General features: G+C 38.7%; 8 protein-coding genes across 9 annotated transcripts; 4 read left to right on the top strand and 4 right to left on the bottom strand.

Moving 5' to 3' along the window:
• Positions 1 to 20,704: 20,704 nt before the first annotated feature.
• Positions 20,705 to 23,869, bottom strand: LOC132152404 (melanoregulin-like). The gene is made up of 5 exons (XM_059561175.1): positions 23,702 to 23,869; positions 23,190 to 23,370; positions 22,286 to 22,376; positions 21,184 to 21,347; positions 20,705 to 20,983 (listed from the first exon to the last, which is right to left on the bottom strand). The coding sequence occupies exons 1-5, from the start codon at positions 23,767 to 23,769 to the stop codon at positions 20,906 to 20,908; spliced, it is 582 nt and encodes a 193-aa protein (XP_059417158.1). The 5' UTR covers positions 23,770 to 23,869; the 3' UTR covers positions 20,705 to 20,905.
• A 4,852-nt stretch (positions 23,870 to 28,721) lies between these two features.
• LOC132152403 (motor neuron and pancreas homeobox protein 1-like) lies at positions 28,722 to 31,877 on the bottom strand. The gene is made up of 3 exons (XM_059561174.1): positions 31,148 to 31,877; positions 30,197 to 30,357; positions 28,722 to 29,785 (listed from the first exon to the last, which is right to left on the bottom strand). Exons 1-3 carry the CDS (start codon positions 31,566 to 31,568, stop codon positions 29,432 to 29,434), a joined length of 936 nt encoding a protein of 311 aa, XP_059417157.1. The 5' UTR covers positions 31,569 to 31,877; the 3' UTR covers positions 28,722 to 29,431.
• A 17,840-nt stretch (positions 31,878 to 49,717) lies between these two features.
• On the top strand, positions 49,718 to 51,708 carry LOC132152768 (tubulin alpha-1D chain-like). Its single transcript, XM_059561640.1, has 4 exons — positions 49,718 to 49,843; positions 49,950 to 50,172; positions 50,290 to 50,438; positions 50,553 to 51,708. The coding sequence occupies exons 1-4, from the start codon at positions 49,841 to 49,843 to the stop codon at positions 51,525 to 51,527; spliced, it is 1,350 nt and encodes a 449-aa protein (XP_059417623.1). The 5' UTR covers positions 49,718 to 49,840; the 3' UTR covers positions 51,528 to 51,708.
• Positions 51,709 to 52,783: 1,075 nt separating this feature from the next.
• LOC132152767 (tubulin alpha chain-like) lies at positions 52,784 to 56,568 on the top strand. The gene is made up of 4 exons (XM_059561639.1): positions 52,784 to 52,911; positions 54,715 to 54,937; positions 55,195 to 55,343; positions 55,466 to 56,568. Exons 1-4 carry the CDS (start codon positions 52,909 to 52,911, stop codon positions 56,441 to 56,443), a joined length of 1,353 nt encoding a protein of 450 aa, XP_059417622.1. The 5' UTR covers positions 52,784 to 52,908; the 3' UTR covers positions 56,444 to 56,568.
• A 16,153-nt stretch (positions 56,569 to 72,721) lies between these two features.
• On the top strand, positions 72,722 to 79,976 carry LOC132152766 (dnaJ homolog subfamily B member 6-like). 2 transcript variants are annotated; one of them, XM_059561638.1, is made up of 11 exons: positions 72,723 to 73,057; positions 73,689 to 73,775; positions 74,328 to 74,437; positions 74,552 to 74,605; positions 74,694 to 74,810; positions 75,120 to 75,212; positions 75,457 to 75,574; positions 75,918 to 75,988; positions 76,698 to 76,946; positions 79,223 to 79,284; positions 79,566 to 79,976. In XM_059561638.1, the coding sequence occupies exons 2-10, from the start codon at positions 73,711 to 73,713 to the stop codon at positions 79,249 to 79,251; spliced, it is 906 nt and encodes a 301-aa protein (XP_059417621.1). In that variant the 5' UTR covers positions 72,723 to 73,057; positions 73,689 to 73,710; the 3' UTR covers positions 79,252 to 79,284; positions 79,566 to 79,976. The 2 variants fall into 2 exon arrangements, with proteins under 2 accessions (XP_059417620.1, XP_059417621.1); XM_059561637.1 differs by lacking the exons at positions 79,223 to 79,284; positions 79,566 to 79,976 and having other exon boundaries at positions 72,722 to 73,057; positions 76,698 to 77,958.
• Positions 79,977 to 80,580: 604 nt separating this feature from the next.
• Positions 80,581 to 106,046, bottom strand: LOC132152765 (receptor-type tyrosine-protein phosphatase-like N). Its single transcript, XM_059561636.1, has 23 exons — positions 105,582 to 106,046; positions 101,833 to 101,883; positions 98,609 to 98,719; positions 97,554 to 97,647; positions 96,486 to 96,636; positions 96,099 to 96,408; positions 95,534 to 95,659; positions 95,298 to 95,329; positions 94,773 to 95,053; positions 94,049 to 94,135; positions 93,860 to 93,939; positions 93,710 to 93,774; positions 86,061 to 86,270; positions 85,133 to 85,345; positions 84,586 to 84,733; positions 83,977 to 84,050; positions 83,769 to 83,846; positions 83,303 to 83,422; positions 83,053 to 83,219; positions 81,722 to 81,775; positions 81,560 to 81,624; positions 81,416 to 81,489; positions 80,581 to 81,334 (listed from the first exon to the last, which is right to left on the bottom strand). The coding sequence occupies exons 1-23, from the start codon at positions 105,655 to 105,657 to the stop codon at positions 81,263 to 81,265; spliced, it is 2,739 nt and encodes a 912-aa protein (XP_059417619.1). The 5' UTR covers positions 105,658 to 106,046; the 3' UTR covers positions 80,581 to 81,262.
• A 3,687-nt stretch (positions 106,047 to 109,733) lies between these two features.
• LOC132152764 (desmin-like) lies at positions 109,734 to 115,636 on the top strand. The gene is made up of 9 exons (XM_059561635.1): positions 109,734 to 110,349; positions 112,101 to 112,161; positions 112,295 to 112,390; positions 113,111 to 113,272; positions 113,382 to 113,507; positions 113,818 to 114,038; positions 114,133 to 114,176; positions 114,522 to 114,622; positions 115,251 to 115,636. The coding sequence occupies exons 1-9, from the start codon at positions 109,793 to 109,795 to the stop codon at positions 115,290 to 115,292; spliced, it is 1,410 nt and encodes a 469-aa protein (XP_059417618.1). The 5' UTR covers positions 109,734 to 109,792; the 3' UTR covers positions 115,293 to 115,636.
• Positions 115,637 to 118,290: 2,654 nt separating this feature from the next.
• On the bottom strand, positions 118,291 to 142,467 carry LOC132152763 (transmembrane protein 198-B-like). Its single transcript, XM_059561633.1, has 5 exons — positions 142,177 to 142,467; positions 125,128 to 125,413; positions 123,021 to 123,596; positions 120,255 to 120,502; positions 118,291 to 120,114 (listed from the first exon to the last, which is right to left on the bottom strand). The coding sequence occupies exons 2-5, from the start codon at positions 125,294 to 125,296 to the stop codon at positions 119,962 to 119,964; spliced, it is 1,146 nt and encodes a 381-aa protein (XP_059417616.1). The 5' UTR covers positions 125,297 to 125,413; positions 142,177 to 142,467; the 3' UTR covers positions 118,291 to 119,961.
• Positions 142,468 to 144,179: the final 1,712 nt, after the last annotated feature.

Raw genomic sequence — 144,179 nt, 5'->3', positions numbered from 1 at the left:
CATCACTGCCCAGGATGGCTACCAGCCAAGCGCCACAGCACAAGATGGCCGCTAACCCAGCGCCAATGCCCAAATTGGCCACCGTTCCAGCATCACAGCCCAAGATGGCCGCCAACCCAGCGCCAATGCCCAAATTGGCCACCGTTCCAGCGCCACAGCCCAAGATGGCCGCCAACCCAGCGCCAATGCCCAAATTGGCCACCAGTCCAGCGCCACAGTACAAAATGGCCGCCAGCCCAGCGCCAATGCCCACTTTGGCCAACGGTTCAGTGCCACAGCCCAAGATGGCCGTCAGCCTAACGCCACAGCACAAGATGGCCGCTAACCCAGCGCCAATGCCCAAATTGGCCACCGGTCCAGCGCCACAGTACAAGATGGCCGCCAGTCCAGCACCACAACCCCAGATGGCCGCCAGACCAGCACCACAGTACAAGATGGCCGCCTGTCCAGAGTCATGGCCCAAGATGGCTGCTTGCCCAGCGCCGCTGCACAGGATGAGAGTCTCAGCTGACCCTCCGGAGTCGAGTCAGGTGCCCGTGGACCCTCCGGAGTCGAGTCAGGTGCCCGTGGACCCTCCGGAGTCGAGTCAGGTGCCCGTGGACCCTCCGGAGTCGAGTCAGGTGCCAGTGGACCCTCCGGAGTCGAGTCAGGTGCCAGTGGACCCTCCAGTGGACCCTCCGGAGTCGAGTCAGGTGCCCGTGGACCCTCCGGAGTCGAGTCAGGTGCCCGTGGACCCTCCGGAGTCGAGTCAGGTGCCCGTGGACCCTCCGGAGTCGAGTCAGGTGCCCGTGGACCCTCCGGAGTCGAGTCAGGTGCCCGTGGACCCTCCGGAGTCGAGTCAGGTGCCCGTGGATCCTCCGGAGTCGAGTCAGGTGCCAGTCACCGCTGATCCTCCAGAGTCAGGGCTAGTCACCGCTGATCCTCCAGAGTCAGGGCTAGTCACCGCTGATCCTCCAGAGTCAGGGCTAGTCACCGCTGATCCTCCAGAGTCGAGTCAGGTGCCAGGGAACTCTCCAGAGTCAGGGCTTATCACCGACGACCCTCCAGAGTCAGGGCTAGTCACCGACGACCCTCCAGAGTCAGGGCTAGTCACCGACGACCCTCCAGAGTCAGGGCTAGTCACCGACGACCCTCCAGAGTCAGGGCTAGTCACCGACGACCCTCCAGAGTCAGGGCTAGTCACCGACGACCCTCCAGAGTCAGGGCTAGTCACCGACGACCCTCCAGAGTCAGGGCTAGTCACCGACGACCCTCCAGAGTCAGGGCTAGTCACCGACGACCCTCCAGAGTCAGGGCTAGTCACCGACGACCCTCCAGAGTCAGGGCTAGTCACCGACGACCCTCCAGAGTCAGGGCTAGTCACCGACGACCCTCCAGAGTCAGGGCTAGTCACCGACGACCCTCCAGAGTCGAGTCGGGTTTCAGATGACCCTCCAGAGTCGAGTCGGGTTTCAGATGACCCTCCAGAGTCGAGTCGGGTTTCAGATGACCCTCCAGAGTCGAGTCGGGTTTCAGATGACCCTCCAGAGTCGAGTCGGGTTTCAGATGACCCTCCAGAGTCAGGGCTAGTCACCGCTGATGCTCCAGAGTTAGGGCTAGTCACCGTTGATGCTCCAGAGTTAGGGCTAGTCACCGTTGATGCTCCAGAGTTAGGGCTAGTCACCGTTGACCTTTCAGAGTCAAGTCAAGTCACCGGTGATCTTCAAGGACTGAGTCAAGTCACCATTGATCTTCATGAGCAAATGCAAGTCACCAATGGTCTTCATGAGCAGTGTCAGGCCAGCACCGATCTTCTGGAGTCCAGTAGAGACACCATGGAATTACCAGAGTCTCGTCCTCCCGTTGATCCGGCCGCACGGAAGTGGTGGGCTTCTGATCCGCCCTGGGGGCTTTGTGCAACGACCACAGGGATGTGGTGGTCTTCTGCTCCGCCCTGGAGGGCTTCCGCTTTGACCACAGGGGGGTGGTGGTCTTCTGCTCCGTCCTGGGGGCCTTCCGCCCTGACCACATGGTGGTGGTGGTGGTCTTCTGCTCCTTCCTGGGGAACTCTGGCCTCGACCACAAGGTTGTGGTGGTCTTCTGCTCCGCCCTGGGGGGCTTCCGCTCTGACCACATGGACATGGTGGTCTTCCGCTCCGCCCTGGGGGGCTTCCGCTCTGACCACATGGACATGGTGGTCTTCCGCTCCGCCCTGGGGGGCGCTTGCCCTGACTACACGGTTGTGGTGGTCTTCCGCTCCGCCCTGGAGGGCTCTGGCCTTGACCACAAGGGTGTGGTGGTCTTCTGCTCCACCCTGGGGGGCTTCATGTTGTTTTTTCCTTTGGTTTTTGTGTTAATGTCTGTCCCTGTTCCTTTCTGTCAGTCTGGCCCTCCGTCCCTCCCCCTGAACCTCCTCCTGTCCTCCTCCCTCCTGGTCTTTCTGTGTTGTGTTTACATTCTGGTGCCTGTTCCCCATGTTTTTCTTTTCTGGCCCTCCGTCCCTCCCCCTGAGCCTCCACCTGTCCACCTCCCTCCTGGTCTCTGTTTTGTGTCTGTCTTGGAGCGTCTGGGAGCCGCTCCGTAGAAGGCGGGTACTGTCACAGTGTCTGGGTTGTGTTCCCTGGGGTTCCACTAGGTGTCCTCAGTTCCCACGGTGTTTATCATATTATCACTTCCTGTCTCCTTATTTGGTCACCTTCCTCCTTGTTTAGTTAATTGATTGTTCCCCACCTGTCTCCTGTTTCCCCATTATCCTTTTGTGTATATATCCCGGTCTGTCTTAGTATGGGTCACGGAGTCGTTGTTTATTCATGTCCGTCAGTTCGTGCCCTTGCCTTGTCTTCTTGTTTAGTTTATGTTTTGGATGGATGTTTCCTATTGACCCCTGCCTGGACTGTTTATGCTGTTTGGATTACCCCTTAATAAAAGACTTACTCGCAATTGGTTCTATCTCCGTGCCTCATTGGAACCCTGCCGTGACAGGGGCATCCGTACGGTAATTGGCAGGATACGCTTCTGTTATATCTTATACTAGCACGTTCATATTTTAAGACAAATCTTAGTGGTATATGTCGATGCAGTCACTGAATATATTATCACTCAATGTGAATGGCCTGAACTCCGCTATCAAGCGCACCCGTGTACTTGAGTATATATATCGTAAAAAGGTAGACATCGCCCTGATACAAGAAACACACCTAAAACAATGCGATGTGGCACGATTTCAAAATAAACATTACAGATTAATTGCATCATCATGCGCCCTAAATAAGACCAAAGGAGTATGCATATTTCTTAACCGAAAAATATCATGCAATATAAATATTACTGGAAATGATGAGAATGGAAGACTTGCTTTTGCCCGTGTTTGTATATTTAATCATAAATTAGCTTTCACATCCATATACTGCCCAAATGAGCCTGACAAAGACTTTTTTTCTTACATTGGAAACGTATTGTTAGAACAAAATGACTTTTCCTTAGTGGTGGGAGGTGACTTCAATGCAGTCCTTAATCCGTCTCTTGATAAATCTAATTCAGATGCAATAGGCAATCCTTCATCTATCTTATTGAAATCGCTTCTCAAAGATTTTAATCTTGTGGATATATGGCGTATACAGAATTCTACTGCTAGAGATTACACATTTTTCTCCAATAGGCATAAAACATTTTCCCGGATAGATTATATCTTTCTTAGCCCAACCCTTATTGAAGGACATACATCCATTAATATTCTACCAATTCAATTATCTGATCACTCTGCACTTTTATGCAACATCGATCTGCCCAACATTAAGACAAAGGCCCCCAGGTGGCGCTTAAATACATCTTTACTAACTAATTCTGGATTCCTTAGTTCATTAAAAGTACAACTAAAGGATTTTTTAGATACTAACACAAAGGAATGCTCTAATCCACAAGTTCTATGGGAGGCCACAAAGTGTTTTATTCGTGGTTTCTGTATTTCATTCTCCTCAGTTTTAGCTAAAACAAAAGCGTTCCAGATCACAACTCTTGAAAACAAAATAGAATCATTAGAGAATCTACAAAAACATAGCTTTTCAGATGACCAGTCTAAACTACTGGCCTCTCTCAAAGATGAATACAATACACTGGCCATATCAAAGGCGGAATTTATTTGGCATAGAACCAGACAAAGGTACTATTTTGAAGCAGAGAGGCCTAGTCACCTACTGGCTCTTATGCTTAAGGAATGTGAAACAAAAGCTCACATTCCAGCAATTAATACACCTGAGGGCAAAATTACCACTAACCCCCAGGCCATTAATAATACATTTTTAACATTTTATGAAAATTTATATAAATCCGAAATCTCTGATGATGATGCTACCAGTAAACATTTTCTTGACAGGCTAGAGCTTCCCTGCCTCAAGCAAACTGAGCAAGATGATCTGGAAGCTGCTTTAGAGCTGAATGAATTACATAGAGCTGCAAAATGTCTTAATAAAGGCAAATCACCCGGCTTGGATGGCCTCCCTCCAGAACTTTATTTAGAATTATGGGACATGGTGGGCACATGCTGGATTCATTTAATTTTGCAATTAAAAATGGGACATTCCATAGAGATCAAAAAACAGCACTCATCACTTTACTCTTGAAAAAGGGAAAAGATCCCTTCGAGTGCTCTAGTTTTAGACCAATATCTTTACTTACAAGCGATCTTAAGATATATGCCAAAGTACTCGCTCTACGCCTGGAAAAAGTTATTCAGTCTCTAGTCAATGAGGATCAAACAGGATTTGTCAAGGGGCGCTATGCATCTGATAACATGAGAAGGCTGCCTCACATTATAGAGGCTGCGGAGACACACCCAAATCCTTGTGCCGTCTTTTCACTCGACGCAGAGAAAGCCTTCGATAGGATAGAGTGGAAGTATATGTGGGCAGTCTTGCAGCATTTTGGTTTCAAGCATAATTTTATAGCAATGATCAAGGCGCTATACCACTCACCCTTAGCATGTATTCTAACAGGTGACATAATCTCCTCTCCTTTTACATTGCAGCGTGGTACAAGACAAGGGTGTCCACTCTCACCACTTTTGTTTTGTCTGTCTCTGGAACCTCTAGCGCAAGCCATTAGGCAATCTGCGGCTTCCCCTATGGAAATTGGTCATCATAATCATATTATATCTCTGTATGCAGATGATATAATTTTGTTCTTAGACAACTTTGACACCTCCATTCACCCAATTATTAAGGAATTCGATAATTTTAGCAGCCTGTCAGACTACAAAATTAATTGGATGAAATCTGCACTTATGCCTTTAAATAATGTACACACTAACGTTCCTGTTCCCATCTATATTCAGCTCAAAAGCTCTTTTACTTATTTGGGCATTACGATATATAAAAACATACATAAAATTACTAGAGACAACTTCAACACTACGCTAAGTAAAATAAAATCAGACATTCATAGATGGAGAAATCTAAAAACATCTCTTCAAGGTAGAATTAATACAGTCAAAATGAACATATTGCCCCGTTTCAATTTCCTTTTCTTTATGTTACCACTCTGCCCCCCTTCAAATTACTTCAAAGACATTCGTTCCATGATTTCCAGTTTTATTTGGAATGGTAGACGGCCCAGGGTTCGTCTGAATACACTGCAACGACCCAAATTGCTGGGTGGTCTAGCAGTACCAAATATTGAGCTTTATTATTGGTCATTTCAGATCAGAGCACTCAGCACATGGTTGGACCCACAGTCTACCACTGCATGGCGATTGATTGAATCTGCTAAGATTTTTCCGCACAAGCTGCAAGAAATACTATTCTCCAGTGTAGCAAACAAAACAATAAAAAACAAATTTGGGCCCATCATTGCTAACTCTATTCAAGTGTGGAAGAAAGCAGAACGGTGGATGGGCGGTTCACCTAAAGTCTGTCAGAACACGCCACTATGGCACAACCGGAATTTATTATGTGGCAACAAACCATTTAACCAACCATCTTGGTCATCCCTTGGGGTGAATACATTAGGTGATATATATGATACTCAAGGTCTTTGCTCCATTCAGGATTTAAGAACACGCTTTTCCCTTCCTGCGTCCTGCTATTTTGTTTATTTTCAACTAAGATCAGCCTTAAAAACATATGGAGTTCCATGGGATTCTCCTCTCCCTGTACATCCCATGTTGCAATGGATTGCACCATTACTGGGTAGACCTTCTGTCTCTCTAATATATAGTATGTTGATTCAGCATAGCGCTAAGATTTTACCAATTGAATCAATATGGAACAGGGAGTTGGAGAGTTTAAATATAAACTTAGATTGGGAGAGAATATGGTGTAATCTAAGCATGACTTCTAAGAACCTAGCTCACCAGCTAATTCACTTTAAAATCATACATAGAGCCTACATTACACCTTATAAGAGATTTCAGATGAAATTACAACCTACTCACAACTGTCATAAATGTAACATTGCTTCACCTGGAACATTTTTGCACATGTTTTGGGAGTGTCCAGTTATCTCCAAGTTCTGGTTGCATGTTAATTCAGTTTTAGCAGATATACTTGACATTTTTTATGTTCCCAATCCTGGATTCTGTCTCCTTAATGATAATTCAGATATAGATCTAAAGCAAATTCAGCTCAAAATGGTATATGCTGGGTTTACCTCTGAAAAACAAACAATTTTGAAAAACTGGTTCTTTCCGGATATGTGTATGAAATCGTTCTGGATCCATAGTCTTGTCAACATTGTCAACCTTGAACATACAACTGCACGACTTAATAAGGCGCGACCAGCAACTGTACAAGCTTGGAACTCCTTTTCATCTAAGATAATCTCTTGGACCAGAGTCAACAGCTAGGCAATCATAGTTGTGATACACCTGCCGAACATGTCTCTGTGATTTTATGCACTGTTTTACCATTGTGATGGTTTTATTTATTTTTTTTTTTTTCCATATAGTTGCATATGATTTTGGATATGTCTGTAACCCCCCCCCCCCCTTTGGAAAGCAATAAAAATGTTGATCACAAAAAAAAAAAGAGTGTCCGAGCATCACAACAGCTGTTAATTATGTTGTGGTAGTAGGATGTTTTAGCCGTGAAGACATTTGCAGAGAAGGAAGAGAGGAGAGACTGATACACACTGAGGTCGGTAGAGTTTCTTGATTTCTGCCATTTCCTCTCTGCAGCCCTGAGTTTAGAGCAATGTTCACGGAGAACCTCGGACAGCCAGGGGGCAGATGGGGCAGTGCGTGCTGGTCTAGACAACAGTGGGCAAAAGTTGTCCAAGCAAGATGTTAAAGTGGAGCAAAGAGTGTCCATAGCGCTGTTCGTGTCCAGAGCTGAAAACTGAGAGGGTGCAGGAAGCGAGGATGAAACCACAGAAGATAGGCGAGATGGAGAGAGTGAGCGTAGGTTCCGTCGAAAGGTGACCTGCGTTGGAGTGTGTGCCGCTTCAGGAGTAAGTGCTAGGTTAGCATTAATGAGAAAGTGGTCTGAGGTGTGCAGTGAAGCAACTGAAGAGTTGTCCACAGAGCAACAGCGCGTGTAGATGAGGTCCAGTTGGTTGCCTGATTTGTGAGTCGCTTGAGATCAAATGTGGTGAGCAGAGTTTTGAAGTCAGCAGCCTGGGATTTATCTAGGTGGATGTTGAAGTCACCAAGCAGTACCAGAGGAGTACCATCTTCAGGAAAGTTTGATAGCATTAATAGTTAATAGTATTAATAGTTGATGCATTTTATCACATTCACAGAAAACTGCTTCCATGTTGAAAATAAGGTGGGTAGTTGCCCCAAAATCTGTCATTTATTTACACGTTGTTCCAAAATAGACCAACTTCATTCACTACCTTCTTCTATGGAGCACAAAAGGAGAAATACTGAAGATTGTCCTGATCACTTATTTCTGGCTTACCTTTTTTTTAATCTTGTGAAGCCTCAAAAAAGAATGCAAAAGCACAATGAAAGTACCATTAAAGTCTTCTAAATTTGCACAATAGCTTTGTGTGTCAGAGAGACTGAATTTATGCAGTTATTCACTGATAATCATCTGTTAACCACTGAGAATAGATTATTGAGTTGAACAAATAATTCAGATAAGTTTTGTGAAGTGTCTCATTGAAAAGATCTCACTCATCACTACTTCTCTCATGAACATTCATAATTGTGCCAAGAAGAGCTACAGTGAATGTCAAGATTTTCAGAGAAAAATAATTTACATTTTGGTAATGTTTTTAAAGTCTGGATGCTCCAAGCTTCATTGTAATGCATGGAAACGAGTGAGCATCACAGTCTTGTGTCCCACAAAAGAAAAGAAAGTGATCTTGTAGACTGACTCCAAACAGAATGAAGTCAATCTATAACATTAAACTGCCGCCACCATCATACCATCACATTTTTAATGTAAGGAATCTTCTTTTTACACATGCCTTTTAGACTACATACTACCCTTTCATCAACTACTGAAGCCTTAGCAACATGGGTGTGTCTACACTAAAATACACTGACACACACACACCCACAGACACTCAATGCTGATTGATGGGGAATCTTGGCCCGACATGTTTGTCTCACTTCCATTGGTATTTATAGATCAAACTTTGCTTAGCTGTGGGTCCATTGCCTGGCTAAAGTCTGAGATACTCCTCAAATGTGGTTGTGTTTTAACCATAGAGCTCTGCAGGCTCTCTAAGCATCTCACCGGCCTCATTAGACCAGAATGTCTCTCACAGGACCAAGGAAGGGTCTGGCTGTAGCCATGGTTACAAGGATGGTCACAGTTATGTGTTTTCCCCCTGATGTCATTGTGACCTGAGTCAAAGACTATTTTAGCAAACCAGTGGTCAGAGTTTATATGGTAATATGTGTAGCGGACATTTTAAGTAATGGATAAAGTGAGAGTTAAGAAGATGGATACAACAGTTTGGATACAACCAATGGTCTATGAAAGTCTGGACAGTGTGGAATGTGAACATGAGAAAAATTCCAAATAAGATATATTTTAAATCATAACTGACAATTATGCTTTCCCCTAGACAACAATGAGATTAAATGGAGAGTAAATTGAGACTTTTTTGCTTCTCAGAAACAGAGCATAATAATATTTTGATGTGTATCCCTTTACCTTTATACCTCCTATAACTTACTATAAGTTTAAAAAGTTTGGCAACCCTTGATATAGGCTATGGGGTATATCAGACACAGGCCAACTTGTGAGGATATCTTTTCTACAGAGTTCCAGAAGCTCAGTGATTTTTCTGTGGGGTCGATGGAGTTTTTTTGAGCCTATGGATGGTGATGTGAGTGATTGAGTCACTGTCTGAGAGCTCAAGGTAATATAGAGTCATCTATAAGATAAAATCAACAGGTAACCGTCATGTAGCAACTTTCTCAATGGGTGCTTCTGTCTGTCCCAACACATGCCCTCAGATGAAAGGCCATAGCACACAGATTAGATATCGCTGAAAGATGCAACCATCTTTATTTCCAGTAAAATACAGAAGCCTTAATTATTCTCTATCAAGTCCAAAACCAAAGTAATGATATATGCTTATAGAAATGTAAAGCAAAAAAGAAATTTATATACATACTCTAACAAAATAAATACTGGCAATAACTCATTCAGTTAAATGTGATTCACTTCATCATGAAAACTTTGATAGCAGCAGAAATCTGTGGGGCGTTCCTGTTAAAGGGGCGCTGAAGTGTCTGCTGAGTTCAGTAATTATCTGACTACCATGCAAATGCTTTAATGTGCGTGAATAAATCATGCCATGAAAAGGGAGATCCCTGCTCAATTATAGCCTTATATCCACCACACTGAGCTCCTCTATGGCCGACCACTACCAGCCAATCAGCCCTGGGCGTTCACTCATAGGTGAATTCAGCTGTGTATGTGTCTGCGATATTTGGGAGTTTCTTCAATTTTGGGCACTTTTGTGTTCTTAGTGTTTCATTTTTATTAAAATATTTTTTATATACATAGAAAAACGGCATTAAAACATTTATTAACACAACTGGCATGTCATTTCCACCATCTACAATTTTGACCCTCTTAATGTTAGTGTGAAAATATTATTTAATTGTGTATTTAGGATATATGAAATGCTATGCTGTGAAATATTTTATGACATTAGGTCACATAATAAATATAAATGTCCAAATTGTCAAACATTTTCACATGAATGAATAAATGAATGAATGAAATGGAATATTAATGGCAATGGCAATTAATGTAATGAAATGACAGCGTGAGGAGATCCTTCAGCAGGGGGCGTCCTGAAGCTCCGGGTCCTGACAGCATCCCTGGGCGTGTACTGAGAGACTGTGCAGCAGAACTCACTGATGTCTTCACAGACATTTTCAACATCTCACTGAGTCAGGCTGTTGTTCCCACATGTTTCAAAACTACCACCATCATTCCAGTCCGGAAGGAGCCATCTCCACCCTGCTTCAATGACTACCGTCCTGTTGCACTTACCCCCATTCTCATGAAGTGCTTTGAAACGGCAAGTCATGCACCACATCAAGTCTGCCCTCCCCCCCTCCCTGGACCCCTTTCAGTTTGCATATCGGTCCCAACACATGCCCTCAGATGAAAGGCCATAGCACACAGATTAGATATCGCTGAAAGATGCAACCATCTTTATTTCCAGTAAAATACAGAAGCCATAATTATTCTCTATCAAGTCCAAAACCAAAGTAATGATATATGCTTATAGAAATGTAAAGCAAAAAAGAAATTTATATACATACTCTAACAAAATAAATACTGGCAATAACTCATTCAGTTAAATGTGATTCACTTCATCATGAAAACTTCGATAGCAGCAGAAATCTGTCCGGAAGGAGCCATCTCCACCCTGCTTCAATGACTACCGTCCTGTTGCACTTACCCCCATTCTCATGAAGTGCTTTGAACGGCTAGTCATGCACCACATCAAGTCTGCCCTCCCCCCCTCCCTGGACCCCTTTCAGTTTGCATATCGGTCCAACCGGTCGACCGATGATGCCATTGCCACTGCCGTTCACTCAGCACTCCCACACATCTGGACAAAAAGGACTCATATGTCAGAATGCTGTTCATAGACTTCAGTTCAGCATTCAACACAATCATCCCTCAACAGCTCATTCACAAACTGGTCCAGCTGGGGCTCAATACTTCACTGTGCAACTGGCTGTTGGACTTTCTGACTGGAAGACGTCAGGCAGTACGGGTCGGCAGCAACACATCCAACACCATCACACTGAACACTGGGGCCCCCCAAGGATGTGTGCTAAGCCCCCTCCTCTTCACTCTGCTGACCCATGACTGCACACCGTCACACAACTCCTCATACCTCTTCATTAAGTTTGCGGATGAAACGACTGTGGTGGGTCTCATCAGCAACAAATATGAGACAAACTACAGGAGCGAGGTGAGCCACCTGGCCGAGTGGTGCAGTGACAACAATCTCTCTCTGAACGTGGAGAAGATGAAGGAGATTGTTGTTGACTTCAGGAGAGCGCACACTCAGCACATTCCTTTGACCATCAATGGTGCGACTGTGGAAAGAGTGAGCAGCACCATGTTCCTGGGTGTGCACATCACAGAGGACCTCTCCTGGACTGAAAACACAGCAGCACTGGTCACTCGCAAAGCCCTCTGCATCACAGGTGATTCCACCCACCCGTCTCACAGCTTCTTCAGCCTGCTGCCATCAGGGAGGAGACTGGGGAGTCTCTGGGCCAGAAACAGCCGACTGAAGGACAGCTTCATCATCCAGGCTGTCAGGAAACTGAACTCCCTCCATAACTTGCCCAACCTCTCCCTCTTCTGCCCCAGGTACCCCCCCCCCCCCCCCCCGATGTTATCTGTAAGCACCGGGGGTCTGAGAGTAACGCATTTTCGATTCTCTGTATGTTTGTACTGTACATGTGGAAGAATTGACAATAAAGCAGACTTGACTTGATATGGCAAATATAAATATTCATTACAAGAGTCCAAAATCCAACTTACAACATCATCATCCTTTCCACAAAATAAATACATACATAAATAAATAAATAAATAAATAAATAAATAAAAAACATTAAATGTATGCTTTTGTGATGTTTGTGCCTACATTCATAGGTAATTGGACATTTTTGAAAGAGCTCTTCTTTTTTCCTGTTACATGGCAGTCTGAATTTCTCTCTTTCTTTCTGCACACTTTTTCTTACTGCTGTCAGCATGATGTTATTGTTATACCGGACAGTTTGGTATTTCAAGATCACAGAGTCATTTTTGGTTAGAGCCGGTTTTCCATGGGAACATTTACACAATCAACTGAGCATTATTTTGCAGGGCAACTGACACAGTCAGATTAAACAGAGTCGATCAGGATTTATCAAACTTTTTTCAACCATGGTTAGACTATTTATTTATTCCCTTACTTTCAAAAAGTATTGTAAATTACATAACGGAACCAGTATCCACAGTCTATGCAATGTTTTCTTGCATATTTTAATATTTTGGAATATATCTCTAACATGCATTTTAGAATTTTAATAGAATGTTAAATTGTATCTTTCCTTTGTTTTTACAAAATGTTATGATTTATGGTGAGCTAACTGGTTTGGTTCAAGGCTTAAAATCCAGACAATTCATGAGAAAACTACACCAAAAGTTTGAAGATGGTAATTTTTTTTCTCTTATGCTCACCAAGGTAAAAGTAAAAACAGTGATATTGAGAAATTTGAAATAAATTGTAATATATTTTAAATTTGTGATGCATTTCTATGCTTGATGAACAGTGCTTTCAAAACAACACCATTTATTTGAAATAGAAATCTTCAGTAATATAATAAATGCATTTACTATCACTTTTTTTACTATAAAGATTGCTGTTGCATTCAATATTGCTTACCACAGTTTTGTAATGATATTTCTGTTTTCAATTCAGAAATTTTCTGCTGACCCTTTGCCTTCTTAAGACGGGTTTCCAGGGGTCCACAGACACATTAAAGTCACTACAGACAGACACATTACAACTCAAACCTGACACTTGTCTCAGGCACATATCATGCTGAATGCAAACGGCAGTATCTCCATTCAGAGGGCCTCTCTCTTAAACAAATATCTCTGCTAACCTCAAGTCAGTCTGGTGACCTGACCCTTGTATTATTTAGCAAGGAAATGGCACTGTACAAGTACACTGAACAAAATTATAAATGTAACACTTTTGTTTTTGCCCCCATCTTTCATGAGCTCAAAGATCTAAGACTTTTATTCATTTAGCTGACGCTTTTATCCAAAGCGACTTACAATTGCTATATATGTCAGAGGTCGCATGCCTCTGGAGCAACTAGGGGTTAAGTGTCCTGCTCAGGGACACATTGGTGTCTCACAGTGGATTCAAACCCGGGTCTCTCACACCAAGTGCATTTGTCTTATCCACTGTGCCATCACCACCCATTCATGTACACAAAAGGCCTATTTCTCTCAAATATTTTTTTCACAAATCTGTCTACATCTGTGACTACATTTACATGCAGCCAATAACCCGTTCAAAACCGGAATATTAGCAATAACCCGGTCGCCCATGTAAACACCGGCAAAAACCCGGATATGCTCAGGAGTTTATACCTGGGGTACCCCTTTTCTAACCCGAATATTTGGTCGTGTAAACGCGTTTCGGCATATCCCCATCAAAATGTGTGTTCTGCGCATGTTCTATTCGCAAGGAATCTTGGTCTTTTGAGTAGAGACGGCGCATAAAAAAACCCGCATGCAGTATAGAGGCACAGTAGAGTCAAGTGCTGCTGGTGGATCAGTACCAGCGCCAAAGCGCAAACAAAGACTATCGCTATCTGCCCCAAACTATTCATTATCCGCCTGCTGCTGCTGTTGTTGTTGTTGTCTTTGGATACAGGAAGAATAATCGGAAATGACGCATATTACGTCTTGTTGTCCGTACGTCCAGACGCTAACCGTGCGTCGCCGTTTACATCGGGATATTGGCGACTGATTACACATTCCATGTATACAGGAGTAACTCTCTTTGCTCACGCATGTAAACGGGTTATCCCGAATGTTTCAGAAACCCAAATAGTGACCTTAACCTGACCATAACCCGAATTTTAACAGCTTGTAAACGTAGTCTATGTTAGTGAGCACTTCTCCTTTGCTGAGATAATCCATCCACCTCACATGTGTGGCAAATCAAGATGCTTTTTTTTCACAAATCTGTCTACATCTGTGTTAGTGAGCACTTCTCCTTTGCTGAGATAATCCATCCACCTCACAGGTGTGGCAAATCAAGATGCTGATTAGGCAGCATGATTATTGCACAGGTGTCCCACAATAAAAGGCCATTCTAAAATGTGCAGTTTTATCACACAGCACAATGCCACAGATGTCACAAGTTTTGAGGGAGCATGCAATTGGCATGCTGACCGCAGGAAACGTCCACCAGAGCTGTTACCTGTGAATTGAATGTTCGTTTTGAATTCACCAACATTCCACAGGCCACAATCAACAACCCAATCAACTCTATGCGAAGGAGATGTGTTGCACTGCGTGAGGCAAATCGTGGTCACACCAGATACTGACTAGTTTTGGGACAGCCCCAGTAGAGTAAAACTGCACATTTTAGAGTGGCCTTTTATTGTGGCCAGCCTAAGGCACACCTGTTCAATAATCATGCTGTCTAATCAACATCTTGATTTGCCACACCTGTAAGGTGGATGATTTATCTTAGCGAAGTTCCCACTAACACAAATTTAGATAGATTTGTGAAAAATATTTGAGAGAAATAGGCCTTTTGTGTACATAGAAAAAGTTTTATTTCAGCTCAGGAAAAAATGGGGGCAAAAAAAAGTGTTGCGTTCATAATTTTGTTCAGTGTAGATTGTAAATTTAATGATTTATGTGCTGCCCAGACAAAATACATTCAACCAAATGTCTATGTGATGACAACGGACTGGGCCATTAGAGTGCATTACTGTTCAAATGTAAACCTGTGAGTGAAAAAGTATAGTGCTATTAATTGTTGTAAAGCACTAATCATTATTTAAAAAATATTTTGTTTGCAAAGTTTTGAACTGTTGTGTGTTATTTGATATTATTGAGAGAGAGCCAAGCCTGAAAACTCATAAGATTTATAATAAAGCCCCCTCCTCCTCCTCACACTGCTTTCTCAATCTCTCTCTTTCTCTGCTCCACATCTGTTTCTGGCCCCTCTGATCAGGCCCAGGAGACAACAATATATAGGTCAACGTTTAAAGCTGAAACTACGACCACAATCATTAAGTGATTGAAGCAGTGCATGGCATCATGCAGACAGAAGCTGTGTCCCAAAGTTGAGTGTACGCACTTTGAAGGCCACGGACTTCGAAGACCGGTCTCCGAAGTGCGCGAAGGGCCCTCCAAAGTGCGTGAGATGCTCTGCCTTCGCAGGATTTCCTAATTCCACCACCAGGTGTTTCCGATTATTGCTTTGTCGCATAGCAACGGTGCGAGAGGAGAGCTGACGAGAGGACAATCCTGTCAGGATAGGTGGAGCCAGAACTGCTCGTTTTTGTTTTTATGTTTTACGTCAAAGTGGAGAAGGTGATGTACCTCAGGCTTGCCAAGACCGAGGCAAGGTAAATTACACTGGTTTGCTGCGTCCTTTGTTTGATTACAACTTTAAATGCAGGTAATGTAATGATACATATGAAAAACTACTGCAGTCAAGCCAGCCGCGCTTTGACAATACACGGTCAAGCCAGCCGCACTTTTTTTCGCTTGCGCGTGTAATCATGCACTTAGGGTACGGGATGCACTTAGGGTACGGGTGCTGAGAGTAGTCAAAATGCATGAAAAGAAGCTGTCGTACACAGGTTTCCTTTTATACTTTTGATTATTTTAAATAATTTGAAAAATTTCGTTTTTAAATACGTAATTTTTGTATATAAACGTTTGTATTGTACATTCATTATTATAAATCGTTTATTAATGATTATAAATGATAAGATTAATGATTTTCATTCATTGTTTTCTTATTTAATGTTTAAGTGTGTGTGAGTGTATATATATATATATATGTGTGTGTGTTTGTGTTTAACAAAATAAAATTCATCCTAGCAATTGCACTGTCCCAGTTTCCTACATACATAAGTGTTCCTTTATATGTTAGCTAATTCTTTCAAATCATATGTATTCAGAGTGACCCTGACTTTCACTGTAATCATTTTCAAGCCATTTTACTGTATAGTTTTGGGGAAAAAATAAAAGCAGAATCACCCAAAACATCAAACTCAATTGTTGTACTTGTACTTTTTCACAATTCCAACATTCATAAAAAGGGTTCCTTTATAGGTTAGCTCATTCTATCAAGTTATATGTATTCAGAGTGCCACTGACAATCACTGTATTCATTTTTAAGGTATTTTACTCTATGGTTTTTGAGAAATTTAAAAGCAAACTCACCCAAAACATCAAACTCAATTGTTGCACTTGCTCTTTTTCCCATATTCCAACATTCATAAAAAGGGTTCTTATAGGTTAGCTCATTCTTTCAAATCACATGTATTCAGAGTGAGTCTGACCATCACTTTATTCATTTTTCAGGCATTTTACTGTATGGTATTTTACTGTATGAAATTTAAAAGCAAAATCACCTAAAACAACAAAATGCATCCTAGCAATTGCACGGTGTCCCATTTTCCAACATTCATGAAAAGGGTTCCTTTATAGATTTGCTCATGCTTCGAAGTCATATGTATTCAGAGTGACACTGACTATCACTGTATTCATTTTCAAGGCATTTTACTGTATAGTTTGTGAGAAAACTAAAAGCAAAATCACCCAAAACATCAATCTCAGTTGTTGCACTTGCACTTTTTGCCATTTTCCAACATTCATAAAAAGGGTTCCTTTATAGGTTTGCTCATACTTTCAAGTCATATGTATTCAGAGTGACCCTGACTACCACTGTATTAACCTTCAAGGTCTTTTACTGTACAGTTCTTGAGAAAACAAAAAGCAAACTCACCCAAAACATTAAACTCAATTGTTGCACTTGCACCTTTTCCCATTTTCCATCATTCATAAAAAACGTTCCTTTATAGGTTTGCTCATTCTTTTAAGTCTTCGGAGTGACCCTGATTATCACTGTATTAATTTTCAAGGCATTTTACTGTATAGTTTTGGAAAAAAACTAAATGCAAACTCAGCCGAAACATTAAACTCAATTGTTGCACTTGCACTTTTTCCCATTTTCCATCATTCATAAAAAACGTTCCTTTATAGGTTTGCTCATTCTTTAAAGTCATGTGTATTCGGAGTGACCCTGACTATCTCTGTATTAATTTTCAAGGCATTTTACTGTATAATTTTTGAAAAAACTAAAAGCAAACTCACCCAAAACATCTATCTCAATTGTTGCACTTGCACTTTTCCCATTTCCCAACATTCATAAAAAGGGTTCCTTTACAGGTTTGCTCATACTTTCAAGTCATATATATTCAGAGTGACCCTGACTACCACTGTATTAATCTTCAATGCCTTTTACTGTATAGTTCTTGAGAAAACAAAAAGCAAAATCACCCAAAACATCAATCTCAGTTGTTGCACTTGCACCTTTTCCCATTTTCCATCATTCATAAAAAACGTTCCTTTATAAGTTTGCTCATTCTTTTAAGTCATATGTATTTTGCGTGCCCTGATTATCACTGTATTAATTGTCAAGGCATTTTACTGTATAGTTTTGGAAAAAACTAAAAGCAAACTCACCCAAAACATCAATCTCAATTGTTGCACTAGCACTTATTCCCATTTTCCATCATTCATAAAAAACGTTCCTTTATAGGTTTGCTCATTCTTTTAAGTCATATGTATTCGGAGTGACCCTGACTATCTCTGTATTAATTTTCAAGGCATTTTACTGTATAGTTTTTGAAAAAACCAAAAGCAAACACCCAAAACATCAATCTCAGTTGTTGCCCTTGCTCTTTTTCCCATTTTCCAACATTCTTAAAAAGGGTTCCTTTATAGGTTTGCTCATTCTTTTGAGTCATATGTATTCGGAGTGACCCTGACTATCTCTGTATTAATTTTCAAGGCATTTTACTGTATAGTTTTTGAAAAAACCAAAAGCAAACTCACCCAAAACATCAAACTCAATTGTTGCACTTGCACCTTTTCCCATTTTCCATCATTCATAAAAAACGTTCCTTTATAGGTTTGCTCATTCTTTTAAGTCATATGTATTTTGCGTGACCCTGATTATCACTGTATTTATCTTCAAGGCATTTTACTGTATAGTTTTTGAAAAAACAAAAAGCAAATTCACCCAAAACATCAATCTCAATTGTTGCACTTGCACGTTTTCCCATTTTCCAACATTCATAAAAAGGGTTCCTACTAACTTCAGCCGCCAAACGGGCGATCATGCAGTGAGGAAAATTGCAGTAGTCAAGGCGAGCTGACATGTTATCAAGTACGCTGCTGTTTGCAGAATTACCGGACCTGCGTCCCCGCAGACATCACACTCCCGAGTCGAATGCACAAAGTCTGAACTACTGAGGATGCAAGTCCGAAATCAGCGTACTTTGTATTGAGAAACGCGCGCAGACCTACGTCATCAGTCTATTTGCCTAATCTTCCCGGTGTTACGGTTTAACTGGTTACTGTGTTATCTGGTGACCAACTTTCTGGTTCTGGTCTCCGCTGCAGATGTGATGGAACGACGGCAGCAAACTCTGATTCTGAAAGCACAAACTGACGTTATATTAAGTGTTAATAAACGCAGACTTGCTGATTGCATGATTCAGATATTCTAGTTATTGATTACAAGTTATTAGTATGATCGCCCGTTTGGCGGCTGAAGTTAGTAGGATAAACAAAAAAATAAAGAACGTCTGTGTTGGCCCGGGTTTCGAACACACGCTAAAAGACAGTATACCATGAGAGATGACGATCACTAACCTCTGAGCTACCAAGCTACACTGAATCAGCATGAGATCTCTAGATTCAAGATAGGACTCTCGGCTTTACATCGTGCAGCTGCTGAATCAAGGAAATGTGACCGTGTTAACTTGTGGCCTGTGTTTACCTATTATGAAAATAAACAATAGCAGAACACTGACTACATTTTATGGTTCATGATGTTAAAGAACATTTCATAACGTCTCAGACAACTGTACATTTGTGGGTACTGTGGCTTAATTATAAACACTATCGTTAACTCATATTTACCCTAGTAAAAACATCCCTTACGAAAAATAACCATGGTTTTATTATAGTAAAACTGTAGTAACCCATGGTTTTTTGGCGTGTTGACTACCATTTGTATAACCACAGATTTACTGCGAATACCATGGTTAAACTATGGTTAATTTAGCAAAACCATGGTTAAGTTGTGGTTACCATGGTTTAACTATAGTAACCATGGTTTTTTGGTTTTATTTGTAGTAAAACCATGGTTAATTGTCATAAGGGATGGTACATTTTAGTACGATCGAAGATACAAAAATTCTACTAGAACAGACTTGTATATGTGCATTTCCAGAAGAGATGAGAAATGGATTCGTGTTCAGCACCACAAAAAGAGCATAAGGTGTCAATAGCAGGAAACATCTTTTTTAAAGCTTCACAGGATAGAAAAGATGAAGTAATTTGTAAGACACATCCTTAATCTTATTGGTTATTAAGTATTTAGATGACAAAGTCCACACAAATTAATTAATAATTATTTATTACCGTCGACTGTGAGTGGCGTCACTTCCCAATGCAAACACGCTTAATAAAATGGCCCCACCCAGGTCAATCAATGATTGACAGGTTTCCGTGTAGACGTTGGAAATTCAAATGCAAAAGGTATTGCGATTCCATTTGAGTTTTGGCAGTTTACATGCACAGTGCAGAGAGAGTGAAAAGGCAAATGTGGTAATTAATATTGCTATTTAAATATGACAGGCTCATAGCTCGTAAGATATGGGAAACAAAATTGCAAACGGACTTTGCATTTCCATTTTAAATTTGGCAGACACTGTGCGTTCACTTAATCGAAAATGAAAACGGTAATGCGCGATTTGCATTTGCGTTTGGATTATGTCACATTTTATGCGTCCACAAATTGAAAACGCAATTGCAAATACAATTTGCAAATACAATTTGCAATTCCTTTCGAATAAAAAAAAAAACAGTATTTTCTTATACATTTGTTAGACTGACCTCTGCTGGCGAATTTAATGAAGTACATAAAATCACTAAAGGGAATATTCTATTCACATTAACGTGTAACTGATAATTAAGTAAAACCTGTAGTTTTAGTTAGATTAAATTATATTAAAAGTGCATTCATGAATTCTTATTTCGAAATTAATTAACTTAGACCAGGGGTGCCCCAACTCAGTTCTAGAGGGCCACAGTCCTGCAGAGTTTAGCTACAGCTTGTCTCAACACACCTTCCTGGAAGTTTCTATGCCTAGAACCTTGATTAGCTGGTTCAGATGTGTTTAACTGGGGTTGGAACTGAAAAAGCAAGTAAACTTGGCAAAAAAGCTCTTTCTGATTCTGATGTTACCGATAAGCATCTAGCGCAGGCTTAATTGGACCACAATTAGTGTCACTGCAGGTGTGTTTTTAATGTCATATTTTTCATGATATAAAAGAAAGACATAATGCTTTTTTTGAGGCACAACGTTCTTCACTGATCAATTTGCAAAACATCCATTAAAACAAATAGGCCTATAATTGTTGTGTAAAGGGCCAGCGCATGCCTAGACGAACGGCAAAAAGGAGAGATTAAAATTTTATTTTACTGGACATTCGTTTGGAATTATTGCACTCATAAGTTATCACTCCATTATGCTAATTTAACTTCCTTTCATAATAGTGCCACTCCCGCGATGCCAAACAACAATGAATTTACTGATAAAAAAAGCTGCAGAAGAAGCATCAAAGAGAGCAAACGAATCCAAACTTTGAAGTTTCTTTCCATCTCAAGACTCAATTCTTGGATATTTCTCTTTGGCCAACCGCACAAAGTCTTCAGCACTGTCCAAAGACACCAGTCGATCCTAGGAAATGATCATAACAATCAAAATGCTCATTATTCCAAAACTGGCACATCCTTGATCGAGCAAAATATAATCATGTAGAAAACTCTACTTTTTACATTACACGTTTATCATGATGAGTCCGTTTAATGCACACATACAGTATAATATTGAGGCTTTTAGACTGAGGACTGTTATTTATTATGCAGACATTAATTTACCATAACAAAGACATATCTTTCACTGTTGCTGAGTCCACGGAGGAAGAGGCCTGTCTCCTCCGACACTATGCGCAGGAGTTCTCTGGCCTTCTCCACATTGTCCCAATCATTCATAACGGTCTGTCTGTTTACTGTCAGTAAGGAATCTGCCTCCCTCTGGTAACCTGGATCAATAACATATGGCCCTGGATCATGTACATTTACATGACTGCACTTCTTCAGACACAAACTCTTCAGACACACACTCCACTTACATGGGCAAATAAGGGTCACGTTTGGCTTGGTATGCTATTGCAATTATGTCAAATGGCATTGTGCATTGTACATTTAAGCATAAATAACTAACATTTTTAAAAACAAAATGAAAAGTGTTCTTGTAAGCCCTGACCAGAGCTGAAAAAGAAAAAAGAAAACTCAGCCAGAAAACAAATGTAATATAAATGAAAAATATCTAAAAATAAAAATAAATACAACACGTTCAGAAGTTTGGAGGCAGAAAGATTGTTAAGGTATCTAATGAACCACATTTTGCATTTATTTGATCAAAAAAACAGTAAAATAGCAATATTGTGAAATATTATTACAAGTTTTTAATGTAATTTTTGTGATTGCAAATCCAAATTTTCAGCTGCTATTTCTTCAGACTTCATTATCACATGATCCTTCAGAAATCTGTGCTGCTGAATATTTTTGTGGAAACTGTAATATTTGTTCAGGATTCTTTGATATATATACAATAAAATATAAAAGATAAAAGATAACTGCATTTACTTGAAACAGAAATCTTTTGTAACATTACAAATGCATTTACTGTCACTTTGGATAATTTATTGCATCCATGCTAAATATATATATATATATATATATATATATATATATATATATATATATATATATATATATATATATATATATATACATACATACATACATACATATATATATATATATATATATATATATATATATATTAATTTCTATATATATATTAATTTCTGTTTTTCAAGAACATAGAACATAGAAAATGAAACTATTTACAAATAATGCATTTAGAAAATAATTTAAAAAAGGAAAATAATAAAATAAATATAGTCCACCTCACCCAGCTGAAGCAAGATCTTCTTCCAACGTGTACAAACTTCTTTACGAGCACACCTCAGAGTGTGGATATCATAATTCAGTTTCTCCCATTCCTAACACACACACACACACACACACACAAATAGTGGAAGTGCAAGACACAAAGAAATCTTTGAAGAGCTTTCTGGATGGAGGCATAGGTTTCGTGGAAGAACATCACTATTGGGTTACCATCGATTGATTCTAACAAGTTCATAAGTGCATTAGAAACCATGTGCTCTTCCATCTGTCCAAGATTGTACAATATTGTACCATATTGTACAAACTAAAGCTCCTGTATGAAGTGGACAATGACATACAGGAATCATGAACAAGATGAGGTTGTTAAAATATTGGATTTTATATAAAAAAAAATAAATACATAAAAAAAAACTCACCTTAGGTTTGTGTATAAAGTGAACTCTTGATTACTTATCTTCCTGGTACAGCTGAGCTGAATTCAATTTGAGAAAATTCGTAAATTACATCAGCCTAAATTCTGATGCATTTACTCATAGCCAAAGTCCAATACAAAAAAGTCTAAGTCATCTTCTCTAAAGCACGAAGCAGTACGTATAAGGACTTGTGGATTTTGTACTGGTCCAGGCATAACTGAATAATTTCTTTTGCAGTGTGATTTGAATGGTTGCATTAAAAATCTGAGCAACATCACACACAATCTCAATTATAATATAATATATAACTTATAATATATAATAAATAACTTCAAAGACATTTCCCAGAATTCACAAAGTTCGTTTCAAGAATTGTGTAGGTTGTCATTCATATAAAAAAACTAAAACAAAAAAAGTCAATGAAATTTACAAAAGCTAGTCACAAACAATTTAAGAACTGTATCACAGAGTGCATGCGTATTCGTTCCTCACCTCAGTGTCTTTTTCCACTTTGTTCCTCATCCTGATGAATGCGTGTAATTCAACATCTGATTCCTCCTCAGTAGTGGAGATGGAGGACTGAGTGCTGCTCCAGGCCCTCTCCTCCTTCTCAGGTCCAGATCTGCTGTCCTGCAGCTCATGAGCCACTGCTGTCTCACTGATGGAGGCAACACTGTATTCAAAGACTTTATTAATCTATATTTCACAAATGCATCTGCATACAGTATTATTTAAGATTCTAGTGATGAATAACAAATGTAATATTGGTGATATTTGTCATTTTTACAAACATAGAATATTCAACGATTATTATTTCCTTTTAAATCCTCAAAACCTGTATTAACCTTTTCTATTATATATTTTTAAAAAATCCACTCTTGTTGTAATTATTATTTTTTTAATAATAAATCCATCTGTAATTACATGTACGCACAAAAAAAGTTGTATATGTTTACAAGTTATACAACTGTATACAAGAAAAACACCAACATTTTGTCACTTACCTTAATATGCAATCTTTCTCCTCAGTAGTTCCATGAATAGGACAGCAGCCAGAATAAAAGATGCCCATTTAAAGCAACAAAGATTTTTTCCCCCTAAATTAAGCTAAAATTCAGTACTCAGTACACATACTCATAGTTATTGTTCCTTATAGTAGAGCCACCATCCTCCATGCACTAGGACAGAAATTTGTGCTGAAGTTATTTCTTAAAGGCGGTGTCCTTAACTTGATAATTGGCGACTCTGGCCATGTGACTGCACTGTTTAAATGCCCTTGGGACTAATCAAATTTAAGACAGTCAGCACAAATAAAAACAAAACACTACATCTGGAGCTGCCTTATTTAAAATGCATACATTTATGTCTATATGTAGAAATTACTACTGTAGTTCTATAAAATTCTTACCAAATTGCTTCAGAATTCAAGGAACTATCAGACGTTTAACTTTCCACTTTGTTTTGAACCAAATTGCTGCTCAGGCTCCTGGTTTGAGACTATAGCTTGAGAAGAAATGTAGGGGCTTGGGCTGGTCACTAAGGGGTGTATCTGCTCCCTGTTGTCATTTGATTCGGCCCTGTACTGTCTGTCGGAGCCAAGGCTGTTTTTCCTACACATGCATAAAAAAAAAAAAAAAAAAAATATATATATATATATATATATATACACACACAACATACAAAAAAACACATATAATAGAACATAAATTGTTTATTATTTATTGATTCTTTAACAAAATATCAATCTTCTTCTTAATGACAGAAGATACAATACGGTACAATACTATCTTGAAGATACAGTAAAATCTTTACAGTAACAATTTATTCGAAAGCAATATTTTCATCAGTGTTCTATCAGCTTCACTCAAATCTGCATATTTTTATTTACCTTTACAAAGGCCTATTTTTACAAATGCATAAATAATGTTTTGATATATTAAACATAAAACGGTGAATACTGATATTTGAAATTATTTAAACAATAAAAAGGTACTTTAAATGTGAAATTATTAAAACCGCCATTAGGCGGCATCAAGTCACTATTAATAAGTGAGTCAATGCGATTGAACTGAATCATTTAAAGGTTTGCTTCATTCAGGAACGAAACACCGTCATGTTGCTCAGAGACGCAAAATAGCCCTGTGGTCACTGATGTCTATTATAATGTAGATCAGTGGCTGTGGCTTTGTTTGGAATTATTTATGTTGTCGAAATAGTGCAAAAACAGGCAATATGGGTCTCTTAATTAACTTCTAGTTTACTGAATTGTTGTGAAATCAACAACATGGTCATTTTTGAAAAAAAAAAACAGACTCTTCATGTGAAATTGATTAACTAGATGAAGTGGTATAAATATATAAATTTTCTGCCCCCAGGTCTTGAATTTGTAATAATATTGAATGTATTTTATTAGACTGAATCATGCAGTGAAAGAGCACACTGAAAATCCACACAAGACTTCACGTAATGCATGCACTCTGTAGTTTTATTTTTTTATAATTTTTAATTTATTATATATATAGATATATATATATATATATATATATATATTTTTTTTTTTTTTTTTTTTTTTTTTTTGCGTCGTGACAATATTCATCAAAATAGCTCACTTGTCATGGTATGTTACTTAACTATATAATGTTAGGAATTAACTAAACATTTAAAAAATTTTACCTCAGTGTGTTTCTTCTGAGTTTATTTATGTCTCACACAAAGGGACAAACAGTGAGCCTCAAAAGCGCAACACTGATATCAGAAATACACTATCCATTATCAATCCCCATTTACACTGGCTAATAAAATTAGAAGAATCATCCTCAAGTTTTATATCTTCTTTCAGAGGCTCCTGGTCACACTCACTCTTGGGTCTGTCTGCAGTGCTATAGTTTCCTGTGTTAGTCTCTGCTGGAGTGACGCCGGACACAGTAAACATTTCTACAGGGTGCTGGCTGCCTGCCGCAGAGCTGGGGTCATGGTTGTGAGGGGAGAGTAGGAGCAGGCTGCAGCTGTGTGAAGTATGGCACCTGCTCACTGTCGCCCTCTATCAGAGACTGCTGGAACTGAGGCTCATCTAGGAGACTCCTGTAGGAGAACACAGAATGACCCTCCTGCTGAGTAAGAGTAGGAATGACAATTGTTCTATTTGATAAGTCAGAAAGGTTGCAAAATGTAAACTACCGTTGTTTTTAGAAAGTCTCACACAAAAGCTGCATTTTATCAAAAATACAGTGCAAACGGCAACATCGTGAAATATTGTTACTACAATTTAAAATACCTGATTTCTATTTAAATATATATTACAATTTTATTTATTCCTGTGATCAAAACTGAATTTTCAGCATAATTACTCCAGTCTTTAGTGTCAAATGATCCTTCAGAAATCATTCTAATATGCTGATGAATTATCAATGTTGAAAAGTTGCTACATTTTTTCATGATTCTTTGATTAATTATACGTTTAAAAGAACATAATTTATTTGAAATACAGTCTTCCGTAACATTATAAATGTCTTTATTGTCACTTTTGAACAATGCTTTAAAAGTTAATACATCTTTTCTTAATAAACATATTCATTTAAAATAAAGAATCAAAAAAAAGATCCCAAACTTTTGAACAGAATTGTATTAATAATGCAATATAAAAAATACTGTAGTAAAGAGGTGAGAATGTGTGTGATAATGTGTCTCTCAGGACCCAGAGTGAGAGGGGGCAGGTCTGCAGGACAGTTGCAGCACTCACCTGTCCCAGACTGAAAAAGCTTGGGTTGCCGAGACCTGAGAGAAATTTAAGGAAGAAAGAAACCATTATCATGTCAGACTTATTTATTTTTAATCCTCAAACTTACTGTTTACCTCCAGGTTTAAATAAAAAGTTCTTAGATTTTCAAAGTTTTGCACCCTATTGTACCTGTTGATATAATGAGTGTTTAAAAGTGGAGAAATGTGTCTGATACCCCGTGAGGCTGTGATAGCGCACAGTGACACCTACAGTAAGTGGAGTACTGCAGGACGGGGAGGCCGGGACGTCTTCTCCTTTCCTGACCTGACTGCTGCTGAGCCCACTGTTCAGCCCGACTGGGTCTCACTGAGGTTTCTACCACAAAGAAGCAGTTTTGAGTTCTTTTCCCTGACCAGAGGCGTGAGACCTTCTGAAAATAAAGGCAGCCAAGTCATGTTGTCTATTGCTTTTTTTTTTCACCAGCAGATGGCAGTGTATTTGTGCAAAGAATTTTAGTAGACTGATGGTAAAAAGCCACATTTATATATATATTATATATGTTAATATATGCTATATATATGTTCAGTTGTATTATATTTTTTTTCATTGTCTAAATTTTGCTTAAAATACAGGTTCCATTAGTCAACTTAATTCATTTAGTCTTATATGTTGTAGCCTACATAAATGTGACATCTTTCAAAAAGTTATTTTATTTATTTTTCTGTATATTTATTTATTTTTGACATTCATTTACTTACAAAAACCCACCCTGGGAAATATTTGCTGAAATAAAAGAATGACAACGATCACATGTCGCCCATGTTTACCCACGTAATAAAAATAACTATTTCCACCTTCAAAAAACACCTTAACTCTCTATGTGGGTTGTGTGTGACTACAGAGGGAATGCCTGAGCTCAGAGGATTCACTGGATGATCCGTCAACATTGGACCTAAAAAACAAACACCCAAACCACAGGAGTTCAAATAGTGCTGCATTTGTGGGCTTCCAGTATTTCATATAGCTTTTATATCATATTATATAAAAAGGATCTGGACCGATATCAGATATTAACCTAAATTTCATTTGACCGATATGAACATATAAAGACCATACTGCATTAGGCAATATCTGTATTACCTTAAACAGCTGTATGCTAAAGTGGTGCATTTACATTTATTTGCTCTTCTCTTCATTTATTGCATAAGCAGGATCCGTTATATGTCTGTCTGAGGTTAACTGAGGCTAGTGTAAATTTATGACCCTGCCACTCATTTCTTTACCTCTCTATTAGCTTAAGTGATTTGTTTTAAGGAAATCTGACAGCAAAGGTGATTGCCTCAGAGGATCATAAAATGACATGTTATGATTAAGTGACACAGTGGCTTTCCTAGAGAGTATGCAGAGGTGTTTTCTGTTCTGTGTCTAAAATTACTGACATATTTTCTTTTAAAAAGTTGATGAAGCCTTAATTATTGCATAGAAGCTGTAATTCTGTTAAAATCAATCATACATTTGTTTGCTAAACATTAAAGCTTATATCAAGTACAGGTAACTTTACACGCTTACACCTTCTACCAAAACGAGCACAATTTGTGATATTTTACGTGATGTGTCTTAAAGAAAATTATAACTTACCACTGTGTCTTTATCTCATGCAGATGGGACATTTTACACAGGAGATTTTTTATTTTATTTTTTCTCAACAATAGCTTTAGCACTCGAGACACAGGTGTAATTTTCCAAATGCGTGATAAATGTTCACAGTTTCCCTTCTTGAGTGCTCAAGTTTGCTTTGCTTTGGCAGGGTGTTTATTCCCGCCACTGCAATGCATTTAATTAACATATAAATATGTCCTATTCTAGCTTGGCTGAGAACACTGCAGCTTCTCTGCTTTAATAATTGCTGGCCTTACACCACACCCCTGTAAAAATGCTCTATTGGTCACTGAGGTAATTCATCTTTTAGAATTAAATGGCCCGGTGACATCAGCATAAGGAGTAGATTATTTAGCTTTTCCTTCATTAACTTAATTATTTGCCTATCAGTAAACCCCCCTGAGTAATTCATATTTGAGAGGCTGTGGCCATAAATATCAGGGCGTGCATTGTTTATAATGCACTGTAGATTCGTCTTTGCTTTAATCAACATCTGTGTCAGCTAGAGGTCAAAATGGAGAGGAGAGTGGTGGGACGATAATTATGTAGGATGGGGGTTGATATTCATTTACAGTTTTAAAACTTTCACTTATGAACTGGACACATAAAAACAGCATTTCTACATTAGTCAGAGAATGTCTGAAACGCATCTTCGATTTTGTTTATTTCCTTTTTGTCACCAAGTACATATTTCACCAGCAATCTTTGAAGGTCACACATCCTTCAAACTGAGTCCTGATATCAGCTGAATAAATTAGATATAATCTATAACAGTTAAATAACATTAAAGACACCAACAACATGACATGAACTAATGGACTAACTAATGCACCGTTCACAGTTTGCCCGTGTTCAATATTTGCAGAGGATTGACCAGTTCCTCAGTGTTCCAGTCAATGGTTACTGGAAGAAAACTGACATTGATGACCTCTGGACAATCATCTGTTCTTCAGCATCCACTCTTGACTACACACTATTAAACATACTGTGTTCAAGAGACCAATGAAGAGCACAAGTGTCAGCATGTGATGTTCAGTACAAAGCCGTCTTCATTTGGTTCAACAGCTTTTTTCAACCAAAATGTCCATGTTAGCATATAGTAAAGATTTTGATCACATAAGAAAAACATCAGCTTGAAATAGTGTACATTTGCAGTTTACAAGCAGCCTTCAAGAAAAAAAAAAGTGCAAATAAACCGGAAGACTTATTTAAAAATGTTTTGTCTATAAACGTCATTGACAATGAACTCATCAGGTCTAAGCGATAGTTTTGACATCAACAGCTTTCAGTCTTGAGGTGTTGGATTTTAAACCTGTCCAGTTCATGGACATGCAGACTACAGCATGCCATTAGTTCTTCATAACCCGAGCCTGATCTTTCGCTCTCCTCCGATCTCTTCCAGGTCGTCATCAGAGTAAGAGCCATGAGAGCTGTAGCTCAGCGCGGAGCTGTGCTGTAGGAAGTTAGATGGGTGAGGTAGACCCACACCTGCGTTAATCGATTTTCTGAACTCTTCCTCTTCTTCTTCTTCATCTTCCTCCTCACCGTCCAGATCCTCGTCGTCATCATGTGCACCGCAGCGACTGAGGTCTTTGGGCTTGTTTTCTCTCTTGTCTGACTTACAGCCATCTGTTTCCATCTGCGCAGCCTGCTCTTTAGCTTTACGGCTGCGCTTCCACTTCATCCGTCGATTCTGGAACCAAATCTTTACCTGGCAAATACACAACAATCATCAAAATCAATCACATAAAAGTTGATCCACTGGTATTAGCATTTGGAAATATTCATGAACTTATTGAATTGATGATGAAAACTATTTTGCTGTCTCACTGTTCTCAGTATATATTTCTCCCTCATCCCTTCTTTCTAATGGACTAAGATGCACCCCAAACCTAACCGTTAATGGGATGTAAGAAGATTGTATAAATAATATTGTACAGATTCATACAAATTAGCCACTAATTTGCCAAAACAACCAATACTCTTAAAAGGTGACTTGTTGAATGAAAGGCCAACATGTCACCTGTTGACTGAAAGGTACATTAGGGAACAAAAAATTGATCTTCTATGGCATTGCGGCAGAAATTGTGAATTGTGTCATGAGAGTGTGTTGCTTCCTAACCTGTGTCTCAGTCAACATGAGAGAAGTGGCCACCTCAAAGCGTTTGGGTCGTGATAGGTACTTGTTGAGTTTGAACTGATTTTCCAGCTCTAGCAGTTGTTGGCTGGTGAAGGCTGTGCGTGGTCTCCGGCACTTTCCGATTAAACCAGACTGAGGTGCCCCTGAGAAGAGAGTTAGTTGATAAAGGAGGTATAAGACGTGTGCCAAAAAACAAAGACATACGGTTAACACACCAAGCAGACGCAGCAAACAAGAACATAGTCACCTCTTGTTCCTTCCCCTTAATAGATAATGATAACAGCTTTACTTCAGTTTATTGTTGATGACAAGGCTGGGACATATTGCTTTAGAAGGACAATAAAACATCAGAGAGCACCATTAACTTAATGAAAATTCAATAAATGCTACCAGATAACTTTATTGATGAAGCTCAGACCTTTTAAAGTGTTTCTTTATAGTTTTCTGTGGATGAAGACAGTTTTAATGGAGTTGTCATTAATGATGCAATGAAAAGACTGAAAATAAAAAAAGCTTGCATTATTGTTCCCTTAGCAGTAAATAATGATTCAATTATGCTAGATAATATTTATGGCATGTGAGATCACCTTATAGTGTTTTTGCATAAAGATGCATGAATTTTATACATGCTATTTTTTTCTCCTAATTTTCCCATACATAAAGTTTTATAAGTGTTACTATATGTGTAATTTTATGAATACTGTTTCTGATAATAATCATTGCTGCAGCTTCAAGGAAATACGTTTGGGGTAAAATAAGTAGGCTAAATAAAATGTAGGCCTATTTTTCAGATTTCTGCGACAAGACTTTATCATTATCTTTATTTAGCCTTTTTTAATTCAAATGCGTACTTAAAAAGTAAGCACTAATATACCTATAAAAAGTAACAAATACTATAATGCATATGCATAATTCTGCAGAAAGGACACATACCGCTGTAGTCTGCGAGGCGAGGCATTATGAGTCCAGCCCGGAGCCAGTGCTCTAACGGAAACGAACCGGCAACGACTGCTTTCAGGTGCTCCGGGTACGGCTGCGGGAAGCCTGAATACGCGAAGGTGGGATGCTGAGCTCCAAGTGCCGTGATGGAGTACATAGATGAGGGATACATTCCTGACATAGGCCCCTGGGAAAGTGACGTTAATCCTGGGTGACAAATGCTCAGCATGCCTGGTTTGGCCATGACCCCTGTCTGAAGCTGAAAAGCGCGAGGAGGAGAGTTCTCTGTCCTTTTGCATGTCGCAGACTCGATGTCGGTGCCGTCGATGCACAGTCCCGGGGAATCCTCGCGAACTATCCGCTGGGAGCTCTCCGACAAGAGCGCATCTATTCGGAAGTTCCTCGACTTATCCATTGAGGAAAAAATAAATAGGTCTCAAGTATAATGCGAGCTAAATATATTATAAAATAGTAGCCTAAGTTTAATTTTTCTCCTTCTTTTTTTCCTCTCTTACAATAGCCTACAATTATAATTAACTTTTATTTAGACCAAACTATTTGCCAGACCGTCTGTAATATTGTCTAATTCATTAAGAGACTTGTGAATATTTTGTTACTCTATAACTGCGTGTTTCCATCTCTGTAGTACTCGTGACGCAACATTATGCCTGAAGTGCGTGCAGACATCAGTATTTGACTGTCTCGCGCTCCAGCACGCTCCTCCTAAACACTCTCTGATTGGTCCATTTCGAAGCCCTAAGAGTTAAGAAACTTCCAACGCATTCTAATTAATTCATTACACACGGATTTATTTTTAACGCCAAGCCATACTTCACATATCCTAAGATTTATCAGTCAAAAGTATGAATTGGCCAAACGAAAAACATTTTTTTCCAACAGAAATTATCTTCTAAAAAATAATGATCCACTGAAAAGTTTGCAAAATGTAATTGATTAAACAATTTAAACAATAACAAGCGATTAGACAAAATGTTAAAGGAGATATGCTTAGAAAAAAAGAAAAAAGAAAACGTAGACCTATTTTACATTAAAACTGGGCACATTTAGACGTCTCTAAAATATCTAAAAAATACTTTACAAATTCATTCACGCTGTCGATATATTATCGACTGTTAATCTATGTTTATCTATTATTATTTTTTATTATTTCAATGAGGGGCTTTACACTATGTTGTTATTGTTATACTATGTTTTTTTTTTATTTATGTTTTTACTTTTTATATAGCATATATTTGGTTCAAATGTCGTTCATAACAGAGTCCTGTTATTAGTTAAAATATAGGCTACAATGATACATATTTTTCGAATATAGGCTATCTTAATACTAAACAATCTTAACAAAATATTTCATTTTAGGGAATAAAATAGAATAAAATGGTAACCGAAAATGTTTAATTGCAAAATATAGGCTGGGCCTAAACAGATGAATGTCAATTGGCATGTATCAGTGTATCTGACACACATATCCGTGTGATATGTCACGTTCAGAATTAACGTTCAATGTAATTCATTTAATTTCACTGATTAGCTTCTTAAGAGCATTGAGGAGGAGATCATGACATATTTTAAACATTTAATAAAAACAATCTTATTCTTCTTGAAATTAGTTGACAGGTTTCTCCTGAATATATCATTGGGTTCAAATACACTGCTAACTCGCGCTAACCTTGACAAAGAAAGGGACAATGACGGACAGCTGACCTTTCCACTCCGCGCTCGCAGGTGCGATGCCGCCTGCCTTTTCTCACACTAGTATTGCGGCGTGTTTGCACGAGCACACACCCACGCCTATTTCTTATCAGGTGCAAACACATACTAATGAACAAATGAATCAAGAAGAAGGATAAACGCAAACGCAACATGCTGCAGTTGCAATGTTCTGTCATTATCTGCCGGTTATTTGTTGCTTGTTTTTCCAGTAGCTAACTGTCGAAACATTTGATTTTGCATTCAGTGCCAGCACTGAAAAAAAGCGCAATACAAATGCGAAGATTAAAACTAAAATCATTATTGTGTCAACGGTCGAATAAAAACACAAAAGCTAGAAACATATTATTCAATAACTCAAAGACACTTAGACCTGAGAATCGCTGTTTTAAATGGTGATTTGCGGTCTTTATTCTGTGAAAAGTTTTTCTCATGGGAAGTCAGGTAATGCACCCAGTCATCATGTTCCCAGACAAGACCTTGAGGTTATAATTAATCTCAGTTCATTAGGAAGATAAAGGTCAAATATTAGGCTTCTACATGTCAATCATTAACAGTGGTGGGATCTGTGCAGCGGAGCAGATAATAAACAGATTTGTCTTTGTTTTCTTTAATTTCTGGAATAAAATTCGGTTGCATGCATATATTTGCAGGTAATCCGATTTCTATTTTCAGATTTCTAAATGACCGATACTTAACAGGAGCGACCAAGTGATACAAATTCAATGTTATAGCCTCCAACATCTCAAAAGTGCTATTTGATATATACATTTATATAAATTTAAATAATCGAATAAATTTATGCATTTAGCAGACGCTTTTATCCAAAGCGACTTACAGTGCATTCAGGCTATCCATTTTTACCTATTATATATTATATATATTTTTACATATATATATATATATATATATTTTTTTTTTTACATATATATATATATATATATATATATATATATATATATATATATATATACATATATATAAGTTGCAGTTTCGAGAATCCTTTTTTAATAAATGCAGTTTATTACTGTTAGTGTATTACATTTTTATGTCATCATCCTATCTTACAAAGTAAAAGAAATTAATTATATGATAATTTTAACATGATTTAATTTCTTGTACTGAAATATGGTATTTTAGACCCATTACTTAAAAAAAAAGTTTCCAATAACTGTAATAATTAATGGGGGAAATGGGAAAATTATTGTGATTTTCTTTTTCCTAAAATTGAGAATGGCATAATCAGTCTCCTCCTCCTTTGTTTCCTCTCTGTAATCAATTTAAATATAGATTTTTGAAGCACTGAATATTCTTATTTCTCAAATCTAATATTATTATTGTCTAAATATTATAAAATTGTGTGACAATTTGTGACATTTAATAAAATAATGAATAAAAATAATTGCTTTGACGCAACATTATGTTAAAAATGTAAAAGGACTGCACTCGGTTTAACCTCAAGCAATAAAATAAAGACCATTTTGTCAGGTTTAGAAGGACAGCTATGAAAATGAAATTGCAATTAAAAGAAAAAGATCATTTTGAAACAGCTTTTATTCAATTTAAAACAATTTATTACAAAATATGTTACAAAAATAATATAAGTAACTAATTTAATGTAGTGAAATAAGTGCCTAAATGGTGGCACCTAAAAATTTCCAACTCTCTGCAAAGAACCTTTAAAAGAGTGACACAAAATAAGCCATTACTTAAAAGATCCATCTGAAAACTCATAAAAGCAGGTTTGTGAAACTTAGATACTATTTGAAAAATGCTTTGATTTTAATACATTTTAATACTCTGAAATGTTATGTTATATTATATTATAGATTTATTCACTGTAAAACCCGACAAGTTAACTTAACTCAAACCATTTGAGTAAACAGATTGCCTTGACTTTAAAACCCGACAATTAAACTTAACTCAAACGGTTTGAGTAAACAGATATCCTTAAGTTATGTTAACTCAAACCGTTTGAGGAAACCGATTGCCTTAAACCATTTAAGTTAAAAAAAACTAACAGTTATGAGAAAAACTATACTATACAGTGTACAGAGGAACACAATTTCATGGTGAGAATCCTAATTCAGTAAAATAAGAGAAGTGACATTTTAACATTTTTGCAAGACAAAGTCTACAAATAAATGTCTTCTTTCTAAAAAAGGAGACCACAGATGCCTAACAAGCCTGCCAAAAGTGCATGCACTGCATTCTGACTGTCCAGAAGGGAGCCAACACTTGTATTCAAGAGACTGTAAAAGAGCTATTGAATGAACAGCTATTCATACACAAATGCAACATGGTGACATGGGCTGCCACTTTCGTAACTGTCTGACCTCTTGCTCTAGGTCAGATGTATATACAAAAAAACTATTTGCATGTGTTGTGCTTTTCAGTATGAAAAGAAATAACCTGCGTGTTGTCTAATTTCCAATTCTAGCCTCCCTACCCAGCAAATTGAACTCTTTGTCCAGTCCTACCAAAACTTAACTGTGCACTGCTGGAATCCACTGAATAGTTGCATCTTATTTTAATTTCCATTCATAACCAACCCACTGTTGCACTCTTGTCTCCTTGTGATTGACCAGAGGGAATTGAAAACTTCCTCAGTAACCAGGGCTGGGCGGTGCAGATTAACCAGTTCAGGCCTGCACCGAATCATTTGATTAATGACAGCTATGTTGCCCAGACATCAAGACAATGGCAGAGGCAAGAGGGGTGTGTTTCTGGATAATTACTGCTAAATCCTACCTTTGTGGAGTTAAAGCGCAACAGAAAGTTGAACACAAACACGTGCACGTACTACACAAAGAGGATGACCGGGATGGATAATTAGTCCGGTGGAGTTGCTACAAACATCTGCTGCTCCGGAAAAAATGATGGCAATACCAGGAGCTGGTGGGACATCGTGGGTGGTTCTCCTGCTGGTACATATGCACACAGAAAGACACAAAAATATATAAAAATCTAAGAATGAATAAATAAATGAATATTAATTATGAGATTATGCATTTAATAAAAAAGAAAAACTATAAGATTATACATTTTATGAAAAATAACTAAATTAATAATTAAATGTATGATCAATTATCTGATTATGTATTTCATAAAAAATAACTAACTAAATAATGTCCAATACCAACTGTAAGATAATGGATTTAATTTAATAAACAAACAAACAACAAAACAAATACATTACTAATTATGAGATTAAGTATGTAATTTAAAAAAAATGAATGAATGAATGAATACAATAAATGCAATATCAACTATGAGTAAATAAAATACATTTCATAAAATAATATAAATAGATCAATGAATAAATAAATACATAAATAAATAAATAAAGTACAAATACCAATTGTGAGATTATAACATTTCAATAAATAATTATAAAAAGAGCTATACTAATTATGTAATAAATGAATAAGTATAGCACAACATCAATTATGAGATTATACCTTTCATTAAAATATGTCAAGAAATAAAGAAAAATGGCAATGAGATTATACATTTTGTAAAAAAAAAATGATTGGAATTGAATTGAATGAATGAATAAATGAACACTCATCTTTTTACTTACAGAGATATAAGATGGTGTGCCCTATGGCAAATATTAAAAAGTTTAATCAGAACATTCCTTTAGGGCCCTTATTGCACCTGAGCCACAATAATTTATGGTATATCATTCCAGATTTCTGAACCACAATGTAATAACTTCCAAAGTATAGCCATATTTGTATTTGTCAGGGTGGAATTTAATTAGCAAAGTAAAAAAAAAAAAAAAAACATGCACAGAAGACAGGGCTGAATTGCTGTGCCCTTTGTGTGCAGGTATGTGTGTGTTTGGTCAGTCTGGAGATATATAACGGGACAGGGATGATGGATAACTACTACATCTAATCAGCCTCTGTGTTTATCTTCCAGGACCATCCTAGTCAGCTCACAGATTCATCCAGGGCTGTATGTGTGTGTGGCTGTCAGAGGTGAGCAAATTAAATATGACAGTTCAATAAGCCCTGCTTGTCCAAATGGTGGCACCTAATCCTGCTGTAGGATAAGCAGCCCCACCCACCAATAGACTATATGTTTTTTAATCAGACAGTCCTCAGACCACACAGCTATAATTCAAAACCAAGCCCCACATCACCTTTCTGAATTGTAGACCGATAACTTAGCTCACATGCAATGTACTGTTTGCTTAAAAAGACTACTATGAGATTGTTTAGACAGAAGAGTAGAAACTGATACCTTTTAATTCCAATAAAAATGTCTACACAACAACAGCCGTTATATTGTATAAAATAACCCTGAAACTATTTTTTTATATACTGATTATTTCTGTGCTTTTATATTATAAACATTGTCATTCAAAAATAACAGCATCTGATTTCCATCAGGAATTCATGAAAATATTATCTTAGATAATGACATGTGTACATTAAATCTCTGTGTTTGTCTGGAAGGTTGTCGTTAAAATGTAATATTTGTTTTGCAAATCTATGCCAATTGTAAGAGTGACTGCATCAGCTGCTAGGTGTATTTCAATGGGTGATGATCTATGCAGGATTAAGTCAGCGGGCACAAAAAGGGTCCAAGAACGCACATTCTCATCCAGAAACAAATCTGGACTGTGAATAATTTAGTATCTTGCTCATTATTAAACTTGGGTGTTGGGATAGTGAAAACTCTACATTTTTCAAATGTAATATTTTTCCAAATGCAAATTTAATGGCAAATATATATATATATATATATATATATATATATATATCAAATGCCCCGGAGGGTGGATTTATTGAACAGTGTAGGGTGCCTGGTGAAACGTGCTGCTCTGCTTTCTGGTGGCCGGTGCTTCCCGTGTGCTCTCTGTGCTCTTCGGTGCCAGTTAAGGTGAAAGTGGGTGTCCTGACGTGCTCCAAAGTGGGTGGGCTGTCGGTCACTCGCTGCTTTCTGCGAAGAAATGAGACAGGAATTAGACCAGCGTTGCATTCGATTCGAGACCGTCGTTTGAGTGCAGCGTGTGCTGTTTACGAGCGTGTAGGCTGACGGGGAGCAGCTGTGACCGATCAGCCAGTGATGAGGACGTGCAGGTGCTTTCTGTTGGTTGCCAGGGCAACGCTGATTACTCTGGGAGCGCTCGTCACATTCACCCCCCCCCCCCTAAGCGTCGTTCTGGTCCTGTGAAGACCTGTAGAGAGTAGGGGTGAAGTTAGGGGAGGGTGGGGAATGACCCCTGACAGACCTGCGTAAGCTGTCCAGATCCAGGAGAGGCCATCAGCGTTCGCGTTGGCGGCCCCGGCACGATGGCGAACTTCAAAGTGGAAGTCCTGGAGCGCTAGGAACCAGTGAGTCACCCTGGCGTTGGTGTCCTTGGCGCGGGCCATCCACTGTAGGGGCGCGTGATCGGTTACCAGGGTGAACTTGCGGCCCAGGAGGTAGTACCGGAGCTCCAGGACTGCCCACCTGATGGCCAGGGCATCCCTCTCCACGGTGGCGTACTTCCTCTCGGCAGGGGACAGCTTCCTGCTGATGTAAATGATCGGATGCTCCTCACCTTCTTGAATTTGGGAGAGGACCGCTCCCAGTCCTATGTCGGAGGCATCCGTCTGCAGCAGGAAGGGGCAGCTAAAGTCCGGGGGCGGAGTACCGGCGAGGAAGTGAGTGCCGCTTTAACCTGGGTGAAGGCCTCTTCCGACGACGGGGTCCAACATATTTTCTCCGGCTGCCCCTTCCTGGTCAGGGGGCGGCTAAAGAGGAGAAGTTGGGGATAAAACATCAGTAATAACCCGCCAACCCCAAGAAGGCTCGTACCTGGGTCTTTGTCCGGGGTCTTGGGGCAGCGTGGATGGCTTCGACTTTCTTGTCTTGCGGCCGGATGAGTCCACGACCGACTTGGAAGCCCAGGTACTTGGCCTCAGAGAGGGCTAGGTGGCATTTTCGGGGGTTGGCGGTAAGTCCAGAGAGGTGGGGGTTGACATCCACAACCACGGGCTCGGTGAGGCTCAGGGCAGCTACTTGGTCCCGGGTCCCCACCCACTTCTTCAGGAGGTTGATGTGGTAGAGTTGCTCCGCCTGTCGTCGTCCCGGCTGTCTCAGGCAGTATGTGACCGGCCCAATCCTCTCTACCACCAAGTAGGGTCCTTTCCAGGAGGCCAGAAACTTGCATGCAGAGCTGGGGACCAGGACCATGACGCGGTCTCCCGGTTGGAACTCCCGTGGTTGGGCTGCCCGGTCGTAATGACGTTGCTGCGCTTGCTGGGCCCTGGTGAGGTGTTCCCGGACTAACGGCATCACTCGTCGCTCCGTTCCCTCATTTGTCGGACGTGTTCGATGATGGTACGATGAGGGGCCGGCTGCTGCTCCCACGCTTCCCGGGCATCGTCCAAGAGGCCCCGAGGTTGACGGCCGAACAGGAGCTCGAAGGGGGTGAAGCCAGTTGAGGCCTGAGGAACTTCACGGATCCCAAAGAGCATGTAGGGGATCATGAGGTCCCAATCCCGCTTGTCCTCCACCGCCACGCGTCTGAGCATTTGCTTGAGGATTTGGTTAAATCTCTCTACGAGCCCATCGGTCTGGGGATGATAGACGGTGGTCCTCAACTGCTTCACCCGCAGCAGCCGGCAGAGGTCCGCCATTAGCCGGGACATGAAGGGGGTTCCCTGGTCAGTCAGGATCTCCGAGGGGAGGCCGACTCGACTGGCCAGCAGAAACAGCTCCTGGGCGATGGACTTCGCGGTGGCCTTCCGCAGGGGGACTGCTTCTGGGTACCGGGTGGCATAGTCGACGATGACTAGGATGTGCTCATGCCCTCGGGCAGACTTCGGCAACGGCCCCACTATGTCCATTCCAATCCGCTCGAAGGGCACCTCGATGATGCGCTGAGTGGTGTTGGCTGCTGCGAGGTGTCCTGCCATGGGGTGGGAATGTGTCTAGGATGGTCTCGGTCTTGGCTCGAGGCACGACTAGTAGTTTTTTCTCCTCCCCCCTCCGCTGGGCGACACAATACAGCAGGCCATTCTCTACAACAAAATGTGGGAGAGGGTGGGGCCGGGGGAGGACGTCCTCTCCATCTACGACTCGCACCTGACTCCAACAGTGCTTGAGTCGGTCGTCCTCCCGCTGTTCCTTGGTGAAAGAGCCCCCTCCAGCGGCCTGTTGGTACACATCATAGAAAATATTAGTAGATTGGGAGGGGGCCTCACCTTCTCTCCCACTGTCGGAGACGAGCAGGGCTGGCCGGTGGCGGGGTGCAAGCGGTCGACTCGGTCTTCGACAGTTCCCCTTGGGGCTGGCAGGCTGAGTAGAGGCGGTAAGCAGTTTGTCGAAGCCGCGCCAGTCCCTTCCAAGCAGTACGGCCACCGGCAGGTCCTTCATCAGGCCCACCTCCACCGGCCAGTTGCCTTGGGGGGACGAAATGACCATCTCACGGGCCGGTACTTGGCGAGTGTCTCCGTGCACACAGGTTATCGGCAGGAAGTTTCTCCGGCCGCTTCGAGGGGCGCACAACCGCAACTGGATGAGAGTGACCGCACTGCCTGAGTCCAACAGGGCCCGGAACCTCCTTCCATCCACCTTCACCTCTGCTTCGGGGGCTCCCGCCGGTACTCGCTCGTGGACAATGCAGCCTGCCAGCCAGGCTCGCGGAGGCGACGGTGGATCTGCGCTGGGCATGGGCTCATCTCACGGCGGGGGAACCGTCAGCCTGCTGACTGGTCGCGTGGCGCCTTCGAGCGGGCGTCGCTCCTGGACCACCCTCCGGGGGAATGGCGGCATCCGGTCCCCTGCCCCGCTGTGATGGACAGCATCCGCCAGCTCGATTCGCCTCCACTAGTTCCCGGACGTTACTTGGGTTCCTCATGCCGACAGCCTGTCGGTGGGCGTGAGGTAGTGCGCGCAGGAGGCGATCGACTACCACTCGTTCCGCTACCTGTGTTGGGGTGGGGTCTCCCTCCAGCAACCAGTGCTGGGTGATGCAGCTGAGTTCGGCCACCTGGGCACGGGCTGGCACCCGGGGCTTGTACTCCCATTCGTGGAACTGCTGGGCGGCACACACAGGGGAGAGGCCCAGCCTCGCGAGGATCTCTCGCTTAACTCCGGCATAATCGTTGGCGGTCATCAAGGGGAGCGAGAAGTAAGCCCTTTGTGCTTCACCGGTCAGGAGGGGTGCCAGTGCACGTACCCATTCGTCCTCGGGCCATCCCTCATGGTGGGCGGTGTTTTCGAAGACCTGAAGGAAGGCCTCCACATCGTCATCGGCTGTCATCTTGGGTAACAGGCGGGTGGCTTGTGCCCGAGGCTCAGGCAGCGGAACGCGCTGGGCTGCGGCGGCCTGGACGGTGATTCCTCTGGGAGTGCTCGTCACAATATATATATATATATATATATATATATATATATATATATATATTTATTTATATATAGACACACACACACACACACTGGCCACTTTATTAGGTACACCTTGCTAGTACCTGGTTGGACCCCCTTTTGCCTTCAGAACTGCCTTAATTCCTCGTGGCATAGATTCGACAAGGTGATGGAAACATTGAGATTTTGGTCTATATTGACATGATAGCATCACGCAGTTGCAGCAGATTTGTCAGCTGCACATCCATAATGCGAATCTCCGTTCCAACACATCCCAAAGCTGCTTAATTGGATTGAGATCTGGTGACTGTGGAGGTCGTTTAAGTAAAGTGAACTCATTGTCATGTTCAAGAAACCAGTCTGAGATGATTTGAACTTTGTGACATGATGCATTATCCTGCTGGAAGTAAGCATCAGAAGATGGGTACACGGTAGTCATAAAGGGATGGAAATGGTCAGCAACAACTACTCGGGTAGACTGTGGTGTTTAAACGATGATCAGTTGGCACTAGGGGGTCCAAAGTGAGCCAATAAAATATCCCCCACACAATTACACCACCACCAGCATCCATGCTTCCAAGTTATTTAAGCCAAATTCTGACCCTTCCATCTGAATGTTGCAGCAGAAATTGAGACTCATCAGACCAGGCTTTTCCAATCTTCTATTGTACAATTTTGTTGAGCCTGTGTGAATTGTAGCCTCTGTTTCCTGTTCTTAGCTGACAGTAGCAGCACTCAGTGTGGTCTTCTGCTGCTGTAGCCCATCTGCTTCAGGGTTCAAAGTGTTGTTGATGGTATTCTGCATACCTTTGTCACAAGTGGTTATTTGAGTTACTGTTGTCTTTCTATCATCTCTGACCAATCTGCCAATTCTCCTCCGACCTCTGACATCAACAAGGCATTTTCATCCACACAACTGCCGCTCACTGGATATTTTCTCTTTATCGGACCATTCTCTGTAAACCCTAGAGATGATTGTGCATGAAAATCCCAGTAGATCAGCAGTTTTTGAAATACTCAGACCTGCCTGTCTGGCACTAACAACCATTCAATGTTCAAAGTCACTTAAATCCACATACATTTTTTTCAACGTGGACAATGTAAAACGTACGTTTCCTAATAAGTTTAATCATCAGCAAAAAAATTGCCACGTCCTAAAATAGTTACATTTGCTACATGAGATCGGGTTGGTACAGTATAACCAAATCTATGTAAAGTTGCATGTTGCAGCAGTCCATTCAGGATATTGTCTTGGTTGTGTACAGAATCCCGAACCGGTGGGGCCTAAAAGAGAAATTAGCAATCCGTTAACTGGCCATTCTGTCAGAGGTTCTGACAAGCTGAAAGGGAGGAGCTGTCAAAAGCTAATTTATCTCCTAAGGAGCCCAACATGAAATTGCATTCGCTAATTAGAAACCCCCCCACACACACACACCTTTCTGTTCTAGCACTTCGTCACCTCTCCTCGATCCCTCCACCTCTCCGTCATCGTCCCGAGGGCTGCAACATCACAGTGACAATGCGGCATTATGGAAATAAATAGTTCCATTATGCCGCATTGTGTAGTGGAATTGGACTCACCGCTCTGCTTTAGTGATGGAAGAGGGTTCTACTTTGATTAAGATGCATGATTTATTGAGGGACGGTTGCAACACGTTTGGAGTCAAAACTGTGAAGGTCATACATCAGGTGTCTCTCACATTTGTAGGCGCACACATTCTAAAATGCGACCACTAAGCTAAAGCACACTATACCAACTATTTTCAATTTGTTATTCACACTTCTATCAGCCATAATAAGATTCAGAAATAGATATAGAATTGAATAAACGTTATAAGCTATTGTGGGTCATATATTGCAATTAAATTAAAAACAACAGGTTTTTACCACCTTTTTTGTTCAAGTACGATTTCCTGGGACACTTACATTGGTAAGTGCACAATAGTAAGGGACAACTACTATATCTTGGTGTGGTTTTTTTTCCTATGTGCCTGATAAATGTTAAGATTTCTGTGTATAAAGTGTGACTCAATTAGTTTCCCTGTGAATTGCCCACTTAGCATCAAGACAAGCTAATGCCACCTCTGAAAACAAGCTGGAGTGTTTAACTGCTCATCATTTTTATAGATGCAGGGGACACTGCCATCACAAAGGGTGTACAGCCACTTAAACAAATGCAGCCTGCGATGTCCTTTTCAAGCAGAGTCAACAGATGTCACTTGGTTGCTTTCTACTGAATAGGACTTGAGGTCAATCAGGCAGATAAGAGATTACTGTTTGGGAATCTCTCAATTATCGTCTCGCTGACTGACCCCAGAGTGACCAGAGGGAGGAGGAGGAGGGATTGGGGGGAACGCAGCCAAAATGAGCCCCAGTACAGCCAAAAGCCTGTATTCAATGGAAGAAGCCATTTATTATGCTGCTTAACCCTTAAATGCTGTGGTGTAGAGGGTTGGACATTCGCTGCAATTGGACTAATTAAAACACTGCAGCACTGCTAAAGTGTACATCTGGTCATGCATTAGTTAAATGTCCTGCTGTTCCTATAGAATGATTAATATGCCCTTTGCAAGCGCTGATTAATGCCTACTTTAATGCCTTTTAGCAACACAAAAACATTTTACATAAAGCATGTACAATGCAAACACAATTTAAATTGAACATATATGCAACTGAAATATGCATATATGTGATATGAATTTGAATGAATTCATATCACATGAATTTGAATTTGCATTTAAACATTAGACAGATGCTCCAAGGTGACTTACAATACATTTCAAGTACATATTTTATTGGTTTAAATATCAAACCAGTGACTTTGGTAGCACCACACTATTTGAGCTACATTAACAGAATTCTTTATTAATTCAGTCTAATAATTTAGTATTAAATAAAGTATAATATAATAGTTGAACAGTTATTTGTTTGATTAATATAAGCACAGTATCAACTGTTCTTTTTTTCATGACACACAAAGAAAACTTGAATTGTGATTAATTTCTATTCATTCATTCAAGTTTATTCAGCAGCAGTTAGATCATCTAAAATGGTCTTTTGAATAAAGAATTAAAAGACAATGAATCTTCTATGAAATCATACGGCCACACCCACAAATATAACTTGTGTCTCTGAGTTAGTTTGTTTATGCTGTTTGCATTGGTAAAGAGCCAGACTGCAGTGTGACTCTTCAATGGGCCCTGGGTACAGAATTCCTCAATGGATAAGCATCAAAGCACAGACTGTCATTTGTCTTTTGAAATGGTTGACATTTTAACACCTGGTATTGTTTACAGGTCAATGAAAACAAATCACAGAGAACTTAAAGTGCCCATGAGGTATTAAAGGTTCTTAGCATAGCCAGCGTTATAGAATATATAATCTGTCTTTTATTATATAAAGTGTCAGTAATAGAGACCAGGAGATTAAGTTCAGAATTTGGATAAATGCACTTTGATTAAGGATTAAATTGATTTTAAAGTCTTTTACTCTGTTTTGCATATCTAGAAATGTTTATTTCTGTTTCCCTGGTTAAATTTAGCATGAAAATGTCCGATGAAATCCTTGAAATGAGCAAATATGAAGTATTGGTGATATCTTGGATTTACAATGAGTCCAGCTGGGCTAAACCCAACAGTGAGAATTTTTACTTGTGACCTTGAGTGTAAGAACGATTCGTAGATTAAGTGCAGAAGCATTTGCAATACATTTGGTGTTTTTAGATACACCCATGTTAATATTTCTCGTTTTCTGCCAATATAAGCAACAGTAGCAAAGCCCTGGTGTTCAGATGCTGTCCATCCATTTAATCAACACGAGGGCTTGTCTGTGACACTGTTTCAGGAAAATGAATAAGGTTTATGGTAAACGGACTCTGGAGTGTGTGTGTATGTGTGTGTGTGTGTGTGAGCGAGAGAGAGAGAGAGAGAGAGAGAGAGAGAGAGAGAGAGAGAGAGAGAGAGAGAGAGAGACAGCGGATAAGAAAAAGGAAAGAAAGAGTGAGAAAATGTTGGCCAGGGAAAGTATCTCATATCAGACTGAATTATTTCAGAAACTCACACAGATAGAGGGAACAGAAGTGTGTGTGAGTGCATGCGTTTATGCCCAACCATGATATATGGTGGGCCATGATAATGGGTACAAATTGATGAAGACTTTTCACTCTCGCTCTGACAATAGTGTTGAAGAATACACAAATGTTCCACCACCCACTAGCAGGAATAAATCATGACACTTCTCCTCCTCCTGGACTGCTTTAATCAACTAATTCCCCCTGCCACTGACACCCCTAACTCGTGCTGTGTCTCCTGTTTTGACTCATCTCCCTAACAGCCACCTAATCCCATCAGTCTTAATTTGTTTTAAAAGGCCTTAATCAACCAATTAGACCCTATCAAACCTCACGTTAAGACATGGCCGATAAATTACCTGTATGCTTTAACTGTCACAGGATTAAACCATGTTAGAAATTATGTAAATCCATTCGTAATTGACCATAAAAGCAGTCAAAACCATAACCCTTAAAACGTACACACAAAAACTCACATCAAGAACAGATGTCTCACTCGAGCCTAACAACCCGATTGACATTCTCTCAAAAGATAAAAGAAACCATTTGTAATATTTTACAATATTTTCCTTGGTTATATGAACGTTCATTTTCAATTCATTATGCAAACATCATGTGAATGTTCTCTTCTGAAGCTCTAGCTCTCTCTCTAAAGTAGTTACCGGTAATGATTAACAGATTAAAGAGAGTGTCAACCATTGATTTTGCTTTCTGTTCACTTCAAACATACAAAATGGAAAGCAACAAGTTGACATCTGTAATGTTTAAGATTCATAAGATCCAAAACCTGTATCATAGAATCTGAATCACACACTGACAGTGTCTATTTGGGCTTCTGAAGAGTTTTTAGATCAAGGCCAAAGTGGTCTCCACATTCCAGTGGAATGAAATTGTTATTAAAATTAACCAATTACAACTCTCAGATAGATGGGTAAATGTATTTTACAAAATATGCTATGTTGGCCTTTCATATTCTAATTGCATAAGTGAATGAGAGGGAAGTGGAGTGTGTTAATGAATTAAATCAATAATTATTTGCATTGATCCGTGTCAGTATTGATTATCCCAAAACGCTTTGCGATTTCCAATCTGCATTCTTAGTGAGATTCAAAGCTTACAGAAGGGCTCAGAGTCCAAAGTGTTTATATAGAGATGAAATACTCACCTTCAGGGGTGAAGTGACTGGAAAACAGTCACAAATAAATGGAATCAATGTAATCAGCTAACAGCTGAATGCCATTGCCAGTTTCACACCATTTGTGTTTTAGTTGCTCCCAGGGGCTCCATCTAAATCCAGCATAGGAAATATTCTTAATTAGATTACATAAGAAATATAATTTCTTAATCACACAGCCTGTTTCATCGTATTGAAAATAAGTGACATTTTTTCCTACTCTAAATTTTCCATCATTTATGACATTTATGTATATCATCCTAGTTTCTGCAAAAGAGTTCATGCTCATATGTGTGTAGAAAATGTAATGCATCTTTTCAAAAATAACTAAAAGCCTTTCATATTCTCTTTCAGAAAACTATAGGCTACTAAATACATCCAGTAAAAAGGTAATGCATGAAAGACGGTCAAATACACTGTAAGCATGACACCCAGGGTTGTTGGTGAGGAGGCAACGGTGGCAAACCTCAATCAAAGTGTAATTCATTCCTCTGTGTTTGTATGAGCTACAGGGTTAAGGTCACTCTAGTGATTAATTAGGACACTGAAAGAGGTACGACGTCACTTTGGGCTTGCTGACCTTGATGGCTGTAAATCTGTTGGTCAACATATTTCTTTGTGATGGTCTGAGACCTGTTGGCCACTGCTTAGTGGATTCTTTGCCTAATTTCATCAGCTCCATATAAATAATATATACATATATTCTAGCAGAATGTGAACCTGGAAAAACAGGATTATTATGTGTTTGCGCATATAGAGCACTGAAGAATATATATGAGCATGGATGTGAAAACAAGAGAAAAAAATTCACTATTGTTTCAAAGGATAAGAATAAAAATTAAATAAAAACCTCAGAACTGACACATCGGGCCACAGTTCAAGTCCCAATTATTGGACTTGAGTACTGCTTATTCCTCCTCAGGCTTCCACAAAGCTTCTTGTCCAGTCTATATTATATTATACATGTATACATTACGTATATATACGTAGAAATGTCAAGAAATTCCAATGACTTATTCTTAATGATTAAACTTTCCGGTCTTTAGTATTGGTATTGCTTTGTCCCACTAGCCAATATCCCAATTTCTGTGTATTTGTAGTATACAGTTCTTGATGTGATATTTATTCATTCATCAACCCAAAATCCATATTTCCTTTCTTTTTAATAATGTCTTTATATCCATGCAGTTTTTACATGGTACATGGTAAATTTGGAGCTGCGTGCATGCACTTTCAATTGATTTCTTTAAGAAATATTCAATTATTTCAAATAACTAAGTCATAAAAAATCATAAAAATCATGTATAACATTTAAAAAAATATTCGTCGGACCACATTTAAGACTCTTCCCTAAATAGCATGACATATACTGTCCCCTAGTGGTGTTTTTGCCACAATGCACAATGGATCATTTATCTTCAGAAACATGAATCCAGAATTAGCTAAATAGAGTAACAATAACAAGTCTGATTGTGCTATCTAAAGTGACACACACGAAACACTGAGTGGCTGATTGACTCCATATCTATCACTTTGAAGACTGACATTCCAATAACAGAAGTTTCCATATCAACAAAGGTGGCTCGCTTGACACGTTTGCCAGCACTCTTCTTCTCGCTGAAGAAGGGGTTGAAGGGTCATCATGCCCTGGTTCACCAGCAGCTGGGAATCTGGCCAAGCTCCACACTGCTTTTACTCATTTGGACACTTGTCTGGCCCACACACACACACACACACACACACACACAAACACACACACACACACACACACACACACACACACACACACATATATACATATACATATACATATACATATACATATACATTTTTCATATTTTTCTTTTATAGCTATACACTGATTAGTTGCAAACAAGTAAAGATCATAAATAAACACCACACCGGTGTTACAAATAACACCATTTTGGAAGCAGTCGGATGCATTTAGCAAATAGACATCTGATTTGTTCTGTCTGTAAATAAACGACAAGCTTCAAGTGCCCTTACTTATCTGTCAACAGATGAGGAACTAGGTACATACAGTCACAGTTACGGTAAACAAATCCAACACCAGCAATGTCACCAGAGATGTTGAGATGTGCAGATCTTTTAGAGAAATTATGAATTGGATTTGCGTATTCCATGCAGTAAACTTGAAACAAACATTTACTACTCTAAATGAAAAACTCTGCCAAAAGGTTTTTTTCTGCCATCTGCTGGTCAAATTGTTAAATGGAATGTTTACTCGTATTATGCCATGTTTGTCATTACCCACTAGGGGTATAAAAACTTATCCCATCTTTAGAGTAAAGTTAAAGTTAACATTAAAGTTGAATGAGTTTATAAAATGCTAGTCGACATATGGAGTCAATATTTATCTGTAGAATGAAGAAATAATTTACTTTTTTTCTTTTCTTTTTTTCCTTTTTTATTTGAAGTTGCTCTTTGGTTGCAATAACAATACATGCCAGAGTAAAGCTGGAAGCAGAACATGAAACAGTGAAATTTAATATTCTACACACAAGTCTTACTTCTGAAGTAAAGTGATCCCTGTACAGTCATGATTTGATTTGAAGTCTCCTTTTTAAACAGATACATGTAGTCACAGAGACATGAAATTGTTAAATCAAGAACTATAAATTCCTCTATCATTCTGTTCACATTCAAACAGGCTTTGTCTGAGCAGCAGATACTCCGGCTAGGGTTACAGGGAAAAGGATGTGCACTGTGTTTTTTGAATTTTTCAGGAAGCCACATAAAAGAAAAAAATTAAGGTATATAGTTCTCAATATCTATACAAGTCAATCTGAGCAACTATTGTATTATTTTTCACTGTCCTGCAACAAACCTCATTCAGAGCACACAGAGAGGATATCACATTACTCTCTGTAATAAGAGGATCCATTATTTATTCATGAAAGTGGTTTCTCTGCATGAGAAACCTACAAATTCTTTCTTAGATATATGCTTCTTTGTGTCGAGAATACATGAACCAAGATTATGCGAATGTAAAGGCATAAAGTTTGCTCAGCTGTGCTTTTGTCAGAATGCTCCCCAGAGGATCAAAGGAGCTTTTTGTAATATTATTCACCAGTCTATTCAAATTCATACCTTGCACTAACAATGAACTATTCTTATGAGTGTAGGAGGTGCTAACCTCATTTTTCTTTTTGTCTTCCTCCTTTTTCAGCCTTGAAGATAGTATCGACATCAGTGACTTCTCCGATTACAAAGAACACTGTAACCACATGATGCTCCAGGTATAAATGAACGTTCTGTGTCAGAATTTGACACATTTAGAGCTTCATTCCGAACCCTGAGCATCGGCTGGAAGACATAATACAACATGGTAACACATACCAACTTTTTTTCTATACACATTATTTCAGTATTCATATATTTAGTCTGTATGGTTAAATAAATTAATATGAAAGTAAATAATTCTCAATCTGCAGCGTGAGTGCATTTCCGTCCATGTTGGCCAAGCTGGAGCACAGATTGGTAATGCATGCTGGGAGCTTTACTGTCTGGAGCACGGTATCCAGCCGGATGGACAAATGCCCAGTGATAAGACAATAGGAGGAGGAGATGATTCCTTCAACACCTTCTTCAGTGAGACGGCTTCAGGCAAACATGTTCCACGTGCCATCTTTGTTGATCTGGAACCCACTGTAATTGGTATGGGACAGATTTAAAATGGTTTAAAACAGCCTATACATGAAAATACTGAAATGATGTCCTTTTAGTGTATAAAAAAGTAAAAAATCTGATTGAATCTGCCTTCTTTGCATGTAGATGAAGTACGGACCGGCACCTACCGCCAGCTCTTTCACCCAGAACAGCTCATCACTGGAAAAGAGGACGCTGCCAATAACTATGCCAGGGGACATTACACCATTGGCAAAGAGATCATCGATTCAGTTCTGGATCGTATTCGCAAACTGGTAATACTTTTCAGTCTAATTTATAAGTTTGTGATAATGTAAAGATGTAAAAATGACTGAAATTTGTGTATTGAAGTCTTTTTGGTAAGCTCTTTTTCTCTTTTCTTTCAAAAGTGTGACCAGTGCACTGGCCTCCAAGGTTTTCTGGTGTTCCACAGCTTTGGTGGAGGCACTGGTTCTGGCTTCACCTCTCTGCTGATGGAGCGCCTCTCTGTCGACTACGGCAAGAAGTCCAAACTGGAGTTTGCCATCTATCCTGCTCCTCAAGTGTCCACAGCCGTGGTGGAGCCCTACAACTCCATCCTGACCACCCACACCACCCTGGAGCACTCTGACTGTGCCTTCATGGTGGACAATGAAGCCATCTATGACATCTGTCGTAAAAACCTGGATATCGAGCGTCCGACGTACACCAACCTCAACAGGCTCATCGGGCAGATCGTGTCCTCCATCACAGCCTCGCTTAGATTTGACGGAGCTCTGAATGTGGATCTCACCGAGTTCCAAACCAACTTGGTGCCCTACCCACGCATTCATTTCCCTCTGGCCACTTACGCTCCTGTGATCTCTGCTGAAAAGGCGTATCATGAGCAGCTCTCTGTGGCTGACATAACCAATGCATGCTTTGAGCCAGCTAATCAGATGGTGAAGTGTGATCCTCGTCATGGGAAATACATGGCCTGCTGCCTTCTGTATCGTGGAGATGTGGTGCCCAAAGACGTCAACTCTGCCATCGCTGCCATTAAGACCAAACGCACCATCCAGTTTGTTGACTGGTGTCCCACTGGATTCAAAGTAGGTATCAACTATCAGCCTCCAACTGTGGTTCCCGGTGGAGATCTGGCCAAAGTACAGAGAGCCGTCTGCATGCTGACCAACACTACAGCTATTGCTGAGGCCTGGGCTCGTCTAGACCACAAGTTTGACCTGATGTACGCCAAGAGAGCTTTTGTGCACTGGTACGTGGGTGAAGGAATGGAGGAAGGAGAGTTCTCAGAGGCCAGAGAAGATATGGCAGCTCTGGAGAAAGATTATGAAGAAGTGGGCACTGACAGCATCGGAGAGGATGAGGACGGTGTGGAATTTTAAATGCAGATTGTTTGTAACCTCAGGGTAATCTAATATTCATTTTATCTTCTAAAAAGCAGCATTTTAGTGTTTTTGGGAGCTTTACATTCTTTGGTATCACTTCATAATGAGATTCTATGAGTTAATATTAGTTAATGCAATAGCTAACATAAACTATTAATGAATGAATTATGAATTAATTAAAATGCATATGATCAATAAGATTTTTTTTTAAATGAACCTCAATTAGTTAATAGTGTAATAGCTTACATCGTTAGTTCATGAAATGTTTATAATTTGTTCATGATAGCTAATGTTATTGCATTAACTAAATCCTTATTCTTTTTCTGTTTTTGTATATCTTACGCAAAAGTAAAATCTATAAAAGAAAAATGAAAATTAACTGTAAAAGCAGTAGTAGAAGTAAAAAGACTGGTGAAGTTATTTAAAAAAAAAATGCTATCTGCACTCCTTTCATGAAACAGTATACAGTTGGACATGTTATCTGTTTAAAATCTGAATATATTTGCACATGCAAATGTGATAAAGGTCTAAATGCAAAACCATTTCCAGGAAGACACCCTTCCCCCCACCGGTGTCTACGCAGCACAAAAATGACCAACTGCTATAGCTGTTATTCATGATTCAGCTGTTTGTACATGTCACTGGACATCACTATGGGAGACTGGATAATGTCTCTGCTTTCATTATCACTGTAGCAAAGAAATTAAAGTCTGATGACAACTGGCCCTGTGTGTCTCTTTCTGTATAGCAAAAACCATGTCTATAGAAAATCTTAGTCAATGGTGCTTTTTATCCTTTGCAAACAGAGATACAGATAAAGACGTATCTGTTTTCAAGTATAGGGCTCTGTTTACAGTACTTCGACACAAAAATGGTCTTTCACACACAAAAGACTTGTGAAGTAATTACTGATATTAAATGACACTTCCACCCCGAAGTCTTTAAACTTGCTTTTCTTCATGCAGGAATCACAAATAATTCAGAATCCTGCTGTAAGCGTTATATTACAAATAGTCAAGATATCAATTTTCCTACAGTTGCCATGCAATTTTAACACATGACCATGGAGAACTTTGACATATAGTCCATAAAATTCTTTCCTGGCTTTTAGCATTATCGAATGCCCAAAAAGCTGGTAAAGAGGCCAGATGGTTTTCACAGCCCCAAAAGTCCCAAGAGGGAGCTAGACTAAGCCTGTGTAGGGAGGACGGCCCTTCTGAATGACTATCCTCACTCCAACAGGCGATCCCACTTCCTGCTAACCCCCCCTCTTCCTCCTCCCTCTTCCCTCTCAATAAAAACCCCACCTCTCCTTTCTTCTCTACATCTGCCTTCTCTTTCCGAATCCTCAAGTCGGCCTGAAGGGAAATCTGACAAGATGGTAAGTTCATAGCGCTTGATCGATTCTTAATTCTAATATATTTCTACATAAAATGCATATGTGTGCATTATTTCACATTTTGTGCACTTAAGGCATGTACAGAGATTTCATTAAACTCTAGTTTAAACATTCTCTTACATGAATGTTTTATTTTTGTGTGGAAGACAAAATTAGAAGCACTGTAGTTCAAATATTGAAACAGTTTTATAAAAATAATCAAACGTAAAGCATTAAGCAATGCTGAGTTTCGGACACAAAGCTGGCCTTTCATTATACAGAGGATTTGGCTATGGCCTTCAAAGCCTGATCCCAGACTATGACATATGCCAGCAGGAAACTCCAGTATTTTGCCTTTTCTGAATATAACAATTATCTATGTTTGGTGGGTCTACAGAGCCAAAATAGCTCACTGAAACTCAGTAAACTAAAGAGGAGGAAAAGGGAACTACAGCATGACACATACAATTGTTACTCAGAGACTGAATACATTCATGCCTTTATGACATACAGAGAGGCATTGGTAGTAGATGAGATCTTGAGTGACAGAATCTGGAGCATAGCAGAAATATAGATATAACTGTTCAAGTGAAAAGCCCTGACAGAGAGATCTCTGTGTTACACAAAGGAGAGTGTACAGCTGGGGCAGGGAGGGGATGCACTGAGGCATCAAAGGAACGCACTCAGTCTCTTCTTCTATACTGAGGGTAAACATGTAAATGTAATTAGATAAAAAAAAAAGAGTTCTTCATTGAACAATAGGTCCGAAAGCTTAGGAAAATGGATGGAGTTGTCACAGTACTGATCTTTGGGTGAGCTCAGTCGGCGTGTTAACGACTAAAGTAACAGACCTGATAATATAAATTCCTCATCCACCTTATTTTTAAAAGCGGAAGCAAGCTGTTTTTCTGTGAATGTGCGAGATTTCCGGTTCATTAGCCACTGTAGGGAAAAAAAGAAAAGAATAACACCATGCAGTAAACAGTATAATTGTTTGCACTAAAAACCAGCGTGTTCATAATTAAGATAATTCATTAACTTAATATGGTAATACACCAATTTGCAATATCAAGCAGCAAAACAAGCTGTTTTGTACTGCTAAAAATAGCTGGAAGCGGATGACACACGCATTCAATTTATAAATGGCCACGCCCGCTCTTACAGGAAAAATCAGATCGATTCGAAACAATAAAAGAGCACTTACACAGTGGTTCTCAGCCCTTTTAACTTCAAGGCGCCACACAACAAAACTCAAATCACCCTAGCCCTAGTTTTCTTTTCAGAACTTATTTTATTCTACGGCTTTGTTTCTGTATATAAAAAAAATGAACTAAAATAATTGTTATTAAAATAATTAAATATATGATAAACAAGTTTGTTTGGCATACCTGGGAAATATTTCGATTCATTAAATAAAAATGTAATTCATTAAACTAAAAATAACTTTTCCAGGACTAAAAAAAAGGTTTTCCTAGACTTTGGGAACCCTGATTCTTCAAAGGAAATAAAGTTATTAAAGGGAGTAAGCTAAAATAAGGAATATCTTAATATTTATTAATTTATTTATGTTTTTTTTAATGCTTGTTTTGTCTTATTTTAAATAACTTTTAAGTCACCTTGAGGCTCCCTTTTGATGTTTGTTAAAACTGGCCCCCTCTGTGAAATATTAAACAGTTTAATAAAAGTTAAATATTAGGAGCTAACATATTATTATGTCTTATTAGCTTAGAGTATTTAGTAAACATGTTTACAGCAGCCACTTAAATTCATATATTTAATATATTTTGACTCTTCTTCTTCCTTCAGCGTGAGTGTATCTCTATGCATGTTGGCCAAGCTGGGGCCCAAATGGGAAATGCATGCTGGGAGCTTTACTGTCTGGAGCACGGTATCCAGCCAGATGGACAGATGCCCAGTGATAAGACAATAGGAGGAGGAGATGATTCCTTCAACACCTTCTTCAGTGAGACTGGAGCAGGCAAACATGTTCCACGTGCCATCTTTGTTGATCTGGAACCCACTGTGATTGGTAAATTGAACCTGAGAAACAGAATGTAACCCATTTAAATGATGATGAAAACCATTTTACAAAATATTGGAAAAGCATCAGTTTTACAAAATATATTTCCTGATAAGAAATAATCATTTTTATGGAAATTACCTTTATTTGTTTTTCTTGATTTATTGGAGCATTAAGATTTCTTCTTCTTCTTATTTGCTACTGTGAATAAAAAAAAGAAAACAGAAATTTAGATAATTTGGCTTTTCCATTTTTTTTCTCTTCAGATGAGGTGCGCACAGGCACATATCGCCAGCTGTTCCATCCTGAGCAACTAATTACAGGCAAAGAAGATGCTGCCAATAACTATGCCCGAGGTCATTACACTATTGGTAAAGAGATCATTGACCTAGTGCTGGACAGGACACGCAAACTGGTGAGCTCTATAAAAAATTAAACCTGGAAAGGTCTCGAGCCTTTAGAGTGCAAAATGAATTTGACTCAGAACCATTAATAATAATGAAAATTGAATTTCTAATAAGTAATTTACTCCTACAGGCTGACCAGTGCACTGGCCTCCAAGGATTTCTCATCTTCCACAGCTTTGGTGGAGGCACTGGCTCTGGCTTCACCTCTCTGCTGATGGAGCGCCTCTCTGTCGACTACGGCAAGAAGTCCAAGCTGGAGTTTGCCATCTATCCTGCTCCTCAAGTGTCCACAGCCGTGGTGGAGCCCTACAACTCCATCCTGACCACCCACACCACCCTGGAGCACTCTGACTGTGCCTTCATGGTGGACAATGAAGCCATCTATGACATCTGTCGTAAAAACCTGGATATCGAGCGTCCGACGTACACCAACCTCAACAGGCTCATCGGGCAGATCGTGTCCTCCATCACAGCCTCGCTTAGATTTGACGGAGCTCTGAATGTGGATCTCACCGAGTTCCAAACCAACTTGGTGCCCTACCCACGCATTCATTTCCCTCTGGCCACTTACGCTCCTGTGATCTCTGCTGAAAAGGCGTATCATGAGCAGCTCTCGGTGGCTGACATAACCAACGCCTGCTTTGAGCCAGCTAATCAGATGGTGAAGTGTGATCCTCGTCATGGGAAATACATGGCCTGCTGCCTTCTGTATCGTGGAGATGTGGTGCCCAAAGACGTCAACTCTGCCATCGCTGCCATTAAGACCAAACGCACCATCCAGTTTGTTGACTGGTGTCCCACTGGATTCAAAGTAGGTATCAACTATCAGCCTCCAACTGTGGTTCCCGGTGGAGATCTGGCCAAAGTACAGAGAGCCGTCTGCATGCTGAGCAACACTACAGCTATTGCTGAGGCCTGGGCTCGTCTAGACCACAAGTTTGACCTGATGTACGCCAAGAGAGCTTTTGTGCACTGGTACGTGGGTGAAGGAATGGAGGAAGGAGAGTTCTCAGAGGCCAGAGAAGATATGGCAGCTCTGGAGAAAGATTATGAAGAAGTGGGCACTGACAGCATTGGAGAGGAGGAAGAAGAGGGGGAAGAATATTAAAGAGGCAGAATCACTGCCTGGAAAAATTCAACCTGATTTTTGCAAAACACAATATTACTTAAAATTCAATTTGCATTACAATTGGTTTTATATTAATAAAACTGGAATAATAAAAAGGTAGAATTTATTAGTTTGTATGTTTTGTGTGTTTTCTCTCTGGTCTCAGACATAATACTTCTATGAAAAATATTTTACAATTAATCAAGTTCATATTTAATTATTTCATATTTATTAGCACCTTTAGTTGAATTATTTATTGTGCCTTCTGTGTTTTCTTGCCCATACCTAGACTACAAAAATTATAAAGCTTGCGAGATAAAGCAATCCATTTAAGATATCTGCTTCTAATGTTTTTAAAGCATTTAAAATGGAATTGGAAATATCTTTTGAGATAGAGATAATAAATGTCTCACATGGCAGCAATAAAATATCAGTAGCCTTTAAGGAAGTCTGTAATATCTAAAGAGATATCTCATTAATTTGAATATGTGATTAATTACTCTACTGTATGTTCACTTAAGTTAAGAAAAAATAATAATTTCACACATTTTACAAATCTACATAGAATACATACTATAATAGATAATTCTAAGATGATAATCTATATAATAGATACTTTGGGACTGCAGTCGCTAGAGATACCATGGGATCAAAGTAAGGCTAGTCAGCATGGGCAACTAGCTGCTGGTAGCTGTAGATGTAAAAAGAAGTATTTTTATCTATAGACAGCCATAAAATGTATGAAATGGTGATTAGCTCAATGAAAGAATACCCAGTGTTATACTGACATCTAGTGTCATGCAGCAGCTTGCAAAAATGCAACACTTTTTTTTGCAGTCAACGAGGCTGAAGTACACAAATTAAGTAATTGTGTTAAAAATGGAGACCCTAATGAAATGTATCTAGTAAAAGTACTTCTTTACATTTCATTTGAAAAAAAAAAAAATACAATTTGTAACACACAACAGAATTAAAAGTACAAATCTATTGATCATCATCACGCTCCATGTAAAAGCCGCTCTAATTGACTTACTGCTGATGTAAAGTGTTGTTTATATTTAAATGAGCCTCAACATTCTATATCAGGAATCAGCTTTAGTTGATATTTGAAAATGAGTTGATATTTGAAATCAACACAACTGTCCCTGAAGTCTTGAAGCCTGTTCACACGCTACAAGCCTTCAACTCTACAGTTTGGTGAGTTTCATCAGTTTGTGTAATTTGTGAAGTGTTTCAGGCATCTTCATGGAGCAGCGTCGCCCCAGAAGAAGCAGGGCTCTTCCCACACACCTGAGGGGATTCTCGGTGGAGGGCGTCTCTTCCATTCAAGAGGCCTGTGAGCTTTCACAACAGACAGATGTTATCAGGTTAGATCACACCTACAGCTGCATCTCTGCCAAAACTCACAGACCCAACAGGTTAGAAGAGCGCTATCTGAAGAACGCTGCTGTCCTTCCTGACATCCGTCCAGCAGCCTCAGTCTCTTCAGTGGACGTGTGTCCAGTGCCTCCGTGTCAGCAGGAAGAGCCCATCTCCATCCACGGCTCCAGCGTACAGAGTTACCAGGACATTTACCGCTCTGTGGAGCCCATGATGGAGACACGTTGTGGTCGACAGCGCCGCTACAGCCTTGAGCTGGGGCTGAAGATCAAGCAGCGTCTGTGGGAGACACTCAACTGCCCTTCACTGCTGGAGACAGAGCAGCCAGATGGACGTGTCCTCATCACTAAGAGCTTCACCACCAGCAGACGCTTCGCTCCACGAATCCACGTGGACATCAGTGAAGAGCCTCTGCCCAAGGAACCCCGAAGAAAGAAGCCCAGACACTGAGTCATCACAGAGTCACATGGAGCATTGCACAGCCGGACCTACGTAATACTGTACATAGTTATAAAGTAAGTTTTATTTTGTAGAGTAGAGTTCATAGTTTGTGGAGTAAGTATTATTTTCTAATGCAAGTTTCCATCACATTGCTGTGATTTTTAAGATGTTTTAGGTGATTTTCATTGTTTTTTTTTTTGGCTTCACTATGTGGTTGTCGGATGATTTTGGTGATTGTCAGTGTTTTTTATCGCTGGGTTGTTTTTGGTGGTTTCCTGTGTATTGACTAGTTTTTGCCAAGGTTTTCTGGACAGTTGTTTGTGTGTTGAGTTGTTGTTGTTGCTGGACTCCTCAGTTTGTTTTTTCATGAGTCGCTATGAGGTTGTTAGGATATTTTGAGTGGCTGGTTGACATGCGGTTGTCTTAAATGGTTGAGTAGGGTAGGTTAGGGTCCCTCACATGGTTTGCAGCTTGACGTGCTGTGAGGGCTTGTGTGCATCGGTGATGCTGAGAGCTAAACCACTGGTACTTCACAACTACTGGAAGGGTCACCCATAGTGGACAGGTCTCAGCTGAGATGCCAGACGAAGACAAACCACCTGATTCTGGACGGCAGCAGATTGACCTGATGTTCCTGCAGAAGATCACAGTCTTGTGTTTACAGGTGAGTTGAACAGACAAGCAGTATATAATAGCTGTCAATTGAAGTTAAATAAATAATTAATTAATATCAAAGGAAATTATTATGAAATCTGAATTTTTGGTTTCAATTTATAACCAGCCGATAAAATCACAATTAATTGTAATTACACTGAATAAAAATGTGGAGTAGGAAACAATTGTCACTCAGAAAAAGGCTAGTTAATTTACAAAAATTTGGCAAGTAAAAGCCTAAACATAATTATTAGTAGCTTTAAATAGAAATGTTTAAGTTAAGTTTACTTGGGAATTCCCAGTAAATATGATTGACTCTTTGTTTGTAAATTTTACTTAAATACCGATTATCACTTTTAAAAAAAAGAAAAGAAAAAAAGTGTGCTGTTAAATAACAGTAATTTAATGCACTGAAAAAAATATTTAATGTAGAAGATACATGTGTATTCATGTAGTATTTACTTCACTACAAAATCATTTTTATCAGAATGCTGATATCTGACTGATATATTTACTTATTTTCCTGACAAAATGCATGTACCTCCTCTTCAGGGAAAGAAACAACATTTTTCAAATAAAGCCTTATTAGAACTAAAAGGAAAAATAAGGCATCACAGTGTGTAAAACCATCTATATTTAATGTATGTGAGCTTGATTCCTGCAGACCAGTTTAAAGAGTATCTGCTTTTGGTCACAAATATTAGATCACCACTACATTTTCAGGGTCAAGACCTACCAGTAATGAATAGACTGTCAAATGAAAAGATTCTCAAAGACTTTAAATTTTATTTTTTATAATTTTTTTCTTTGTATGTAGAAATGATCAGCCTCTGTTAAGTAAGGAAAACATCCAACAGCAGAGTGTAAAGCACCAGGTATACCTGTCATTACTGACATCAGCTGCTACAGAATGACGGAGGAAAACTAGATGAACAGAGAAAGCCAAAAGGTAAACACAAAGTCTTTTCTATAATCAGCAACAGAGGGATCGGGCCGGCGCTCGGGCTGTGTGCGGAGATTGGTGTCTCGCGGACCTCCTTTCCGCGCTCTAGATAATCTCAGGTGGTCGGGTATGGTCACTGTCCAATGTACTCGTCAGCACCAGCAGGGCTGGACAGAGAGCAGAGCAGCAGGTTAATTTAAGACACTGTTAGATCTGACCTGTGACTGAAGTATGAGAGGCAGGGTAGGATCCGACACGACAGGACAAGACAGGACAGGAACGTGATGGCTGTGAAGCTGCTGCATGTACAGCAAACGAAATAATCAAGCAGAGAGCACAAACACGGGGAACAAGAAATAGCCAGGATGATTAAGGAAAAGAGAGAACAGGTGTAAATCTATTACACATGACCAAACCACACACACAGAGACGAAGACAAAGACATATATAAAAGAGTGCTCTACGGTGTATTCACAATTGCTCAGCTCATTCTAGCTAACTTCACATGTACGTGTATTTACTTCATTGTCTTTCTATAGGTTGTTCTATCACACTTACATATAGTACAGAGATACACATATTCACTATTTGTATTTCATTTTAAAAGGGGCGGAATACAATTTGCTTCCATAAAAAATATAGAAAATAAAGTTGTCCTTTCACATGAGATTCAGGGGATTTACTTATTTCACGTTTATATAGCCTAACAGTAAATGTTCAAACTAATATGACCACTCAAGCACTTCTGGTGGCTTCTCCACATTCTGGTTAATTCTAGCAAACAATTTTTTCTATTTTATTACAAAATAAATTGCCATACACTTTCAGTAAACTGAAATATACTATACTGTCATGGTTTCGGTTTTCCTTCTCTTCCTCCCCCTCCTCTGCTGGTTATTTTGCCACACTCACTCACCTCTTCAGCTGTTCCTCATTATCTCTCCTCTGTCTCACTAATAGATTCACACCTGTTCTCTCTTTTCCTTAATCATCCTGGCTATTTCTTGTTCCCCGTGTTTGTGCTCTCTGCTTGATTATTTCGTTTGCTGTACATGCAGCAGCTTCACAGCCATCACGTTCCTGTCCTGTCTTGTCCTGTCATGTCGGATCCTACCCTGCCTCTCATACTTCAGTCACAGGTCAGATCTTACAGTGTCTTAAATTAACCTGCTGCTCTGCTCTCTGTCCCGCCATGCTGGTGCTGACGAGTACATTGGACAGTGACCATACCCGACCACCTGAGATTATCTAGAGCGCGGAAAGGAGGTCCGCGAGACGCCAATCTCCGCACACAGCCCGAGCGCCGGCCCGATCCCTCTGTTGCTGATTATAGAAAAGACTTTGTGTTTACCTTTTGGGTGCCGGATCCTCGGCTGCTTTTGTTGACTTTACCGAAGGCTGGTTATTTTGATAAGCTACTCAATTAAAGCAGTTTCCTTTGCATTATCGCTCTTGGGTCCTCATCTTTCCTCATCACAGAATAATCAAGCCAAGAATGGACCCAGCGAGTGCAAACCCGATTCAGACTGCGGTTGAGCTGCAAGGGGCCATGCTCGGAAGACATGACACGGAGCTAGTCACTGCTCGGCATGCGGTTGACTCCCTGGCCGTCCAGCTCTCAGATTTGTCCACGCAGGTTCACCAACTTAAGGCGGGCTCTCCTGCTTCCAGGAGGGTGGAATCCCCAGAGCCCAGAGTCAACAACCCTCCTTGTTACGCCGGTGAGCCCTCGCAGTGTCGGTCGTTTCTCACCCAATGTGAACTTGTCTTCTCTCTCCAGCCAGTGACCTACGCTAGAGAGCGAGCTCGGGTCGCTTACGTCATCTCGCTCCTGACTGGACGTGCCCGCGAGTGGGGAACTGCTGCTTGGGAGGCTGAGGTCGAGTACATCGCAAGCTTTGACAACTTCAAGGAGGAGATGATTCGGGTATTTGACCGTTCGGCCCGCGGAGAGGAGGTGTCTCGCATCTTGTCCACCCTTCAGCAGGGCAGACGCTCAGTCGTCGATTACTCCATTGAGTTTCGGACCCTCTCGACCACTTGTGGATGGAATGAGCCGGCGCTCGTGGCACGTTTTCTAGAGGGACTCAGTTCCAGGATCAAAGACGAGGTCCTCGCTCATGATCTGCCGACTGCCTCGACCCCCTCATTGATCTGGCCATACGAACAGAGAGGAGGTTTGATTTCCGCCGCCGCTCGAGGGTCATGGATTTCCCCGCTCGTTCCGCCGCCGCACCTGTCTTTTCTCCCCAACCCACTCAGCCTGAACCTGAGCCCATGCAGCTAGGTGGACTGCGTATTACCGCCAAGGAGAGGGAACGTCGCATCATTCACCAACTCTGCATGTATTGTGGCGCTGCCAATCACTTCGTGGCAACATGTCCAGTAAAAGCAAGCGCTCGTCAGTAGGTGAGGGATTACTGGCGAGCGCTACTTCTATCTCTCCTTCAAGGTCGTGCACTGTCATACCTGTTATCCTGCAGTGGTCTGGTTCGTCTGTTTCTTGTAATGCCTTAATAGACTCTGGGGCTGAGGGGAATTTTCTAGATGAGTCCTGGGCTCGCAAGCAAGGTATTCCTTTGAGGAGGCGTGAGGAGGCCACTCCTCTTGTTGCCCTGGATGGTAGTTCACTACCCAGGGTTCATTTTCAGTCTGCCCCCTTATCTCTCACTGTCTCTGGTAATCACCACGAAACCCTTTCCTTTTTAGTTTTTCGTTCCCCCTTTGCCCCTTTAGTTCTAGGACACCCCTGGTTAGTTAAACATAATCCTCACATTAGCTGGTCTAATAATAACATCCTCTCTTGGAACCTGTCTTGTCATGTCGAATGTTTATTGTCTGCTAATCCCCCTGTTTCTTCTGTGTCTGTGTTTCAGGAGGAGCCGGGCGATTTGACCGGGGTGCCGGAGGAATATCATGACTTAAGGGCGGTTTTCAGTCGCTCACGGGCCACTTCTCTCCCACCTCACCTGCCCGTACGATTGTAGTATAGAGCTTTTACCCGGGGCCACGCCCCCTCGCGGTAGATTGTTCTCCTTGTCCGCGCCCGAACGTAAGGCGTTAGAGGAATATCTGTCCGTGTCTCTTAACGCCGGTACCATTGTCCCCTCTTCCTCGCCTGCTGGTGCGGGTTTTTTCTTTGTTAAGAAGAAAGACGGGTCTTTACGTCCCTGTATAGATTATCATGGGCTTAATGATGTGACCGTTAAGAATCGCTACCCCCTACCGCTCATGTCATCCGCTTTTGATTTACTTCAGGGAGCTAGAATTTTCACTAAATTGGATCTTCGTAATGCATATCATCTCATTCGTATTAGGGAGGGGGATGAATGGAAGACTGCGTTTAATACGCCGTTAGGGCACTTCGAATATCGGGTGCTTCCGTTCAGACTCGTGAACGCCCCAGCTGTGTTCCAGACGTTAATCAATGACGTTCTAAGAGACATGCTTAATATCTTTGTTTTTGTGTATCTTGACGATATATTGATTTTCTCGCCGTCTCTCGGGGTACACATACAGCATGTGCGGCTAGTCCTTCAACGTCTCCTTGAAAATCGCCTGTTCGTAAAGGCTGAGAAATGCACTTTTCACGCGCCCTCCGTCACCTTCCTCAGTTCCTTGATCTCCGTTGATGGCATTAGCATGGACCCTGCGACGGTTCGGGCGGTTTCTGATTGGCCCATCCCTGACTCTCGTGTCGCGCTCCAGCGTTTTTTTTTTTTTTTTTAATTTTTATCGACGTTTTATACGTAACTTCAGTCAAGTAGCGGCTCCCCTTACAGCTTTAACATCTGTCAAGTCATGTTTTAAGTGGTCAGAGTCCGCTCGAGGCATTTGATCACTTAAAATCTCTTTTTACCTCTGCTCCTATCCTCGTGACCCCTGATAGCTCTAAACAATTCACAGTCGAGGTCGACGCGTCTGAGGTGGGAGTGGGGGCCATCCTCTCCCAACGCTCGTCCGACAATAAATTGCACCCCTGTGCTTTTTTTTCCCACCGTGTCTCGCCTGCGGAGCGCAACTATGACGTAGGTAATCGTGAGCTGCTGGCCATATGTTTGGCCTTGGGAGAGTGGCGTCAGTGGTTAGAGGGTGCTACCTTACCGTTTATTGTGTGGATGGATCACCGTAACCTAGAGTACATTCGCTCGGCTAAGCGGCTCAACGCTCGGCAGGCTCGCTGGGCTCTATTTTTCCCGTTTCGATTTTTCGATCTCTTATCGCCCTGGGTCTAAGAACGTGAAGGCCGATGCCCTCTCCCGCCTCTTTGATCCCTCAGACTCACCCTCCACCTCCGAGGGAATTATCCCTTCCTCTCGAGTCGTCGGTGCGGTTGTCTGGGGAATAGAGAGGGTGGTCAAACGCGCCCTGTCTCGCTCTGTCGTTCCGCGCAACGTCCCCAGGAACCTCCTTTTCGTTCCCGTTACGGCACGCTTAGCTGTTCTTCAGTGGGCTCATTCCTCCAAATTGACCGCCCATCCCGGCGTTCGGGGCACGCTCTCCACTATTCGCCAGCGTTTCTGGTGGCCCACTCTTGACCGCGACTCGCGATGTTTCATTGCTTCATGTACGGTCTGCGCGCAAACTAAGTCTAGCAATTCTCCGCCGGTGGGTCTCTTAAGACCACTACCCACTCCGTCTCGTCCTTGGTCTCGTATAGCCCTTGATTTTATTACTGGCTTACCCCCGTCAGCAGGTAATACTGTCATTCTGACTATAGTGGATCGATTTTCAAAGGCAGCGCACTTTATCCCTCTTCCTAAGCTTCCTTCGGCCAAGGAGATGGCTCAGGTTTTGGTCAATCACGTCTTTAAGATACACGGTCTACCCACTGACGTCGTTTCAGACAGGGGCCCTCAATTCACGTCCCAATTCTGGAAAGAATTTTGTCGCCTCATTGGCGCGTCTGTCAGCCTCTCCTCTGGTTTTCATCCCCAGACTAACGGACAGGCTGAACGCACCAATCAGATCGTTGGCCGCCTTCTGCGCAGCTTAGCCTTTCGTAGCCCTTCGTCTTGGTCAGAGCAATTACCATGGGCTGAGTATGCCCATAATTCTTTACCTACGTCCGCAACTGGTTTATCCCCGTTTAACTCCTGCCTCGGTTATCAGCCGCCTTTGTTCTCCTCGCAGAATGCTGATTCCAATGTCCCTTCAGTGACTGTGTTCATCAATCGCTGTAAGCGCACCTGGAAGAGAGTTCGATCTGTGCTTTGTCGCACTAAGACCCGTACTCGAAAGTACGCCAATAAGCGTCGTATCAGAGGGCCTAGGTATCATTGTGGTCAAAGAGTGTGGCTATCCACCCAAAATTTACCTCTCCTGACTCCTTCCCGCAAATTGGCCCCCCGCTTTATTGGGCCTTATCAGATCTCTAAGATCATTAGTCCTGTCGCGATCAAATTGAAACTCCCTCCCAATCTTCGTCGCATCCATCCTGTTTTTCATATTTCCTGCATTAAACCGTTTGTACGTGCGCCTTCTCCTACTCCTCCGTCTGTCCCTGTTCGTGTCGAGGATGCCCCTGTTTACACAGTGCGTAAACTCCTTGATATGCATCGTCGGGGTCGGGGCCACCAGTTTCTTGTTGCCTGGGAGGGTTCCGGTCCTGAGGAGAGAAGTTGGATCCCCTCCAGGGACGTTCTGGACCGCTCTCTCATCGATGAATTCCTCCGCACTCGCCAGGGGGCGCTCCTTAGGGGAGGGGCACTGTCATGGTTTCGGTTTTCCTTCTCTTCCTCCCCCTCCTCTGCTGGTTATTTTGCCACACTCACTCACCTCTTCAGCTGTTCCTCATTATCTCTCCTCTGTCTCGCTAATAGATTCACACCTGTTCTCTCTTTTCCTTAATCATCCCGGCTATTTCTTGTTCCCCATGTTTGTGCTCTCTGCTTGATTATTTTGTTTGCTGTACATGCAGCAGCTTCACAGCCATCACGTTCCTGTCCTGTCTTGTCCTGTCATGTCGGATCCTACCCTGCCTCTCATACTTCAGTCACAGGTCAGATCTTACAGTGTCTTAAATTAACCTGCTGCTCTGCTCTCTGTCCCGCCATGCTGGTGCTGACGAGTACATTGGACAGTGACCATACCCGACCACCTGAGATTATCTAGAGCGCGGAAAGGAGGTCCGCGAGACGCCAATCTCCGCACACAGCCCGAGCGCCGGCCCGATCCCTCTGTTGCTGATTATAGAAAAGACTTTGTGTTTACCTTTTGGGTGCCGGATCCTCGGCTGCTTTTGTTGACTTTACCGAAGGCTGGTTATTTTGATAAGCTACTCAATTAAAGCAGTTTCCTTTGCATTATCGCTCTTGGGTCCTCATCTTTCCTCATCACACTATACTAAACAGATATAAATTATCAAAAATACATTAGTATAAATATACTGTACAATATGAATAAAAATGTAACATGGGGGGTAAGACTAATCTTAAGATTTTAAGAAGAACTCAAAGCTACTTATCATTTGAAATTGCTATGACAGCTTATGTTAATTTTGTGTCAGACATGAGCAATTCAGTAAGATATTAACAGGAGAGTTGTTGACTTGAAAAAAGAGGGGAAAAAAAGAGAAAGAATTTAAAAGAAGAAATTAATCGTTTAGTGTGATTTGTGAACCTATTCAGAAGATTCATTGAAAAGATTCTACCAACTCTGTGTTTTGCAGTAAATGCTTATGAAATGGTGTAAAAAGTAGGCAACCATAGGCCTGCTATGCTTTGGAATTTGGGAAATAATTTTAAATTACTTATCTGGAAGAGTAGCAGCACTGGAAATGTGTCATCTTAAAGAAATTGAAAGAAATAAAAAAAATATGTAAATAGTTTACTAAAACTAAAGCTTTACATTTTTATTTTTATTTATTTATTATTACTATTTATTCATTTTAGCATGTTTAGGTTGCTGAAATTTACCCACATCAGGATCAGCTGTCACAGACTGATATGAAATCTGCTCCAAGTAATTGTGTGTAGGCTTTTCTTTTATTATCTTCTTAAATGAGCTAAAGAAGACATAAGGGTTAGTAAATGATGACAATATTTTCATTTTCTGGTCCTAAACATTGCTGACTTTAACTGAATAGCATGCATTAAAAATAGGCTTTAATCATTCATCTAATTTAAATATTTATTTCAAAGTCAGCATCCATATTTTAGCGCAGTTCCTGTTTTTATGGCATTTGTTAAACTAGACTGATACGATGCGTTATCTTTTTTTAAACACCATTAATAGAGTATGAGTTACTGTTATTGAGACCAAAATGCATGAGTTCATTCTGATTAGTATCTGTCTGACTGGCATGCGCTTCTGCCCCAAGCGTGTACGTCTGCAGACTGCAAGACGGGGGCGTAACTTGAAGTAGGAGGCGTAACTTGAAGTTGTCCAAATCACACAGAACCACGCGAGATCTCTAAACGATAAATTGTTGGCAATATGGCGGCTTTAATTAGGTCACAGAGTAGAATATTGATTACGTTATAAGGGAGGAAGGGGTTTTAGGCAGGATTTGATGTATGATGTGTGTGTAGATATTAATGTTAGGGGACAATGTGAGAGATGTGTACGTTTTAATAGGAAAACTTTTCATCTGATCTACACTCCGGAACAGATGAGGGCAGTAATGCACCAATAAAATGGATACCAACCGCCGTTAATCTGGAAAGAAGACGAATATGACAGCTTTTTTTTTTTTTTTTATTGCCATAACGAATATGACAGCTTGTTGTGAGAGACAACGGTGATAATATTTTTTTCCCCCCGAAATAATTATTTAAATTGAAGTGTATAAGTCATTTTCATACAGTGGTATTGTTTTTGGAGTTGGTTATTTATTAAAACTAAGGCGTAAAGTAAGCAACATATAAGCAAAAGGTCTAAAGACGCTATCCCCAGGTTTCACAGGCTCAATCTAAACCCTGTCTGTGACCTACATAATATAGCATATTTGTGATTTTGCTGTAAACATGTTTTATAATGCATAACTAACAGGGGAGCTCCATTAAGTACGTTACACGACTCAATAGTGGATTTAAAATAAACCATATATACTTCTTGAAGACTACTACTAAATGTCTATTTATCATCTGACTGGATAATGTTTGATAAGTATTGTAGATGAGCACATTTAACAGACATGAAACAGGTGTCTGAGTGATGTGTGTATGATATTGTGTAGAATTCACTTTTGTCAACACTGCTATAGATGAGTGTAAGTCATGTAAACAAACAAATCTACATAAAGTAACTAAACATAAGTTATGTATTTTATTTGTCCATTTGCAATATTGATAATTTAAGGAACATTTGTGTTGGATAAAAAGTGAGTTACATCAGTTATTAACTCAACATGTAAATGCAGTATATCACAGATACATGACAGAGGAGACTGACTCGTGTCTGGATGTTACAGGGACAGATGAGACACACGTGTGTTTATCTGCTGCAGAGAGACAGATGAAGGAATGCTGCCATCAAAAAGGATTTGTGTAAGTACACTACAAAAATAAATGAAACATTTTTAAATCTTAAATTGTATTATTTTAATTAATGTTATTTTAAACAACTATTACACCTCTTTTCTTATTCTTGATTTCTGTGCATTTGCTGCAGATATTTTGTGGTGGAGCAGGACCTGCATGGAAAGGTGAAAAAAAGGGAAAACCTGAAACAAAAGAATAATGTAATGACTTTTTGTATTGTGTGTGTGTATTTTTGTAGGACATGAAAATGTCTGTAGACTGGTGTGTGCACTGAGGATGGAGAAGACCACAGCATCATCCTGGAAATGATCGAGAGTCACAGATGAGACGCTCCGTCACTCCTCCTGCCCTTTACTGTCTCATCAGGACCAGATGCTGCTAGGGCTGCTCCGATCACGATTGGCCGATCGTTATGCGCATCCCGTCAGTAAAGCCGGTTATCTAATCAACGGTAAATTCCATCAGGTGCGTGATTTCACACTACACAGAGCCATTATTAACTGAGAAGCTGCGCAAATCCACATTCATTTTCAGAGTTTATTTGCGCATCTTCTCAGTTAATAATGGCTCTGTGTAGTAACAGCTGCTCTATGTGAAATCACGCACCTGATGGAATTTACCGCTGATTGGAGAACCGGCTTTACTTACGAGATGCGCATTAACGATCGACCGATCGTGATCGGAGCAGCCCTAGATGCTGCTGTGGTGTCTTCATCCTCAGTGACCCCAGAGCAGTGAGAGCATCTAGAGAAAGACCACAAGACACTGAGGATGTGATTTTGGTAGTTTGTTCGGCTGGATACTGTTTAAACAATGAAGGCTGACTTTCAGAAGCTTCAAAAGCATCATCAAAAAATGTGATGGAGCTTTTATCTTAAGTGATTGACATTGCTCTTATTACAGGGGCCTACAATCCCCTGATCAACCTGGAGAAAAGAGCCGTGCTCAAGGACATACTGGTGTTCCTGTGGCTCAAGTGGTAGAGCATTGCATTAGCAGTGCAAGGTTGTAGGTTCGAATACCAGGGAACACATGTTAGGTAAAAACTGTTAGTCTGAATGCACTGTAAGTTACTTTGAGTAAATGTATAATTTATTTATAAATTTGAACTACTTCAGTGGTTTAGCCCACTACAAAAGTAATAAATCAATGCATGTTCTTGTAAACTCTGTGTAAATGTTTTTCAGGTAGTCGTGCTCATGGGCTGCAGGCACACGAAAGTTTGGAGCAGACACAGCAGTCAGATTGTCCTGCACGTGTTCTTCTGCTCTAGCTTCAAGGTTGTGTGGATCAGAGAGCCATCATCAAGGTCTTCCTCATCCTGTTGCTCAATGACATCCCCATTGAGAAGAGTGAGATTGTGAAGTGCAGCAGCAGAACTGTATCAGCTGTGTCCAGATGGCAGGACGATGTTGGGTTCACCATCTGTAAATACATGTTTGTTAGAACAATAAGTTTGAATGAAGCTTTGTATCATGTGTTGTTGACTTGTACATGTATGCATTTATTGTGATGCTAACTTTTATAAATTGTTTTAATCATTTAGACATGTTTTTTGTTCTCCGTAAATAAAATATAAATATTTTATCCATTCATGTATTAATTGCTTGACTGAAAATGGATGTATTCACATCAACTGCATTTGTTTAACTTGAATATAGTCATGTATAGTTATGTCACAAAAGAAAATGAATTTAGCTTCTTTTACTAAAATGTAATTTTAAGAAAAATATATATATAATTATTGGTTGGCATTTATCATTATTATTGCATGGTAAGTGTTGGGGTGGGCAAAAGATGCAATTCATTATGAGGTAATGTTAATTTTCGAGTAGTAATACTTACATTTTTAAAGTAGAAAATCAATTATTGCAGAGTCGCTGTGAGGAGTTAGTGCACCTGACCCTCTTTTTTACCCTATGTCATAAATTGTCATGTTCTTTCCTGGATTCATTCTCATCCAGCAATCACTTGCACTGTTTACCATCCTCTTGAGTGGGCCATATACACTCCTGTCGAGGGGTTGGAGTTTATGACTACAGTGCGGGGGGAATGTTAGCATCACAATTCCATTGTTCTTGCAGAAGTCAATGGCTGTAATTGACAAGTGTGAGCAATGGTTATCCAGGAGAAGTAGCAACTTTTTCTCAGGGCTGACCTTGGTGTGGGTTGCGAAGTGCTTCAAAAAGATGACAAAATCCTCCACCTGCATCCATCCTGATTTATTTCCACTTCCAATACTTCCTATTGGCCCATCTCGTACAAAGTGGTCTGCATAACGAAGGCGTGGGAACACAAACATTGGAGGAATTGTGTTGCCAATAGCATTGACTGCAAATGCGAGACTGACCAGTTGACCCCTTTCGCCTGATGTCATTGCCCCAACCTGTTTAGAGCCACGTTTTGCAATCACACGGACCGGAGTTTGCACAGTAGTAATGCCTGTTTCGTCGACATTCCAAATGTCATTGGCAGTTAAGCTGTGCCGCCTTATTATTTCATCAAGTTTTCCAAAAAACATCGCCACATTGTGTTTGTTAAAACTGGATGCCCGTGCAAGGCTTGTGGCCTCAGGGCTCCTAATGGACAAAGTTGGGTTTCTTTTCATGTAAGCTGAAAACCAGTCTGCTCCAGCCTTTAAAGATTCATCCCATGTCTTTGGATATTTGCACTTATATTTCACAGCAAGCTGATACGCAAGTTCTCTCACCTGTAATTTTAATCACATACAAATTTCAGTATTTTCAATATTTCCCCCATCTATCCATCTCTATATTTTAAACACTGCCACCATTCTAAATTGATGATTTTCTCTGAACTCCTATTATATCCCTATTTCTACTCTTTATTCTACTTACCTCACGTGGACACAGTCCATAAAATGCATCAGCTGCCTCCAACAGATACTCAGTAAGTTGTTTTTCTTGTTCCTCAGTGAAGACCCTCTTTCCACTGTGGTAGCCTACTCTCGGAAGTTCACCTGATCCCTTCTCTTCTAACATCCTCCTCTTTTTACAGAATCTGTACAAGGTTACATGGCAAATACCATACAACTTTGCCACAGATCTTATAGACTTTCCCTTTGTCTCATCTGATGCTTTCCTCAAAATTGTGAGAGAAACCCCTCTGTCTGTCTTTCTCTTCCAAGACCTAGGCATACTGAAATTCAAATAAAACATATATAAATTTAACTAAATTTTCTTGGGGTAGGTTATAACGTTTCATTGTTGTTACAACTAACCCAGAGTCTTGTTGTTACAACTAACCCAGAGTCATGTAGCCATGAACTAGCTCACCTTACAGCTAACAGGCAAAACATTAGCACTAACAACTTGCATGGAAAATATCTACACAGACAGACAATAAACATAATAAAAGTTTGAGGAGTTTAACTACAAAGCAGAAATTCCCATAACAAAAACAAAAAAAGTAAAAAAAAGTTACTTTCATACCTCAAAATTGTTTTTTCCACTCTAACATGTGCTGTGTCTCCAACAGGGCTCTACTTTTTCACATGTGGAATAAGAACTAAACTGAGCATGTGCGAAGTGAATCAGGTGATTTGTAACTAGTTCCTGATTGGACATATTGGAGTTGTTACAACTGACCCGTGTTACAACCATCCCCGGTCTCCCCTATTATTATTGCCAAATTATTTCATAAAAGATCATGGTAAGATGGTTGTATCTAACAATAAACGATCATAATGCCATAAAACAGTAAATAAAAAAATCATGTGTTCATCATAGTATGAGATACTATACAAGAAAAACATTTTTAACAAAATAATTGAAATAATATTCAAGAGAACGATTTTGTGTTTTCAAATAATAAAAAAATGCTTTAAGGAAAAGACTTGATCACATAAGTGGAGTTAAAAATAATAAAAATTAAAATCAAGGCTATACTACAATCACAAAACAAAAAGGCAAGCCGTTTCTGCAACAAGACCACAACATGGACAATGTTCTTCATTATCAAGATACTTACAAATAGATTAATTAAACCTGTCACTTATATCTTTTAAGTTTTTGTGCTTGTTTTAACTTTGTAGGTCACATGATTAACATAGCGGATGACGATGTACAATTTGCATTCATACTTCATACATACGCATTTAGGCTGTAGAGTATGTACTCTTTTAGCGCTCGTTAAGTTAGTACTTATTGAAATTAAGTGCCTAATTAAAGGGTATGCGGTTTCGAACGCATCCCGACAAAGTCTCGTTTTGACATCTCGCGTGGTTCTGTGTGATTTGAACAACTTCAAGTTACGCCTCCTACTTCAAGTTACGCCCACTTCAAGTTACGCCCCCGTCTTGCAGTCTGCAGACAGACCCTTCTCCTTCTGCTAGGCACATGGCTCAGAAGTGGGTGGGGCTCGTGACGTAAACAAACACTGGCATGTTTTAGACGGTGCACTGTTTCTCGGACCGCAGCTCAGCTGATCGTGACGCACCGCATTCGTGGCACAGGGCAAAGGACAGCCGCTTATAGACGCTGGGTTTCGGTTTGACGCTGAAGCAGTACTGAAGCCTAGTGTGGTGACGGTAAATGGCTGATTCTGACAATCCGTACCCACGCGTACTTTAAAAGAGCGTCAGTTCCTGTGATCCGCGTCTTAGGAGTCGGGACGGACTAGAGCTTCAGCGAAATATCCCAGCACTGTTTACAGTAGCACGGCTCCTCCTGGCTGAATATACTTCTAAAAAAGGTAAAGGCCTGTTATAATAGGGCGTCCGCAGGGATTGCTGGATCTCTGAAATGCTGTATTTATATTATAGGGAGTTGTGTGTGTGTGTGTGTGTGTGTGTGTGTGTGTGTGTGTGTGTGTGTGTGTTTGTGTGTGTGTGTGTGTGTGTGTGTGTGTGTGTGTGTGTTTGTGTGTGTGTGTTTGTGTGTGTTTGTGTGTGTGTGTTTGTGTGTGTGTGAGAGATGATCACCGTTTTTCACCAGCACCAGTTGTCTGCGGCCATATAGCCCACACGAATCGCTTTTCAACTTTGGGCTTGAAATAACATCACATTGTGTCCGGTTTCCAGAGAGCTCCAGACATGGGCAGACCAGACTCCAGGGGAATACCAGTCTATATTCAGTCAATGAATTCATGTCCAGCACTTTGTGATAAACTGTCATAATAAGCAACAGTTCATTGGGCTGCTGTCATCCATAGCACTGCGTTTGAACAAAGTTCTGCCATTAGAAGATTAAAGTTGATCAAATAAACTCTTATTAATTATGTGTTACATTATAATGATCAAAAACGCAATTAGTCGTTATGTTTTATGTCATGGGATTTAATTTGAATGATGCCTAACTTGCTCTTTCGCACATGTGAGTAACAGGTGGACATAGCCGAAGGCCGCAATGGTGGATTACTATGATGTCCTGGGAGTGTCACGAAATGCTTCTCCAGATGACATCAAGAAAGCGTAAGTTAAAACTGCCTTCTCTTATCAGTAGCTTATCAATAGCTTGCAGCATTTCATGGACTTTGGCATTTTTGTTATTGAATGTAGCAAACTAAATTGGTCTCTAACAGATATAAGTAAAGACTCAAGTATTTACTGTTTATCTTCATAACGTATTCATCAGCAGTGAAATACACTACCACTTCAAAAGACACACTTTACTAAAGATAAGACTAATGGATTTTATAGTTTTGCCACTAGTTTTTATTTTCAGCTTTTCCTTCAAATGAAGAAGAATGATCAAGCTGAGATGCCTGAGTTGTAAAAAAAAGTGCTAATTCACTAAGGACTCTATTTAACTTGACTTGGTCCTCAAAAATTCATGGTGGAAGATGCTAAAAACAAATATGAATCATGGCAGTCTAATATGTCAGTGTAATGTTTATGTTGAAGAAGATGGATGCAAGAATGTGTCATGTGAATGAGTCTTTGAGCCTGTATGTCTCTTCATCACAATCTTGAGATGCCAGTCAAGCTAAGTTTACTCATGTTTGTTTATGTTTGTGTATACAGTTACAGGAAACTGGCTCTACGGTGGCACCCTGACAAAAACCCAGACAACAAGGAAGAGGCGGAGACTAAATTTAAGGAGATAGCAGAGGCTTATGAAGTTCTGTTAGATAGTAGGATGCTGGAAATTTGATCTCTACAGCAATTTAATTCATGATTAAATAACCTGAAAGCCTTAGGTTACTTATGGTGTTAATATATATTTTTTTCTTCTTCCAATTTTCAAGAAAGCAAACGAGATGCTTACGACAGATACGGTAGATCGGACATGCCAAGCTCAGGTGAGGAGAACTTCATACTGCTTGATAGCTTCTTATTGTTAAATGTGCTTATGTGATATTTCAATGGTATTCTGCATCTGTTGTATAGGCTCTGGAGGTTCTTCATTTCCTGATGACTTCCCAGGATTCAGCTTCACATTCCGCAGCCCAGACGATGTGTTTCGAGAGTTCTTCGGAGGGCAGGACCCATTCGCAGACTTCTTTGGTGGGTTCTCAGGGAGTGAGTGGGTAGATATGCTGATCTTGAGTGTTTTCTCTGTGTCAGGATTTCCCTTTCACCAGTGGTTATCAAAACCAGGGGGCTGTGGCCCACTAAGAGGTCTCTGCACACTTCCAGGGGGAGAGTGAATGAGAGAAATTTCCCTTGCTCTGTATCTTGCTCTCTCATAGGCTATAGCGATTTCATTTCCAGGGTCGAATTGGCGCTTCTCTTAGATCATTAGAATCATACAGTGTGTACTTATTATTACCCTCGTTAACCCTCTCTCTTTTTTTATACACTCTCCAACTTTAGATGATTTCCCATTTGGTGGAATGCACAGTGGGTTTCACAGCTCCTCCTCCAGGCTTGGGCCCAGTCGCTTCTTCTCCTTCCCCTCAGCAAATAGTGGGTTTTTAAACTGGTTTCATGCTTATTTTTTATATAATTATAGCATATGTAGTCAGTCTTCTCCCAGGTTATTACTTAATTAAGGTGAACTTTGCTGAATATATATTGATAAGTTTGGTTAAAAAATTTGGTGAAAAACTCCAAGGCATGTTGTTGATATGAAAATATAGTTCCAATTGCTTTATATTGTATTTTTTAATTTATTAAGAGCTGCTTTTTATTTGTATTTTTTGATCAACAGCTGATTTCACCTCCTTCTCTTCTTCATTGGGTGGGATGGGAAGCATGGGAGGAGCAAACTTCAAGTCTGTTTGTACTTCCACCCGCATTGTCAATGGAAAACGCATTACCACAAAAAAGTCAGTCTGCTTCTCATTATACAACACTTTAGAATACTGTTTCTTACTTACTACATAACTAATAAGGAATTATTGAAGAACTAACAGGTTACCTTTTTTTCATTTGTGTTATGATTTAACAAAAAAATACATTGTCTTTATTTGCAATCACAGAAATATGAACACATTACACATGAAGTTTGTTTTTGATTAAATTAGTAATTTAATCACAGTTGATGGAGAATAGTAAAAGTTGGTTTACATCTGGTCATAATGTGAAGGCATGACTTACAGAAAGTCAAAGCAATTCAAGTTTGCTTATGTAGTTTCTATTTACTGGTAAACATTAAATTTCTTCCCTCAGGGTCCAGGAAAATGGCCAGGAGAGAACCGAGGTTGAAGAGGATGGGGTTTTGAAAACTGTCCTCGTAAATGGTAATTCATTTTGTTTGTTTTCATTTAATGATACTATAAGACCAAAAGGCAATCTCTATAGTTAATGCTCATATTATGGTCTGTATTAAATTTTTTCGATTGCTTCCATTGTCCTCATTTGTAAGTCACTTTGGATAAAAGCGTCTGCTAAATGACTAAGTGTAAATGTAATGTAAATGCAATGTTTCAGTTTTTACTGTATTTGGACCAATTAAATGCAGCTTGTTGAGAATAAGAGACGTCTTTCAAAAGCATAAAAAAACTAACCGACCTCAAACCTTTGAACAGTAGTGTTCACTTGTAGGAAATCTTAAGATAATATAACTGGAAAATACAAATATTGGCTTACCAGTATTAGACCCCAAACATTGAAACAGCAGTTCATAACCATTTGGCCTGGTTATAAAAGTACACTTTTTTATATATTTTGGAGATTAATGCAACACTCTTGCATCCTGGTGCATACTGCATACATGATTTGAGCCACACAGCCATACCAGAACATTTAATAAAATAAATAATAACAGATTTTCCTCCAACTTTTTACATTCCTGAATATTGATTTAAAACAGCAGCTTAGGCCTGCGTGTAGATTTTGCTTACTCGCTACATATCATGCCAGCTTCTTGGATTTGCGTATGCAGATTTCTCATTACCTAATGTGTTGCTGCAGAACTGGTCTGACATTCAGCTGTGTTTGTGTGTCCAGGTGTGGAAGATGAGATTGCCTTAGCTCAGGAACGGAGTCGTAGAGAGCCTCCCAGACAATCCCAGCATGCACTGCTCCGCCCCTCCAACAACAGCTCTCCTAATCCGGCTATACGCTCCTACAGCGCCACCCCATTCTGCCACTGCCCTGATGCTGGTGAAGATGAGGAGGACGAAGACCTGCAGATGGCGCTGGCCTACAGCTTGTCAGAGATGGAGGCCCAGCAGAGGGCAGAGGACGTGATCTCAGGTGCTGGGGGAGGGAGGGGGAAGCAACCAGGTGGTGGGAAGGGTGCTGTTCAAAAAAACAAATGTCAGAGAGAAGTGCTGGATAATTCAGAACAAAGCACCCCTTCGTCTCCAGAGGATAGACTGACAGAACAGGGTCGGGCCAGAGGTTCAGAAAGTGTTGTTGTACAGAACAAGGAGAATGATAAAGTGGCGGCCAATGGGACTAATGAGGTAAAAAAGAGGAGGAAGTGTGTGGTGTGTTAGTAAGAATATGGAGAAAATCATGCTTCTGTGTGAAATTAACCTTATGTTTTCATCTTATGGTTGTTGTTGTTGTTTTGTTTTGTTTTCTTCCTGAAGTTTTTGACTTACAGCTCTGTCTCTTATTGCATTGCACAAAGTTGACTGATGAAATTGTATTTTCTCGCATTGAGGTATGAGTAACAGGTGCCAAAATGTGTTTATTCACCACAAAGTCAGGACATTTTAAAGGAAATTTTGAAGGAACTGTATGCAATATTTTAGAATTCCATGCACAAAATGTCCTGCTGTCTGACAGGTATCACTGAAATAGGTGTCTTGGGATATCATTTGGCAGCCTTCAATCTGTAAACGGTAAAAATAGTAAAATCACTTTTGTAGCCAATTAAAAACACTGCCTCTGAATCACTTTGGATCGCTTGCATCAGGTTGACTGACGTGTCTTTACAGGGTTTGATTTTGGGATTTTGGAGAACAGGTAATTGGTTAATGAAAGTTAGCAAAAAGGTAAAAGTTAACTTAATGGCTGAAATCTATTACAGCACCTTTAAATCCGATATTCAACATGACTTTTTGCTGCCAAACCAAGATAAATGCTCTGTGCTTACATTTTCACTTAGATGAAATATATTGCTACTGAGTAAGTTTCTGAACTCTAGACAAGTGGTTCCCACAGTCTTGGAGAACCTAGATATATGAGGTAGCCTAATTTTAAAAGTGTGATTTCTAAACTTGGAAAAGTAATGTAAATTAACTGTAAAACTCATGGTACCTTTGAATATAGTTGTGTACGATTGGTGGTCCTGGAAGTCAGAAAGAAAGAAAAATTGAATGACTTTTCTTAGTATTGCAAAGCATATATATAAGATATCTTGCTGATTAGTTGATGTCCCATTCCCAATGAACCTTCCATTTTTTTATTTAGTTTTTCCCCATGTTCACATTTACTAGTATTGTTCCTTTAAGAAAGGAGATTCTCTGATTTATGACTATGTTCTGATTTTTACTGATTTGTCATTTCTTCATAAGTACCTGTTGAATGTGAAGGGTTTTTTTTTGGGGGGGGGGGGGTGGCTGATGCACAAATACCTAATGTACCCAAATACATGTAAGGGAATGTAGATTCAGAATTATCTCGGTTAATGAAAACGTGCCAAATAACTGACAATGACTGACAATAACTTGCATCATTAGCTTTATATGTGTCAGAATTACTCTGTATTATTGAAATTATTGTGCCTTTTTTGTTAGAATGGGAATGCATGGCTATTGTTGCCAATGCTATATCTCGCTTACAAGTTTGTGTATAAGTAAGTCAAAACACATTTAACTTTTTTACTTGTTTGTTCCATTATAATTATCAGTTTTGTGATATAAAATGAACAATCAAAACATCAATACATGAACTAAGCTCAGAATTTTTTAATGTGATGCTATGTGAATATTAATAAAAAATATTTTGTGTAACTATCTAAACAGAAAAGAGGAAACTAAGTCATTGGTTTGCAAAAAAATTTTATTTACATTTGAAAATGTTATGTAAGACGACATTGTTCTCTCAAAAGTATGATTCAGAGGGCAAATTCAGTGCTCAGAAAGTGCTATTTAAATGCCTAAATTGCTAATAAATGCTGTTTCAGTCATGCTGTTGCTAATATGAAGAACAATAAATGCTAACAAATACATTCTGCTCATAAGAATTCATTTTAAATTGTCAGCATAAAAAGTATTTTTGATGGGCGGCACAGTTTATCTAATAAAATCTATATGCCTTTAAATAAAATTTCGAGGATATAACTCAAATACAGCTGAGAGGCTTTGCATTATGTTAAATCTTTTTTTGCTTGCTGCTACAATCCACTATTCACTAGAAGCGTGTCATTCTCAGATTTTTTTTTTCTCTGATTGTTTTCATTACTAGCACATTCCCACTCATATGTAAACCTCATGTGCATTTATTATGTTTAGTCATGATTGTTATGATTATGGTCATGATTATGCTTTTTATCTTACTCATTCTCCCTGCCATTACAGAGTCCGACTTCCAGGCCTTCACAGGCTGACCTGTGGCCGTGACCCCCTCTTACCTGCCAGAGGTAAAACATAGTGTAGATGTCTCTGCAGCTCTTAAGCATAGTTTTCAGCTCTTCTCCCCATTCATAATTCATTACCATTTGTGTTTTTGTAATTATCTGAGATGTTCCTGCTGTAGAGCGTGCAGTATTCCAGGAAAATATTGAACTCTACATGAGTCATTTGAATACTTAAGTAGGGTCAAAATAACAAACAGTCCTCAGTTTTATCACTCTGTGTTGTTTTAAAAACACGAAACTGTGAGGCAACACTAATAATGGATTCATCCATCTGCTCTTAACAGGTGAAGCTTTCCCCGGTGCTCTGCTCTCTCTATCTGCTTCTTTGTCTCTCTCTCTGCCTGGCACAGCTGCTGCTCAGAGCCTTTTCAAAGTTTTTTTGGGGAAACAAAAAAACCCAGGCAACACTACATAACGGTCAAAAATGTACGTGCAAAGTATGTCTGTGTTTGTGTATGAATGTGTTCTCAGTATCGGAGAGGGAATACTGGATTACTTTTTAGATATTAAATTCATGGCCTGCACTGATCAAGTATATGAACTAATATAAAAATTAAAGCATCTTAAGGATGAAATTCATTAACATTTTAACAATGAAGGATTCAAACCTGCAATAAATGTATAGTTGCACTTGAAATGCTATATTTGAGAATTTTAAATCTACAGAACTTGATAAAGGTTTATTATTTATTCAGAAGGGTTTCTTGTGTTTTAATTGAAACCTTTGCTTTTCATGAGTCATTATTTCAGTGTTTTATATGCTACGTTTTTTTAATGTTTTTTGAAATAATCTTATTCTCACCAAGACTGCATGCAAAATACAGTTAAAGCAGTAATACTGTGAAATATTATTATAGTTTAAAATCAGTGTTCTCTATGTGAATATATTTTTAAATGTTATTTATTCCTGTAATGCACAGTTGAATTTTCAGCATCATTACTCCAGTCTTCAGTGTCACATGATTCTTCAGAAATAATTATAATATGCTGATGTGAGGCTCAAAATCAATTCTGTATAATTTATTATTAGTGTTGAAAACAGTGTTGCTAATGTTTTTATTCAATTTTTTTTTTTTTTTATTGTAAAGGTTAAGTGTGTCATTTCTGTGGCTCACACATCGTACCAAATATAGTGACTATTTACAGACACCATCAAGGTTTGGCTAGTTAGCATGGCCTCATCGACACCTGCGAGTGATGCCTTAACTACAGTCAGTCTAAAAGTCATTTTTCTACAGACAAAATCTTTTAATAAATGCATGGTCATCATGAAAGAGAGAAGCCACACACATCAAGCAGTGCTGCTACACAGATTCACATTTAATTCAGAACCATTTAAAAATAATAATCATATATATTTCTCTCTTTTATATTTTTCTACACATTTGCTACAGGAATAAACAAACAGAGCTCTCTGTGAATTATTTACAGTGATCACATGACATAAAGACTGCACTAGACATTAAAGATGGGAAAGCACTGAATGTCAGGAACCAGAAGATGTTACAGGTGCCTTTCAGGCACATTCCAATGAATTCAGTTCAGACATGACTGTGCATATATGATCTCATGTTTGACTGCATGAGACATGCTGGGTTCTTTTGTATAGTTTCTACATTTGATACATGAATTGCATTTTTGGCCATGGTAAAGAAAGCATTTTAAGAACAAAACCTGCATTTTTCAACATCAAACAATATATGTATATGTATATTTATAAAAAAAGACAACATTATACTGTCAGTTTTCAGAAATTAGGACAAATTTGATGCTTGTGTGGAACGCAAATGTCTCTTAACACCACCATTTCTCCCTGAAACTCTGAAGAACTTGGCCCCTGGAAAGCGTTTCCAGCACATGGAAAGCTTTCAGTCTTTTAAAGAGTGACAACATTCATATCTGACTTTTGAAAATGAAAGAGGTGCATGAAAAGTGGTAAGAGTAAGTGAAAAGATGTAATAGTAACACAGTGGGATGTGGCTCACTGCGGAAGGGCTTTCAGAATGGCATTCACTTCTTCTGCCACAGCTGTCAAGGCGAACTCAAACTGGTCCTGAAGAAACAATCAAGTTTAGTGCATGCATTTACTCTCACAATCACATGCTGAAATCATGGGAAAGCACTTTGTACATACCTTAGTGCGTACCATACTAGGTCTCTGGTCACGAATATGCTCTAGTGTGGCGGCAATGTCAATCTCCTTCACGCCTGAAACAGACAACCTATGAGCATGGGGCACGTACATGAAATCAAATGGCTAGAGGAAAGAGGTGCTTACCTTTCGCCATGCGGTTAAGTACCATGTCAATAAGAATGTAGGTGCCGGTTCTGCCAGTTCCATCGCTGTGTGAAACAGGAAACCCATTTAAATCATTCATTTTCAATAGCAGTTATATAAAATGCCCATATAGTGAGTCTGAGATGCACTGTAGCCGTTTACCTGCAGTGCACAATGATTGGGCAAGAGCGTCCTCTGTAGCATTTGTTTACTTTTCTAAAAAAAGACAAAGGGAGCATAGAAGAGAGAAAGAAAATTAAAAGCTGAGCATGTAATAATGACCATAATAGTCAATATGTCCAACCCTACAATTTATTCTTTGGTTGACAAAGAGGAACTGAGCGACGCGTGAGGCTGGGGAGGGAAGGAGGAGAGAAGAGATGGAGCATCCGTTAAGCCTCGCTCCTGCTGCACTCACACCTACCAATGATCATTTTTGTGACTATGCAACTGGACCCAGACTACTAGCTGCAAATCACAAAAATGACACTGGGAGATGTGCTACGTCCAGGGACCTACCGATCTCCATCTGAGACAGAGAGAGTGACGGTGGGAGGAGGAGGAAGAGGAGCAGGAGAGAAGGGCAGGGGGTAAAACAGGGCCCATGTCAAGCACAAATGGAGACAGTCCAAAATGCAAATGCATTCAAGGGAGTGGGACATATAAGGAATAGACTTTAAGGTAAAGAAAACATCCACAGATATTTAGGGAATCCCAAGTGTAAAGCAGATCCTCATTTTAGGGTGAGGAAAAACAGCAGGGAAAGTATTTGCAATGTGTGTATGTATGTTAGTGTCATTTGGGTTTTTTAAGTTTATTTGATAGTTTAAATAATGATAAGTTGATCATTTGTTGAAAAATTTTTTTGTGTGTGTGTGTATGTTTTATTTTATTTTTGTTTATTTTTGAATATTGTTAAATATGCTATTAAATATTATATTTACTCATTACTTTGATTTGTTATGCATTTAAACACTGTTTATCTTACACTATCAACAAGAAACATTTTGTATGTTTTTATCAACAAAAATTGATATACATTTAAACAATTAAATTTAATATTTATTAATTGTTTTTGTGCATTTTTAGAAAAATGCTGTATACATAATTTGGAAAAATATCTTAATTTTATGTTAATTTTGTGTTCAATATCAATTTTTAATCAGTGGTTATCCACCAGTTTTACCAATTTTATGACCGGTTGCGAACCTAATGTCACATGAATTTGGCATTATGTTCTCTATGAGAACATACTGAGCACAAGGGAGGCAAAAAAGATGCTGCCTCCCTCTGAAACAATATCCAGCGGGGCTGCTATTGGACAGTATTCCTTGAAAATTATTTAAATTATCTTTTAGTAAATTTGTTTAGCTATTTCTGGTATAGTCAAATGATTTCCTCATCTGAATTTTTTGAGGTGCCACTACCTGATGTGTGTGTAATCTGTTTGTAGTCCAATCAGAATGCTAGTTGCAGGTGTGAGGTGGCAGTACCTGCGGAAGTCCAGCAGGGGGCGTGTCGAGGAGGGGATGCCTTGTGCAGGCCAGCTCAGCAGATGAAACTGGGTCAGAGTGCGTGTCTCCTGAGTCTGAACGTTCTTCAGGTAGAAACTACGAACAAGGAAGTCTTTACACCAGATGTGTTCAGATACCAGATTCACCTGAGACATACAAGAACAATGGATGAAAACTACAAAACTAAACACAAGGGACTTCTAGGGCAATGAAACCGAATGTTTGTCACCTCGTAGATGTTGTATAAAGATGATCCTTCATCAGGCCAGTAACGTTCACATTGTTTCTCTCCATCCTCCACTAGAGCGGTCATCATCACTATTACAGTACAGCCATTCTCCCATACCATCTAACATATGCACCAAAACACATTGTCAATACACAAAGAATCACTTGAGATGCATATTAATAATATATTATAACATTTATAGCCATTTATTAATATACTAATAATTTATTTTTGTGATAATGTTTTTCTAATATTCACACACACACACACACACACACACACACACACACATATATATATATATATATATATATATATATATATATATATATATATATATATTCTAAATTGATTGAAATATATATATATATATATATATATATATATATATATATATATATTTTTTTTTTATTAGTTAAATCTTAATCTTAAAATTTAATGATTACTCTCAACATTTGCACCTTACCTGCCAGAAATCAGCAATAGTGTGCGGTAAAGGTCCTTGAGTTGCAATATAAGCAGGTAAACGTGGATCATGATCAATCTATGGATGAAGATAATAAATGAAGATTTTTTTATAGACAAAAAGACTAATATTTTATTATCTAGCATACATATCAGTGCTAGCAGCCAGGACTTTATTTTGTAGTGGAATGAAGATTAATGTTTCTTACTATAGTGCTGGCATTTATGTAGTCCTCTTTGGAGGGGTTGACCTCTGCCTTTAGTTTCACTCTCGAATGGTCATCTAAAACATAACATGTAATTAAACATACTAAAAATTAAAAGTTTGGTATACAATGTTTTGCATCTACCAGTGTACAATACATTTCAAAAGTCTGGGTCAGTAAGATTTTGTAATGTTTAAAAAAAAAAAAAATCAAGACTGTATAGCTGCATTTATATTTATATGATTACATTTTAAAATAATAGTTTTTTATTTGAAAATATTTCAAATGTAATGTGTTCCTGTGATGCAAAGTTGAATTTTCAGCATCATTACTGCAGACTTCTGTCACATGATCTTTCAGAAATCATTCTAGTATGCTGATTTTCTGCTCTAGAAACAGTTCTTAGTATTGGCAATGCTGACAAATGTTGCTCTGCTTATTGTTTTTCTTATTGAAACAGAAATTGAAGTAGAAATCTTGTAACATAAATGTTTCAAAATTCAATATAATGTGTCCTTGCTGAATAAAAGTGATTAATTTCTTACTGTAGTGTATATGGATGAGATCACTGACATGAATGTTTTTTGGTTAAAAAAGGCACATTGCTCTTACAGGGCACAAAGTCAGGAAAGCGGTTCTTCTCCATGTTGCTTTCAGACTGGGCGATAGAGACAGAGCTTGGCTCAGCCTGGTACGAACACAGAGCCTCCCACTCTTTCCGCAATCGGTCTTTATTCTTCAGATGATCCTCCATATATGCCTGGACAACAGAAATGGACCTGAAGCATTCCACTGACTGCTCATGAAATGCCTAATATGCTTCTATGTGATTAATAAACAACTTGACATGACAAAAAAGACTCCAGATTAGCATTCGGGACACAACTTAATTCTCAGAATTTACTAATATAAGTAAAATAAGACAATAGAACTCTAATAGTTCTTCTTTGCTAGTTCTGGGCATGTTTAAATATAGACTTGGTTTGTGCAAGCAAGTACTGCAACGTATTTACTGATATGTGCTGAACAGTCAGAAACTGAAGTACAATAATTTCAGTTAATTAGAGTATGATTCTCACTTTTTATAGCACATAGAAAGATGCGGCATATTACACACACTAGCAAAGTGAAGTCTGAATTATAATTTGTGTGCGTGTACCAGTATCATGTGTCCGGTGGAGATGTCCATGTTGGACTGTGCAGGCTCTTCACTCCAGGACGGTGTGCTGCTGTGAGAGCTGGGACTGTTCTGCGGTCCATCGCTGAACTGAGACGACACACTGCTGACTCGAGATGTGTCGGTCCCCCGTCGACCGCCTGGCTCCGGACGGGTGAACGATGACTTGGCTGCCATGTGCTGGCGACACAGCTCCTGAGAGACGCAGACAAACCTGCTCATCACTGACTGAGCATTAACGTTTCAAATGACATTCTCAGATCAATGATCATCACTGTGAATGTACAGTTACCAATATCACTAAAACTCAATGTCATATGAATTTAAATGCAATTACAGTGCTGATTATATGCCAGTTACACCTGATTAGGATAATGACAATAAAGACATTTATAATGTTACAAAAGATTTCTACATCAAATAAATGCTGTTCTTTTGAACCTTCTATTCATCAAAAATCTAGAGAGAAATATGTGTGTATATATATATATATATATATATATATATATATATATATATATATATATATATATATATATATATATATATATATATTCTTTTTTTTAAATACATTTTTAAATATATTAAAATAAAAACAGTTGTTTGAAATTTTAATAATATTTCACAATGTTACAAGCAAAAGACCCCAAAGACATTTCAGGCTCCCGAAAGGCTGATGATATTTTATTCATAATGCAATATTTCTGGTACTATATTACGCTATTCCATGTGCCATTATATTGTTTTCTTTCCTTTAATGTGGTTTTGAAATTTTTGATTCTTTTAGGGTCATTCTATGTATGTTTTTGTCCTGATTACATTTTCCTTTTTTTGGGATGATATAGTAAATATCTTAATGTCGCTCTGTATCTTTTTCTTTCCGTGTTTTTGTGTTTGTTTAACATTGTACCTGGTAATCAAAGTGGGTTTCCACGCCGGCTTCTGGTCCCAGTCCTAATTTGCCAGAGGCTAACTGATGGGTGTGGTGCCGGAGACAGGCAATCACCAGGGCGACTAACAACACCGTGCCCACACATGCCATGGCTGCCATTGTCAGGATGGCCCCACGCGAACCCTCCCATATCCGTGTGGCCTGGGGCAAGCCACGCCCCTCGCTCCTCTAAGATAAAGGAGAGAAACAGAAAAAAGAGATATATAAGTAATGTGAGACAACATTATACAAAAAGGACAATGCGACACAAAGAAATTAAAATTAAACAAATTTCAGAGATCACTTTCATTGCACAACCAAATAAGGAAAGTGCAGCGTTTGTGTGGTCTCTCTGGCACAAGACAGTGTCTTCCCTACACTCTCTTGTCCCTCTTTTGTCTCTCTCTCTGTTTGTGTAAACAAGTTGGATGTCATCATTGACTACTAATTACCCTGGCAACCCAGACATACACGCACAGCCACGTGCCACCCTGAAATAATTAGACAAAGTCACTGACCCGCCCGCCCCGCTGAATAATTACCAGCAAGTATACACTTAAAGAAATCCCCCACACAATGCAGTGTCAATCACTCTGAGGGGATCTCTTGCACACTCTCATTTAGTTTATTCCATCTCTCTCTCTCTCTCTCTCTCTCTGTACTTACAGCACAACGAGAGAACAAGAAAACGAACGGATGCAATGATTGTTGATGTCATGCATGCGCCGTCCCAGCTCTCTGCCCCCTTGTCTCCAACTCCTGTCTGTTGGTGTTGCCATGGTGTCTGGGAGCCTCAGCAGGGGAGAACAGGCCGTAGCTCTACCATGGCAACAACAGAATGCTCAATGAAATCCATGGCCATCACAATGAGCAAAGGAAATGAGAGGAGAGCAGAGGAAACATGCTATTGTCAATACGCCTGCATTATTAGACTGAATAATACGTGGTGTTATCTACAGAGACCACCTTAGTATGTCATACTTATTGGCACATCTTTTTAATCCATATGCAATCTAATCGTTACCTTTGGGTGTTATTATTTTGGTATCTTTATGTGTTAAATACAAGTATAAGATGCTGCTAAATATTTTTCCATGATTATTAAAATAAAAGAGAATATCCTCTGTACTACAATAAACCACATTTACTAATTGTACACATATACATACATATAATTTTATACTATATTTATACTTATTATCTTGAAGTCCTACATAAGCTGAAGTTTATTTTATTATAAAATAAACTTTAGCTTCTGTAGGACTTCAAGATCATTAAAAATATATAATCACAAAGGTGTAATTGCTCATATGAATATACATTATATTTATGTCATTAATAACTGCATGTTCATGTCCAGAATATCAATTAATATTTGGCATGAAGATAATTCTATAAAAAGTACAGGGGATTATGACAAAAAGATCAGGAACTTTTAATTGATTTATTTCAATTGAATTATTTCATTATTAAATTATATACCTCTCATATCAAACAAAGCTGATCAAAGAAATCTTGTAAATTTAGTGCATAATGCTCAATACTTAATAATATTTTGATGATAATTAATAATATTGTAATGATTTTAATGAAATAACTATTTTAAGAGTTTTTGTAAAGAATTGCAAATTGACTGAATACAATCTTTTGAAACCCTTTTTTTTAATAAATGACAGACTTTTACATCCATCGATATTTACTTTTTTCACAAAAATATTCAAAAGACTAATTATCCCTTGAGGTATAAAGTTGCAAACCAAAAAATAAAAAATAAATAAAAAATCTTGCCATGTGAAATAAAACAGGAAAGAATGCTACAGCGACTTTTAACAACCTATCCTTACACTGGTTATAATTTTCACACAGGCACCCACTGCTTTTTCAGAGAAAGTAGAACAGACCTTTAGGCTGACACCTCACCACCATCTCAACGGGCTCTGCAGCGCACAGACAGCCGCTAGAGCTGAGCTAGCAAAAGAAAAAGATTGAGTGAATAAGCACTTAAGTCTGACCACAAAGAGGTCAGGACGCTTTCCCTTCTTTTCTGTCCTTTCTCGAAATTCATCAACCATTTCCCCCCTCACTCCCTGTCCTCCTCAAACCCACTCTCCCTCTCTTTCTCCTTCTTCGTCCCTCACACGTTTCATTCTGCCCCTCTTGTTCCCACTCAAATTCGGCCTTTTCTCCTGAAAAGCTAGAAGAATGTTCTGGAGGAAAGACTGAAGGAGGTGGAAGGCTGGAGGGGGTGGTGGTGTTGAAGCAAGAGTGCACGACTGGACGGAAGGACAATGGGGGAGGAGATAAAGGGTGCGGGGCGCCTCACCTGCTACTCCAGAGAGGCCCCGAAAGGAAGACTGACAGGCTTTTAGAATGGAGCACAGGAGCAGGCAGGAAAAATGAGCTGGTTTAGGACAAGAGGACAAAGGCCCCCCAAGGTCTGAGAGGGGCAGGCAGAGAAATGAGGAGGCAGAGAGAAAGCGGGAGAGAAGGCAACTGATCGCAAGGAGAGAAAGCATGGTTACAGGGAACGAGAGAGTAAAACTCTGCGCAGGAGGGGGAAAAGGGGTCCGGAGAGGGTGAGATGTGAGGAATAACATCATGACATACATAAAGAAAGCATAACACACAGTTCAGCACATATTCTCCATATATGGACATGTCACTACAAATACAAATGTGCATTTGAATCACAATAAGCTGTTGGCTGAGAAAGCATAATTCAAACATCTGTTCCTCGAGAAGCGGGAAAATAGGATTCAGGGTCCCAGGACCCTTCTGCCGTTCCCCATGACCCCGCTGACATCTACCGAGCCCTTTGACCTCAGCCACAAAAAAAAGGAGATACACACACACACGTATGGCTGTTTGTGTGCTTGTTTGTTTTGGAAGATCCTAAGGGCAAAGATCACCTAGAGCTTCGTACTCTGAATCACAATAGGCAATTCAGGCACGGCCGAGACGTCCGAGTTAGAAATGGAGCACCGACCGTCTCCGAGGCTCTCGGTAATCTAAGATTTCATCACTCCGTCTGTCCCATTATGTATATTCTGCTCCATTCACTCGCTGTGAATTGATTTCACAATTCAGCAGGACTCTGCTGTTATCTGATAGAGGCGTTCAGACTATGACTCGTCAGAATTCACATCACCACCGTCGTCTCACTGCTTTTCTATTGCACAGCAGAAGGTCTGCGGTTTTCATCCAGTATCCTCTAGAAAAAAAAACCTTTAGAGAGTTTTTTGTAATGGATGATTTTTCTTTCTCTTCCATCTTTCAATACATTCCAACCACCTGTATATATATATATATATATATATATATATATATATATATATATATATATATATATATATATATATATATATATATATAATATTTGAAATAGCATGTTCTTTTGCAACCCTACTCTAGATGGAAACTAGAAAATGATTAAAAGAAAATCATCAAAAACTATAGGGCTAAGCAATCAAATGTATTTCAAGGTAACAAGAAAAATGAACATCCAGTTAATTCCAGTCAGTAAGTTTGTGGTTTTAGCAGATTGTGTTGATAACATTTTATGCAATAAAACTTTTTTACAATAATATCTAATTAGTCCACGAAACCAAGAGAAATAATATAAAATTAGGTGCACCTGCAATGACTACAAACGGATTACATCATCTCACTCATCCAGCCTGCTCTGCCCTGTTACCACAGCAACCGGTCCACCTGACATCACTATTCAAGATAGAGCACAATTCTTAAAAACAGCATTTAACAAAATTGTTTCATCAAACGCACATATACATTACAGATCCAGCACATGGCATTGCGCACAGGGCCGGCCCGCGGCATAGGCGGTATAGGCAAATGCTAAGGGCGCCACTCATCCATAGAGGCGCCAGAATGAGTGAACGAGTGAATTTTTTTTTACATATTTTTTTTATAATGGGCTACTATTTAAAAACCATTAATTCGAAATACTACCAAATAAAGCAAAAAAAAAACAATCATGTCAGTTTTAAGACGCATTTTTTATTATCACTTTTTTATTAATGTTTTACTCTACAGTTGTGCAGTTTTGGGGGGATACAGTACAGGCCAAAAGTTTGGAAACATTACTATTTTTAATGTTTTTGAAAGAAGTTTCTTCTGCTCATCAAGCCTGCATTTATTTGAGCAAAAATACAGAAAAAAATGTAATATTGTGATATATTATTACAATTTAAAATAATTTGTTTTCAATTTATTATACTTTAAATTATCATTTATTTCTGTGATGCAAAGCTGAATTTTCAGCATCATTACTCCATTCTTCAGTGTCACATGTGACATCCGGTCTATCACATGATCCTTTAGAAATCATTCTAATATGATGATTTATTATGAGTGTTGGAAACAGTTCTGTTGTAATGTGTGTGTGTGTGTGTGTGTGTGTGTATATATATATATATATATATATATATATATATATATATATATATATATATATATATATATATATATATATATATATATATAAGCTAAATCATGAACACAATGACAGGGTGAAATGGGCTGTGATGCATGGGGCGCCAGGTAAAATCTTGCCTAGGGCAGCAAATTGGTCAGGGCCGGCCCTGATTGCGCACACATTCGTGAGTATGCCAAGCTGAATAAAACCAAATATGTGAACTGAGATCAAATGCATTTGGTTAATTGTTATTTTAGTTTTCATTTCTAATGATTTTAAATCTTAGCATAATTTGTCTAAATACTACCAAATAGTAAAAGACACATATTCTTAGTTCTGTTATTATGGTTTGTTGACACAGATGCTAAAAAAAAAAAAAAAAGTATTTTAAGTTTAATACTAAATATTTGTATCAAATAGTTTATATATAGTTTACATATGTACTAGACAATTCAGTTGAAAACTGGAGAGTAATGTAATACCTCCTTATAAGTTTAAACTAGTGTTTTAGTTTAGTAGTGATGTTTGGTGACTAGAAAATAGAAGTTTGAGTAATCAATGTGCATTTGTTTTTCATAGATTTATAGAACAGATAAAGCCTACAATATAAACTGTACAAAACCGACTTACACTTAAAATACAGCATTATTTGTCATAGATTTTAACTGATACGGTATTTCAAGTGTATGGGTGTGCAACAGAAAAAAAAAAGTTAGACTTTTTTTTAGCAGTGATCATTTTTAAATGATGTATTTTACGAAGCAAATTTAATGCAATAGTTTCTACCTTTCTTTAAGTTCCAAGGGAAGGAGGTTTTTTTTCTGAAATATACATATAGAAATGTTCAAAGTAGCTTAATTAAATCTGATAAATTAGGAAACATGACTAATGGCATCAGTATTTGATAAATTATTAAAGCGATAGGTATGCACACAGTTTTCAACATTGTTTATAAGGAAAATATATCTCAATGTCAAGCACAACCATCAGAAAAAAATCCAAATAAATACACATCTCAGAATTTAAACACTACATAAAGGCCTACAGCATCAGTAGATCTAGAATGAAACAGAACTCACCGGCACACATCTCGTGTGCTCTCCAGACTCTTAACATCACACGCGCCACAACATCTCAAGCAGGACTGTCTTCAATCTCACATTATCAAGCCTCCTCAAAGTCCAAGCATCCACGGTCGGATGACTTAAGCAAGCATCAAACAAGCGCTTCAAAGCCAGCGGTTAACATTTCAGAGCTGAGAAACCAAAATGGAGGGAAAAGAGTGGCATACGTGTAGTGTAGAGCGAAAAGGTAAATGAATGAAAATAAATGGGAAGGACAAAAAAAGGGAGGGGAAAGAGAGAATGTGCCTCCCTGAGAGCTGTGTCCGACTCATATGAAGGCCTCGCTGCCTCTCAGCCCCATTCAACCAATGCCGCCACTTGTCACATCAAACGTCGTTGCCGTAGCGACAGCTCCACATGTTGCTGATGGTGATATGGTAGGGTGGGGGGTGGTAATGATGCCCCGGATAGGTCATCCGTGAGAGAGAAAGAGAGGAGGGAACAAACGGGCCGAAAGCAACAGGAACAGTAGGGGGTACAACGAATGGAGTGTAAGGAAAGTGCCATGGGCCCAAAAAAGGGTTTGTAAGTAATATGGTTTGGCAAGGACACAAACACTGAGCCCTCACATCTGGAACAACCGTACAACACAAAGATATATGAGATCACACAAGCTGAGGACAATATGGGTAATGCATCCTGCCAAAGTGTTTAAATTGACACGATTGATGAATATGCTTTAAAACAAATGTATTATATTTTAAGCAGAAAAGGATTTTCAGGATGTGCCATCCCCTAAATATAAAAGTCCTAGGATACATTTGAAAACATTTTCTCAATTAAATTAATAGTTCATCCCAAACTAAAAATTGGTCATCATTTAACTCACACTCATTTTGTTCCAAAATTGTTTAAATTTCTTTCTTCTGTTAAACACAAAAGAAGATAGTTTGAAGAATGTTGGTAATCAAACAGTGGCTGGTCCCCATTGACCTCCATAGCATGGAAATAAAAAATACTATGGAAGCCAATGGGGACCAGCAACTGTTTGGTTACCAACATTCTCCAAAATATCTTAGGGTGAGTAAATGATGACAGAATTAAAATTTTTGGCTGAATTATCCCTTTAATAAAAGATTCCAGCGCAATCTCAGTGGGAGTGCTGAAATGGCATTGCCTTGTATGTCACTGTGGGATTCATTAAAGAAGTAAAGAAAGAGACTCACAGAGAGAGAACGAAGCACAGAGAGACAAAACAGCCTAAGCATTAATCCCAATAAAAGGTGGAAAAAAAACAGTCAGGTGCAAGCAGGTCTCATTACTGAGGCAGAGAGAGAAAATTATAAGATAAAAGAAAAAGAGAGCACACACACACTCACTCACTCATACACCGTGCACTTTAGAGCAAAGAAAGTGTCACAGCCCACAATAGGACAAGAAAGAATAATTAAAAATATGAGCAGCCGGATGCAACAAAAGACATTATTCTGCATTCAAGGGTCTGCAACAGCTGTACAAAGTGAAAGGGACCGAGCGAGGGAGAGCAGAACGCCTCAATACGCACCGAGCACAAAAGCCACCCAAGAAAGTGGGGGAGCGAGGGAGAAAGGGATGGGGAGGGGTCAAAGGCAGAGGTAACAAAAAGAGAAGGGCCAAAAGAATGGCAGAGGGGAGAATGGCTGGGGACAAGAAGAGAAAGAATGAGTGAGGGAGAGAAATGAGGCACAGTGGGAAAAAACGCAGGAGGAACGGTACAGTTCGAGTTGAACAGTGACGATTTCTAAAACAGTTCATTTCAAATGCCCTCCTTGTTTGGTTCAGTATTAAACGCATTAAAGTGATTCACGAGAACCCAGAATTATATCTTGGTACGTGATCTGTACATAATAGATACAGGACAGAACTGTAGAATCTATGAATTTCAATGAGAACGTTCCCTGTTTGGTTGATGAGGGTGGTTACGCAGAGAATAGTGACCTGTGTGGCCAATTCTGTTGCTGACTGACAAGAGAGAGTAGCTCATTATACCAACCAGTCCCATAATCGTTAATCTATAGACCTGCTGATCACAGTGAACGTGTGGGTTTTGCGTGTTGGTTGGAAGACATAAAAAAATGGGCTAAGCATACCTCTCCCACTCCAGTCTGGATGATTTTCAGTCCTGTCTCACCCTCAAGGAAATTCTTCTCAGCTACTGCAATGTAAAGACCATGAATGCTGGTGAATTATTTTCCTTTTCATCAAAAATAATGGTCCAAATGAGAAGGCTTGTCACTAACCGGCTTTATTGGCCACATCCTCTGCGCTGAGATTAAGAGAGTTCTGTCGGATCCTGAACGTCAGGGCCGAGCCCACCACGCTGCAGACATGAGCAGAGACAAGTGGCCGATAGATCGCCTTCTCTTTTATTCACTGATCTATCAGTCTCTCCATCCAGCAATGCACACACACACACACACACAATTTACCTAATGTTGATGAAACTGCTCGTGGAGAGATGGATTCTCTCTGCCAGTGTTTCTAAGAGTTTCACCCCATCATAAAGACCTAAAGGACTGGAGGGAAAACACAAGAAGACATACGTTTGTTTTATTATGAACATTCAGCACAAATAAATTAAATTAATTTCAAGGAACATTCAGCTATATTAACACAAATACATCAGGAAATCATCAGAAATACACACCAGACTATATTTTCAAAGGTCTCAAAGAGTAAAAGCTGATCTTAAATGAGTTTGAAAAATTTGGGAAATTCTATAATATAAAAAAGAAGAAGAAATTTGAGCAAACTATTCCCAATTTAAATTTTTATAAAACCTTTTTTTCTTGCCATTTCCAGTAATTATTACATACATTATTTTAAATAATATAAATAATTTTATAGCAATTTGTTGATGAAATATTTTAGAAATAAGCATAAAAAGAAAGTTTATATTAACTACAAATATGCGTTTTAATGACAATCTCTGAAGCAGAAAAGAAAAACTCAAAAGAAATCTGTAATTTTACTGCACTCTGAGACAATAATTTTAGTGTAATACTACAAAAATGTAGTTTTTTTGGTAAAAACTTGAGCATGGATGACTGTGTCTAAAATGATCAGGCATCTGCCATCTATAACTCCAACACCAAATTTCAGGTGAATGAACTGTACAGCATAAAAACCCTATAAAGTTTTAGGAGTTCCTACCTCTGATTAGTGACAATGTAGCCATATTCCTCTCTGGTGTTTGTCCCATCCTTAGCGGTTTTCAGGATGTTGGTGATTTTCTCTTTTAAATCCAGGTCTTTTGCTGACAGGGTGGGCCCCACAGTGTCCCCACTGTCTTCCTTAGGCACAATGGCAGGGGCTGGTGTGGATGGGGGCTGAGTAGGGGCCAGCTGGTATGTTGGGTTCGAAGGCAGAGCTGAAACAGGTAAGGGGGGTTTCGCTCCTTTTTCTGTCACTTTATCACTGCCTTCTACAATTGTCTGTTGAGGAAAAACACAAAAGCATTGTGTGTAAAAAAAAGTACAACATAAAACAAATAATTAAGTTTTTTTTTTTTACCTAAAAATGCAATATACAGCAAATTAATAACTCCTTTTACTCATTTATAATGCTGTCTGACAAGTTGCAGTTATTTTAATTAGATGACTCATTCAACTATGCATTAAAAGTGTTACTTTCTTTAAACATTAAGGTGAATAATTAAGACTACAAATCTGCGTCTACCTCTTTTACCGTGACTGTCCCTGGGGATTGATCTGAGGAACACAAAGATAAGAAAAAAACATCACACAGTGCTTTTGTCCCACAAATAGTCTTAATGATATTAAAGTAAATACTGAGGGATGCATAAGACCTAATGCTGTCGATAAAATGTAATTATATGATTCAAGCAGTGTGATAACGCATATGTCTGAATGCATGACATAAGTATATTTGTGTGTTGTGATGTCACTCCATACCTGCATTCTCCATGTTTTTTAGCAGCTGTAACACTAGAGTAAGTCTTTTTATCTGCTGAGGGCTCAGGTCCCGTGGGTCCACCCCAAAACTCTTTAACAGGGTGGCCAGCTGTGCCAGTGTATCATCTATAACACAAATATTAACATGCAAAAATGAAATAAAAACATCAGCACACACCGTCACTTACAGTTGAAAAATAAAATGCATATTCACACTTAATAAAATTTACACGTTTATTTATCCAAAGCTTCTGTTCAAAGTACACATTTTACAAGTTTAAAGATTTTCTAGGATTTAAAACATGATCTTGGTTTTACTATATACTATTTTTATACTAAATACAGAGTTTTGCAAAAATGTATCTTATTATATTTGCTCTCTAAATCTGAAAGCCAACAACTTTATAACACACATCTGTTCAAGTTAGATACAACAAAGAGCTCCATAATATCATTTTAATCCATTCCAAACTAAAGCGAATGGGAAAACATGCAGAGTTGATTTGTGTAGAATTACAACCTCTTAAGGGCACAAGACTTGAAGAGTCCCAAAAAAGGTACTCACCATCAAATCCAGCAAGAGAGCTGTAGTCTTGAGGGATTTTCTTGTTGTTGCGCTGGGCTGAGCTGGGCTGTTCCTGTAGGGTGTAGTCCTCTCCATATTCCAAAGGGAAATCTAGATCTTCATAGTATGGGGCGGCAGGGAGGGCTGCTGCCCCCCTGTGGCGGAAAGAGGGTTGTGAGGAGGAGAGGTAGAGAGAGACCGCATCTTCCAGGAGCTGACGATCTCTGTCTCTTTGCTGGACACCAGCTCGAGAGCGGGGTCGCTGGTATCCCATGCTGGTGTGAGGATGGAGAGAATGGGTCATGTCCTCCTGTTAAATGAATATAAAAAGATAAGATAAATCTGTTTGAATTTCTATGCTACTTTCGAAAAATAAAGGAGCCTTACTTGTAGGTATGAGTATGGGTCCATTGGAAGGGCTTGCATCCGGAGAGAGGAATGGTGGGGGTCTAGGACCATGTAATCCATGTAGCTCTGAGCTGGACCGGGTTCAGAATTAGAGCTGGAATAGACCTTCTTAGCTGCAGGCTGTGGCGGCCTAAAAAAACATTCAGTAAATTACACTCAATCTAATAAAAGAGATCAAACATTTGAGGTATGAGAGACCTCTGAAATCAAGTTTTCCCGCATCAATAATGCACACTCAAAGGAATGATTGAAGAATAAAAAAAATACTTTCTCATCCTCATGCTGTTTCAAACCTTTCTGACTTGTGTAACACAAAAAGGAGAAATTCTGAAGAATGCTTTTTTTTCATTCATATAAATACTGTAGACCATTCAAGCATCATAAAAGTATTATAGATCATTTACATTAGTAGAACACACAAGTCTATTAAGCACAAGAACTCAATTCAAAAATTCAAAAGCCATAAAATAGCTTTATGTGAAAAACACAACAATCTTCAGTAGTATGTCCGTATGCATTGAGAATATTAATATCCGTTGGAGCCGATGTTGTGGTACTTTCTGACTCTCTCACACTTTGCTTTCTGTCAAGTGTCTATTAACATATACAAATAAAGGCAAAAATGCCTTTTTTAAAAAGAATATCTTGGCGTCCATGCTAACTCTACTTCGAAAATTCCAGAGGGAAGTGCTGATTCATGGATGAAATATTCTGTTGAATCAAATTAATTGATAAAGTTTTCAACAGTCTAAAAAAATGTATTAAAGAATCGGACTGATCCGCCCATCCATTACCAGTTAATTGAAGAGAACAATTTAAAATTCAAAAAGCTATTATATGAATTCAACAAACTTAGAACATTGTGCACTTTCATGATGCTTTTATGGTGCTTTTGAGTCCATTAACTGTAACAGAACTGCACAGAAATGATTACCAAGGAGAAAAAAAATTGTTCCACTAAGGAATTAAAGTCATACAAATTTGAAACAATATGAATGATATATTCCTTAGTTCAAACTCAAAGCATTGTTTGTTCCTGGTACTCACTGTACATTCTGGACCTTTTGTGTGCGTGTGTGAGGAATACGGCTCAGCTCCTTTGCAATGATGTGTTGGGTGATTTCATGCTGCCAGGAGAATCCTGTTCACAAGCACACAAAAACACACATCAGCACAAACAATGTAAGTATGGACATGTCAAACAGTATTAAAAGTATAGTAGTACTTCTACAGTACATGACTTGCCAAAGTCTTTATTTCAGGAGTGAGTCAGCTTGCATTGTGAATGTACTTTTTCTCGAAAACAAGTCTGAAACCTGAGATACTCAGTCCTGTCTGCAGTGCTTTGTTTGTTTGCCTTTAGTCTCTCCTAATCCTAATGGATAATCTATTTCTTCATTATTTCATTTGATATTAAACTAAATTATTCTATATTACACTTTTGATACACCTTGCACACTCCATTAGATATAGCAGATGACAGTACTTCTATTGCAAAAACTGGTAATATAATGAATCAGAAAATAAATGAAGTGTTAAATATTAAAACTGCAGGAAATGTTTTGCTGTCAGTACCATAATAAAATCAATGTAATGCAATGCAGTGTACGGTATCCTGATAGATAAAATATTGAAAAATATTTTTTTCTTTTTCATTATAAACATTTTTGTAAATAAATAATGATTTCTTTATAGGATAGCAAAGTTACCAGCTTTACTGTAGCGGGATACATGATTTAATACAGGATTTTTATTCACTGATTTGTAATTATATTTGCATTTCCTCATTTTTCATATTTTCAAAAAATAAAAAGCACAAAAGTAATAGCATTACCACTGTAAATGTGTGTGTGTGCAAGCCTACTAAACCTCAAAAAATAAAAAAAAATAAAAATAGACAAACATTGTGTTGCCTAGCCAGAGAGAAAGATGGCTTAATAAACATACTAAATACTGTCTTAATAAATCTGTGGTTATGTTTTGAAGTAGATGCTTGAAAATATTATTAGCCCAGTTTAAAAAATAACAGAAGGTAATTTGAAAGTCCCCACCATGACAAAAAAACGAAAAAACCAAAGCTTGTGTAGTGTGTGTGTGTTTACCCTGACACATCAACTCTTTGAGCACTTCCTGCAGTCTCTGAAGAACAGGAACAGAGACCTGGTACTGAACCTGGTCATGTCTGGAGCTCTGGCACTGTCCAAAGAGCTTGTCTGTAACACATACAAACACAAACCATTCATATCTAGAACACTGAATCCAAATCTGGAAAGGAAACCTCTTTTAAAATAATATAATACAATAACATAAAAATAATGTTTTAATAATGCAAAAAGATATTATAAAAATAATGTTTGAATGATGCAAAAAGAAGATAGAATAGATAGAATAGAATAGAAATGCATCTCCTGAATATTATGTAAAAAAAAAAGAAAAAAAAAGTTATTGATGTCAGTATAAACATCACAATAATGAAACATCTTAAATACATAAATACGGTGTGACTACGAAGCAAATAAAAATGTTGCAAACAAAGTAACTCATAAGTGAAAAATTTGTCAGTTTCTTGACTGATACACATAACATATTCAACCCACCCCACACATACACTCACATCCCACACATATACCACTGACTCATCCCTGACTAAACCTCCAGTTGTGTGGTTTAAAAAAAGCCCTTGATCCCTTCACGCAGATGAGCTCTAAACATAAACCCCGGCCATTTTCTATATCTCAGAGCAGATCTGTCCATGAACATGACTCACAGCTATTTATAGTACAGATGGAGATGTGAGAGCACTATGGGGGATATGGATCAGTTGCCCTGGGGCATGGAAATACATAGTCCATTATTACATCGCAATCGAAGTGACCCCGGAGAACTTATCTCATACCATAACTTCAGCAAAAGAAAAATGTACAGTAAAGGAGTAACACACACAACATAAAATTTAATTATTTTCTTCCTCTCATAATATATGATAATATTCATAACAGATATTTTTTTAGGAATTGCTGCATTATTATTTTGTTTTATGGCTGACTATACATTGGTTACACAGCATAGACAGACACATAAATACATAAAAGCTACATAATATTTTTTTTTTTCAAATGTCTAACTGAGGTTTATTATGTCTTATGGAACCTTTTTTTTCCTTGGTATAAGAAAATAGCTTTTAGTAGAATTATACAAATTGTGTGATTCCATCTCAAAATTCTGAGGAAAAAAGTCTGTATTGTGATATAAATAAATTCAAATATATTCATAAATAAACTCAAGAGTTAAGCGTGAGATATAAAATCAGAATTGTGGGATGTGAACTGGGAATTGTGAGAAAAAAAGTCTGAATTCTGATTTTATATCTCACAATTCAGACTTTGTTTCTCGAAATTCGGAAAAGATACGATTGAATTGTGAGATATAATCTCAGAATTATGAGAAAAAATTTTTAAATCAAACACTACAAGCACCAGCAGAGGATGTCATATAAAAGGTGAATAACTCCTTTTTTCCCCCACTTTCTCTATTTTATTACTGTGTCTCTGTAAATATTCAGTGTTATACAAACACCTGACTTTCAGTAAGTGTGTGTGTGGAGGTGTCAGAAAAAAGAGACTGGACTGGAAGCAAACTGCAAAAAAAAAAAAAGAAAAAAGAAAAAAAAGCTTACTCCTCTGTTCCATCATTTTTTTGACACTTGACCATGTACAGCAACCCAAGACCCAGCTAATCGTCAATGCATTTAAAAAATCTCCTCATATGTGTGTAACCTCTTTTGAATTTGCAGGTATGCGTGTGTATGGACGGATATGTGCGTATCTGGATGCACGGAAAGACATGAGTCTGTGCGTAAGCACCGGGTAGTGAGTCATCAGTGATTGTGGGGGTGTACACCCAGCTTTCATTGGCTTGATGATGTCACCGTTACCAAGGGGACGTGGAGCAGAGGTGGGAGGGACTTGACGGTGAGAGAGAAGAGCAGGTGACAGAATACTAGTGATTTGTGGCTGTGGAAATACATACACAGGTAAATCCCTGAGAGGAGTACAAAATAACAGACGGAATGTGAATGATTCCAGTTTGGAATTTTTAGGTAATTGCATTCTAACACAAAAACAATATGGGGCCATACCCACACACTAATGAAAAAATACATAAAAATATAAATATGTAGTCAGTACCGATAACTTGCACATTTATAATGTCTTCTAAATGTTACATACAGTGGGGTTTAAAAGTCTGAGACCACATTATTTATTTTTATATTTAATAGTGGAAATTATCAGAAAGGTTTAGGATTCAAGTTAGAAAAAATAAAAATCTGATGGTATATGAGGAATATGAAATATTTCAGATTCTGCATTATATTCAAGTCATTATTCAAATAAGCACATTTCTGACAATGGCATCTTTCTACAGACGATCAGATGTTTTTTGCTTTCAGGAAGCACAAGCTTCTCTTTGGATCATTCTCAAATCATACTGGTTTTACATCATTAAGTTTTACACAAACTTGTGGAGTTTGTGCAGCTGAAATTTACTTTTCATTCAAATTGTTAAACAAAAACAACAAAAAAATTGTAGCACTTCACACTAAGGTCCCATTCTTTAACATTAATTATTGCATTAATAACTACCAATGATAATTTTTTTTTTTTTTTACAAAGATTGTGTATTTGTTACAGTATTGATTCATTTTTGTTATCGTTAGTTAATAAAACACAACTGTTCATTAGTTAGTGTTTGCTCAGGTCCATTAAATAATAATAACAAATGCAGCTTTTCATTTTAAGAATGCATTAGTGAATACTGAAATTAACATTACCTAGGATTAATAAATGCTTAAGAAGTATTTTTCATTGTTAATTCATGTGGACTATTGTTAACAAATGAAACCATAATGTAAAGTGTCACAGAAAAAAAAATATTAATTTAGAAAATAATGAAAAATACAAGAATTTCCAGATTTTTGGAACCCATTGTATCTTCATGTAGAAGTCTATGTAAAATACTGACACATAAACAGCCGCCTCCAGTATACACCAACACTATCTTTGTTAATGCTGACTAATATGAGTGATGCGGAAGTTCCTGCAGTGTATATTATTCAGCTCTGTGCATGTGTCTCCTGTTGCGTCGTAGCACTAGCAGGATGTAGCAGAGCTGCAGTGTCAAGTGATGATCCGGAAATCACAATTAGATCGTCATGAGCAAGAAATAAAGAGACAGGACGCAGAAGATAGGAACACTTCCTTGTTTCTGAATGTAAGATGTACTGTATCTATGCCATATGATACTGTCTCCCTCTTGTGATACTCACCATCAGAGCAGAACTGCTCTCTAGAGCACAGCCTCTTCTCAAACAAACAGCCTGTATGAAAGAGACAGAAAGAGAGAAGAAGAGGACCAGTTGAAAACAGAATAAAACTACTGAAACCTCAAAGTATTTTTATGATTGGAGATATACTGTAGTATAGTCTTTTTTCAAGTGATGTCTAAGTGACCTTTCCTTCACCAACACATTTATCTCAGCCATAAACCAATGCATCAAATTCTGACTTTCTGACTCTAGTAGTATAGTTATATCTTGAAGACACAGTCTGAAAGCATGTAAACAATATTGAATCAAGATAAGAATTATTCATCCATGATGGCCTATGACTGCAGCAAGTTTCCCCCAAAGTGTAGACCTGCTGTGTGGGCAGATAGAATGAAGAGAAAAACTCTGATGATCAAATAAAAAGAGAAACCATATCTGCCAGTGAGCATGACCTGGCTATGCTTAAGCATGTATATGGGTGTGTGTATGTCTGTTTGTGTGCCTGAATGTGTGTGTGTATTCTCTAGGCTGGCCAACAGCACCACTGTCAGGGGGTCGGGTGCAAGACTCAGGCTGATAAAGCTCGAGAGAATAAAGTAAAGTGGCCTAAAAACTGATTAAGACAGTTTAGACTGCATTGAGCTTTTGGTTTTTGGTGAAAAAAAATCTAAATTAAATTATAAACCAGATTAGGGTTTTTCCCATGTGGGCTTAATCCCAGATTATTTTAGTTATAAACTGCTTATTTCGAATCTTGTCGCCAATGAGTTTTTGTCCAAAAAATCCTGGCGTCATTTAACTGCTCCCGATCGAGACAGAGCATCCCCAATATTGTAAATATCAAGCATTGATTGTGACATTGTTTCTGTCATTCTTAGTTAAATCCGAAAAGTCCTTGGTAACTGCAAATATTCAAATATTTTACTATATTATACTAAAATAATATAACAATAATGTGGTATTATATAGGCTACCATATTATTATATAATATGATATTATAGCTATAATAATATAATACTAGTCTCTAACCTGTTAAGATCTGAAAATAGTCTAGTAGTGTGTCCCATGCCTCTTTAGCAACAGACAAACAGTCGCGTGCTTTGGATCACAAAAACACCGCTGTCGTCTGCGTTTTTAGGGTAAACATGTCAAATGGTGATGGAAAGCAATTTAGATTTTTTTTTTTCATTCTCACCTTTAAAGTCCTAAAAGGTCAGTCAGGAAAAGCAGTGTAACACCGCAAATATTTAAATATTTATTATATTATAAAATTATATAATAATAATATGATATTATTATGATCGAGGCCCTGGACTCTGAGCATAACTTGTTTTTCTATAACAAACTATCAAATATTTTCCATATTTAGGCTACAATAAATATTTTAACTGCTACTATGTAAAAGGAACACTGCTGTAAAAAGCACCTTATTTGTTTAAAGTGTTTGCAAACCAAATGTTATTACACTTTTGTTCATATAGAAGGCCTACTTTTAAATAAAAAAGTGCACAATACACTACTTTTGAATTATTCGTTTTGTGCATAACAATGTGATTAATCCCAGAGAATAATGTGATTAATCGCGATTAAAAATTTAATTGTAGCACCACACCCACTATTGCACTTTACCCCGGACTACAGTTCCCATCATCCATTGCACTGATTACACGCACACAGCTGAATGCACTGATTACACACACAGCTGAAACCAATCACACATTCACTATATAACACTCACTCAGATCACCTTCAAACTGTTGAGTATTGTTTAGCCCATGTTGTCTCGTTTCCTGCCTTGTCTTGCCTTCATGTTTTGTTTTGGATTGTTTACTTGATTTTGATTCTTGCTTTCGTATATTTGGCTTTACCCTTTGGATTACCCTGTGTGGATATTGTTCGCTCAACGAAGACCCACGCTTGCCCTAGGATTATTCTTGTGCCTTGCCCTCTATATACCTGTTTGCCATTGTTTGACCCATGCCTGTTATGACCACGTCTCTGACCAATAAAAGCCTGCACATGGATCCGCACGTCTCACATCTCATCAGCCCCGTGACAACTATAGGGCACAGAAGCAATGCTAAAATTAAAGTTAAAATTCCTAATATGTTGGACTTCTTACTAAAAGTAGCCCTTTTTGCCTGTTGATAAACCTGTGTGAAACGTGATTCAGTTTCCTCTGGATTTAAAATGATCCATGGTTAACTATTTCAAGTGTGAAAAGCCCTATTATGGGTTAAAATAATTAAAAAAAACCTTGCTGCACTGCAAAACAAGTTCTTATAATATTGAAAAGTGAAGGTTACTGAACACAGTTCTAACAAACAGTTATTTTTGAAACACTCCAGTTTACGTTGATCAAAATGGGAAGTGTAAAGTTTGCTCATTATTTAAAGCTATTTTCCACCAGGAACTTGTGAACTGCTGATGTCAACCTCTCATTTCCACTTTCCACTGATGACTTATCACTGATGACTTGACTCATGCCAGATTAATGATTAAAGTGCACGGGATTCTTGTAAACAACATAATGAACAACACCAACTACTATCAGAGTTTAGTCTCGGACATACACGGATATAAACGTGTTAAGATTATAAGCAATATATTTGCACAAAATAATCCAAACAATTTGTTTGTGTAAATTCGTATCAGGATAAAGCAGCAACAACCTTAACTCTAAAAAAGACCCTGTTAGTCAATACATCAAAATTAGCCTTCCGAAAATGACAGGACATCTTATGGTAAATGAGTCAAAAGTCATGCTTGCCAAGACTGCAGAAATATCAGCAATTTAAATGATCAAAATATAAACAAATACATATATGCTTTCATGGCGCAGCTTTTTTATTTACACAGAACTAAAATCTGAGTCGGTTTAGAGCAGCCTTAACCAGGCTGTGCAAAAGGGCAGCTACTGAAAATTCATACCATTCATAAATGTCAATAGTAAACACAAGTGCATGAAGAACGCACGAAAAATATTAAATCCCAACAACCTCACGAAAACATTCGTCCATTAAACAAACGGCGAGAGTGCAATCGAGAGACTGTTGTTCAAGTAGAAAATGTAAAAGACGTAGTAGGTGAGACTATTACAGAAATATTTGCAAATGGGTCATTCATCCAATGTCGCCGACGTGTTGCTAAGGATACAGAGAAGACTTATTCCTATTGGTCAGAGCAGGGAAAGAGAGTAAAGAGTATTTCTGTCAACCAGATAATGCTTGCATAAAGGAAGATGACATACTGGATGATATATACATAGCCTCGAATAAAACATAAAGTGGATAAATGCTTTCAAAATACTCAAATATGAAAATTGACCCTCTCCATGGTGCTGAAATGATGCTCTTCACTGAACGACTCCTTCCTCGTCTGTCTTTTCCCACCAGTTGCATGATAAAGCTATAAACACTTAATTTTACGTCTATAACACTTTTAATGCATGTTTAGGTGGAGAAGTGTCCACAAGGGCAATACGAATTAAACAAAATATGCAAATCTTCTCAAAAAGTGATTTTAAAATAATGGCACGCATCTATATGAAACCATGTTAAACGTGATCCCATATGTCACATAATACACTACATTGCCCACCAATAGAAGCATTTGTTATACTGTATATAAATATGGCCACATTTACAGGCCTTAAAAACCACACCAATGCACGTCTGTGCACAAAGAAAATTACATTATTTCAATCGATTTTCTTGCTAATTTCTTTTCTAGCGACATTAATACCTACCGTATTTGCCTGCAAACCCAATCTGGCAGAATACGGACATCAAAAACAGGGCTCTCCATACTCGTGGATGCATCATATTAACTATCCACGGGACTGAAGTCAGCACGCGCCGTTTTATCGCCCTCCGTCAAGAATTTAAATCCACATTTTGTCGGTCGATGCCGCAGGCTTGTGCTAAACGCTTGTAGCACAAGTGATGGACGCGTCAGGTAAGACAACTTAACTGTAGGCGTTCGTTTTAGGCAGTAATAAACACACAGAGACATTAACGAATGTACTGAATCTCTGGTGCGGATCTGGAGCGGGAATCACGATATTCCTTCATCGATGTGGCGGGGACCCGCAATTACGTCATAAGGAAACCAAGAGGTTTGTGGAGAGTCTTACATGCAAAATGAAGGAAAGAGGCTAGAGCCTATACATTTGGCTCCTGGTTTACCTATGAAATAGTGGGCAGGATGCGTTGCTGTCTGTTAGTAGCATTGACTGCAGAAGATGATGAAATCCATCTGTTGGTTATTGTTTTCCTCCTCCCACGAATAGACTGAGGTCAAAATGAAAATGACATCACATATCACTGATGAAAGTATTGTTATCAATGAATATGAGGTAAATCCAAGTCCAATGACAAATGCTAATTGTTACCCACACCTTTATTTGGAATCATACAAAAACGTGTTTTCTGTGTTCCTTCCTGACAATGGGGAATGTTTAACATGATAGCAATAGTTTTGTGCAGTAGTAGTGAAGTGGGCTGAGTGGCCATTTGAAATATACAGTAACATCACATTTGATGTATTAAATTGCAAAGTTTCTGTTGTTTAAAAAGGATATATAAAGTCCTACATTAGGCTTACAGCTGTCAAACATATGACAAATTAATATTTATTGTATATTAATTTGTGTGTGTCATAGAAAACCACTATCAAAAGAAAACCAATGTCATACTCAGTCATCATCATATATAGGTCACCATAATCTACCATCAATTGAGACAGTAACAACAAAACGTTATTTTTTAGAAGGAGACGCACCCGATTAAGCTGAGGTCTTAAAATTGAGCTGTGGTGCCACCAACTGTCCGGATATTGTCAGTGCAGTATTATTTTTATGCGCCCTGGTATTATATTTTATGAGCATGGCTTTGCCATTTGACTGTTGCAATACATGTTTAAAATAGTGACCATATGATGCACTAGTTTTTTTCTGAAATGCCATTAATAAGCTCCACAATAAAATGTGTGCGTGCATTTTTTATAGTATTTTTTTCCAGACTGTCCAAAATATTTTGAATAATCATTGTCTTGATTTTTGTTTTTCCTCTTAACTTTGTTCTGACTGTAAATGTGAGGGTCTAATAAAATGTGGCGTCAGGTCCAACTCTATATGAAAATGTTTTAGAGAGAGACCCTTGCATACTTAACATCTTATGATCTCTGTCCCGGAATCTTGCCATGTTCCCCTTTACCCCCTCTGAATGGCTTTTCACCTCGGTGGAATCTGTGTATGTCTGTTTGGTAGGTTGCTAAGAGGGAGTTTTTGAAAGATGACCTACTGGGCAACTCCCACCACTTCATATAAACCTTGTCCTGGCATTTAGACAGCACATTAAAAGACATACATTTTTAGTTAAATTTCTTATTCAGTGACTCAATAAAAACAAAGAAATTAACAAAGCAACTTTCTTTAGATACCTAAGTAATGTATTTTTTATGGTCATAAAACAAATGTCATCTAAAATACAATAGAATAGCAAATAAGGAATTAAAAACAAAACAAATTTAATCTTAGTTCTGCATATTGTCTCATTATATATATATATATATATATATATATATATATATATATATATATATATATTAGGAATTAGAAAACTATGTAAATTATTTAACTAATAAACATCATGGCATGCATCTTTATTTGAATAAATAGATTTGACAGCTGTATTTGAAGCACTGATGAATTTATGTTGTGGTTACCTGGCAACATATACTCTGTGTCTTTTGAATGATGATCAGAATTCATTTTTAAACTATCGTCTTCCCACCTGACACATGCCTGTTCCAGAATTGCCCTGTAATCCAGGAATTTTCAGATGCTGCTCTCATGATGTGCTGAAAATAAATGTGATTAATGATGAAACATTGGGTTGACGAAACAAATTTGTCCGATTAAATTAGGATCTTAAATAGTAATTTTGCTGTTTTTGATCTGAACATTTAATCTTTTAATGACTATCCTTTCCATTAGATATATACTACACACACAAACAATAAACATGACCAATAAAGACCAATGTAAAGACCAATATTAAAGAGTCAGTGAATGTTAGGATAATAACATACAATTTATTGAAACAAAATAAAAATCTTAAATTGAAACCTTTTTTTTTTTTTCACCACAACCGGTCAACCTAAAAACATAAATGGACCCCCAATTTGTTCGCCCTGACACCAGTGCCCTTGGTTTGCTGAAAATAATCAACTAAAAGACCCCCCACCCCCTGCTACTTTACTCTATTGACCATGTGACACCAGGGACAATACATTGCATTCACACAGATGCATTCAGAGATATAAAATATATACAAGATTTAACTCATATTGCATTAATATTTACCCATTTGTATTCTGTATCAACAAATCTAAATAAAGTGTTATGAGATTGTTGAGTCTGTGCCCCATCATGTCCACTCTTTTTTCAAGAGGCCCTTAGGAAGCAGCCTGGTGACGGGGTTCAGACTGGAAGTCTATTAATAACTTTGGCAGCTGTGGAGTAACATCGGCTTCTCAGGCACTATGGTTAGCCTGGGGAACAGGCAGAACACTGAGGGCTGGAGTGACAGAGATTGTATTTGTTATATTTGATGACACAAATACAGTTACATTACTTCCCAGGTGTAATGTTGGAGTTTATGACACATGAAAACAAATTAAGAACATTCCATCACTGAAAGGATGACGTGGTATATTGAAAATATAAAGCCTTCCTCTCATGACTGCAAACTATTATATATATAGATGAATGCATTCAAAAGGCAAACACATTAGATTCAGGGAAAAATATGCAAGAGCTCTATAATTAAACTCATACTAATCTGGTCATCATTTTGCATTATCTTTAATATTATTAAAGGGCATATTTAATCAAAACACATAATATTTTCTTATTTTCTTGCTGGAGCTCAAAATGTCACAGAATGAATTATGATGAGGTTGTAATCGTCTGTGTTTAACAAAGAAAACCTAAAAAGGGATAGTTCACACAAAAATGAAACATCTATTATCATTTACTCACCCTCATGTCAACCCCAATCTGCATTAATTTCTTTCTTGATTTTTTTTTTTTTTTTTTTGAAGAATCCATTTAAAAGAACGTTAAACCCTTTGATCAATCAGGTCCAAAAACAAATGCAAAACCAATGCTTATTGAAAGATAGTTGATAAAAAGATTAAATCCATTTGATAAAGACATAACATATTAGAAATTTATAAGCAATGTTTTGTAGGCCAGTTAGTTTTGTCATGGAACACCACAAGTATAACAAGGTGGCGAAAAAACACCCAACCAAGAACAAAAAGAAAAAAAGTCAAAATAAAGTTAAATGCAATAACATTAACTTATTTAGGGGAAAAAGAAAATCCTCTCCATGTCAAAATGACCGGAATACACCATGAGGATAAAATCTAATTTCAGATTCAAATAATATTTCAACTAGAAGACAGTTGCTTAAAAGGGAACTATCCTTTAGTCATTTGTGCAAAGGTGAAAGCCAAAGTTTGGAAATATGTTGAAAAGAAAACTATAAGTTCATCATATAAATGGCGACCCTTTCATATTGCGTGGATGTTAAATAAGCCAAAACCCCATGTAGAATTATCAATGCAATATGATTTTTATTCTTGTAAAAGAGCTCCTCATGGTAAGCATCGTCTTGTGCAAAAGAAAGGACAGCACATTCTACGTGACCTGTGCCAACTCATGGCCCATTTGCTCCACCCAGCTGCTGGAAACCAGACCTCGTGACAGCTGAGGAAGCAAGGTTTAGAAAAGAGAGGCCAATGTGTGGGGTGATAACAGTGACAGAAAAAAGTGGGTGGGGGCAAATGGGGTGCTAGCTACACTATATATAGTCCAGCTTTGCTGCTTGACCCTCATTCTACCACACAGCCGTAAGCGAACCGGCATTTTCACACCATACAAACCCAGTCATGAGCAGGGCATATTCAGCTTCAGCCGAGACGGCTTCCTCTTACCGCCGTACATTCGGCTCCGGCCTGGGCTCCTCCGTTTTCTCTGGCCGTGCAGGTTCTTCTGGATCCGCTCGTGTGTCCTCCAAAGTTTATGAGGTGTCCAAGACCGCCTCTTCTCCCATTTTTTCCAGCCACCGAGCATCCAGCTCTTCATTTGGTGGTGGATCAATGGTCCGTTCCTACGCTGGCCTTGGTGAGAAGCTGGACTTCAATCTTGCCGACGCCATGAACCAGGACTTCCTCAATACACGCACTAATGAGAAGGCAGAGCTGCAACATCTCAACGACCGTTTCGCCAGCTACATCGAGAAGGTGCGCTTCCTAGAGCAGCAGAACCAGGCCTTGACCGTGGAGATTGAACGTCTGCGGGGCCGCGAGCCCACACGCATTGCAGAGATGTACGAGGAGGAGATGAGAGAGCTGCGCAGACAGGTGGATGCACTGACCAATCAGAGGTCCCACATTGAGATAGAGAGGGACAACCTGGCCGATGACCTGCAGAAACTAAAACAGAGGTGAGGCCTTCAAGAAATATTTAAGGATATGCATTTTAGCTTTTTGACCTTTCGATTGACTAATTTTCGATTAATTCAGGTAAAATTTCTAGTAAAAGTAGATTTACAGCTTTGTGCTCATCTTCTCTGAAGCTGGAAATAACAGGATATTGCCATAGTTGTTGACAAAACACTAGTTGTGATCTTCAATATCCCGACAGTATCTCTTACAATATCGGTGTTGTGAAGTGATTTGATTTATTGCTCTCAGATTACACAACTGATTACTTTTTGGAGTCATAGTGACTTTTATTTTATAGTAAAATAAAGGTTCTTTATTGGCATACATGGTTCAATAAAGAACCTTTAACATCCATGGAACCTTTCAAATCTACAAAAGGTACTTAAACATTCTTTAGATGTTCTTCACACTAAGTAAAAATATTATTGTTATAACAGTTCACTGAAAGGGTTTTTGGACACCAAAAATGGTTCTTTACTGGCAACGCTGTAAAAATCCAGGTATAGGATACTGCATTATTAGACATCTACCTACTATTCCTAACTGTTAAACATTCTAGAACAATATGATTGATATGCATTCAGGTTCTCCATCAATGACATCATGGTCACATTTCTAAAACACAAGCAATAGACAGGAAATGGAGACCACACAGGAAAGTCAAAGGCCAGAACCCCCTCAGACGTAAAGACAACAGGAATGCAATAATGTTTATGTCAGATACTGTAACTGCAAACAGAAACCACTGGTGTAACTCATGTTGGTGTATGATGTTGGAATGAGTATAAAAGTGTTATTCCTATTTGCAAAAGGACCAAGAGTCACATTACACACCACCCAAATTAATCGGCTATTATTAGCCTCTTCAATATATCCCCCCGCACTGCAGAGAATGTGTGTCCCTAAAAATAACCCTTATCTCCCTCATAATGTGTGTGTGTGTGTGTGTGTGTGTGTGTGTGTGTGTGTGTGTGTGTGTGTGTGTGTGTCTGAGTGCGTTGCACTCAAGGATCCCACAGTAACCACCCCACGTTATCAGCACTAATTAATGATAACTGTTTAAAGACAACCAACAGCAACTGCTATTTACAGACATTGTTCAAAGTGACCTGATGGTGGGCTGCTTTGAAATGACATATAGAGATAATATAGAAGTCATTATATGACATGCAGTTGTAGCTATAAGTTATTGCAACCCAGCATAGTATGAAAAAACAACTAAAAAGACTTTAATATCAGTATTTTAGTTCTACATCTCTTTTTAGTTCCCATAGGGCATAAAAAAATCTGTATGGTATGGTATGATTTATGGCACAACTCCTTTCATCTCTCTGATGAAAATATCAGATGCCATCTGACTGCCAACAATTACATTCGTGAAACCAGATATGTGCCACATTAACAGCATGCCTCTTTCAAAAGACTCAGAGACATTTACATTAAACCTAAGCCTTCTGTGACTCCAAGCAGAATGTGAGAATATAAAGTCCCTGTGTCCATGAAGAATTGACAACTTCACAAGTCTCTCAGCATATCTCAAAGACAGAGGACACTCAAGACACCTCTATTTCTGGCCATGTAGGAGTTATTGTGTAACAAATACTTCAATATACATTAAAGACGATCTTGCTAAAACTGTAAAGACTTAACAGACTAGTTAGAGCACATTTAGGAGTATTTAAGGAGTATTTAAGTATCATTTGATTACTACAAAATTCTTTGAAAACTCTAATATCTCTTTCTTCCACAGACTTCAAGAGGAGATCCACCTGAAAGAGGAAGCTGAGAACAACCTCTCTGCTTTTAGATCTGTATGTTATTTACGTCACCTTCAGTGTTAAGCAAAATGTTGTTAAATTTAAGAAGGTTACCATGGGTGAAACACAAAAACGTTATTGGCAAGGCCAAAATTGAAGCTTTCTGTTGTTCTTGTGCTTTATGCAGGATGTAGATGCTGCCACTCTGGCCAGGCTGGACCTGGAAAGACGTATTGAAGGCCTTCATGAAGAGATTGCATTCCTCAAGAAGATCCATGAGGAGGTTTGTAATCATCTAAGGTTACATTCCTCAACATTTCCCAAGACTATACGTGACTAACTGTTCATCTCTTCCACTGTCTCTGTCTGCAACCTCCCCCGCACATACACTGACCTTTTACTCATGAGGCTCTGAAGTCAAGTTCTTTAAATGCTCTCTCTGCTTTTTTATTTGACATGTTAGGATAAAATGATCACATGTGTGACTTTGTGTGTGTCAGCTGCGCACTGACAGTAAGGGGGCAGTGTAAAGCTATGGAACAGGTGGAACAGATGCATCCCTATAATTAACAGAGACAGATTCTCTGAGACGCAGCTGTGAGAAGGGCAGTGGAAAAATAAAAGGGCCTTACAAGGCTTCATAGTCCTACAATTACAACATCAGAAACTACACTTAAAAAATAAAGGTTCCAAAGGAGGTTTTCACAGCGAAGAACCATTTTAATAATCTAAAGAATGTTTTTGCATTATAACGAACATTTTGTGCAATGGAAAGGTTCTGTGGATGTTTTTCATGGAACCCTCAATGCCAATAAGGAATCTTTATTTTATGCACTTAACATTCAACATGCTGGATTCCATAGAAGAAAGTCACATTCAATTTCCACTTTACTCTCAGAATGACACTGGCTTCATACACCAATCAAGCCTCAACTTGTCAAGTAAAATGACAATGCATAAGCACGCTCTGAATCCTTGTCTCTGTGTTTACCTTTTCCTGTAGGAGATCCGTGAACTGCAAAACCAGATGCAGGAGAGTCAGGTGCAGATCCAAATGGACATGTCCAAACCAGACCTGACTGCCGCCCTCAGGGACATCCGCATGCAGTACGAGGCTATCGCTGCCAAGAATATCTCAGAGGCTGAGGAATGGTACAAGTCTAAGGTCTGTATCAGAGATTTTACATAGACACACAAAAGGCTATATTGATATCTATGCATCTAGACTGAAAGTAGACAGGTGTTTGAGCCAAGCTATTTTGTTGCACCCTCAGGTGTCAGATCTGAATCAGGCAGTAAACAAGAATAATGATGCTCTCAGACAAGCCAAGCTGGAGACCATGGAGTTCCGTCACCAGCTCCAGTCCTACACTTGCGAGATCGACTCTCTCAAGGGCACTGTAAGTCCTTAAAGATTCTGTGCGTGGGTTATTATTTCCCAGCCAGAACAAATATTAGCTGAGGCTCAGCACACATGAATCCATCTTATTACCAATTATGAAGTCTTTTATATGTTTCCCCGGGTGCTCAATGAGTAAATGTAATTCAGCAAAGAGCCAGTAATAGCACACTGTATCGCTGGTTTTTATTAATATTCAACTCAGATCATCTCAACTCTGCTTTTTCTCTTCCATCTGTACATTAGTTTCACCCTACTTCTTGTCCTTTCTTTCTCTCATTTTCTCCATCTTTTTGTTATTCCGTCTGCAGAATGAGTCTTTGATGAGGCAAATGAGGGAGATGGAGGAGAGGAATGGCCGTGAGGCCGGTGGTTATCAGGACACCATTGCCCGCCTCGAGGCTGACATCGCAAAAATGAAGGATGAAATGGCTCGCCATCTCCGTGAGTACCAGGATCTGCTGAATGTTAAGATGGCACTTGATGTGGAGATCGCCACCTACAGGAAGCTTCTGGAAGGAGAGGAGAGCAGGTAAAACATAGAAAGTATATAGACTTTTGCTTAACTGCTCCCTTAACTGATATAACAAAGCTTTATTTGATATTATTATTTATCATGTTTTCAGGATCACCCTTCCTGTGCAGTCCTTTTCTGCCCTGAGTTTCAGAGGTGAGTTCTTCACAAGAAAAAATAGATTCGCACTTCATAAAGGGACAGTTCACCCGCCAAAATTTTGTCATTCTAAACATACATCACACAGGTATAGTGTATTTTGTGACTTACGATGCAAGTCATTTGGGGTTTCAAAACACTTTTGGACCCAACTGACTCTCATTTAAAAAAAATAAAAAAAATAATAAAAAAAGAGTAAATAATGACAGATTTTTATATATATATATATATAAATGTGTTTGAATACCCGAGTAATAAAGATGACATCAATAATGCAGTATTTATGTATTAACTATGCGAGGGTGAGTTTAAAAATGGCGTGGTTGTGAATTGTTGCTATAGAGACCAGCCCAGAGCAGCACCACCAGCAACAACCGCGCGCATCTGAAGTCCACTCTAAGAAAACAGTTCTGATCAAGACCATTGAGACCCGGGATGGCGAGGTAACAAACACACACAAACAAACACTCGCCAAAATGCTAGTAATTGCTTGATACAATTATTGTCATATATGTATTTTACAGGCTGCCTATCCTCATAAACGTGTTATACACATAAACGCACATAATCATTGTAAATATGCGTGTTCACAATCATTATCATCAAAATAATTCTCTATTTTACTCTAGATTAGGACACGTGAGGGCATGAATGCTCTCAATGCTCAGTGTGTAAGTTCAGTCATGGCTCATTTGTTTCATCTGTGTTTACAGTGTTTTTTCAAACACTCCCCCCCAAAAAAAGTCCTGTTCCCTATTAACCAGCACTGGGTTACACTACAGAATGCTCCAATTCTCATGTGTATCACTGTTATTATCTGTTTTCTGCTCTGCTGAATATCACTGAGAGTGTTTCTGCACAGCACATATGGAGAATTTCATTTATCAAAGAATGTGTCCTTGCACTTGCCCATTTGATTTCCAGCAGGAAATTAGCTGTTTTAACTTACAGAAATGCCTCTTTCAGCTGTCTCTGTTCCTTATTACGGAGTATCAACCATTCACTTTAAAGCACTTTTGTGTTTTCCCAACACTGTTGCTCTAATCATTCCTTTTTTTTTTCTTGCTTCAGGTCGTCAGCGAGTCCACACAGCACCAGCAGGACGTCATGTAAAGCCTTTGAAACAGATTGAATTTCATTGAATCCCGTTCCCTATACTTACATTTTCACCGATGGCCTCAGGCTTTTTATGCACACACCCAGTATTGCCATGACCCATTACCACATGAGTGGATGATGCAGAAAGACAAACGGAAAGTGAAGAACGAGAGGGAGAACGAGGAAAATGGCATAGTATGCATACCGTCTGGAAAGTCCTGAAATCTGCCAGCTGATCTCAAGAGTTTTTGTTGATATGAATGTACTTGTGCATGTGTGGTTGGGTCATATCTGAGAACCTGTGTTCCACTACTACAAAAAGACAACAATAAATGCCACAGTATTTTCCTCCTATAGAATTTAAGGCTTCTGTACTTTTGGATAAATGTCATTGTCAAATGTCAATGACACACCTTCTCATTCAAAGAGTTTTCTTTATTTTCATGACTATGAAAATTGTAGATTTACACTGAAGGCATCAAAACTATGAATTAACACATGTGGAATTATATACATAACAAAAAAGTGTGAAACAACTGAAAATATGTCATATTCTAGGTTCTTCAAAGTAGCCACCTTTTGCTTTGATTACTGCTTTGCACACTCTTGGCATTCTCTTGATGAGCTTCAAGAGGTAGTCACCTGAAATGGTCTTCCAACAGTCTTGAAGGAGTTCCCAGAGAGATGCTTGGCACTTGTTGGCCCTTTTGCCTTCAGTCTGCGGTCCAGCTCACCCCTAAACCATCTCGATTGGGTTCAGGTCCGGTGACTGTGGAGGCCAGGTCATCTGGCGCAGCACCCCATCACTCTCCTTCTTGATCAAATAGCCCTTGATGCCTTCAGTGTGACTCTACAATTTTCATAGTCATGAAAATAAAGAAAACTCTTTGAATGAGAAGGTGTGTCCAAACTTTTGGTCTGTACTGTATATATATATATATATATATATATATATATATATATATATATATTTTTTTTTTTATCAATTGTGGTGTACACAACACTACCTTAAAATCTTGGTTATAAAAAAAGATTAAACACGAACATGAACTGTATATTAAATATTAAACATTAAATAATTGTGGATACAAAAAAATGTAAATGTAAAATATAAAACCTCTTTAGGACACCAGAAATTGTAATTAATAAATTGCACAAAATTAACATTTTCATTTATGAAAAACACCCATATAGAAATCACTGAAATCAACATGCGCCTGCTAGATCCAAATAAAAGACCACAGGGAAAAAAATTAGTAAATGATGCTAATATATTTCACAGTAAAATGGCACCTTCTGTCCTAATTCAGCATCCAGCTCTTTGTTCCTGAGGAGCTATGTGCAGACTCACACCACTATAACCTTCACTCTGTCACCTTACCTTACTTTATACTGACAGGTTATGAATGCATCATCATAACCTTAATGTGACTCTTTTATTAGCATTAACTCTGACTTTTAGAAAGCATCCAGGGCTATGTTATGTTCACAGGGTTGTTATCAGGCTTGAATGTCTGTTTCTGTCTCTTGAAAATAAAAATGAAAAAAGAGAGTAATGATGCTGCAAGCTGGAGAAATCAATAAATCCTCGAATTGATCCATTTTTAAGTAAGTTTCCTGCGATATTGCTTTTAGTTTGATACATTTATATGGAGATAACTGATAAAAACAAATCCAATTTGAATCTAATTAATTTTAATCTAATTAAACTGATATCATTTGGCACAAAGCACCCCATAGCTACAGTCTTTCTTATCAGCCGATTTAAAAAATACAGATACACACAAAAAGTTTAAAACTATCACTGAGGTGATATGTGGACTTACACTGCACTTAAAGGCACTTTGACCTAGATGTCAAATGCTAACTCTTCTCGTCAAATACACACACACACACACACACAGATTAGCTGTTATAGAGTTTCTTGAGTAAAGAAAACACTGTACTTATTTAAACATGTTATTGGTCGTAAGGATGATCAATAGCACTGATTTAAGATAATAATAATGAAATGTAATAGACATAGGGAGATATGATTGTTTTCCATGGCACACCTGACAACCTCTGGAAAAACTGGTTTGAAGAAACTCAAATCTTGACCCAGGTCAGGATTAACTATTTCATGGGTGAAAAGCCCTTTTATGTACTAAAATGTATTTTTAAAGTACTAATATTTATTAAAGGTTCCAAATAAGTATGTAAGGGTAGGCTAAGGTACAAAACCACAGCGACATCTTAATACCTTTTTTTTCTAACAGTGTGGTTGTTGGTATTGTTAGTGTTGAATTGAATATTCTCCCCTCTAAATGAAATGACAAGAAATGTCACACACAGATTGTGGCTATTAATATGAGAGAGTACAAAACTGGCTGTAATTGGGAGCATATAATGCTAAATCTAGCTGAAATAGCATCTTCTAATCAAGAGAATCTAGACCACCACAGAAAGCATATATTCTGAGCACGTACACATAATAGAAAGAGCAGCTTTACCAGCTAAGCCCCTCTGACCGAGACTCGGTGGACATAGAATCTTTTACCTTCTACAAGATGATTGTGACCATTGCAGAAAAGAAAGGGAATCTTAAAATTTTGTTGAAGTTGTTTACGAATTAAAACTATGCAGCAGCTCATTAGATGTGAATTTTTGAAAACTTATAATTAAAAGGAAACCACAGCTCTAGATTTTTCTTTCGATTTGCAACTAAAACAATAGGATGACAACAATAATCCATTTTAATGGGATTTTATTTTCCACCATGTAAATGAATTCTACCCCTGCAGGGATATATGCACATTTGTTTTCAAAATGGAAAATTATGCTGTGCATCACAGAGCTACTTGAGCATGTTTTGTCTTTATTACTGTTGCATTCCCACCAGAAAAGAGTTCACACGATTTAATGTTTCGACCTGTGCCTCTAAGGCATCAGCCTCCACGTTCTTTGCCATCTATCTGCAACTTCTTTTGTAAACGGCAGTATGTTAAAAAAGAAATGGACACAAACACACACGTTTGACTTCAGGAGCACAACATTTATGGTTATCAGTATTGTACAAATACATGCTCAGGAATAATGAAAAAAGAATAATGATCAACATCAATTTAATTACATACAGAGCTCCACTTGAAGTCTTAATCTAATAAATTAGAAATAAATTATAATTACAAATAACTATCAATGGGACAATTCAAAGAGACAGTTTTTCAGCACACAGATGTAACCACGGATTAGAAAAAAAAAACATTTATAAAAATAACCAAAGCACTAGCAAGAATAAAGAAATGCAAGCATATTTACATTCAGACAATGTACAAAAATTTACAGGAAAGCCAAGCTGTTACTTTGAAAGAGATGCAGTAAACAGAGGAATTTAAGCCTTTGAGCCCTTTCACTACTTTAGAGTGAGGAAAAGATTAGACTTTGACTCTTCATTGCTCCAACAGCCCTGATAAACCCAGACGGGAAACTGGGTGTGAATTCACCCCATATCCAAATATGTGGGTAAATCAGAAATAAAGACTGAACCCTACTGCAGACTCACAGTATGACAAATGCTTTCACATATTCATACACAAACACACCACACAGAATACTCCAAATACAGAGACACTCTGTCTATCTCTCTTCATTTCATGCTTTCTACACACAGAAATACACATCTTTTTCTGTGAGAAGTCCACCATTGGAAATATCTTCCACCCTTCTTGGGCATCTTTCTTTAATCCTTTTCAAAACTCTCTCTTGTAGGCAAGGACACTTAAATCAGTCACACGAAACCCCTTAGTGTTCACAGTTACATCGTTAGGACTCCTCTGGATGCCACAGCCCCTGAGATATAACTGGGAGCCACCCAAACAGTCTCTAGATACGAAGCCTTAAACAAAAAAAAAAAACAACTAAGCAGATTAAACATGTATAACTACAACACAAAAAGCAATGGTAGCACTTTGCCCACATGCACTGGCTAATAATAAATGCACGGATCATTTCATTATATGCTTGTGCAACAGGCTCAGACTGAACAGAGATTGTGTTCACCATACACGGTTTGACAGATTTTGTGTGGGCCCTGACACAGAGCAGATAAAGCCATTTGAAACGGTTATAAAACGATGCACACCTCCCTGCCTGTGCTGTAAACATAATGTTATCTGAAACATCTTTAAAAGGTCACAAACGAACAGGAGGATTGAAGCATGAACCTGTAAACTGGATATACAAATAGTCTGCCAGACAGAATCCGAGCATGCTTTATGACAGTTTAGACGCAAAAATGGCAAAGCCGTATTTGGTCCCCGAGTTCAGATTGTACAGAATGGATGTTCTGCTGTGGTAATGAGACCATTCTTCTTGGATGGAGTGAAACAGCAGCCTAATTATGGGAGGAGAAGCACACAAACATACCACAACCATCTTCAGCAATATATAATGGAGTTAAATGCAGGAGAGCTGAGCCATACTGTGGTTCCACAGTGTTTTGTAAACAAATGATCCATTTGCTGCAACGTTTGTGGCATTTGAACAAAAATACAGCATGGGAATACAGCAAATCGATTTTGGTATGTAAGTCATGTCAGCCATCGTGGCGGCTGAGGTAACCACATGCTCTAGATCTGATCCGGCCGCAAAGTTCTTGGAATGGTTTGTGCTGTGCAGTTCCTGTTCAGTGAAGAGTACAGGGTCAGCCTCTCACTGCGGGACCTGTATGGGCTGTTAGGGGCACTCGGGAACCGCAGTCATAGTCCAATTCTACAATATGTGAGCCGCCAATCAACCTGTCATGAGAGTAGCCTCTTCTGTCCGTACGTCTGTCACGGAAGTTCTGGATGTAACTCTAAAAGAGAAAGCGAATGTGTATTCAATCTCTGATTAATTGAAAAGATAAGCATAGGGATTCGTTTGTCAGGTTTTGCAGATCTGGTTTCAAGATAATGTGAACTGGCAGATGAATTTGAGGCCAGGCAGATGACTTACCGGAGAAAGCACATCTCCATCGAAGCGGCGAATGGTGTTGGGTTTGCGGCGGTGGGTGGGCTCTGGAGGCTGGAGTTTGGGAGGAGGGTTTGGGGGATGAGGGTTGGTCTGAAGGGGGTGATGGTACTTCTGTTGCTGTGGTGGCTGTATCTGTGGCTTTTTCTTCTTTTTCTTTCGGCATTCCCTTCTTTGTTCCTTTTGACGAATCCGCATTAACTGTACTCTTCTCTGCTGGTGACTGATGAAGACTTTGGAAAAAAAACCAAAATAAAACAAGGACGGAATTAAGAAAGACCGACAGGAATGGAAGAAATATTCTTACACGGCTTTAGCACATCAGGTCACAACTGCAAAACAGAGGCGTTATTCTACTCTGTAAAGACACGATGCAGTGTGTACTGGGCTGGGTCTCTCAAACAGTGGTCCAAAGCCAAGCTGATAAACAAACCGTTGAGTGTTTTGACACATTCTGCTCTGCGCAGGGCTAAATCGACATTCTGTTCTGTGTCATTTTTAAAAACAGACAGATTATTTCTGACCATTCAGTCACTCTGTTGTGCCTCAACAGCTTCGTGACCCATCTGTCAGGGAATTCATGTAATGATCTTTCTGTCTCTCTCTCCCCCCCCTCAGAAAACACTCCTCCCTCCCTCGTCTCTATTCTTCTGCCCCGTCCTCATCGCAGCCCCTCCCCTCATTCCGCCAAATAAGGGCCCAGCTTGTAGCCATGGAAACAACACTCCGCGCAGTTCACACTGCCTGTTTTCCCAGTGCGCACTTTAATTCTGAATACTAGCGTTTTGTTTAGCCTTGCACTTGACAAGGAATAGTAGAGTGTGTATGTGCACTTTTAAAGAGAACTGCTAAAGATCTCCTGTAGATATCTGGAAATATATTCAACTTCCCTCAATTCTGTTTTTGTGGGACAAGTACTTTTGTTGTTTTGGTCAGGGTAGCACCAGATTTAATTTCTGGCAGGAATGTAAACTACTAGGCTGTGAGGGATACAAGTACAGTGCGTTCAATTGGATTGCACTGTTGTTTAAAAACACACTGACCGTTCAGTTATGTTGAGTCATAACAAAATACATGATTTAGGACTTTTACACCGCGAGTGCTATTGTAAAGGCTGTACGAGTATCCCTCACAGCTTTGCTTTAATTTGCATTAAATTCAATATGGCGTCTATCCTGACTTCAGTTCTATGGAGAGTGGAACTTATGCCCTTGGAAATTTCATGCATACTCTCTTGCCCTGCTGAAGATGTTGGTAGTTGCTTTCATGGATTTCAGGTCAAGCCTTTCCATCAAGACACTCGGAGACTCAATGGGAGCTTGTTTGCATGGCACAGCTGAGCCAGTCGGATCTGCACAGGAGGACACCCATAAATAGAAAATGGCCAAAAACCCCCAAAGGTTATCACCAAGGTTACGCAGGGAGGAATTTCAGAAAGACACCTTGTTGTAATAAAGTCCTTGGTGGGACGTCCTCCTAATGGAATAGTCAAAAATATAAATTCTGCTGTTGCAAAAAAATATTTTGAAAAATGTCTTGGATTCTTTTGCCCATTAAATGAAAATCAATGTCCAAAACTTAATAGGGCATACAGATTTATTCACTCTTTTCGGAGCTTGAAAATTATCGACCCCACTGACTTTCATAATATGCATAAAAAAAATGTATTACACAATCTGGCGAGATGTGGGAATTCATTCAGCGTGACCCTCAGAATGCATGGGTATTCTCTAATGGCTATCGGTTAAGTGTGTATTGGTTGTACACTCGTCATCGTGGTGCATTATAAGATTAAAGGAGTTCACTCCATAAATGTCCACTATGGATTTGGAAACCACAACAAATGGCTGAACCTTCAAACAGCACTTTATAAGGGCATAGGGGATGATTTCTGGAAACTCTTGAGGACCGGATCAGGAGTTGTGTTACACTAAAGGCCCGGGTTTACTTCATTTCCTGTATTCCGCTCCATCTGGCACACAGTTGAGCGCACAAGCTATTCAAAGTTTACCTCATTGACCATGAACATGGATGGATGCACTACCTAGTGGACCAAGTGTTTGAGTTCTAAAAGCACTCCCACATTAAAAGTACATACTTCGTGACTGATACCATCTTTTATGGAACATACTTGTTGGTTTGCATTGAGTTCACAGTTTGAACTTACAGGTTTTAATAAATTTTCAAGATCTGAAGTAAACTATCTATTGTTGCTTTCAGTATGGCTAGTTTGCACGTTGTTGTTCCAACAGAAATAGAAACGGTTTCTAAAATATAATCACTTGTCGTGGCGGGTTAGGACAAAAACTTAAATTAAACTGATTAAAATGGAAACGATACCTTTGTATTGTGTGTCGCTGGGTCGCCTCGTGTCTATTTAGGACACGGGTAAACCTGTATGAGTTTCTTTCTTCTGTTGAACACAAAAAAATATATACTGAAAAATGTTTGCTATTGATGTTTACTGTTGCTGTTGATGGGAGCCATAGCCATTGACTTCCATAGTATGGGGAAAAAATAAAATAAAAAAATATTATATGCTACTATTTTTAAGTCAAAGGCAGCCGTCAACTGTTTGGTTACCACCGTTCTTTAAAATATCAAATTTTGTGTGTAAAAGAATAAAGAAACTCATACATGTTTGGAACAACTTGAGGGGAGAGTATATGATGACAGAATTTTCCTTTTGGGTATACAATCCCTTTAAGCTACAGTTTTGTCCCTTTGCCTACAATTGCTTGCCAAACTTACCTTCTGTGTGTGAATATCCTTCAGCAGTGACCTTCCACTGAATAAGAACACCCAGCAGCGCCAGCACGGGCCAGACTCCCATGACCACCCATGTGAACCAACACACTGGGCGAGGCGCATCCACCTTCACCCTCTCATAGATATACCTTGTTAAAGCAAAGAGCTCAACAAAATAATCCACAGTCACAGTCACCACAGCGGCTCCGAAGACGGCGGTGGAGAGGGTGGTGAAACAGCGCTGCCACTGCAACGTGAGCACAGCAAACAGTGTGCCTGAACCCAGCAGCACACCCAGGGGAAGCCACACTGTCCTCGGGTGATAAAACTCCTCTAGAACCACCAGAGAGGCCAGGGCCACCAGTAAACCCAGGAGAAGTCCAACCATGAAAAGCCCCACGCTGCGGACCAGCATAGTGACCAAACCGCACAACGTGCCAATGCCCAGGCCAATGCCCACGCTGGCCTCCACACTGAGCTGAGTGTCCATGACCCTCTCCTTATAGCAGAGCATGAAGATGATGATGGAACCAAACATCAGACCCGTGAGGAACATTACAGCCTTGAAGCAACGGTACCCTACAATGGAAGAAAGGTGGAGAGGTATATATAAATAGTTTTAGTAAATAGAAAATAGTTTTGGAAGAGAAGATTATTTTTTTAGTAAATGGCATCACAATAAAATATATGCTGACAACGATCATAAGCTCTGAACATTTTTATTCAATATGGATAAATCTTACAGACTATCACACAAAATAAATAACCAGGGCAGTCACTTTTTGACTTGCATGTCACAAAGTACATGCTAAATATAAGCTACAGGTGAAAAATTACATTCAAAATACACACAGAAACTCTGGAGGTCTTCATTGCCAAATTAAAAGCTTGATTTAACTTGAATTAATTAGGATAGATATTTTAATGACTCTCGTACAAACAAGATATTTTTCATTTGTTTTCATTTATAAAGCATACAAGTCCTGATGTGCAGGAACTTATTTGACAAAAAAAATTTAAAAAGTTATTTTTATATTTTCATTTAATTACATTTTAGAAGAATGATAATATATTTCAAGTATATCAATTTCATTAGACACCATTTTTGATGATACATTTGTATGAAATCATAAAACACAGAATCCAGAACAAAATTAAATGGAAAACACAGAATTTGGGAAGAATTCAAGCAGATTTCTATGGACCCTAAATAAAATAAATAAATAAGTAAATAATTTACACACACACGTATTATATTTTACATGTTAGTTAGACTAGTCTAACCAACATAGAATGAACAACTCTAGAATGAATTTCTTAAAAAAAAAAAATATTGATGTATACCAATATTGAATGATATTGAAAAATAAAAAATCACCCAAACTTATTATATATTCAACAAGATAAGGGACAAGAATGTTGTCCGTTGCTGGGCATATTTTAAAGATGATTTCTAAAACAGCTCAAACATGTTATGTTTGGTAACATATGAGTGGGATGATCAGAATTGCCTTAAGTAAAGGTGTTTGTACCATTAATGCCCATTCTATTGCTACTGTACAAAAGTAGCTTTTAAAGCAACAGGAGCCTTTCATAATGCATCGTGCTTTTCACCAAGAGGTTATCTGCTTTCACCTTATGCAATTTAGAAATGTTAATAATGGTCTAAATTGGCAGCAGAAGGGTGAGATGTATGAGTAACATGTTTTAACATTTTAACAGTCACACTGGGGCCTCAATGCCACAGAGAGAAGACACTCTATGAAATGTCCTCGATCCTCTCTCCCTCTCTCCTAGAAAGTAATGGGCAGTGAAAGCAAATTTCACAGTCAAGTGAAAGTGATAAAGCTTATCTAATAGAGAGGGACATAGATTTGTCACCCTCGTCTGTTTTACACATTCAGATGGTTAGTATGTGAATTAAATTGGGCAATAAACAACCACAGCTGAAACGATGTTTGTGATAATGAGACAAAAACATAACCATGCATTCAGGTCATGCCAGAATCTGTGCTCATTCAGAGTAACACTTTCTTACGTAAATCTACCTTTCTCCAAACCAGACAGATCTCAGTCTTCTAAATATACTCGTTTATCCTTCGCAACCTACCGAAGAAGCAGTAGATGATGCCAAACAGGCAACACATGGAGCAGACGACAGACGGGACCACCTCGTAGCGCCGTTCAATGTCCTCATCACAGCTGAACAGACGCTCTGGACTCCCATCCTGAGAGGGTGGGGAAAACTTAAACTCTAGAATCTGTGCAGTGGACGCCATGCTGTCTGGGTGTGTTAGAGAGTGTTACGAATCTTCACGGGAGCAGAGGAAACAGGGAGAGTGGGGTCATGTGGAAGGTAGAGGGCGCAGAGAAGGTTCCCATCCACTACAATTTACCTGTTTAAAGAGATAAGAAGATGTGCAGATATTAACTCAATGAGCATCAGAGTTTGACTCTACCTGTCAAAATAAACATGGTTCAGCCAGATCACATTTTTTAAAATTCTCTTTGTGTCAAGTCTAATGCCAAGCTGCTGTCCGACTCTTAAACTCTTAGGTCAAGTAATATTTTCTCTTCGTTTAGTCTTCAAAATATACAGTGGCATTACCTGACATTTAAAACACTGAAAATGTCAGTCTGGGATAAATAACCCCTGACGTCAACACTCTTGATCAGAAAAGCCCTAAAAGGCTTATTCAAACTGCCTTAGTAAACATAATAAACATAAAAAGTATTTTAGAATTCTAATCTAAAACCCAACAGTGCTGTATATTATGTCAGTGGATTTGTGCACTGCGTTGGATGACAGCAGTGCTTTAATTGCTTTTAAGTGCATCACACTGAGCATATTTGCCTTATTGAAAAATCAATATTTGTTATTGTGTACTTCAGAGAAGCAAAGTGAGCACTTGTTAATGCACAAGCCCAAAGGACAGAACAGAACATCAATGTTGTTTCTCAAAATATGAATTAGATTTTTTACAGAATTCCTCCTACGTTCTAAATAAAACATCCAAACACAAAAAAATAGATCTCTTTGTCAGTAAGACATTTTGCCTGCTTTAGAAAAATGTACTACAACAAAAGCCTCCATCACACTACAAATGGTCCATTGCACAATACGGTTTCAGGGGGGAAACTGCTCCATTAATTTATATGCTGCTTTCCTCTGCTATTCAGACATGAGGCATTATATTATATCCATTTATTAAGATTCCAGTAGGGTTTGGTGCCATCTGGGATGGTAATATAATGCCTGACATCCCAAAATGCATCAAACTCTATGTAAATAAAATTAATACTGGTGCTAATATCCCCTCTGCTACTCTCAGAGGAATGTCTTATCTCTCTCTCTAGTCATGCTTTGATTTGGTCTTAAAAATCTAAAATAATAAAGCATCTATTAAGCCCATACATATATCTAACTTTGACTTGGACTATGGGGTATTCATTAGTCAAATTCAGACTAAAATATCTCAAAAATACACTTAAACTTGCCCTTTGGCATTTATTGTGATTCTGACATTAACAGATACAATTCATTAACGAACAGACACATATTATTTTAAACCGTGCCAAAAAAATCTGAACTGAATAAGCAGGCAGAGCTTTTAATACATACATTTCTATTTATTTACATCATGACGTATGTTTCAGAACAATATAGCTCTTCAGCTCTGTGACTGTGACAGAATGCTATAGGAGTAACCTCAAGCTGGCAATAAGGCCAGACATTATTATTATTATTGGAAGCCTCTTGTGTTATGAGAGATTCTCCAGTGCAAATGAATGTTTTCTTGGTGCCAAGAAATGTTATAGGAATTAAAGCCTTTATATAACGATAACGCCTCACTTCCTGTCTGTTGTCATAACATCTGTGTAATTCTGGGATGCTACAAGTTGCACAAAATACATAATTTGCTGAGATGAGGAGAGCGACCAGCCACCATGGCAACAGCCTGAGAACCAATCAATTTTTAGCCTTCCTAGCAGTTTTTTTTTTTCAGTGGTGGAGGGTTTTCTCTCCCCCTTAAGCAAACCCCTCCCCTTCTGCACCCGAGACGTGCAAATAACAACTTGGCCCACTTGGGAGAGCCTGGGAAAGAGGTAATGATAGGACGAAAGCCAGATAAATCAAGAAAATGCTGGGCATCGGCTGGAATAAGAAAGTCCATAATCCATTATAACACTTCAATGAAAAAAAAAAACCTCCCCTTTTTTCCATTCTCTCATATTAAAATCGATCAACATATTTGTTTAGAACTGTTTTGGACTATTTTTGCTTATAAATAGTGCTTGATCTGTGCACATTTATCTACTGTGCAACTCTTTTACTGGAGTAAAATTTGTATTTTAGCTGAAATAACTTTTTTTAGAAGTTAAAAATGTCTTAAAGTGCCCCTATTATGCAATTTTTAAGGTTCCTAATATTGTTTTGGGAGTCTCCTACAATAGGTTTACATGCATGCAAGGTAAAAAATAAAATGCTTTTGTTTTCACAAAATATGCATTTAATTTCGCCTCATTTTCCCAATGATTCTCAAACGATTTGTTCGAAATAATTCCTAGATTCAGCCTTTCTAAACCCCTCCTTTCTGTGAGACTACTGTGCTCTGATTGGTCAGATGGCCCAGTCTGTTGTGATTGGTCTACCGTGTTCAGCAAGTGTCTGAAACGATACACCCATTGCCATAGTTCTGTATTTTGAACGCTTGATAGAAAATATAAACATCTATTATTTATCATACTTGCAGGTTGTGATTCAGTGGAGCCAGCTGGTCCAAATAAACTGGGTACTGAGCCAGTTTAGAGAAGCAGATTAGAGATTAGAGAAGCAGTCATCAGTAAAATTAATGGAAGACAAAAAAGATTGGGGTTGTACTGCTGTGATACCACTGATTCTTTATAGCCTCAGTATTTGAAAGTGAAAATCAAAAGAATTTACTTCCACAACATAGGACACAGCGTCTTCTCAACACAAACAAGCTACAGTGTTTGAGGGCAGGTCAAGTTGTTTGTAGCCGGCCAATCAATGTAGAACATAGGCGGGTATTATGTAAACATGTTTCACTGCATGAAAGGCATATTAGGGGTACTTTAAATGATAGATTAATTTAGCACGCAGCTTTACACTTCACAGGATTTTAATTGATGGACAGGAGTGGTGTGGATTACTTGTGGATTATTGTGATGTTTTAATCAGCTGTTTGGACTCTCATTCTGGTGGCACCCATTTACTGCAGAGGATCCATTGGTGAGCAAGTGATGTAAACCTAAATTTCTCTAAATCCGTTCCAATAAAAAAATACAAATAAAAAAAAAACTCATCTACATCTCAGACCACCTGAGGGTAAATACAATTTTCAGTCAATTTTAATTTTGGGGTGAATTATTCCTTTCACCTGGAACCTAGCAACCATGTCCTAAAGCTACCAGCTTAAACTGGAACAAAAAAAAAAACAGAAGTAGACGATAAGAGAGAGAATTTTATTAAGTCATGTTTGCCTTCATCCATGCACAAGTAAACTTGTAGCACACAGTTCAAACAGGCTCGTGTTACTAGAAAAAGAAATCGATCTGGACCAACACTTCACAACTCTCAGCACTCAGGTGAAAAATTCATCAATTGAATGGAAAGACAGAAATAGAGAACATTACATGAAATTTCACCAGTGGAATGGCCTGGGAAAACCACTTTCAGGTATTACTCCAACTCCATGCAACGATCATTATTCAATGCCAACGGTCTCAGAGGACAAGAAGCGGTCTTCTACGTCTTTCCAATCACTAAAAAAATCTCTGTTATTCTCTTTTTATCTTCTGATGTTACCTTAGGAACGTCCCAGTGCACTTCAGATCATGAGTCCTTGTCTGCCTCAGGTGTAGATGTCAGTCATGATGTAGAACAAAAGGCTCTATTGGGCTTGCGACTTCACATTAACATTTTACAGACTGCTGAAAGGCCCGCAGAGAAAATGTCAGCAGAATGAAGCTCGACCCATGTAAGCATGTGCATATATTATGCACATGTATACAGAATGTATATGTGCCCTGCACATTAGATGATAAATGGCAGATCAATGTAAACAGCTGTCCATCTGAACAAAAACAGGCAAAGTGATGGGCTTGAGAACAGCCTCTGAAGAACTAGCAGCCTTGCTTGAGAGCACAAAAAATGGAAACAACTGTGGAGTTGATCTGTGCTACAAGCAGCCCCATGTGTGCATCCAGGTTAACTGCTACAGCAGTCACTCAGCACCTGGTCGTCCTGAACATGCAGCACGCCCCCTATGTCTGCTTTAATGTGGGACACTACGCAATTCACAGATGACAGAATCAGGTAAACAACACCCATCCAGCTGGAAAAAAAACCCAGCATAATGCTTCTGCATTCCATGTAAAGAGATATAGAAAGGAGAAAACTCAAGTTAAGGACAATCCCTTATTTAAAACTGCTAAAGGGATAGTTCACCCAATAAGGAAAATTATATCATTATTTATTCACTCTTATGTTGTTCCAATACTAACTTTGTTTCTTCTGTAAATATGAAATATTCTGGGAAATGTTTTGTGTTTTTGTCCACACAATTGAAATCAAAGGTCACTAAAAGTTGACATTCTTCAAAATATCTTGGTTTAAGTGGTTTAAAATGACATGAGGGTTAGTCAATTACATAATTTAGTTTTTGTTGAATCATCTAAGAAGGGTCTTAATGTATTATTAATGTGTCAGTGAAAAAATAGATGACTTCCTATGACTTGATGAGTTATGGTACTGTATCTTTAATTAATGCTTTGAAATTTTTATTTTCATTTATTCACAGTTTTGTTTTTCCAGACTTATTTTATTCAGCGGAACACAAAATAACATTTACATTTTTTTACTAAAGGTACTAAATAAATCATTATAAACAGACTTGCATATTCTCATTTTGTATAAATATTCTGCAACATTAAAAATATATTCTTTTGAATACAGCAGGAGGAGGAAACTCATACGAGTCTGGAAAAACATGAGGGGGCGAGTAAATTATTTTAATTTTTGGGTGAACCTGCACAACTCCTATGTTCATTGAATTCAAAGAACATCGTTCACTCGTAGTGGGTTTGCCATCAGATTCAAGCTGATTCTGTCGCACTCATGAATAACAGCGGCTTTACAAAACATTACACTGTGACAAGATTACAAGAATCTGTTTAAAATAAAAAGCTACTCTCTTTCTTTCTACTAGAAGGGTAATTATTTTTATCATTCTACACTAAATTAAACAATAGCATTTTATGTATTGTTGAATTAACCAAATCTATTCTACTTCCTACTGTTTACTTCAACATGACATGTGGCTAAGTTGCTGAACGTCAAGCAGATGCAGTTGATGTGTTCATGTGTTAATCAATTCATCATTAAGCTTTGTTTTTGTAGATTTAACAAATGGTCTCTTTGGGTGTTCTGAAAGTTTTCATGGGACATCAAACTTTTATTTCAAAAGATCAAGAAAATGTGATTTATGCACTGTTTGACCCATTTTAAGTCATTCTAAGGTCAATACTAAATCATATTTTCTGCTCTGGTTAGAGGAACATCAGCAGAATGGTTTTAAACACATGCAAAGTGTTTGAAAGAGGGCTCAGAGTGCTAGCTCTTAATGGTAGCTGAAAACGTAATGAAATTAGCCAAAATATAAATATAAATCAAAAGGCAAGCTTTTTGTGAAAATAGTATGTCATTGAGGGGACAGCTATTCCTCACTGTCATTTCAATCCCACTATGAGCTAAACTAACAGGTTCAAGAGCTACAGAAGCAAGCTTCAATAATCCTTCTGCACATACACTAAACGCTGAATCCCAACACCCCATTCATTAGCGCCCTGCAGAGCACTTGCAGGTGTGGAAGGCAGCGTCTGAAAGGTAAAATGTACTGCTGCTGCTCTCTCAACAATCACTTACTCGTCTGGAACGAGAGCAAGAGAGCAGATGCCAGCTGAAGCTTTAATAAAGGTGCATCCTACTAAACTGTCCATTTCTTATTCTGCTGCATGTAGTCACCATCGTGGAGGTCTCCCTGGCGATGGTTGCCAGGTTAAAGGGACAGATAGTGGTCGTGTAGAGAAATGTGAGCGGCTGAATGGAGGGGTGGGTAAGCGCGCAAGGGAATAAAAGAGAGGAAGTGGTGATGTGTTTTTCAGTGTGAGATAAAGAGAACGGACACGTAGGTTTGAGAGGAAGGGTATGTGCGCTTGTGCATTTGAAAGAGACAGAAAGAGTGCGAGTGGTTGGACTGAATGATTTAACGGACAAACCTCTTTAGACTGCTAAACCTCGTTAATCCTGTTGAGAGCTTCTGCTCTAAATTCCATTAGCCTGGACTGCTTTTTCCTTCTGTGTGTTTGTATGCTGTGTGTATGTATATGCAAACTGATGTGTGTCTTTTTCAGTCTGGCATTCTTCAGTTTTATGCACTGGCCATCGGCTTGAAACAATGACTAACCCTAACACAGCCCCACTGTACGTTCTGAGTCAGAGGTGAGAGAGAACAACCACAGAGACTAACACAGCAGCCAGTCAGTTCTACAAACATCATGACTTCCATACACAAACAAAACACAGACACCACAGATTCTTGAATCTAGAATGTAATGTTCAAAGGGATAGTTGACCCAAAAATGAAAGTTCTGTCATGATTTACTCACCCTCATGTTGTTCCACACAAAGATGTTCATCTTTTTAATCAAAACACACATGAAGATTTTTAATAAAACCTCAAAAGGTTTTAGTCCCTTCAATGAAAGTCCATTGCATCAAAAAGTTCATGAATAGATTGAAAAAGAAACAAAAGCTTTAATCCAAGTTTTCTGAAGATTGCTCTATAAGATGACTAAATTATGCTTTTATTCTCATATAAACATTAAACAACACACAAAAACTACATCAAATATGGTTAATGGAAGCTCGATTATGCATGATTAAAGTGCACACATAATCAAATGGTAACTAGTGTTTTCTTTAACTAGGTATGCTAAGTGCTAGGCCTCCAAACATGGGCACAACAAATGGAATAAAAATCTTTTCTTCGATAAGTTTGCTCAAGTTTGTTCCCAAATAATGCGTTCTTTCAACATACTTGTCTGTGGCCAAAAAAAAAAAATTTCATTAGAGCTGGGTTTTGACACAAATTTTATTTAATTATCCTTCACAAGTAGTGTTGTCTAAAGGTCCGGTACTTTGGTACCAAGTCGGTACTAACAAAAATATGTGTGTAATATAGTATATCAGTCTGGCGAGTAAACTAAAAATTTTACTAGCCAATGGCGATTATATTGCCAAGGTGTGCGTAGAGGGTAGCAAAATAAAAGTTCGTTTTTACATAAAGGCATTGTGCTAGAAATTAGGGATGGGCGTTTTCCACAAATATCACATTCGAATATTTGAGCTCACAAAAAACGAATATTCGAATATTCGTTTATTTAAATTAAGTTTAATGAGTCAGACGTTATTTTTCAGCAACATTTGTTTTCGTCATTTTGAACAAGCTACAATAAGCTTGAACATTACACATCGTGTTTTGTAGCTGAAAACCTTTAACAATGCATGCAAACAAACAAAAGTACAGATTAAAAGCAAAAAAAAAAAAAAAAAAGTGAACAAAAAAAAAACGTAAAGCAGCCTGCAGCAATTAGGCTATTGTACAGAATGTAGCTTACACTTAACTTTTAAACTGTCAGCAAATCTTTTTTGCTTTTTTTCTATTGTTTCAAATGTTCTTGTTAAGAAATACGGGCATGTAAACATGATCAGGGCACTCGCGTAGCTACGGGTGGGCCTGGGCCCACCCACCTGTCAGTCAGGCCCATCCAGTCATTGGCCTCACAATGTAGCCTAACAATATTCAACAATAATGTATTTTTGACACGAACATTAGTAAGTTGCTCTGTTTCATTTTAGTCTGTGAAATGTGCTCGTCGTTGTGAAGGGGGGATGGGCTGTTCGCAATCTGACTGCGAAATGCGCTATGCGGGCATTTAATCATCACCATGACAACCAAACAAGAATTAAGAAACATTAAGATTTATTTTTATAGGTCAAGTATTGTGATAATCGCAACAGAAGGAGTAAATTATGTTGCAATTATCACAATACTTGACCTATAAAAATAAATCTTAATGTTTCTTGATTCTTGTTTGGTTGTCATGGTGATTATGAAATGCCCGCGTCAGATTGCGAACAGTCCATCCCCCCTTCACAACGACGTGGTGCACATTTCACAGAGGGACACTGAAGTTTAGCTAAGTATGAAAAATGAAACAGAGCAACTTATTAAAGTTCGTGTCAAAAAGACCACGGCCGCCGCAGGAGGAAGATGATGCAGATGTTCAGGAGCCTCAGCCATCAGTCAGTAGTAAGGAGCTGAACAGCTCTGCTTGTGATTATTTGATGAAAATGCATGACATTGTGAATTTTGACGTCACTGGGGCGCGAAAGAGGAAGTTGCCAGCTAAGTTGGGCGATATGTTGATCCAGTCTACCGTGGGCAAAGCATCACCTGTCAAGGACAACTCTGACCTGAAACAATTGTGGAATGATATACTAGACAGGCAGATCATGGAACTGAACTCCCGTTTTAAGGCTGGCACGTACGGTTTAATGAGAGCAGCCGCTGTGCTTGCCTCAGTCGAACACCCTCGGCAAAAAAGACTCTGTTACAGCCTGCCGGTGCGCACTTTAACATCGCTGTTGATGATTCTGAACATGAGGTGTTTGTTCAGCAACTAGAAAAAAAGTATCAAATGGCAGGGCATTTCCGTCACTTGTGGAGGTGCTCGATGCATGCCCATGCGATATCTTTCCAAGAATGAACCGTCTCCTGCGAGTCCTCATCACACTACCAATAACAAGCTGTACTGTCGAACGTTTCTTTTCCACTGTAAATCGGATAAAAACTAGTTTTAGAGCAACAATGTTGACACATAGACTGAACTCTTTGTCCCTTCTCTCATTTGAGAGAGAATTGACTGAATTGGACTATAACGAAGTCATTGCAGTGTTCAACTCAAAGCCCCGTCGTCTCCTGTTATAAGCGCATCAAAAGTAAGCCAATCTACGTTTACTATTTGCCTAGTTAATGTTGTTATATAACGTGGTTTATGTGGCCGCTGAGCCAGACGAGCATTGTTTTTACACACTGTCCACTACTGTCTTAATGATGGTGTTTTTTGCATCTGTCAGATGCGCGTGTGTGTGTGGTGTGGCCGCGCGCAGTGGAAATGCTTATCGTTTTGTTCTTAACACTGCTTATGATGACATGATACATGCTTGTGCTCTCATTAAACTGTGGTGTATTCAAGAAGCAGGTGTACTGTAGTTGTGTTGGCCTATTTTTATAACAGATGCATTTTAGGCTGTGCCCACCTGATTTTCTCTGGGCCCACCTACTTTGTGATTCCTGGCTACGCTACTGGATCAGGGGAAAGTCGGCTCCTTAGTCTGTTAACAATAAGGCCGGCCGTGGAGAAAACGCGCTCCGACGGCACAGACGTTGGCAGGACTCACAAATAACGGTGTGCTAAGCGAATACGTTTTGTGAAGCGCTTCGTGTTTTCGTTTCACCACTGAATGGGATCCTCATCTGGTGGAATACATGGCTCCAGCAAGAACTGTTCCCACTCGTCTCGGCTGGACTCTCTGTAATAATCGCTGGAGAACTGGCTCAGCCTTTTCCGACAAGTGGGCATTGCATCTTCTTCATCGTGGCGACTGCATCCGCACCACTCGCATCGAGGAAAATGTTCTGACAATGTTCAAAAAAGTTTTTTTTTCATACTTCTCTCATGTTTTCATCGAGAAACCTGAGATGTTTGTGCCGATGGTCTAGGGCAGACGCGAGAAGAGGAGTTTTCACTGCATTCTCCAAGTTAGCAGTGTTTATTCGTTGCTTGAGAGATGCTGCAACAATGTTCTTGGATCACTTTCTGTGATTCTCCACGGCATATTTGAAGTACTGTAGAAGACTGCAGTTCTTTTAGGGGGCGCACACATATCGCGTCTTTTGCATGCTCAAGTTCTTTATTTCCAATGTAGGCGCGCGGTATGCGCGCTCATAATGGAAGCGACGCGGTCGCGCTGCGCACGAGGTGCGACGCGGTCCCGTTTTTTCCAGGCGCGTCCGAACAGCATCGAGTTAAAAACATCTCAACTTTCAGAATGCTGCAAGCGCACCGCGGGTCATGTGACAAGAACTAAACATTCAGCTTCATCCTTTCCTGTAACAACGTTGAAAGCTCAGCCAAGATGAAGGAAAAGCTGATCATAGCTGTATATGGATTGCCATTTTGAAATAAATTTAGTAGCAGAGCTACTGAAAGCGATTTTTTGTGTGCTGCAAATCCATTTATCCTTTGCTGAAATTTCCGCGTCTTCATGGAGAGAACGCGTCGCCTCAGGAGCGCTTCTGCCCGAGCGCTTTGGAAAGAAGGAGAAAGCGGAGCGCATAGCCTTTTCCATGCCTTATTAGGCGCGATATGTGAATGGCCCCTTAATCATTCATTAATTATTTTTTGCTTACATACACCTTCAAATATGCCGTGGAGAATCACAGAAAGTGACCAAATTAGGTTTTTTTGTGAACTTTTTTTTTTTTTTTTTTTTTTTTTGCGAAATTCGAATATCATTTTTATTTAATCGAATAATTAGAGCAGAACAAATATTAGAATGTTCGACTATCCGTACACATCCCTACTAGAAATATTACTATTATTTAGTAAAATGTATGTGCACTGCTACTACTGTTGAAAAAATTTATAAAACTATTTTTTTTTAAGAAATAAAAATCACACAATATTTCTTCCATGTTTTCATTTTAATAGCAAATCCCCTTTATTTACCAAAAAATAAAATTTGTTTAAATTAAATTTATTAAAAGATAAATTAAATTTGGGTGAAACTGGTTTACGGTTTTTCATAATTATATTACTTAAATTTATAAATTAAATTAAAAATTATTACTTGTAGAAAAACTTTAAACACAATTGTAAATAAGTATAAAGAATGGCATTGGTTTTATTTTTAGTCATAAAATGTGTGTAATCAGCATATTTTTGTGTTTTGCTTTGGTACCGAAATTGGTACAGAGAACCGTGGATTTTCACTGGTATCGGTACCGAATACTGTTATTTTGGTACCGTGACAACACTATTCACAAACTTGCGATTTGATTCGATTCCGATTCGATATCATTCAATATTATTTTGGATATAGATCAGGTACAGGACATATCTCTAAAAAAAAAACTAAAAAAATATCTCTAAAATATACCTGGGAGTCAATTACATGGAAGGTTGAAATTTGCTGATTTGTATACCATTACTTAACACAAGATACAGATTTTTGTAAGTTGTACTCTTTCTTTTAACATACATTCGGATGTTCATTCATGTTTATTTCATGCTGTAACTGCTTTTAAAGCGGAGGAGATGATCAATTTGTGCTGCCGCTTCTAACCGAGGCACTACAGCAATCTTTCATTCAACACAAAACGGCATTTAATTTTTCAATATTGTAATAAATATTGTAATAAAATGGAAAGAATTTGAAATCGGAGACTTTGTTTCATCCCAAATGTAACAAATCACAAAGCTTATTGCGATTTACTGGATGGGAGGCACTCTTCAATGTTCCGTTCATTATCTGACAGGCTAGACTAATTGATTCTGCGGATTTATGAATCGACATTGTTTCATAAAAATGAGAATCAATTAATAGAGAAATTTATATTTCTTACCCAGACCTAGTTTTCAGTGAACTTTCAAACTTTGCTTTGCTTGAGAAAACATGAAAATGCACTTTTTAGTTTTTTATACAACATCCAATTTTTCATTTACAGTTTTTTTTTTATTAGTTTTGCGTCAAATAAAGTGTGATTTTTGGTAATCGAGACCTGGCAGTAACCACACATTTTCACTTTTCATTTTCATACACCATGTATGTACATTGATCAGTTTTTATATGAATAAAAGTCTAAATTCATTCTGTTCATCAATATCATTTACGATATCTTTATGAATTTTAAAGCATCAAGGTTTTGGTGTAATGGACTTTGGAAAAAAACTTCTTAATTTGTGTTTCAAAGGTTACCAAAGGTGTAATGGATTTTTACTTTTTTTGGAAGTTGATAGCAGATGGTTACCATGAACTCTCAAAGTACTGCATGAAACAATACCAGCATATTGGTTTGGAACAACATCAGGGTAAATGAATAATAAAAAATTTAAATATAAATTAAAAAAATTGTGTAGGAACTACTACTTTAAGAGTGCACTGTGTGTCTATCTGATTTGAGTGTGTGATTATGAATGAAATCATCATTAGCAACACAATCACCACCTTAGAACAGTGCAGATGTCTTCAGATCAGAACTGGCCAACTTAATTACACATCAGTCCTGCACCGCTCCAAATGCTACAGAGCAGAACTCACCAATCTAACATTTTCAAAAAAAAAAAGAAAAAAAAAAGGAGATTGCATCAGCATGGGGGCTCAATGCTCTTGGCACACAGTCAAGCTGGGAGGCCCCTGGGTGAACCCCTCCAAACTCATTCCACTTTCACAAACAGGACAAAGGAAAACGAAAAGAGTCTGAGGTTTGTGATAAAAAACTACTTCAAAGAATACTCAGCAAGAAGTCTAAGGGAAAAAAAAAACTACAAAAGCTGTGGCATTTCACACTTCTGATAAAACACTTTATCATCATCTGCTGTTAATTATATTCATTGTTTTATTAGAGGCCCATTTACCTCTGATTGCTCTTGATTGTGCTGTGGGTGGCTCATTAATCAAACGGCCCCAGCCACAATCAGTTGATAGAATGTAAATCTGAGTGAGAACATAACAAAATTACGTCTGAGCCTTGGCTTCACATTACATTTTTCCCAATACACATGTGGGGCAAGCATACAATTATCCACACACACATATAAACCAAACGGGCTTACAAAAGGACCGGGTGACCTCGGTCACCGACTTTGTGTCCAAATCAAATGCTTTGGTGATTTTCCCAGGCCGCTCTCAGGATGATACAGAGCATCCATTTAGCTTTTCTTGGCCTGGCCAGGAATAGAGTCTCTGACAGTCTTCTAGAGCAGAGGGGGAGAGAGTAAAGACAGGCCTGAGGGAAGAAAGGGTGCTATCAGGCATGCACAGGAAGAACAACATCTGAAAAACAGGGATAAAGAGTAAAGAAAGCAGGAACAGGCAGGTAAAGAGCTACGCAATGGGAGATTTATGGAGGAAATACGTTAAGTGCATTATTCTCCCCTGCAGTCAAGAAAAACACATTAAAAGAATAGCCCTATTTGTGCGTTAAGATCAATTGATTTTCTCCGAAATCCCACTTATGAAGACCTATGAGCTTTTGAGGCTGAAATGTAAAACATGACATGTGCGCATAATAATTAAAAGAAATCAATGGAGGAATTGAAATTTGGCCAGAAAAACTGGAGGCTTATTCATGTCACCATGAAATTAAAATTGACCACTCTTATTTTTAATAGAATGTCACAGTGTTTTATTAGAAATCCGTGCACATCAATATTTATTAACCCTTATGAAGAAAATATATGAAATAATGAAATGTTTTGCCCTCCACAATAAATCAAACTTAGATCAATAAACTAAGCATTTAAATATGATCATACTAAAACATATTATTGGGAGATATAAGGTGACAAATGCCATTTATATGCAAGTAGTCTGCTATACTGTTATAATGTTCTCATTTACATTACAAGCTATTAGAAATGATCTTACCTTCGTGCCATAATAATATAATTAACAGTACCACATTGCTCACTTTGGACCTCTAAAAAAATAGATATGAGCTCTATATTTGGATTTTAGCTCAAATAGATATGAGCTCTATAATTTTATATTCTGCTATATCATACTTTATAAAAGTAAAAGACTAATGTATCAATATCATACTCAAAAACGATCCAATGATAGAATCAGTTCCCAATGGACAAAATCAAATCCTACAGTACTTTTATTGCTACTTCAAGAAGCCGTTTCACAATACGTCACAACAGGGAAGAAAAGATGACCACAACATCATTTTCATATTTTAGGAGGAAAAATTTGTCACCATTTTATTCCAGCTTTTAAATCACAACTCCCGACTTAACCAACACCAAAGCTAAATCCAAACATCTTCGAGATATAAATACCCATTTCACTTCTTTGAATGGATGCCTTGGAGTCCTCTGGTGATTTTCACTGGGGTTGAGCCAGTGAGATGAAGATCTAAATAGGCTTTTCTCAGATTAAAGTGTCCCTCCTCAGCTAAATCCATCATGATGACTACAACTCAAGTCTAAAAGCAAACATTAGCTTAACCGTCATCTGTTGCTTAAATCATCTTCTGACCCATAAAGAAGCTTGAAATTTGGCTCAAACTGATAAACCATCCACCATAAATAGGCAGCTGATAATAAAATGACTCCAGATCAAGCTAATACAAAAATCACTGTGAAGCCAAACAAAGAATGACACTTAGCTCTCACATCCACAACAAAAAAACACAGGGTGGTGTGCTAATTTAAACCATAAATCTCAAAGGCATGACAGGGGATCAGTTGATAGATGTACAATATTCACTGGGGAATATTTTGCCTGGCTCTTATATCATTACATGACTCACCAAACATCTGCTCTAATGCATCATATTATAGCGCACTAGCTTAGATAGACACTTTTAAAGTCTTTTAAAAACCAAGAACGAATAAGAAGATGAGTGATGTGCATTTGAGACTATTCTAATCTGCCAGTATTCTTTCCCACGCACAAAGACGTGCTTGAAGAAGACAGAAAAACTGATCGGAGACAAAAGCGAGATAAGGACGGAAAGCAAATTCAACAGTAGATCAGTGCAAGAACAGATCGAAGAAAAGAGACGGAAAATGCTTTGTCACAAAAAGGATTACAAATAAACTGCATGAAAATTTCCGTCCTCTTGTGAAGCATGAGTTATTATTTTCCTGCATTAAAAAAGTTAGGCCAATGGATATCTGAATAGCATTTTTCTGCAAATGTAGTTGCCTATGAATTAAACAGCATAAGTCTTCAAATCAAGTGTATGTATTTATTTATTTATTAATAAATGCAATATATATGGTACAGATAATGATTTATGGTCTTACTGATTGGTTTAATAAGGCCAGCTTCAGAAAGTCTCAAGTGTTGCTGCATGCAGAAACTATGACTGCTGGGCAGTGCAGAGGAGATGGATTCATCATTGACTTTCTCCTGCTCTCCCACTCACGTCTCCATGTGTCCTATTTCCGATCTCCCTGCTCTGGCCTATAATCATGCGTCCTTCTTTCTGCAATATTCAAATCCATTCATTCTTTGCATCACATCATCTCGTTCTTTCTCACTATCTCTCCTGGGAGCTTCCTCTTCCACTTTCCCTCAAATCAAAGACAGATATGTTTGGTGTGCTGCAGCCTGAATCAATTAGACATGGATCTCTGAGGGGCACTGCTGCTTCCTTCATCCATCTATTATTACATAATAGTCTTCAAGGTGGAAAACGGCACTTGGCTTTCATACAAATTCACTCTCTTCGTATTTTTTCCAATCCACCCGTTGTATTTTAATCCATGAACAGATGAGAATTTTTTTTTGTTAATTTTTTAACAATATTTTCCTTACATAATCATGCGGTCTTGCTTGTGGAAAAAAACTTTTTCATGAATGTTTCATAATGGTGGTTGGACAATGGCAGCCTTATAATATATCAGTTATCTATTAGAGGTGTTCAGCAAATCAGCAATAAAAAGCTTTTAGAAAATGTTCATGTTTTTGTTCTTTAGTAAAAGCGCTGTTATTCATCCAAAGACAAATGTATTCACTTAAATTTTTGATGCAAAGTCCCAATCTGGCCAAATCAGAAATCTCCCACAAAAAAAAAAAGAAACCTAACCCTGACAGCACACGTACATCAGAGACAACTATTTGATGTCTGCAAGATGCATATTTTAGAGTGTTTGCTCATCTTCAATACGTCTGTAGGAGGACGTTTCCTATCCGATGTCAAAAAGACGTTTAGAAAATGTCTTTAAGATGTTTGTACACAGCAGATTCTTCCCAGACATCTTGCAGACATACGTGTACTATTTGGGTGAACTATCTGGGAATACAAAAAAGATGCAAAATGTTTCTATATGCATATAGGAAAATACACGTATACACACTCTTAAAAAACTTTTTTCCATTCAAATTCTATTCAAGGGGCTGAAATGTTAAAGTAGTAAGCATAATATTTTCAATTAACTGTATTTCAGTATTTGTATTTGAACATGACTTTTTTTTTACTTAATTTGTTGAATGCATCTATGAATCTATCAGTCCTAAAGTATCCCAAATATATCAGAACCAGTAAACAAAAGACAATTATGTAACAAAACTATAATTCGTTTTGATACTATAAATCTATATAGTCACCGCAAATTTAGGTTACAGTTCGTCCAGAAATATGTTTTTGGTCAAGTGTGAGTAACGTTACATGATTACTACAGGGACGAGATGACAAAACAATAAGCGTTCTGTCGTGAGGAGCACGTGACTCAGGATATCAATCCCGCTTGTTTTCACGACGGGATACCTTCATAAGTGTAACGTTACGTGAAAACCGTTTGTGCACAACCAAGAACTATGCAGAGTCTATTGTGGTCGCAGGTTTTTTGCTGCTCCCGTGACCCAGTGCTCAGCTGTTGTGCACACCATTGGACAAAAACAGCCACATATACGGCACAATGTATACAAGCGGGAGAAACAAAAGAACACACACACAACGGGCTGAACAATGAGCGACAACGAATCCGCTGCCAAACACTGTTATCACACATTGATAAAAAAAGGCGAAAAAATCATTCAGACAATACTCTACAGCGCTCTTTTGACTTCGTTTTAACATTTGAATCCAGCCCAACGTAAACAAACTCATCGTGGACAAAGGACTGAACAAACCCATAAACATACAACCTTTCAGTGTTAGTATCTTCAGTAAAACATCTTGAATTATTTTTTTCACGATTTAATAAGGTTTGAAAACTTAATTGGTTACAAAACAGCGCCAAAATCTCGACAATAAAACACGACAAAACTTACCTCTGTGACAGCTCGAGATCAGTTGTTTTCTCTGCTTACACAAAGCGCTGATAATAACTCCGTTTTCGCATCCTCTGCGGCGAAGGGTTTCCTCGTCCCTGAGCATTCAGAAGAATCCGGTTCTGGGATCTAATAAGATAACCGGTGTGTCACGATGTTAAGCCTATGGCCTTGATTCGGTATTAGCATTTGCCTGCATTTTTGACATCCCTCCGGGTTCCTCTCTTTGTAGCGTTTGTCTGATGGCACTCGGTGTTTTCATTTTGATTCACATGCTCCGTGTCTTTTGGAGTGTACCATTCACTTAAGAGTGGGGGGAGGTGCACAGCGGGGGCCTCAGTGAATGAAGCTAAAGCATTGTGCATCCCATTCACTAATTTAATTGTCTATTCAAGGATATACTTTACATTCTGGATGTGCAAAATGTTAGTGTAAACAATATAACTGTAAGTGGGCAAAGTAAATGCAAAAAAAACTTGTAACGTAAAGTGACAGCCTTCTCACAACGTTATGCAACATGCTAACAATTGCAATTTGTTGTATGCTAAATGTTGCCACAAAGCTGTCACCACGTTTATGTTTTTTGTCTGCTGCAACATTGTCGGTTTTCCAAAAAATAAAACATAAACCCATTTAATAGCCTAAATTCAGAACATAAGTAAAAATACAGATTATCTTAAACTTTTTCTCTTTTTTAATGAGACATAATTCTCATGTAGAAAATATCCATGCCAACACTATATTAATGAATCATTTTCTTTTCAGCTGTCAGCACAAGATCCCTGCTGCGAATGAGCCCAAGAATGCACTAAGTCCACTAACCCTAAGAAGCTTGCAGTGTCAATTTTGGTATCTACATTTCTAAGGCCTCCAAAATATCAGCATGATTAAAACTTTGCAGAAACTTCTTGTACACAGTCCTGCCCTCTGTTGTCTGATTGCTATTTTATTTTATTTTTTTAGCAAGTAAAGGAATATTTATGGTTATATATTTTCATAAAGTACATTTAAGAATAACTTGTTATATTGTTAGTAATATTTCGAGATGAACATTTACTGGGCTGAAGCAACTTTAGTGATTATCTTACTATTGGTTATTCTGATTACCCATACATTTTTTTTAAGGAGAGGAAAACATCAAATCAAATATGATACTTCAGGCTTTGAGGAGCATTTATGTTTATCATCTTTGTATTGAAGGCATTGTATGCTTTGCCCCCTAAGCTTTGATTAAAGCTTATCTTAATCTTAATAAGATATATAAAATATAGTGATAGTGACATATTGTGTGACAACTGATACTTATATGCATTTTATGTAGTCTACGATTAGCATTACATGCAGAATTTAATCTTTTTGGATACCCCCCCCCCCCTTCTCACTACATCATACTATGAGTCATAAATTATCGGTCAAACACAGTACAAACTATATTCAATTATATGCACAAAAAAGTGATTTAATATAGAAAGAATATAATATTGCACATTTCTTATAAGAAATATGTCACAGGAAAGTTTTGAGTTTCCGGCGCTGTCTAGTTCTGAAACCTAACACGATTAATAGAAAAGAAGCTTCAAAATCATCAAGTCATACAGTATGATTCGTCTAAATAGACCAATGGCCATTAAGGAGATGTAAAGAAACCTTTGAACATATACAGTGTATACTGTTTCTGTTAATCTGTGCAAGGGAGGGCTTTTGCTGGTGCGATCTATAGCACACCGTTCCGTTTTTCAGCATCTGGTTGCAACACATGAACTTGCCTTACTTATTTCAGCAGGGTCAGATATGAAACACTAACGCCCTCCTGCGTGACAGCTGCATCAATACAATAGCACCCACGTAAGAGAGATACAATCCTACAAACCAGATGCTGAAAAACGGAACGGTGTGCTATAGATCACACCAGCAAAAGCCCTCCCTTGCACAGAGGGAAGTCTTGGCCTAATGGTTAGAGAGTTGGACTGGCAATCGAAAGGTTGTGAGTTTGAGTCTTGGGC

This window comes from Carassius carassius, chromosome 11 (assembly GCF_963082965.1).
Source record: "Carassius carassius chromosome 11, fCarCar2.1, whole genome shotgun sequence".
Classification (NCBI taxonomy): Eukaryota; Metazoa; Chordata; class Actinopteri; order Cypriniformes; family Cyprinidae; genus Carassius; species Carassius carassius.
The sequence above is the reverse complement of the archived record's forward strand: the minus strand, read 5'-3'. Positions and strand labels throughout refer to the sequence as shown.

Bases quoted from the DNA above. Each gene is read 5' to 3' on its own strand.
- LOC132152766 (XM_059561637.1), top strand. From the start codon at position 73,711: ATGGTGGATTACTATGATGTCCTGGGAGTGTCACGAAATGCTTCTCCA. The intron at 74,438-74,551 runs GTAGGATGCTGG...CCAATTTTCAAG, and splicing joins TTATGAAGTTCTGTTAGATA to AAAGCAAACGAGATGCTTAC. The intron at 75,575-75,917 runs GTCAGTCTGCTT...TTCTTCCCTCAG, and splicing joins AAACGCATTACCACAAAAAA to GGTCCAGGAAAATGGCCAGG.
- LOC132152767 (XM_059561639.1), top strand. The intron at 54,938-55,194 runs GTAAATTGAACC...TTTTCTCTTCAG, and splicing joins TCTGGAACCCACTGTGATTG to ATGAGGTGCGCACAGGCACA. The intron at 55,344-55,465 runs GTGAGCTCTATA...TTACTCCTACAG, and splicing joins TGGACAGGACACGCAAACTG to GCTGACCAGTGCACTGGCCT.
- LOC132152404 (XM_059561175.1), bottom strand. From the start codon at position 23,769: ATGGGCATCTTTTATTCTGGCTGCTGTCCTATTCATGGAACTACTGAG. The intron at 22,377-23,189 runs GTGAGGAACGAA...TGTGTGTGTTAG, and splicing joins AAGTGGAAAAAGACACTGAG to GAATGGGAGAAACTGAATTA. The intron at 21,348-22,285 runs GTGAGGTGGACT...TTATTGATCCAG, and splicing joins GAAGATCTTGCTTCAGCTGG to GTTACCAGAGGGAGGCAGAT.
- LOC132152764 (XM_059561635.1), top strand. From the start codon at position 109,793: ATGAGCAGGGCATATTCAGCTTCAGCCGAGACGGCTTCCTCTTACCGC. The intron at 110,350-112,100 runs GTGAGGCCTTCA...TTTCTTCCACAG, and splicing joins CTGCAGAAACTAAAACAGAG to ACTTCAAGAGGAGATCCACC. The intron at 114,177-114,521 runs GTGAGTTCTTCA...TTGTTGCTATAG, and splicing joins TTCTGCCCTGAGTTTCAGAG to AGACCAGCCCAGAGCAGCAC.
- LOC132152768 (XM_059561640.1), top strand. The intron at 50,173-50,289 runs GTATGGGACAGA...CTTTGCATGTAG, and splicing joins TCTGGAACCCACTGTAATTG to ATGAAGTACGGACCGGCACC. The intron at 50,439-50,552 runs GTAATACTTTTC...TTCTTTCAAAAG, and splicing joins TGGATCGTATTCGCAAACTG to TGTGACCAGTGCACTGGCCT.
- LOC132152765 (XM_059561636.1), bottom strand. From the start codon at position 105,657: ATGATGCATCCACGAGTATGGAGAGCCCTGTTTTTGATGTCCGTATTC. The intron at 84,051-84,585 runs GTAAGAGCAATG...GTTATGTTTTAG, and splicing joins CTTTCCTGACTTTGTGCCCT to ATGACCATTCGAGAGTGAAA. The intron at 83,423-83,768 runs GTAAGGTGCAAA...TGCATATGTTAG, and splicing joins CTATTGCTGATTTCTGGCAG to ATGGTATGGGAGAATGGCTG.
- LOC132152403 (XM_059561174.1), bottom strand. From the start codon at position 31,568: ATGGATAAGTCGAGGAACTTCCGAATAGATGCGCTCTTGTCGGAGAGC. The intron at 30,358-31,147 runs GTATGTGTCCTT...CTCTCTTCTCAG, and splicing joins TCGCCTCGCAGACTACAGCG to GGGCACCTCAGTCTGGTTTA. The intron at 29,786-30,196 runs GTTAGGAAGCAA...TGTATTTGCCAG, and splicing joins TCATGTTGACTGAGACACAG to GTAAAGATTTGGTTCCAGAA.
- LOC132152763 (XM_059561633.1), bottom strand. From the start codon at position 125,296: ATGGCGTCCACTGCACAGATTCTAGAGTTTAAGTTTTCCCCACCCTCT. The intron at 123,597-125,127 runs GTAGGTTGCGAA...CTTCCATTGTAG, and splicing joins CATCATCTACTGCTTCTTCG to GGTACCGTTGCTTCAAGGCT. The intron at 120,503-123,020 runs GTAAGTTTGGCA...TTTTTTCCAAAG, and splicing joins AGGATATTCACACACAGAAG to TCTTCATCAGTCACCAGCAG.